The sequence below is a fragment of the Chlorocebus sabaeus genome, chromosome 17, assembly GCF_047675955.1.
Source record: "Chlorocebus sabaeus isolate Y175 chromosome 17, mChlSab1.0.hap1, whole genome shotgun sequence".
In the NCBI taxonomy this organism is placed as follows: domain Eukaryota; kingdom Metazoa; phylum Chordata; class Mammalia; order Primates; family Cercopithecidae; genus Chlorocebus; species Chlorocebus sabaeus.
The window spans coordinates 49,434,609-49,556,504 of NC_132920.1; the positions used below are offsets into that span (position 1 = coordinate 49,434,609).

General features: G+C 36.6%; 2 protein-coding genes across 4 annotated transcripts; one reads left to right on the forward strand and one right to left on the reverse strand.

The window, feature by feature from the left end:
* Positions 1-60,649: 60,649 nt before the first annotated feature.
* MMUT (methylmalonyl-CoA mutase) lies at positions 60,650-95,797 on the reverse strand. Its single transcript, XM_007972300.3, has 13 exons — positions 95,617-95,797; positions 91,044-91,467; positions 89,659-90,026; positions 88,048-88,205; positions 84,931-85,102; positions 82,759-83,007; positions 80,092-80,203; positions 78,964-79,079; positions 75,584-75,699; positions 72,641-72,772; positions 70,123-70,270; positions 65,427-65,594; positions 60,650-61,757 (listed from the first exon to the last, which is right to left on the reverse strand). The coding sequence occupies exons 2-13, from the start codon at positions 91,426-91,428 to the stop codon at positions 61,629-61,631; spliced, it is 2,253 nt and encodes a 750-aa protein (XP_007970491.3). The 5' UTR covers positions 91,429-91,467; positions 95,617-95,797; the 3' UTR covers positions 60,650-61,628.
* A 72-nt stretch (positions 95,798-95,869) lies between these two features.
* CENPQ (centromere protein Q) lies at positions 95,870-121,558 on the forward strand. 3 transcript variants are annotated; one of them, XM_007972302.3, is made up of 11 exons: positions 95,870-95,966; positions 96,241-96,362; positions 101,696-101,784; positions 102,690-102,827; positions 103,560-103,614; positions 104,632-104,752; positions 105,357-105,425; positions 109,313-109,442; positions 114,096-114,215; positions 114,352-114,429; positions 117,880-121,558. In XM_007972302.3, the coding sequence occupies exons 4-11, from the start codon at positions 102,726-102,728 to the stop codon at positions 118,009-118,011; spliced, it is 807 nt and encodes a 268-aa protein (XP_007970493.1). In that variant the 5' UTR covers positions 95,870-95,966; positions 96,241-96,362; positions 101,696-101,784; positions 102,690-102,725; the 3' UTR covers positions 118,012-121,558. The 3 variants fall into 3 exon arrangements, with proteins under 3 accessions (XP_007970493.1, XP_007970492.1, XP_072862149.1); XM_007972301.3 differs by lacking the exon at positions 96,241-96,362; XM_073006048.1 differs by lacking the exons at positions 95,870-95,966; positions 101,696-101,784 and having other exon boundaries at positions 96,263-96,362.
* The last annotated feature ends 338 nt before the right edge of the window (positions 121,559-121,896 follow it).

Consider the following 121,896-nt stretch of genomic DNA (forward strand, 5'->3'; position numbering starts at 1 on the left):
GATTTCTTGCATCGTATCTTGGTAACCATGCTCACTTAGTCTGTAGTAATTAAGTTAACTTCTTTATTGAAATCAGGAGTTAATTTTATTGGCAGCATCTCCTACCTTTTTCTTCTTTTCAAGTCTAGAAAAAAACAGCCACTACAGAATTACTTAAGAAAGGTAGTGCCTTCCTTGTCAATTTATCTCTTGGTGTTTTGGTGAAAAAACAAACAAACAAACAAAAAAGTGTGGGCATTTTCTTCCTAAATATTTAGATTACTTCCTCTACCTTATACATAATAATTTCTAGAATCCCAAGCATCATTCGGTACAGGCTCTCATTTAGTCTACTTTTAGTCAACAATCCAAGCTTCTCTCAGCTACTCAAGCACAGAGTATAACATTATTTAAGAGCTCCAAATTAATAAATGTAGCCATGTTTTCCTCTCCCTGGTGTAGTACCCTCAGTGCCGATTGCACCACGAGCTTTCCAGATTTGGGCTGGTATAAGTTTTTAAAGTTTTACAAAGTTTTTCATGTGTAACCCTTTCCTCTGAGATTTAAATTTACAATTGTAGGGCATTCTGACTCTAGTTATAGAAGAGGACAGTGAGAGGTGATAGGGATCAGAAATGAGAATTTGCGTCTGCCTGCAAGATAATAAGCTCATAAATTTAATGCAGAGTCTTTAAAACCAATGAAACCAGGTTATGAAACCAATGAAGAGGGATGGATTCTACTGATATAAAAAGTTCTGGGAAATTTTGGAGTTTGAAGCACTGAGATATATTTGAAGCCTCCAAAATGCCGTATTCCATATCACAATGTTTCACTTTTTCCAAATAAATCCTAACTTTCAGAAGAAACATACTGAGATTGTAAACCTAGTCTATGTTAAAATTCCAGAAATAAAAAAAATCAGATTCTATACCTGAGAAATATCTACATAAACCCAGTGGCTATAAGAAATTATTTTAGGAATAGTCATAGAAAATCTCTGGTATAGTGCCTAGCATATAGAATTTAAAGCTCTAATTCTATCATTTTCTCTCCAATAGTGGTTTCTGGAACTACCTCACTCTATAGTCCTTGTATAACTTATGCCCATTGTAATATGTTACAGCAACCATCATTTGATCTGTTCTTAATATTTTAATGATTGGAGTCATGCATTAAAAATATGTCCTGTCTGTCAACCTGCCCCTCACTGCCTTCGTATCTAACCAGACCAAATAATAAATCTCTTATCACCAACTTGAGGTCTGTTGCTTCTAATGTCTTTTGGTATCAAATACCGTATGGCTCACTGTAACAGAAAACGCTCTGGCTATTTTAACCAGCAAAGAGTTTTATACAGGGAATTGGATGTTTTCAAAATTATTGGTAGAATTAAAGAACTTCTCTATGGTGTGCTTCCAGAAATACTTCCAGGACCATACTGTAAAACCAGCCCACCAAGGGGACTCCTACTTCCACCACAATCAGGCATCCTTTGTTCCAGCTTCTGAATTCGAGATCCCACAATCTTGCTATAACTGAAGGTCAGAAAACTACCCCCACAATCATTTACTCAATGAATATTTATGAAATCTCTACTAGGAAGAGCCTCTAGTGTGGGGGTTGCTTGGTAGAGAGAAAGCAGAAGAAGATACGAGATTGTGGTATGAAAGGCACCCAAAAAGAATGTGAGAGTACTAAATTAGGATAGAAAAGGATTAGAGAAACACTGAACACACATTTTATAAAATGTTTGATTTTGTTAAGGAAAAACATTTTCTGAGTACCTGGTTTATGTGGCAGAAAACTGACAAACCATTAAATGAGAATGCTTATATTTCTTAGATAAATATAATCCCATCAATTTATTTCATACTGACATTTCATTTTTTCATGAAAGTTGCTAGTAGAATTTTTTGATTAGACAATATGGCAAATAGAAAAAACAAAATATTAGTTTTTGTTTTGTTTTGCTCTTCACGAGCATTTACTCAGGATCCCATTTTTTTTGCACTAAGTAGAAAATGGATGTATACACAAACATTGCCCTGAGAAGATGGAATTCTAAAACCAAAGCAAATAATTAATGTAACTGAATAAGTCTAGAGAAACAAACATGGCAATCAGAAAGAGTTAAAAACTCACCCAACTTATCCAACAAGGTTAGTACCAAGGGCAAGGGCATTTTTTTACAGTGCGTATCTGTCTGTGTGTGTTAATTATCTCAATAGCTATTTCAATCAATTATTTTCTTTTGACAATGAAGATTGCCCCCAGCAAAATGTTTTACTTGACAAGTTACTTGGATGACCTTAATTAAAACATCTATTGGACCATAAATGAATTTAAAAGATATTAAGGGAGGGAGAAACCAAGTGGTAAATTTTATTTAATTGTCTGGGTTAATTTTAAGTTCCCTGGAAAACGAGATTTTCTAGGTTATTCCTTTTTGTTCAAACCTTTCCAGTGTAAAAATGCTGTTTCTAAATATTAATCTTTCTCTTCAGCTTAATACCTTGCTATTCAATATCCTGAAGTGACTTAAAAAAAAATTTGGGTGAATTTAGATTGCTTATTAAGCACAATGTAAATCAAAATTCAAGTAAAATGTCTTTTTCTCTACCTTTATCCCCTGATATAGTTTTTGGTGTGCTACCATTCTTCTGTACTTTTAAATAACACTTGGCTTAACAATAACAAAACAACAAATATATTCTAATGCATTAGTTTAAAAAAAAAAGAACTGTCCAACTCTCCACTTTGTAATCTACTGCTAAATATCCATCCAGACACATCAAAAACTTTTCTAATTAATTAATAGAAATGAGTCAATTTTAAAATTAGATAATTTCAGTTATAACATTTTGCAGTTTTTTTTGTAAATAAGAAATCATTAACACACTCATTTTTTAATTTGAGAATGTCGTGAGCTTTCATTTGACTTTTTTACATTTTCATCTGTGACAGAAGGAGTTGTTGGTGGCAGTAAACAAATATTGAACTTCTTTTCAAGTAGTCCTGTTCCCAGATGACTCTTAATGAAATTTAGCCATCTGGGAAGTTTGTTCTTTGTAACTTTCCTCTGTAGGAAGAGCATGCCAGTGAAATTCAGCAAGAAATTAAGTCATAAAAAGAGCAAATAATTCTACTGCTAATGAAGCCAGAGATACCACTTTTGTGACTGAACTACAGAGGAATTAAAATTGCCCTCTTCAATCTGAGTTGTATCAGTTATAAAAAGTTGTAATTTTTTAAAAATAGCCATACAATGTATATGGTAAAGATAATTTCTCTGGTTTAAAGAATGATTTTATTTGTGTGACATTAATTAAAAGGTGAGTTTTCAAGGTTATCTAATAGGGAATCATTCTCAACATAATAATTTGTTCCTTTTAAATTGGTATTACACATTTGGCAGTTCTGCTAAGGAGATAATTTGGCAACCTCTTCATTGAAAGTGGCTCCTCTCATAAAAATGGGCACCCAGAGAGATATTTACACATACTCTAACTCCACCTATATGCAAAAATTACTGTAGAAAACTGCATCACCAACTTTTTAGTGTTTAAGTAGACAATGATGTAAGTCCATAAAATCTAGCAATGGTGGGCATAGTTTGAGGAAGAAAGGTAAAATAGTAGTGACGTACTTAGAAGCAAAAATCCATTTTGTCAGAACCATTATTGCCTACCTAATATCTATACTGTCTTTCATTTTTACAGACTTGATACGTACTGTCAATATGCCAACTAAAATCAACATTTATCAGCCTCTCTTGCATCTATGGTTGCCATGTGTATTAGTCTGTTTTCACACTACTATAAAGATACTACCTGGGACTGGGTAATTTATTTAAAAAAGAGGTTTAACTGACTCACAGTTCTGCATGGCTAGGGAAGCCTCCGGAAACTTACAATTATAGCAGAAGGTGAAGGGGAGCCAAGTCATGTCTTACATAGCAGCAGGCCTAAGAGAGAGCACAGGGGAAGCACCAAACACTTATCAAACAACCAGATTTCATGAAAATTCACTCACTGTCACAAGAACAACATGGGGGGAACTACGCTATGATCCAATCCCCTCCCACCAGGTCCTTCCCTCAACATGTGGGGATTACAATTCCAGATGAGATTTGGGTGGGGACACAGAGCCAAGTCAAGGTATTCCACTCTGACCCTCCCAAATCTCATGTCATTTTCACATTTCCAAACCAATCATGCTTTCCCGGCAGTCCCCCAAGTCTTAACTCATTCCAGCATCTTAACTGAAAAGTCCAAGTCCAAAGTCTCATGTAAGACAAGTCAAGTCCCTTCCACCTATGAGTCTGTAAAATAAAAAACAAATTAGTTACTTTGAAGATACAATAGGGATATGGGCATTGGGTAAATATTCCCATTCCAAATGGGAGAAATGGGACAAAACAAAGGCCCACAGGCCCCATGCAAGTCCAAAACCTAGCAAAGAAATCATTAAACCTTAAAGCTCTGAAATAATTTCTTTTGACTCCATATCTCACATCCAAAGCATGCTGATGCAAAAAGTGAGCTCCCATGGCCCTGGGCAGCTTCACCTATGTGGCTTTTCAGGACACAGCCCCTGAAGCTGCTTTCACAGGCTGGCGTTGAATGCCTGTGATTTTTCCAGGGCACAATGCAAGCTGTCAGTGAATCCAGCATTCTGGGGTCTGGAGGACGGTAGCCCTCTTCTTACAACTCCACTAGGCTGTGCCTCAGTAAGTACTCTGCATGGGATCTCCAACCCCACATTTCCCTTCTGCACTGCCCTGACAGTGGTTCTCCATGAGGACCCCTGCAGCAGACATCTGCCTGGACATCCAGGCATTTCCATACCTCTTCTGAAATCTAGTTGGAGGCTCCCAAAGCTCAACTTTTGTCTTCTATGCACTCACAGGCCAAACACCATGTGGAAGCTACCAAGGCTTTGGGCTTGCACCCTATTAAGTGATAGCTCGAGCTGTACTGTGTCCCCTTTTAGACATGGCTTGAGCTGGAGAGCCTGGGACACAGGACACCAAGTTCTGAGGTTGCACAAAGCAGTGGGGCCCTGTGCCTGGCCCACAAAACCGCTTTTTCCTCCTAGGATGGGAGGCGCTGCTGCAAAGATTTCTGACATGCCCTGGAGACATTTGTCTTAGCCATTGTCTTGGCTATTAACATTTGGCTTCTTGTTACTTATGCAAATTTCTATAGCCAACTTGAATTTCTCCCCAGAAAATGGAATTTTTCTTTTCTGCTGCATGGCCAGGCCGCATATTTTCCAAACTTTCATGTTTTGCTTCCCATTTAAACATAAGTTCCTCATCTCCATCTGAGACCACCTTAGCCTGGATTTCATTGTCCATATCACTATCAGCATTTTGGTCAAAACCATTCAAAAAACTTCTAGGAAGTTCCAAACTTTCCTACATCTTCCTGTCTTCTTCTGAGTCCTCCAAACTGTTCCAGCCTCTACCTGTTACCCCGTTCCAAAATAACTTCCACATTTTCATGTTGTCTTTATAGCAGTACCCCACTTCGGTACCAATTCTCTGTATTAGTCCATTTTCACTCTGCTATAAAGATATTACCTGAACCTGGGTAATTTGTAAAGAAGAGGCTTAATTGACTTAAAAGTTCTGCATGGCTGGGGAGACCTCAGGAAACTTACAATTATGGCAGAAGGCAAAAGGGAAGCAAGGCATATCTTACATGGCAAGAGGCAAGAAAGGGAGCTCAGGGGAGACACCAGACAATTACCAAACAACTAGGTCTTGTGAAAACTCACTTACTATCGTGAGAACAGCATGAGAGAAACCACCCCCATGACCCAATCCCCTCCCACCATGTCCCTCCCTTGACACGTAGGGGTTAGAATTCTGATTACTATTCCAGATGAGATATGGCTGGGGACACAGTGCCAAACCATATCACCATGTGACACATTGTTGCTCAATGAGATGTAAGCCATATTCTACTCAGGGTTCCTGGAAATGTTTTGTATTACTAAAACAAAATTTTCATGCTCTTTCTTGTTTATTCAGTTTTCTTTATGCCTGCAATGTGGTCTGGAATTGTAGCAACCATCATAAAATCATCAGACTAAAAGCCACATACCAAGAGGATAAAGCTATAGGTAGACTAAAATACAGATGTTCTCATTGGAGTGCCACCTCAGACCTGGACTACTTACCTCAAAAATTTCTTACATTATGCAAAAATGAATTCCTTTTTGTCTAAGCCACTATAGCTAAGATTTTGTAACATCATGCCAAATGCAATCCCTAAGAGATAACCATCCCTCATGTAACTCCTAAAAAATTATAACAAACACCTTAAATGTGGACAATTACTCATGTAGGCTTCCATCATGCATCTTACATCCCGTTGGTGGAAGAAAAGTCTTTATATAAAAATATTATGAACTTCTGAAATAGTACTATGCTCTGATTTTTGTGGAAAATGTTATAAAATCCTTTATCTAATAAATAATGCAGCCTGCCCGTTCCTCTGGGAGCTCTGTCCTAAATGCCCATCAATGATAGACTAGATAAAGAAAATGTGGTACACATACAGCATGGAATGCTATGCAGCCATAAAAAAGAATGATGAAGCTCGAGGCCACTTCCTCAGCAAACTAAAACAGGAACAGAAACTAAATACTGCTTGCTCTTATTTATAAGTGGGAGCTAAATGATGAGAACAGATGAGCACATTGAGGGAAACAACACACACAAGGGTCTTTCAAAATGTGGTGCGGTGGCTCATGCCTGTAATCCCAGCACTTTGGGAGGCCGAGGCGGGGAGATCATGAGGTCAGGAGATAGACACCATCCTGGCTTATACGGTGAAACCCCGTCTCTGCTAAAAAAATACAAAAAGTTAGCCAGGCATGGTGGCAGGAGCCTGTAGTTCCAGCTACTCAGGAGGCTGAGGAAGGAGAATGGCTTGAACCCAGGAGGCGGAACTTGCAGTGATACGAGATGGCGCCACTGCACTCCAGTCTAAGAGACAGAGCGAGACTCCATCTCAAAAAAATAAATAAACAAATAAATAAATAATGTGGAAGGTGGGAGGAGGGAGAGGATCAGGAAAAATAACTCATGGGTACTAGGCTTAATGCCTGGGTGATGAAATAATCTGTACAACAAACCCCCATGACACAAGTTTACCTGTGTAACAAACCTGCATCCCTGAACTTAAAATAAAAGTTAAATAAATAAATACAGCACTATAAGTTAATACACAGTGAGAATGCCTCCCATGAGCTCCCTAAGGTGCACCATGCACGACGAACATTTCCAGGACTTTACGCCTGAACTGTGATCTGGAATTATAGCAACCATCATAAAACCTCCTCGTACAGAAAGTTTTGGGCTCCCATACAGAGTCAAAGAAAGAAAGGAACATCCTTAAAAAGCATCTTAAATAGTCATAGCTGACATTCCTTTCACTCTTTTTCATAAAATCCTTCTTCAGTTAATTTTTAAATCTTTCTGCATACACATGTCACAATCATCTGGATCTCAGAAGCTCAGAGTCTGTCCTAACACTAATAATGCAAATGCTTGTCTGAAGTCCTGGGAACGTTCATCGTGGATGATGACAACTAAAAGGCAAATAGCTCCACTTTCCAAGTAGCCAGATGGATATGTTATGATCTCTAATTCTCAGTCAGATTGGAATCAACATCTCTTACTGCATTGGCGGTAACCTCCCTTAAGTTTTGTTTAACACTTCTCTTGTTTATTTTGCCAACTCTGGAAAACAAATCCTTACAAATTATGTTACAATTCATAAATAAAAGGCTATTCATTTACAGGTAGCCACATGTCTTTTGAGCCATTAGATCAGCCTTACTCAAATTTGAGACGCATCTGTCCATAATCAATCAAATTATCAAATATACTTGTTGTCTGTTAACTTGAAATGGAATAATACAAACAAAGTAATGAACCTCTTAGGGAATATTTAAGAGTTATTCTTATCTGTGGGAGTTTTGCTTTGAATTTTTTTTTTTTTTTTTTGAGATAGGGTCTGGCTCTGTTGCCCAGGCTGGAGTGCAGTGGCACAATCTCAGCTCACTGCAACCTCCGCTTGCTGGGCTGAAGCAATCCTCCCACCTCAGCCTCCCAAGTAGCTGGGATTACATGTGCATGCCACCACACCTGGCTAATTTTTGTATTTTAGTAGAGATAGGGCTTCACCATGTTGGCCAGGCTGGTCTTGAACTCCTGGCCTTAAGTGATCTGCGTGCACTGACCTCCAAAAGTGCTGGGATTACAGGCATGAGCTACCATACCCAGCCTGCTTTGGTAACTCTAAAAGGAAAAAACAGTACAATTTAAGCTGATTCCACAGGGAGCTCTTTATTTGGGGACTTTCAAAGCGTTCTTACATTGAGGTGAGGGGTGGGGCTTTAACTCTGCATTTACTAGTAATTGAATGTGGTCTGTCCCTGGACAGGGAAACCATCCTTGAGTGAGTCAGTTCTTATCATTCAGGGTAATTCTAAGAGAAGGAAGCAGCCATGATCCATCAGTAGTGGCCAACATGACCAGTGGTTGGGGGAATGAGGCCCTAAACCTGAAGGAAAATCTGGAAAGAGTGCCTTGGAGACCCTTCTAGTCAGTTGAAGACCTCTGGTAAACATTCATATGGGATATAGATCTCATCACACTCTGTAAGCCCTTACTATATACCCCTCACCCCTTGTAAAACTTACAATATTTGTTCTTTCTATATTCTTAACCATTTGACCAATATATTAGCCTCTGTTCTTGAACCTGTAGATTTGTATCTCAGGCTTTCTTCCCACTTGAAGTAAATGACCAAAGGCACAACCTAAGGTGCTATCTATTTAAAGGATTTCCTCACTAGTTCCTGGATCAACTCTGCTAACATACTATACAGTTACAGATAAAAACTAGTCCTACTTCAAGGATATGGGTGGCGAGAGAAGCAACGAAGTAGTGGAAAGTAAGTGCCGTGACAGTTTAAGTCATCTGCTTTTATTTTCCTACCTTCTGGATTTGCTCAGATCCAATCACATTTGCACCATTTCCACTTTACACTGGAATACTGCTGTGCATGTTGAGCTCTATAGGTCCGTCAAACAGGTAACCACCGGTTTAATATGGACATGATCACCTGACTTTTTAGCCTATCAGAAGCTGCTTTTTAGTTGGTTGGAGGGGATAGGAGACAGGTTAGGAGTTTCTCCAAACTTTCAGAAGATGGTGATAATGATGATCCATATCAAACAATATGAGTGGTAAAAGTAGAGATTGGTCAAGTGAGACAATGTGTCAGATTGAAAGCATGGGTATAAAGTTGTTTTGAATGCAGTCCTCATGAATCTTCCACAGACCAGTTCTCTCTGAGAAGTCCGTTCTTTCAAAAGACTGCACAGGAAGTGGAGAGGGAAAATGGAGTAGTTGCATAGGGCATCAGAACCACTGTGGTAATCCACAGGGCAGAGAAATAAATAAAGAAAAAAATTGTTTTAATCTTTTCCTATCCAGTAATGTTTATTTAGAGTTATGTGCTGGCCCAGTGCTGGGTGCCCTACACATTCTGTCTCATCTAATGCACACAACAAACCAGTTTTTATTAGTTGACCAGAAGTCATCCACAAATGGCTGAGATGAATTAGCAATACAGACCCACCCACTAACTTTGAAGTTAACACTTCCCCTACAAGAGACTCTCCTATCCAATTTTACCAATTTTATGATTTTACCCACAGGCAAAATATTTTTTTAATCATAAAAGACATTCTGTAAGAATTCTTGTTATTATCCAATTATCTAGGCAAATGTAGAAAGAAGCCTGGGGAGCTCATTAAATTGGATATGCTGAGTTGGAGAAAATTAAATTTTATCCCTTACTTCCTCTGGCTAACAACATTTTTAAGGCTCCTTAACAGGGAAAGAATTGGGGTGCAAACCAGGAAAAGGTATTCATTGAGATCAGTAACTTGTCTGGCTGTTCCTCATACTTATGGCTTTCAAATATGTCAATGATATAGTTTGGACTAGGTTTGGGAAAAATAGAGAGGAAATGTTCTAGGCTGGGAAAACATTCGTAGATTGAAAGTAATTTTTTTTTCCTAAATAATCCACAAAACAGTCCTACTTTTCAGTGTTTTGAATGAATTGACTTCAATCAATTCATAAGACACAACACCGTCATTTGAAACATTATGTTTCCACAAAATAAAAAGGAATAGAATTTTTAAAAACTCATTAGTTTCATGGTTTTTACTGGAATTCATTTTCTTAGTTAAGATATTGGATCTGTACAAAGCATTATCCAGAGCATTATTAAAGTGTTCTTAATTTAATTTAATTTAATTTAATTTTTTATTTTTTTTTATTTTTTTTTTTGAGACTGAGTCTTGCTCTGTCGCCCAGGCTGGAGTGCAGTGGTGCAATCTCTGCTCACTGCAACCTCCACCTCCGTCTCAGGCTCCCGAGTAGCTAGGATTACAGGTGCACACCGCCGTGCCCAGCCAATTTTTGTCTTATTTTACTGGAGACAGGGTTTCATCATGTTGGCCAGGCTGGTCCCTAACTTCTCACCTTGTGATCTGCCCGCCTCGGCCTACCAAAGTGCTGGGATTACAGGTGTGAGCTACCGCACCTGGCCACATGTTTCATTATTGAACATGCAATTTAATTAAAGCATAAAAGATCCCTTTAAATATGTATTATTTTTCCTCTATTATGTTGTCTGACTGCTCTAGGAGTAAGAAAAAATTTACCGCATGCTAAGACGTCAGCAAGTGAAATTCCACCCCCTCAATTCTTAACAAGGAATTTTCATATTTGTGGGTCTAGCAGCCTGATTCAGAGACAAAGCCCACCTTCTGTATATGAGATGTTGGATGAACAGCCAATTGTAATGATTTAAGGATAATGAACAATGGGACCAGTTATCTTCTTATTGAGACTCTTTACTTCCATGAGCTCCAGCTGGTGGACTCCAGTCCAGATCTATACTGCATTTGGTTGTGGTGGTGTTTGGATTTGAATTTGAATGTCTCCATACTAGGCAAGCCCTCTCAACTTCAGCACAATACCTACCACTTTTTATTTTTTTTATATCCTGATCCAAACAATGATACTACCTCTTGAACTATAAAAACCATCACTTTTGTACAGAAGATGTTTCCGATTTCAAGAGCCCTCTGTTAAGAGTCTAAAGATAATTATATTAGTTTGGCAAGTACACAGAAAATGTGCAAGCTATTCTTGTACACTTTAGTTAATAAAAAGTCTTGTAAAGGAATGGAATTTGGTTATAATAGTTGTCAAATTTTTTAAATTTGTATTTTGAAGCTATAATTCTAATTCCAGTAACCTTTTTCTAAAAAAATACTCATACAGATCCAAAAACTTTTGTGTGCAAGAATATGTTTGGCTGCGTCACCCCAAGTAAAAATACCTTATAAACAGTCTAGACGTGCATTTATACAACAGTGGTTATAGAAATCATGATATAGTCAGTATGTATAAAAGAATATCTCACACATCACATATATACTATATATGATTTCATGTATCATATGTATTAATATTTATGAATTTATATATTCAGAAATCATTTGTATATGAATCACATGTGTACATAAAATAGATGAATAATGACTATATATACTGGCAAAGAAAGTGTTCAAGTCATACTGTTAAGTAAAAAAGCAAGTTGCAAATTGCTGCATATAGTATGAAACCATTTGAGAGAAAATAAAGTGTGTGTGCACATGTATGAAATTTATGTCTCAATGCATAAAAATGTAATAATAAGTATTTTTAGGAAATTGAGAGAATGATTTTCCACTCACAATTATAAAATAATGTATATAATTATACATTTTATTTTATATATATATATATATATATATTTTTTTTTTTTTTTTTTGAGACGGAGTCTTGCTCTGTCGCCTAGGCTGGAGTGCAGTGGCGCGATCTCGGCTCACTGCAAGCTCCGCCCCCAGGTTCACGCCATTCTCCTGCCTCGGCCTCCCAAGTAGCTGGGACTACAGGCGCCCACCACCACGCCCGGCTAGTTTTTTGTATTTTTTTAGTAGAGACGGGGTTTCACGGTGTTAGCCAGGATGGTCTCGATCTCCTGACCTTGTGATCCGCCCGCCTCAGTCTCCCAAAGTGCTGGGATTACAGGCTTGAGCCACCGCGCCCGGCCTATATATTTTTAACATATATAATTTTAAGTTGCTGGAATTATAATGAGAAAAATTGGTTAGATCACTTGCATTATAATACAGTGAAAGAAGGGGGAAATTTCTCCATTAAAATAAAAACAATCCTTGAGAAAATACAATATAATTCATTAATAACAAGTATTTTTAGCATGCTTCTTAGTCCATCCTCCTTGTGCCCTCGGCTGAAAACACTATCCATAAATTATTATGAATGCCTGCTTTCCCAAATAGCTATTATCTGCTAATTCCTCAGATCTCTCTCAGATACTCTCTTCTTATGAAAGTCTTCCCTAACCACCCAGTCACATGTTCTCAGAGAAGTCATATTATTCCGTAGTACACATGATGGCTAATACTGAGTGTCAACTTGATCAGATTGAAGGATGCAAAGTATTAATCCTGGGTGTGTCTGTGAGGGTGCTGCCAAAGGACATTAACATTTGTCAGTGGGCTAGGGAAGGCAGACTGACGCTTAATCTGGATGGGCACCACCCAATCAACTGCCAGCGATTATAAAGCAGGCAGAAAATGTGAAAGCCTCCCAGCCTACATCTTTTTCCCATGCTGGATGCTTCCTACCCGTGAACATCGGACTCCAAGTTCTTCAGTTTTGGAACTTGGACTGGCTCTCCTTGCTCCTCAGCTTGCAGTAGGCCTATTGTGGGAACTTGTGATCGTGTGAGTTAATACTTAATAAACTCAATAAATACTTAATAAACTCTTTTATTCTATTAATTCTATCCTTCTAGAGAACTCTGACTAATACAGTATACATGATGGTTTATAATTATATACTTATAATTTAGGAAATTACTTATTTTATATACATTTCCTAGACTAAGCCAGGAGCTCCATGAGGTCAGACATCATATCTGTTTTTCTCACTATTAAATGACAGACACCTAAAACAGTGTCAGGTCATGATAGATACTCAAAATGTATTTATTGAATGAAGAAATCACGAGTAAGTTTATTATTTAGCTGCATTTTTTAAAGTTTAGGATACGTCTGTTTTTCTTTAAAAGTCACATAAAATGGATAAGGGAAAAATCGGCCTTGAGAAAAAGGATGGAGAGGTAGCCTAACAATTTCGATTAGTTTACAATATCATGAGCCTTGACAAGCTAATTTTAGAGTTATTTAAAATTATACCTGTGTATAGAGAATAGGCATTCATTCATTCAATTTGTTCATTAATATTAATCTGTTAAGCTTTCAGCCTCTTTATAGAGAGAAAATCTAACAGTCCTAGATTCAATGTGGTGTTTCCTCTTTAATGCATAGTCAACTACCTAAGAATGTTTTAAAAAGGTCTCTTTTTTCAACTTTTAAAACCAAGCATTTCAGTTGTTATAAGCTTCATTCAAATTCTTGCCTTATTTTTTTCTCCCGCTAATAGCTCTACTCAATCCAAAGGTATTTTACTCAGCGTATCTCAGATTTTATTTTCCCAATTTCCTTCTTTTCATGCTGTTTATTTGAAGATTTTTTTAATTTTCAAACTGTCTTTTTATTGCTATTTTTCTGGCCTCAGGTCTCTATTTGATGTTTTTAAAGAGTTGTGTCACTAGATAATAGCTAAATACTTTTAAAAAATTTCTACTTAATCTCAGAAAATCTGCTGCCCTTTTTTTTTTTTTTTTTTTGAGATGGAGTCTTGCTCTGTCGCCCAGGCTGGAGTGCAGTGGCGCGATCTCGGCTCACTGCAAGCTCCGCCTCCCTGGTTCATGCCATTCTCCTGTCTCAGCCTCCCGAGTAGCTGGGACTACAGGCGCCCGCCACCACGCCCGGCTAATTTTTTTTTTTGTATTTTTAGCAGAGAAGGGGTTTTACTGTGTTAGCCAAGATGGTCTCCATCTCCTGACCTTGTGATTCACCCGCCTCGGCCTCCCAAAGTGCTGGGATTACAGGCGTGAGCCACTGCACCCGGCCAATTTTTTGTATTTTTAGTAGAGACGGAGTTTCACCGTCTTAGCCAGGACGGTCTCAATCTCCTGACCTCGTGATCCACCCGCCTCAGCCTCCCAAAGTGCTGAGATTACAGGCGTAAGCCACCGTGCCTGGCCTATTTTTTTCTTTTAATTGAGACAGTCTCGCTCTGTTGCCCAGGCTGGGGTGCAGTGGCGCAAGTTCAGCTCACCACAACCTCTGTCTCCTGGGTGCAAGTGATTCTCCTGTCTCAGCCTCCCAAGTATGCTGGAATTGGAGGTGTGCTCCACCACACCTAGCTAATTTTTGTATTTTTAGTAGAGATGGGTTTTCACCCTGTTGACCTGATTGGTCTCAAACTCTTGGCCTCAAACCATCCACCTGCCTTGGCCTCCCATAGTGCTGGGATTACGGGCGTTAGTCACCACGCCTGGCCCTTAATCTGATTTTTTAGAAAAGTTTAGGTCAGGTGTGATAGCAGGCACCTGTAGTCCTAGCTCCTTGAGAAGCTGAGGCAGGAGAATCCCTTGAGAGGCTGAGGCAATATAATCACTTGAGGCAAGGAGGTCAAGCATAGATCACACCACTGCACTCCAGCCTGTGTGAAAGAGGGAGATCCTGTCTCTATTTTTTTAAAGAAAAAGTCTACAAATAACCTACAGCTAACATTAGACTCTCTGCAAAAAAAATTGAAATATATCTAGGATCAAAACTAAGACAAGGATATCCACTATCAACACTTTTCATTCAATGAATGTGCTGAATGTCTCAGACAATTCAATAAAGCAAAAAATAACAATAATAAAAAACACATATAAAAGTTCAAAATCAAAATTCCTGAAGGATTTCTAGTGGAAATGTTGAAATTAATTATTAAATTTATATGAACAGCGGGGCTGGGCGTAGTGGTTCGTGCCTGTAATCCCAACACTTTGGGAGGCTGAGACCAGCAGATCGCCTGGAGTTCGAGACCAGCCTGGCCAACAGACGAGAGGAAACTCATCTCTCCTACAACTATAAAAATTAGCCAGGTGTGGAAGTGCACGCCTGTAATTCCAGCTGCTCAGGAAGCTGAGGCAGGAAAATCGCTTCAACCCGGGAGGTGAAGGTTGCAGTGAGCCAAGATCATACCACTGCACTCCAACCTGGGTGACACAGTGAGACACTGCTTCCAAAAAAAAAAAAAAGAAAGAAAGAAAAAAATACATATATATATGAAAAGCATATGACATAAAATAGTCCAAACAATTTCAAGGAAAAAACTAACTTGCAGGACTACAATTTCTAGATTTTAATATTTACCATGAAGCCACAGTACACAATAGAGTATAGTACTAGCAAAATGATTCTACAAATCAATGATATTGGCAAAATTACATTTTTCATGGCTTAATAAAACAGGATGCAAAGTTCAGAAATAGATTTACACACATATATTATCAATTATTAACAAAAGTTCAAAAGCAATTCAATGGATAAAGGATATCTTTTAAACAAATAACTGCTACAACAATTGGACAATCGTGCAAAAAGAGAAATCTCAATTCATATCTCATGAGGTATAAAAAATGGAAGATAAACCCAAACTGGTAAACCTATAGAAGAAACCACAGAAAAACAATTGTGACCTGCAATAAGCAAAGTTTTGTTAGAGAGAATACAAAAAAACCTAGAACCATAAAAGAAAAAATTATAAATTGGACTTCATCAAAATTAAAACTTTCACTCTTGAAAAGGCATTATTAAGAAATGAAAAAATCCCTAGACCAGAAAAAATATTTGCAAGATATATATCAGATACATGACTGGTAAAAAAAAATATATATATATATATATATAAAAGCAATTATCAAAATGTAATAAGAAAACATCTTAAATATATGGGGAAATAATTTTAACAGAAACCTCACAAAAGAAAATACATGAATAACAATCAAGCACATGAAAAGATGTATAATATCAGCATCAGTGGTCAGTAAGTAAATATAAATATAAATTAAAACCACATAAATATGCTGCCACATACTTATTAAAACTGAAAATACCAAGTCCTGACAAGGACGCAGAGCAACTGGAATATTGCTGGGAGGAATGTAATGCAATTCAGCCATGAAAAATGGTTTGGTAGTTTCTTATTTTTTTTTATTTTATTTTAAGTTCCCGGATACGTATTCAGGACAGGCAGGTTTGTTTCACAGGTAAATGTGTGCCATGGTGTTTTGCTGCACCTATCAACCCATCACCTATGTATGAAGCCCCACATCCATTAACTCTTTATCCTGATGCTCTCCCTTCCCCACATCCCCCAACAGAGGCCCCAGTGTGTGTTGTTCCCCTCCCTGTGTCCATGTGTTCTGTTTAGCTCCCACTTATAAGTGAGAATTTGCGGTGTTTGATTTTCTGTTCCTGCGTTAGTCTGCTAAGCATAATGGCTTCCAGCTTCATCCATGTCCCTGCAAAGGGCATGATCTCATTCCTTTTTGTGACTGCATAGTATCCCGTGGTGTATATCTACCACATTTTCTTTATCCAGTCTAGCATTGATGGGCATTTGGCTTGATTCCATGTCTTTGCTATTGTGGATAGTGCTGCAATGAACATACGTGTGCAAGTATCTTTATAATAAAATGATTTACATTCCCTTGGGTATATACCCAGCAATCCCAGCAATGGGATTTCTGGGACAAACGGTATTTCTGCCTCTAGGTCTTTGAGAAATTGCCACATTGTCTTCCACAATGATTGAACTAATTTACACTCCCATCAATGGTGTAAAAGCATTCTTTGTTTTTTTTTTTTGTTTGTTTGTTTTGTTTTGTTTTGAGACTGAGTCTCGCTCTGTCGCCCAGGCTGGAGTGCGGTGGCACCATCTCGGCTCACTGCAAGCTCCGCCTCGTGGGTTCACGCCATTCTCCTGCCTCAGCCTCCGGAGTAGCTGGAACCACAGGCGCCCGCCACCATGCCTGGCTATTTTTTTTTTTGTATTTTTATTAGAGACGGGGTTTCACCGTGTTAGCCAGGATGGTCTCGATCTCCTGACCTTGTGATCCGCCCACCTCAGCCTCCCAAAGTGCTGGGATTACAGGCCTGAGCCACTATGCCCTGGTGTAAAAGCTTATTTTTCCTCAGCCTCACTAGCATCTGTTCTTTCTTGACTTTTTAATAATCGCCATTCTGACTGGCATGAGATGGTATTTCATTGTGGTTTTGATTTCCATTTCTCTAATGATCAGTAATGTTGAGCTTTTTATATATGTTTTTTGACCACATAAGTGTTTTGAGAAGTTTCTGTTCGTGTCCTTTGCCCACTTTTTAATGGGGTTGTTTGTTTTCTCTTGTAAATTTCTTTAAGTTCCTTGTAGATTCTGAATATTAGAGCTTTGTTAGATGGGTAGATTGCAAAAAACTTTTTCCCATTCTGTAGGATGTCTCCTCATTCTGATGATAGCTTCTGTTGCTGTGCAGAAGCTCTTTAGTTTAATTAGATCCCATTTGTCAATGTTTACTTTTTTTGCAATTGCTTTTGACATTTTCATCATGAAATCTTTCCCCATGCCTGTGTCCTGAATGGTATTGCCTACATTTTATTCCAGGGTTTTTGTAGTTTTTGGGTTTTATATTTAAGTCTTTAATCCATCCTGAGTTAATTTTTGTATAAGGTGTAAGGAAGGGGTCAAATTTCAACTTTCTGCCTATGGCTAGTCAGTTTTCCCAGCACCATTTATTAAGTAGAGAATTATTTCCCCATTGTTTTTGTCAGGTTTGTTGAAGATCAGACAACTGTAGATGTGCGGTCTTATTTCTGAGATCTCTATTCTGTTCCTTTGGTCTATGTGTCTGCTTTTGTACCAGTACCATGCTGTTTTGGTTACTGTAGCCTTGTAGTTTGGTTAGAAGTCAGGTAGCATGAAGCCTCCAGCTTTGTTCTTTTTGCTTAGAATTGTCCTGGCTATATGGGCTCTTTTTGACTCCATATGAATTTTAAAGTAGTTTTTTTTTTTAGTTATGTGAAGAATGTCAATGGTAGTTTAATGGAAATAGCATTGAATCTATAGATTACTTTGGGTGGTAAGGTCATTTTCACAGTATTGATTCTTCCTATCCATGAGCATGAATTGTTTTTCCATTTGTTTGTGTCCTCTCTGATTTCCTTGAGCAGTGGATACTTTCTTATAAAATCAAATTTACAATCATGATGTAATTCAGAAATTTCACCTTTCAGTATGTAACTAGGAGAAATAAAGACATGAACCTATACATCAATGTTTGGAGCAACTTTACTTCTAATTCCTAAAAGCTGAAATAACAAAAAGGTTTATTGGTTGATGAATGGATGAGCAAATTGATATGCATACCACATACCAGAATATTACTTAAGAATAAAAAAGAACAAACTACTAATATATGCAACAAAATTATGAATCTCAAAGATATTATGCTCATTGAAAAAAATCAGTCTCTAAAGCTACATATTATATGGTATTCTTGCAAAGAGAAAACTATGAAGATAGAAATCAGATTAGTGGTTGCCCGACCTAAAGATAAAGGGACAGGATTAAACAAGGGGTGACAGAAATGTTTCATGTTATTGTGGTGGTGGTTAAATGACTGCATAGTCTGTCAGTGTGTCAAAATACATAAGACTGTACACCTAAGAAGGGCGAGTCATTCCTTATTTAAATGATACCTCAAGAAACAAACAAAAACCAAAAGATCTGCCTTATTAGCCAAAGTGAAGGCATTAAATGAAAATTCTCATAAAGTGGAATTCTCATAACCAAAGCAGACTTATCTTTAAGATGTTACGGATAATTTTTAATGAATATGAGGAAAAGAAGGAAACTATGACAGTAAAGACAGAATTAAAATTTGTAGTGGAGACTATAAAGAACATAACTGATATGTCAGAAAATGAAATGTGCTATTTGGAAATGAAAATTTAGAAATTCTCACAGAATAATGAAAATGCACAGCTATGAAAAACATAATGAAGGAGAGAGTGATATGGAAGACTGAAAATGTAGATTTAACATTTGAAATATCATATTTCTGTGGGAGAAGAGAAATAAAGGTCAAAAATATGAAGAAACTTGTATATACAGATGGAATAGCATAAGTATGTATAAACCAAAGGGCTCACTGTGCTCCAGGAAGCTCATTGTACAGCTACCCAAAACACAAACGTATACACAGTCTGGGGGAAAATATTGTTGCAAAGATAAAAGGGGATAATTCTGCAAGGTATAACTTAATTGTTTTAAAGCAATTTGAAATTCCTTTGCAATCTTAAATCACAGATGATAATGATGAAACACTACTGACTAGAATCATTTAAATGAAATGGAAAGATGCATAAAAAATCTTCTAAATTTTGGTAATTTTGGTAATCTTACTCTTATCTGACCTCTACAGAAATGATTTTGTGTATAAGAAGAAGCCTATTTACCTTTTGAAATCTATCATATAAAATAATTAATTAGTATTGGCAAAGTCTAGAGGAGCTTTTATTATTACTTGTATCATTAAACACAGTACTGAATTATCCTCTCCACCCCTGCTAAAATTCATATGCTGAATTTCTAACAACCAGTGCTTTAGAATGTGACTGTATTTGGGAGAGGGTCATCACAGAGGTAATTAAGTTAAAATGAGGTCATTAAGTTGGGCTCTAATCCAATTTAATTGGTATCCTTAAAAGAAGAGGAGATTAGATATACAGGGGGAAGACCATGAAAAGACACAGGGAGAAGACAACCACCTACAAAGCAAGGAGTGAGACCTCAGAAAACATCAATCCTGCCGACACCTTGACCTTGGACTTATGGTCTCCAGAACTATGATAAAATAAATTTCTACTGTTTAAGCCACCCAGCTCTGGTACTTTGCTATGACAGCTCTAGCAAAATAATACACATAGTAAGAGATTTTGTTTGGACTGACAAATGAAATATGCTTTAAAATTTGTTTTCTGGTTTTGAGGGAGTAGCTTAAGCCAAAGAGAAACAAAGCCATGTTTTGCTTTTTAGTTACAGTATAGTCAAACATAATCTAATTGAGTTTTTGAATATGTGGTCCAAACTGGGGAAAGATTAAGCTTATTTATGAGTCAGCATCCTTATTCTTTTGTATTTTATTTGCATTCTTCTCTTGGCAAATAAAGATATGCTTTTGCTTTTCAGAAAAGTACATGGGGTGGGTGGGAGGGTTAACTTTGCATACTGGGGCACATTTATTGCCTTCATATATGAAAGAAATAATCCAAATTTGTTCTGGATTTAGTGGTAAGGAAGAAAGTATTGCATAGCATCCCAGATGTTTCTCTGACTGACTTCTATGTGGGAATCAAAGAGGTTTCAGTGACTTTCTTTGTTTGCTATTTCTAGTCTTCAAAGGCCCTTTGAGTTATGTACTATACAACAGAATATTATCTTTGACATTAAAAGCTTTGATCCATCAGGATTTTCAACCAAAATATATTATACCCCCTCTGAGTACAGTGCAGAGAAACAGAAAAGAAATAAAAGGATCAGATTCTGGCTTTCAAAGAATTTCTAATTCAAACACAGAAAAGTCTGGCAGGATTCTTCATCAATAAGACAATGGCAAGCCAAAGAGAAACCCAAATGAGGGAAAATGGAAATAGAGGAAGCAAGGAAGATCCTTTTCCATCTTCCACTACCAAAGAGAGAGAGAACAAGCCTAGTATCTCAGATCTTGCTCGTCTGTTTCCTACCTATTCATGCTTAGCAGAATATAAACCAAACAGCAAGAATGGAAAGAAGAATGTGAATCCTTTGTCTCCATTGACAATCCTTTGTCCCCTCTGCTTTGTGTTGAACCTGCGAAAGAAACACACCATAGAGCATCTGGGAAAGCAGCACTGGAAACATTCAACTCCACCACAAGACCTTTGCACAGAACCGGGCACTCTTCTTTCCAACCCACTCTCAATGAGAAACTCAGTGAATTCATTGAAAGTGAACACATGAAATGGGAAATTGATGATTCTGAGCCATCATTCTACTTATCCTCAATTGTTCCTCTAAACCACCTCCTTTCTTAACTTGCCTGTGAAGTATTTGTGAAAACAATAATGACATTTGAGGTTGAGGAAGAAATTGATTTATTAACAATAAGACATGCTAGAGAAACATGGAACTGTATTGTCTCAATGAATTATTGCATCACTAACTCTGAGAAAAGGATCATTTTGAATTGAGAAAAAGCTGATTTATATGATGCTTTAAAGAAAAATATAATTATACTTAAGTTCATACAGTAGTTGGGACTAAGTAGTAAGAGAGATGAAAATGTTTGTTTATACAATACTTCTCAGCTTTTGTAGATCTTTCAGTAACCCTATTATGAAAGAATTATTGTATTCTCTCTTCATAGTTGACAAAACTAAGACTCAAAGACTAAATGATTTGCCCCAGAGTACTCATATAACAAGCATTGTTCATAGTTTTGAGACTATATTAAGAGTGATCAAATAGAAGTTTTTCTGCGACCCTCAATTCTGAGAAGGGTAAATTAATACTCAGATTATAAAAAATGTGTTTAAGATATATGCATATATATATAATGTTTGGAAATAGTCTGCCTAAAAGACATGAAGATTATTTTTTCTCCAGAATCTAAACTATGCTTTTCTAAGCATATATGTGTTATATTAATTTTCTTTTTAAAAAGTTTTTTAAATATACTATGAAAAATAAAACTTCATTCCCGTTTCCGCCTGAATTAGTGTAGACTTTCAGCTAATCGAGTCAGTTAATGACTTTTTTTAAACTATACGTTAAAGAGGTAACATTCTTTTCACTGTATTCTGTTTTAAGTGCCATGGTATTAAAAAGGGCAAGGGGTTGGGAGAATGAAGTACATCCTTGTTCTGTATTTAATTTTTTTTCTACAAGAGTCCAGCAATATGGCAGATGTTAAAAGTGACATTTCTAGTTCTGGGAACCGAGTGATACACTGCTACCACAGGGAGCTACAGCCAAATCCAGGGAGAGAGTATAAAAAGAGAGAGCACATACTGAATTCTTCTGGAGTGACTTGAAAAGGCAAACGGAAGCACAAAATGGGATGCAAAAAAAAAAAAAAAAAAGTTTAAAATGGAAAGCAATTCATAATCTATTGTTGAGGAAAAGATCACGGTCTCCAAAAGCAATATTTAATGTGAGCCCATTTATTTACAAATGCATCATATATAGACTTAGATATAACATATCTATGTAAATACAGCACAGAAAAATGTCTGAAAATCAATACCACAAGATATCAACAGTGGTTAGAGTATGATTTTCTTTTCTCTTTTGGATTATCTGTAGTTTCTGACACTTATTATAAATACATACAACTTTCGAAAGTTTTAAGTTTATGCTTAGATAATTTTGGATAGTCTAATGAAACATGACATGTATATATAGGCTTGCACTGTGTGTGTAACTCCAGTAACACACGTCACATTATACTAGTCAACACTTGTCATCTGTCTTCTTCACTAAACTCTGAGCTCCTTGATATCAGGACAGGGTCTTGTAGTTCCAGATACTAAATTCCTAAAAAAGGAAAAAGAATGAAATTAATGTATATGTATATCATCAAACTGAATTCCTATAACAACATCATAATCATTATCATCTCCATTTTACAGATGAAAAAATTAAAGCTTAGAGATATTAAGTAACCTAGCTAATGTCCTTCCATTAAGAACTGATAAGAGCTTAGTTTCAGACACATATCTGCCTGAGCCCAAACTGATACTAGTGGTAAGTGTTGATGTGAGGAAGTGTGAAGGAAGGAAGCAAGAAGGGCAAGTCATGCAGACTAGGAAATGTTTAAAGTTTGAATGTAAAGCAAATGAATAGAATATAAAATAAAATATACATTAAGCAATTACTTAAAATATGAATATAAAATACACATATAATGATCTAGAATGTTCTCTCTCACTGGTACATCCCTCACTGGTTCAATTAAGAAAGTTGTAGAAATTTCTGCCCTGAGAGGAGATGCTGTTAGGTGATACCATGGCCTATCCAACTTGTTCCTCCTCCAATATTTTATTAGGATCAGTCTCCCAATGTTTTTAATGACGGCCTCAGGTGATTTTAGGAACAAACTTGTTTATTTCCTGGCATGCTCTTCATTTGGTGGCAATGCATCCCGAGGTCACATAAATAAAAACAGCAATTAGAGGAGGTTTAGCAGCAGTGAAAAGGACAAATGAAAAACAAGAGAAAGGCCCTTTGTTGCAATGCATCAGTAAAATTCAGTCCCACAGGTTTTGTGGAGTGTTTTTTAATAACTGAAAGTTATGCCAAAAGTAGTGTCTCTGGGACATTATGCTTAACTATTATGATACCTTTAATTACAGAAGATATGCCCATAGGTAACTGCTTAGGGCATACTAAGAAAATAGGACAGGCTCAGGTTATCTAAAAGTGTAGACGATGTAGTTGATTTCCTCTCTGAGGTTCATATTTAGAAAAAGTTTGATAAAACTAGTTACCAAATAACTCAAGAATGTGGATGTAAATGAGAGAGGTCTAACAAGGAGTGCAATTTAGAGCTACCTACCTACTTTGCCCAAGTTCACACTTTTTTTTTTTTTTTTTGCTCTGTTGCCCAGGCTGGAGTTCAGTGGCATGATCTCGGCTCACTGCAACCTCTGCCTTCTGGGTTCAAGCCATTCTCCTGCCTCAGCCTCCTAAGTAGCTGAGACTACAGGCGCACACCACCATGTCCAGCTACATTTTTTGTATTTTTAGTAGAGATGGGGTTTCACCATATTGGCCAGAGTAGTTTTGATCTCCTGACCTTGGGATCCAACCTCCTCAGCCTCCCAAAGTGCTGGGATTGCAGGCGTGAGCCACCATGCCCAGCCCACACATTCTTAATTTGTCCCTGACTTTAGGGTAAATCCTAAGTCATGAAGGTTGGGCTAAAAAATGGAAAATTCAGGTTGTTCATTCTTTAAATGTTTCTCAGGCACATGACTAAAGAAACTTGCTCCATTAGAAAGTGGAACTTGATATTTCTCTTAGATTATGAGTCACATGGACACTAATATTAGAAGTACTACATAGAGTATTTAATAAATAAAAGTCAATATGTAATAACTGTTAAGTTTTGACATTCCAAAATGATATGGTTTGGCTGTGTCCCCACTCAAATCTCATCTTGAACTGTAACTCCCATAATCCACATGTGTTGTAGGAGGGACCTGGTGGGAGGTAATTGAATCGTGGGGACAGGTTTTTCCTGTGCTGTTCTCTTAATAGTGAATGAGTCTCACAATATCTAATGGCTTTATAAAAAGAGCAGATCCCCTGCACACGCTCTTGCCTACCACCATATAAGACATGCCTTTGCTCCTCCTTTGCCTTCTGCCATTGTTGTGAGGCTTCCCCAGCCATGTCAAACTATGAGGCCATTAAGCCTCTTTTTCTTTATAAACTTCTCAGTTCAGGTATTTCTTTGTAGCAGTATGAAAATGGACTAATACACACAATAAAACAAATATTTTGGATTCTCATAATGTAAATTTGTAGAAAATAGAATATCTTTTTACCTATTTTATTTTTTACTTAATCTCTCAATTCTTATCTAGAACCTTAACGTTTATAATCCTTACAAGTAGCACAAAATAAATACAGTCATGCACCATATAACTACATTTTGATTAAGGACAGTTTGGTCAGTGATAGAACACATATACAATGATGTTCCCATAAGATTATAAGATCATAGTTTTACTATATCTTCTGTATGTTTAGATAGTTTAGATACACAAACACTTACCATTGTGTTACAATTGCCAACAGTATTCAGTCCAGCACTATGCTGTACAGGTTTGCAGCCTAGGACCAATAGATTAGACCATATAGCCTAAGTGTGTGGCAGGCTGTACTATCTAGGTTTGTGTAAGTGCACTCTATGATGATCAGACAATGGCAAAATCACCTAATGATGCATTTCTCAGGTATTCCTGTTGTTATGCCATGCATGACTGTATGTCTGACAGAACTATCATTATCAAGTTCAAAAAGTTCTAGTAGAATGAGACAAAGAAAGACAATCTTTTCCTGAGAAGTGTTTTTGGGAGATCGTAATAAATGATTAACTACGTTGATATTCCAGATACTGTTCAGGGCTCAAAGTATACAAAGGTAAATAAATAGCTCCTGATCACAAAGAATGCATTGTGCCGGGTGCAGTGGCTCACGCCTGTAATCCCAGCACTTTGGGAGGCCGAGGCGGGTGGATCACGAGGTCGGGAGATCAAGACCATCCTGGCTAACGCAGTGAAACCCCGTCTCTACTAAAAATACAAAAAATTAGCCGGGCGTAGTGGCGGGCATATGTAGTCCCAGCTATTCGGGAGGCTGAAGCAGGAGAATGGCGTGAACCCAGGAGGCGGAGCTTGCAGTGAGCCGAGACTGGGCCACTGCACTCCAGCCTGGGCGACAGAGCGAGACTCCGTCTCAAAACAAAACAAAACAAAACAAAACCAAAGAATGCATTGTCTGTGAGGATTGCAGACCCATAAATTGATAATTATAATATTATGAAGTAGGTGCGCTAAGGGAGACATGCACATGTGCTATGTGTGTACTACGGAGTGATCCCTAATTCAGACTATTGGGTAGTGGAAGGGCTTCCTAAGTATCTATTTGAGCTGAGATCAAGAATATGTGTAGATGTTAACCTGGCAAAACGGTAAGGATGGTGTAGAGTAGCGCAGGGAAGGACATGACTGGCAGAACAGGCAATACAGGCAAGAGTAACTCACTGAGAAAGTACAGTGGGAAACTCTAAAAAGCTCTAAATTGCTAGATTATACATTATAAAGCAGAGAGTTAAGTGATATGGGTCTACTCAAATGCCCATCAACGAGTAGAAAAAGAAAATATGATGTGATATATATATATATGTTAGAATACTACTTAGCCATAAACAGGATTAAAATAATGGCATTCGCAGCAAGCTGAATGGAAATGGAGACTATTATTCCAAGTAAAGTAATTCAGGAATGGAAAACCAAACATCGTGTTCTCACTCATAAGCGGGAGTCAAGCTGTGAGGACGCCAAGGCATAAAAATGATATAAAACATTGCACGTTGGGCTGGGTGCGGTGGCTCAAGCCTGTAATCCCAGCACTTTGGGAGGCCGAAACGGGCGGATCACGAGGTCAGGAGATGGAGACCATCCTGGCTAACCCGGTGAAACCCTGTCTCTACTAAGAAATACAAAAAAAATACTAGTCAGGCGTGGTGACGGGCGCCTGTAGTCCCAGCTACTCGGGAGGCTGAGGCAGGAGAATGGCGTGAACCCGGCAGGGGGAGCTTGCAGTGAGCTGAGATCCGGCCACTGCACTCCAGCCTGGGTGACAGAGCGAGACTGCGTCTCAAACAAACAAACAAACAAACAAAAACATTGGACTTTGGGGACTCAGAGGAAGGTTGGGAGGATGGCGAGGGATAAAAGACTACAGATTGGGTACAGTGTATACTGCTTAGGTGAAGGGTGCACCAAAATCTCAGAAATCACCACTAAAGAACTTATTCATGTGACCAAACACTACATGTTCCCCAAAAACCTATTGAAATAAAATATTAAAAATTTAAACAAACAGTAAAACAAAATAAAGAGATATGGGACTACAGAGCTAGATAGAGAACAGGTAATAGAAAATAATATTTACCGCATAAAAAATGTATCCTTGAGGAGTCATTGAAGGATTTAAAGCAATCACATGGTATCATCACACCCAAATTTGAAATGGATCACTTTGGTGGTCACTTGGAAAATGTATGTGCAGACTAAGGGCTGTGGCTTGAATGAGAAACATGGGGGAAAATGACTTTTTTTGTTTTTAAGGAAAAAGGAAGAACTCACACAAAAGTGTAAAGGGAATAGGCAGAGAAGTATCAATAGAAGCAACATACTATTGTGTTATGATTGTCAAAGAAGTGAAATGTCCTTTTGAGAATTCAAAACAAAAGTAGCGAATGAACAAGATCAATCCAAGAAGGCAATTCCTGAAAGATATCCGATAGAATTATAATTAGGAAATTATTAATGCCTTTAATCTTTACTAAAAGCAGTTTCCTTTGAGCAGTAAGAGCAAGAAACTAGAGTGTCATGGTTCATGGAGTAAATGAGGAATAAGGAAGAGCTAGTGATAGAATGAACATTTAGAGAAGTTGATGTAACAAGGGGAGAACTATTGGATGACAGAGAATGGATCTCTCAGCAAGGTCATGGATGAAGGCGAGTGAAGCAAGCCAGTCAAGAGAGAAAGGTTAGGAAACAGAAAAGAGAAGACAATGACCCAGGGGAAGTGTAAGAAGATGAGATCTTAAAAAGCAGAAGAGTTGAAGGGGTAACCGAGCCTCCAGAAATAGGATTAAGGAGCCACACGTTTATATCATCAACGGGAAAGTAAGAATTTGAGTAAAGTAAAATAAGGCTTAGAGCCCTAGTTTTTTTTGTTTGTTTGTTTGTTTGTTTGAGATGAAGTCTCACTCTTGTCCTCCAGGCTGGAGTACAATGGTACAATCTTGGCTCACTGCAACCTCCACCTCTCGGGTTCAAGTGATTCTCCTGCCACAGCCTCCCAAGTAGCTGGGATTACAGTTGCCTGCCACCACATCCGGCTAATTTTTGTAGTTTTAGTAGAGACGGGGTTTCGCCATGTTGGCCAGTCTGGTCTCGAACTCCTGACGTCAGGTGATCTGCCCGCCTTGGCCTCCCAAAGCGTTGGGATTACAGGCATGAGCCACCATGCCCGGCCTAGAGCCCCAATTTCTTTTTTTTTTTTTTTTTTCCTTTTTAAGTTCTCTCTTAATAGGCCTTTTTTTTTTTTTTTTTTAATTTATTTATTATTATTAAACTTCAAGTTGTAGGGTACATGTGCACAACGTGCAGGTTTGCTACATATGTATACTTGTGCCATGTTAGTGTGCTGCACCCATCAACTCGTCATTTACATCAGGTATAACTCCCAATGCAATCCCTCCCCCCTCCCCCCTCCCCATGATAGGCCCCGGTGTGTGATGTTCCCCTTCCCGAGTCCAAGTGATCTCATTGTTCAGTTCCCACCTACGAGTGAGAACATGCGGTGTTTGGTTTTCTGTTCTTGTGATAGTTTGCTAAGAATGATGGTTTTCAGCTGCATCCATGTCCCTACAAAGGACACAAACTCATCCTTTTTTATGGCTGCATAGTATTCCATGGTGTATATGTGCCGCCCCAATTTCTTAATGAATGGGTGACACAAGTACAAGGATTGGCCTGACGTCAAAAGACAAGTTTGGTTTGTTTGTATTGTCTGTTCTTTATGGAACAAAATATTAGACTGGCACAATAAATTTATGTTAACAATTTCCAGGAGCATCTGGATAATCAGTCTCTTACCACTAATATAACCACAACTTACATCCTAAGTGTCTGAATATGCAACTTCTCATCTCTGGGGAAACATACTCATCAAATTCAATACAAATTCATGCCTTCATCACTGGGTCTTCGTGAATGCCCAGCACACCTGTGCAGTCATCTTCTGTATTAAAGTTTGACATGCTGTCAGTAAGTCTTGTGACAAAGGGGAATGTCAGGTTTTCCCTCCTCTAGGGTACTGTTAGAAAGAACAGCTTGTTCTTGTTTAATTAGCATTGATTTTCTTGAAACTGGCTATTACCCTGAAGTCTCAATTTTTTAAAATTCCTTGAGATGAAATAACACTTCATTTGTTAAGTCTTATAAAAGCAACATTCTTTCTAATGTCTTTGGCTAATTGAAGATTTTGCTACTTGTTTATATCTCATTTATTTTGTGTTTAGGTCTGAGCATTTTTCTCATCAGAAATCTTTAATGTATGATATCAATTCATAATGGAGACAAAAGTGTAGTATTAATAAAATCTAGAGTTCCCCAAACCAGCAAATCCATACATCATGTCATACTCACCCTCTATCTTTTGTTTCTAATAATGATTATATCCCATTACACCAAATACCACCATACATACCACCATGGAAATGAATGAACTAAACACATGATAAAATGTGCCACTTATAATTTGAACATCCTTTTTCCATGGATGCACCAACCTCTCACTCCTCTGTTTGGAGCCCAGTGCTGTAAATACTAACTGCTACATTCAAAAGACAGTCCAACTAAACTTCACTTCACAGTGGCACAGGGTGAGTCTTTGGCGAGCCACTGAGAAGGCTGAAAGATTCTTTGATTTTGGATACTTTATTAAGAAATCTAGTAATAAGCAATGTTCACATACCTTTCCTACCCCAAAATTATGTCTTTTGGAAGATGTGCATACTCATTTGAGATCTATTTTTTTGTGTTCCAGACACTGTCCTAAAGGATTTGAAATATTGGTGCAGTCGATCTTCACAATAGCCCTGTATTATATTTATTAGTCACATTTTCAAGAAAAACAAACTAAAAAGGTTTAGAAATTTATGTAAATATCCATAACAAATTAGTAGCAAAGAAAGACCCTGGGAGTCCAGATGACCAACTAACTAAAGGAAGAGCCAAATGCAAAACTCCTGGCCAGTAGTCTCGTGTCACCATGGTAGGCAACCACAGTGGGCAAAAATAAACATGCAATCCCCTAATAGACTTACACATTTAAAATCTCTAAAGAGCATTTGCGGCATTGATTGATACTGACATTTTCAATACTGAGGCTGTGCTATCTTTCTTCTCTGGAGACTGAATGCTCTGAAGTTTGAAAATGATCAACCACAGAGTGTCTGGGGAACTTGTGTGATTATGCCCAAAACTGCGCTCTTCCAAGATCTCTCAGTAATAAGCGTTCTTGCCCAGTCTGCTGACAAATATAAATTCTTCCCCTTTTCAGGGTTTTCACTTCCAGAATATTTTCAATCACCTCACCTGGGGAGTACTTATTCCCCAGCAACTTTGACTGTAGCTTTTGGTACCTTCCCTGCAAGAGTCCTCCGTGTGTTTCCTCATAGAATCAGAGTTGCAGTTCCTCTGCACCAACATCTGTTGTTGCTCTGCTGATCTCACGCCACTGACCACATTGCTTACTGACCTTCTTAGGGCCTGGCCATTTCCCTACCAAGAGTCTTTAGCTGTCGATACCTGTTCCCATCTCTGGTCTCCTCTCTCTTTCTTTCTCTCTCCAGCTATAGAAAACTTCACAGCAGAGCTTGTGGACCCCTGAATAAATCAGCTTTTTATTCCAATTTGCCGCCCCCATGGGCAAGGGGAAGTGATGCACGAAGTACAGTGGATGCTAGGATGTTCTAGCACAGTCGTATCAGTCTCTACAGCAGCTGTGCCTCCTATGCCAGGTGCCATTTTCAACTATAGTGGCTTTTATGGTGATTTTTTTCTCATTTACCCCATAATTTATTTTTGCATTCTAATTACATTTGGGCCCCTTATCACTTAGGAACATTTCACATATGAAATAGATAGTTACATAAGTAAGTGTGACAGCCTTCATCAGTCAAACAAAAAAGGTGGTTGAATTGCTCCTGTCAGACCTTTGACTTCAGGCACCAGTTTTATCTGGAATTCCAAAAACATCTTCTGGAATTTACCACTTGGTTCTCCTTCCTCAGATTTGACCCATTCTAGGGTTCTATCTTATGTCTCCACCCAACAACTCCAGGCTCTTCCCCTGTAGCTGCAGCAGTTCTATGCTGCTTCTCTCAATATCAGAAGAATCTCATCTTTGCCATTTCAAATAAAATTTTTTAGACTTACATTGATTGGAGCCAATTAGTGTAACTATGGAGAGGGCTACCCTGATTTGTTTAAACCAATCAGAATCCATTCCTGAAACTGTCAGTTTGAGGACCAGAGCCAGGGGCTAAGAAGTTGTTCCCCAAAAGAAACCTGGGATATTACTACCAAGAACACAAGAAAAATGAATGGCAGACAACAAGGTGTCAACTACAGAGTCCCAACTGTCCTTAGGCACAACGGTATCTGTCAAACCCCACTCCTAATAGAAAGCATTGCCTAACTCAGCACATTGACTAATGGAGTCTTGGCTTCAGCCCTGTTACTACTCTTTGTTGCAATTCTAATTTTAAAATGTAGGTGTGAAACTTCTCCTTCTTTTAGTCACCATGATAGCCACATGCGTATATTTCAGTCTGAGGTCAGTTAAATTCCTATATCCTTGATACCAACACTATTCTAGGCTACCACTATTAACTGCTTATCTGAAAGTTTGTATCTAGTGGTGATGAGACACGTTTCTTTTCTTTTTTTTTTTTTTTTATACTTTAAGTTCTAGGGTACATGTGCATAAAGTACAGGTTTGTTACATTTGTATACTTGTGCCATGTTGGTGTGCTGCACCCATCAACTCGTCAGCACCCATCAACTCGTCATTTACATCAGGTATAACTCCCAAAGCAATCCCTCCCCTCTTCCCCCTTCCCATGATAGGCCCTGGTGTATGATGTTCCCCTTCCTGAGTCCAAGTGATCTCATTGTTCAGTTCCCACCTATGAGTGAGAACATGTGGTGTTTAGTTTTCTGTTCTTGCGATAGTTTGCTGAGAATGATGGTTTCCAGCTGCATCCATGTCCCTAAAAAGGACACAAACTCATCCATTTTTATGGCTGCATAGTATTCCATGGTGTATATGTACCACATTTTCTTAATCCAGTCTGTCAGTGATGGACATTTGGGTTGATTCCAAGTCTTTGCTATTGTGAATAGTGCCGCAATGAACATACGTGTGCATGTGTCTTTATAGCAGCATGATTTATAATCCTTTGGGTATATCCCCAGTAATGGGATGGCTGGGTCAAATGGTATTTCTAGTTCTAGATCCTTGAAGAATCGCCACACTGTTTTCCACAATGGTTGAACTAGTTTACAATCCCACCAACAGTGTAAAAGTGTTCCTATTTCTCCACATCCTCTCAAGCACCTGTTGTTTCCTGACTTTTTAATGATTGCCATTCTAACTGGTGTGAGATGGTATCTCATTGTGGTTTTGATTTGCATTTCGATGAGACACTTTTCTATTTTATAACCAATACTTTAAAATTTGTAAACACAAGTGCATCTGGCCTAGAAAGAAATGAGGTTCTGAAATTCATGTATACATACATTCCCTGGACATCAGTGCCTCAAAGATCATACTAATACTACCAGGGACACAGGGCATTGTGCCAGAGCATTAAAATAGTGACTCATGGTCAGTCCTTCCACTCTCACTCTTGGCACCATAAAATCCCTCATACAAAAGAATGACTGGCATGAACAACTCAGAGGGTTTTCTCTGAGTATTTCATAAATTATCCATCAAATATCCAGATCAAGTCTAATAAACTTATTTTATGGCAACTGCATATTACATCTGAGTACAATATTTGCTCACCTCAGTCTGCTGACATTTCATGTCTGTTCATCAGCTTCAATTCATAAAATAAATCTCACATAAGACCAAATTAGTTTAGGTGGGCCCTAAATTACCAACAAGTGTCTCCCAATAACATACTCATCTGAATCCAATATCAAAGAAGCTGCATGTTTCCTACTCAATTTATCAAAAAGCACATCACACAACACCTTTAGTTCTATTTATATAAAATCTCAACCAACATTTTAAATCTTATATAATCACAAAGAAGGCAAAATGGTATAGAGAGAAGAAGTTTTAGATCACATAGACCCAAGTCTTCCAAATACAAAGTCTGTATTTTGTGTGCTGGGGTGAGAAAGTTTTTCAACTTCTCTCATGCCAGTTTCTACAACTACAAAATGGTGATAATGAAAACATACCTCTTTAAGTGGTTGTGAATGTTAAATGGGGTTATGAATAAAATAGACCTGACTACATGCTCAATGAATGTTGGTTCCCTTACAGTCCCCTCGGATGGGTACCTGCTGTCCTCTACATCAACAATGATTAGTCATGTTGACAGTGTGCACCCTTGATACGATTTGATGAAAATGGTCTTCAGCTCTAGTGCTCCTCCCCAAAATATGTAACCCCCATTTAATCATGAGGAAAACATCAGAGAAATCTCAGTTGAGGAACATTCTAAAAGATATCTGTATGGTAGTCCTCAAAGGTGTCAAGCTCATCAAAAATAAGGAAAGTCCAAGAAAATCTCATAGCCAAAAGGAGCCTAAAGAGACAAGGGTATTATGTAAAAACAGAGGAAATGTGAATAGAACATAGATTTTAGTTAATCATTATATATCAACATTGGTCCGTTAATTGTAACAAATGTACCGTACTAATGTAAGGTGTTAACAATAGGGGAAATAAGAAAACTCTCTGTACCATCATTTCAATTTTCCTATAATCTAAGACATAAAATAAAAATTGTACTTAAAATGTCCTTTGTGGCAGCATGGATGCAGCTGGAGGCCATTATCCTCAGTGAATTAATTCAGGAACAGACCAAATATCTAAAGCTCTCACTTGTATATGGGAGCTAATCATTCCATTGTTGCAAGTTAGGCATCCCAAGTTAAGCAACCCTTACACATGGTTGTAAGAGGGAACAACAGACACTGGGGCCTTTGATGAGGGAGGGTTGGACGAGGGTGAGGATCAAAAAACTACCTAACTGATATATTGATGACTACCAGGGTGACAAAATCATTTGTACACCAAACCTCAGTGACATGCAATTTACCCATGTGACAAACCTACACATGTACCACCTGAACCTAAAATAAAAATTGAATAAATAAATAAATAAATAAATAAGAAACCTGCAAGTTTAAAACAATGGGTTAAGCAATTCTTGTCGAGTCACTTCCCTTCTCAACCAACCTGCTGCTTCTTTCCTCCTTTTCCTTTCTCCAAACTTAAGTGCTCAGAGTATTGCACTTTAGAAGACATAGGATTAAAGTATGATTTTCCTATGGCCCATGGACAAGAATCCAAGAAGGAAGGGCATGCTACGTTCACACAAAAGAAGAGGCAGGGTGTCTATTAGGGAGGATCAGTGTTCAGCAAAGCTCTAAATAGCTACCATAACATGTGCCAGGTACTGAAATAGGTACTTGAGATATGTTATCTTGTTATGTTTGTTCTTCCAGCACATATATTGATATAGATATTGTTATCATAATTTGCAGATGACACTTAGTTTATCATGATCCCACAGCTAGCAGGAATCAGACTTAAGCTCCGTACTCCAAATTCCAGGGTCTTAAACACTGTTTATACTGCCCCCCAAAATCAGAGTAAAATGATATACTTGTCCTCAGTGGACTTCCACTTCCATTTTTATATATATCCCCATCTTTAAGTGTCTAGCAACAACTGATGCCCCCTAAGCCACACAGCCATGCCTCCTATTTCCTTCAGGAAAATGTGAGTGAGAGAGTATGAAAAGGAGAAAGGGAAAGGGGAAAGTGAAATAACTAAAATTCGCTGAGCAACTACTATACACCAAGACACTTACTAGGTACTTTACCCACTTTAATTAATTAGCCTTCACGAGCTCTTTCTTCATGAGAACACAATGTCTATTTTGAGGCACATTGTTAGTGCTTTTACCATAGCTGTCATGAAGGAAAATTTCTTTTTTAAATTTTCTTATTTTTAGAGATTCAGGAGGTACATGTGCACTTTTGTTACATGAATATATTGAGTAGCAGTGAGGTCTGATCTATTAATGCAACCATCACCCAATAGTGTACATTGTATCTATTAAGCAATTTCCCCTTCCTCACCCCCTTCCCACCCTCCCACCATTCCAAGACTCCAGTATCTATCATTCCACTCTATATGTTCATGTGTACACATTATTTAACTCCTATTTATAAGTGAGAACATGTGGTATTTGACTGTATGTTTCTGAGTTGTTTCACTTAAGATAATAGCTTCCAGTTCCATCTGTGTTGCTGCAAAGATGTGATTTCATTCTTTTTATGGCTGAGCAACATTCTATTATATATATAAAATGTTCATATATTTATATTATATATATATATACACATTCAGCACTAAATAGTGAAATATATAGTATTCCATGATATATATAGTGTATCACCATGTATATAGTGTGTGTATACACCCCCCCCCCCCCACATTTTCTCTATGTAGTCATCTGCTGATGGACCCTTAGGTTAATTTCACATCTTTGATGTTGTAAATAGGGCTATGATAAGCATATCAGTGTATCAGTGTAGATATCTTTTTAATATAACGATTTTTTTTCCCTTTGGGCAGATACCCAGTAGTGGGATTGCTATATTGAATGGTAGTTCTGGTTTTATATTTTTGAGAACTCTCCATACTGTTTTTGATAGAGGTTGTACTAATTTGCATTCATACCAACAGTGGCCAAGAAATAATAGTATTTCTTGACTTTTTAATAATGGCCATTCAGACTGGTTTAAGATAATATCACGTTATGGTTTTAATTTGCATTTCTTTGGTGATCAGTGATGTTGGTTATTTTTTCATATGTTTATTGACCATTTTTATGTGTTCTTAAACATTTTTCTATTCGTGTGTTTTGTCCACTTTTTAATGGTGTTTTCTCTTCTTGTTAACTTACTTTGTTCCTTGTAGATTCTTGATATTAGTCCTTTGTCAGATGCATAGTTTGCAAATATTTTCTCTCATAGTATAGCTCCTCCTATTAGCTTAAACATGAACTTGGCTCTGTTTGCAAAAAAAAATTTTTAAGTAACCTTAAAAGTGTTTGCAGAGTCTCCCACTTCGCTATTCTGTGCCTTGGGATGTGACAATGCTTATAAATCTCACAATTTGTCCTGAGAGGGTATCTTGATCAACGTCTCTCAGTTGCCACTGGCACACTCCTGGCTCATTCATGACCCCATTCCCCTATTCCATCTTGTTGACTAAATGCTTATCTGATGTCTCTCCACAAAAGTTCAGAAGCATTTTCTCAGTTAAATATTTATTTGATCATTTTAAATTAATTTCCAAGAAAAATGTGGGATTTAATTTAAAATGTAAGAGTCCATTTATCTTGTATTTCCCCTGTAATCAAAGACTGAGCTCATCCACTGGAATAGCACACTTGGAGACAGGCTGAATGTTAGGTAACATTACCCTGTCACAAATAGAGTAACGTGTCCGATTATCAGTGGTGCCTCTCCCTCAGTAGAGTGCAAGCTGAAGGGGAACCAGGAGAGATCCTCGGTTCCAGGGCTGGTAGTTTTGTGACCTAAACTCAAAAGCTAATTCTGCTTGGCACAATGTAGAGTTTCCTGCTCCCTCCCTGCTGCTCTAGGGCAGGGTTCTGTTAAATCATGGTACTTAAGGTAATCAATTCACAAGCATGGATGAGCACCTCAATTCTGGGGAGCTCTCATTATGCTGGAAGAGCTAGGGTTTGGCACTTAACCTCCTTCTGACTCAGCTTCCAAATTCCATGCAGGGAGTTGTGAGGCCTTTACTCTTGCTTTGCCAGTACACTTGTGTGCATGTGTCAACAGTAGAAGGATGGTATGAACAGGAAAATTTAATACAGAAGCATGGGAACGGAGTAGGAGGAAAAGTGACCTCTGATTTTCCTGAGGTGGGCTGTTACCATGTTCACCCAGCAGGAGGCACTGGCTTTAAGAAGAAAAATAGAGAAAGAGGCTCTTTAGTACTTAAAATATATCACACCAAAAATCACCCAGTGTGCTCCCAATGGCATCTGTAACTTAGGTAGTAAACCTCTAGCCTTGCCTACATTGTTAGGCCAGAGACACCAAAGAGGCTGCACATCAAATTGAAAATGCAAAGCTGGGCATGATTCAATTTACTTTATAAAATAAAAAAAATCCTGCTGCCCTTTCATGAAATTATACTGTGTGCTTATAAATATGAATGTAAATATGTAACACAAAACATGAATGTTTGTATGGAATGTTGTAATGAACATTTGTTGTTTTTGGATGTCTAGTAAATAAACATTTTTCCTGTTTGAGGAGAAACCTAAATCCTAAAGTAAAGGTGAGACTCAGACTCCATTTCTTACTACCTACAAAACAAGAAAGATTGTGTTCTCCAGCCCTCTAGCAGCTAGCACTGGGTGTCAGGCATAAAATCCACCAATAGATGCCCCAACTGAGATTTTGAACATTGGAACCTTCAAACCTTGAGAGAATGATACAGGTTTAGAGAAAATTAAGACTTTAATAAAACACCAACAGAATCAGTCGCAATATATAAAAAAATTTTACACCATGACCAAGTAGTTTAACATTTGAAAGTAAGCATAATACATCATATCAGTAGAATAAAGAACAAAATCTACATGATCATCTAACTAGATTCAGGAAGAAAAGCATTTTACACAATCTAAAATCCCTTCATGACAAAACACTCGATAAACTAGGAATAGTACACAACATTCTCAACCTGATAAATAGCACTGTAAAAACGAAGCTAACATCATACTTATGGAGAAAGACTGAATGCTTTTCCCTAAGACCAAGAAGATGACAAAAGTGTTTATTCTTGCCACTTTTATTCAACATTGTATTGGCGGTCCTAGTCAGTATAATTTGCAAGATAATGAAAGGCAACCAGATTGAAAAGGAACGACTAAAATTATCTCCATTTTCAAGTATCATTGTCTTTCATATAGAAAATCCAGAAAAATCACTTAAAAATTCATTTGAATGAATACATTCATTCAGCAAGTTTGTGGACTACAAGAAGTTTTATTTCGATACACTGGCAATGGACAATCTGAAAATGAATTAAGAAAATAATTGACTTACAATAACATCGGAAAGAATTAAACAGCAAGGAATAAATTTAATATAAGGGCAAAATATACACCCTAAAAACTACAGAAACATTGTTGATATAAATAAAGGAAAAAATTAGTGTTTACTCAGAGCAGCTATGATCAAGTTGAGACTCAAGCAACAGCAGAGAATCTAAGGGTAAGATGCTGGTGTCTATGGGGACTGATGTCCTGGAAACCACATCCAGTGACAATAGAGCCAGCATCAGCATCAGCAAACTTTTCACAGGATGAAATTTTGGCTGTGACATCGTTCCAAATTTTGGTTCACCTCCAAGTCTATCTCTTCAGCCTTCCTTTAAGTTCAGAAAACTATGTATTGTCCTGTCAATAAATTCCATTGAGTCAGAGTTGTTTTGCTTTGTGTTTTGTAATCCAGACCCGGATCTGTATAGGTATCACTGCTCAGTTTTCTTCTTCTTCTAATGATTTTGCATATTTCCATTTTGTTAGAAAAGGAAAAGTTATTATAATTTCCAAAAAAATATTTTTATCAATTTACATGTACCCATTGGTTTCCAAATGTTTAACTCATCTCCACAATAAACTTATAATTTAGTAATAACTTTGTGAAGTACATATTATGAACCCTATTTCAGTATGTGAGAAAACTCATGTTAAAAGAGGTTACATGATTCCTTAAAAGGGGGTAGACTCCAGATGGAAATCCAGATCTACTGAGTATAGATCCCAGGCAGTATCTACTGTACTAAGCTATTTCCTTGATTTTTCTGGCCTCAGAGCACAGAAAGCATATTAGATTGCCTCTTCCTAAGGAGAATGACATCTCCCAAAGTTTTATTTTCTTTTGTTTTTGTTTTTCAGTTGTTTGTTTGTTTTTTATAGTAAGAACCCTTAATATATGGTTTGCAAATATTTTCCTTTTGAACCTGAGATCCACTCTGCTAACATTTTGAAGTGCATAATACAGCATTGCTAACTATAGGGACTATGTCATATGACATATCTTCAGAACTTGCTCATCTAACATAAGAGAAACTTTGTACTAATTGAACAATTCTCCATTTCCTCCACCCCTCAGGTGTGGGAAACCACTATTATATTCTCTATTTCTATGAGTTTAACTATTACAGATATCATACATAAGTGGAATCATGCAATATTTGCCCATCTGTGAGTGGCCTATTTCCCTTAACGTAGTGTGCTCCAGGTTTATTATGTTGTGCAAATGGCAGGATTTTCTTCTTTTTTAATAGTGGATAATATCTTATTGTGTGTATATACCACATTCTTAAAATCCATTCATCTGCCTATGGGCACTTGTGTTGGTTTTTTATCTTGGCCATTTTGAAGAACACTGCAAGGAATATGGGAGTGCAGATATATCATGGAGAACCTGATTTCAGTTTTTTTGGCTATATATCCAGAAATAGAATTCCTGATTCATTTATATAATTTTATTTTTAACATTTTTGAGGAAACTCCACACTGTTTTTTGTAGCTGCTGCACCATTTTACATTCTCACCAACAATGTGCAAGGGTTCCAATTTCTTCGCATCCTCACTAACACTTATCTATCTATCTCTATCTATCTATCTATCTATCTATCTATCTATCTATCTATCTATGACATTCTAACAGGTATGAATACTATCTCATTATAATTTTATATTAATTGTTCTAATGATTAATAATGTTGAGCATCTCATATACCTGTTGGCTGTTTGTATGTCATTAGGAGAAATTTCTGTTCCAGTCCTTGCGTATTTTTTTATTCTTTTGTGTTTATAATCCTTGCCTATCATTTAAATAGATAGATTATAATATAATATATATATGGCATTTAGTGACAGGAATTCCTTACATTTCCTTACATATTTTGGAAATTAAACCCTTATCAGATAAATAGTCCGCAGATATTTTCCTTTTGATTTCCTTGCAGCTATCACAGCTTTTCTGAAAATCCAGGAGTGCCGTCATGTACTTCTGATGCTGACCTCTCCTGGCCATTTGTGGTATAGCAGCTCCTTCAACGTGGCACACAATATTGAGGCAGCTGTCAGCTGTTCACTGTTACAGATGAGCTGAAGTGACCAGAGGTGCCTGAGAGGCTAACACTGCTGGGATGCACTGCCAATAATTCCAAATTCCCTTTACACAACTCTTGCCGTTATCCAAATCCAAGTTTGTAATAGGTAGGGACTCCTAAGAGCTCTCTCACCACTCAGCATGAGGCAACAGATTCCTCTGTTGTTAAACTCATTAGATTTGAATTCTCATTCTCATCTATGTTTCCTGGTTTCACACCTTTCTTTACCTAATTTAACAATGTGCCTCACTTTGATAATTGTGTCTCCACACTGGATAATAAGAATATTAAATTTGGTAGCAGTATCAATTCAGAGAGAAGAAAAGCTGAACCCTTTCACATCTGAAATTCCATTTTTCACTTTAGGAGTAAGGAACTCTGTCCTTATATTGAAATGATACTCCAGCTGCAGTTGAAAACAGAGCCTTTGTTTTGGTCGGGTACCCTGGGCAATCACTACACTACTAAGAAATTTCATGGGTCATACATTTTTTTAAGCCACTGACAACCAGCCCAGTCCAATTACTTGATAAGTGCGTTTGTCAGTCATTCAAGCTCTATTTTCTCTTCATGCTAAGAGTTAATTGCTGGATAGGATATAATCAGAAAGCACAGTTTTAACATGAAGATTATCCAACTGGTAAAATGTATTTGTACCATTTATATTATGGTTGTAGCCTGATAAACAATTTTAGATGGATTAATTGGGTGACGCCGGTTCTTAAAAATAGGCTTCGACTTTTTCTAAGGGAAATTTCCTTCAAAAGCGTACATATGATTTTGAGCATTTCTGAGTATAAATGTGGTCAATCCTATTGAAATTAAATGATAATATAGGCCATTAAATCATGTAATTTGATACATTGACCTTAGACATGAGAAAGAGAAATGAGAGAGACATTAGCACAATGATGGAAGTATGAGAACTATTTACCCAAGAGGTTATGAAGCTTTGCATTGTTACCAGTCTGCAGAAGCACAGTTGCAAGCTGTCCTCCATCACAGTTTTCATTTGTATTGACCCTTTTTATCTTGCCTATAGTATTTCTACTTTCAATTTACGTCTTGTTTATTTCAGGCCTTGGGTCTGTGGCATCCTACTAATGACATGGTCATGTAATCTTAACAATCAATGTGTCTATGTTTTCTTGGGGTATAATTTCTTTGCCTTTGCAAGGAGTTGATGAATATTAGTACCTATTTTACAAAAACATGAGAAGAAAATATATAGAATTATAATCAAATATGGAGTACTTAATAATCTAAATCTGGTCTTGACACTGTGAAGGATATAATAGAAGTAGAATCCTTTGGGGTACAAGGAATAGAATATGCAGCTTAAAAGTAGTTTAATTGATAAGAACAGTTATTTTCTTCTATAACAAAAGTTCTGGAGGCAAAGCAGTTTCAGGGTGTAGTCAGTAGTTCAACAATAGAACAAGAGCCCATGTTCCTTACACCTTTCCACTCTGCCACACTTAGATAACTGGCACTCATTTTTGGCTTTTCTCTTGGGGTGGCAAGATTACCATCATGGTCCCTGGCAATCACAGCAAAAACAGAAAACAGAAAATGTTATTTTCATGCATTTAAAAAAATCAGAGAGCAAACCATATCCCAAAAATCACAGAGCGGCTTTCCACTCAGGACTCCTTGGCCAAAATTGAGTCTGCTGCCCAGGTTCTAGCTGCAAGTGATACAGGAAAAAGAATATTAGACATATTTAGCCTCTACTGTGGGACCAGTATTCTGCTAGCAAAGAAGCACAAAGGAGCATGTAGGGTGCAGGCAGCTGGTAGATGATTAGTGGGTACAATCTGCCACACAGTAAAAGGTATATTTTACTCTCAAGAGGCTTACAATTTACTATTACTAATAATACAACATTGTATGGTGATTGACAATTCATGAAGCACTTTCAAATAAATTACCTCACTTTATATTACCTTGCAAAGTAAATTACCCTTTTCATATTTTTTAACAAAAAAAGTTAATCTTGGTAATGAAAAAGACTAGCAATGTAGCACAAATGAAGTTTTCTTCAATTCTTCAACTTTGTAAGCCTAGTAGTATATAAATTTAGAAATCACAGACATCAATTAGAACTAGAGTGGACACTTAAGACTGGAGACTGAGTCAAGAAAACCAGGTGCTACATAGCAGAATCACCACCAAAAATTAGTTTATAATCTAGAGGAGGAAGACATTAGCAAACAAGAAAAATTTAGTACTGAATGAGCAACTAAACTTAAAGACAGGGGCTATAAATGTGAGATCAGCCAAGAAGTTTAGCCCACAGAATTTACTGGGCACCTACTTTGTGTGAGAGTTAGCCTGTGGAGAAAGTCAGGCTAAATTAGACTAAGTCTTTGCCCTCAAAGAGCAGAGTGTAATACAACACCAATTAATAAATGCTCTGATAGGAATATGAATCACAGTATTCCATGGGCACGTGGAGAAAGATGGAAAAATGTAGGCAGATTTTAGAGAGGAGGCAGTATGTCACTTACCATTAAAGACAGGATTGAGATGAGGAGAGAGTGCATTACATGTGGAGGCAACACATATTAGCAAAGGAGGTAATATGGAGTGCATGTTTAGAAGGGTAAAGAAGGGAGCCTAGGCCGGGCGCGGTGGCTCAAGCCTGTAATCCCTGCACTTTTGGAGGCCGAGACGGGCGGATCACGAGGTCAGGACATCGAGACCATCCTGGCTAACATGGTGAAACCCCGTCTCTACTAAAAAAATACAAAAAATAGCCGGGCGAAGTGGCGGGCGCCTGTAGTCCCTGCGACTCGGGAGGCTGAGGCAGGAGAATGGCGTAAACGCGGGAGGCGGAGCTTGCAGTGAGCTGAGATCCGGCCACTGTACTCCAGCCTGGGCGACAGCGCGAGACTCTGTCTAAAAAAAAAAAAAAAAAAAAAAAAAAAAAAAAAAAAAAAAAAAAAGAAGGGAGCCTAACAGAACAGGTAGAATGTTGGGATACGTGGGAATCGAGTGAGAAAGGATGAAGAATGGCATCTGAAGTGCAAGCGTTTGAGAAGTATCTGTTCATGCCCTTTGCCCATTCTATCATGGGGCTGATTTTTACTTGTCAATTTAAGTTCCTTATAGATTCTGGACATTAGACCTTTGTTGGGTACATAGTTTGCAAATAATTTCTCCTGTTCTTTAGGTTACTCTGTTGATAGTTTCTTTTGCTATGCAGAAGCTTGTTAGCTTAATTAGGTCCCATTGGTCAATTTTTGTTTTTGTTGCAATCGATTTTGGAGCCTTCATCATGAAGTCTTTGCCTGGACTGATGTCCAGAATGGTATTTCCTAGGTTTTCTCCTAGGGAATTTATAGTTTTAGGTTTCACATTTCAGTCTTAGCTTAATCCCTCTTGAGATGATTTTTGTATATGGTAAAAAGTAGGGGTCCAGTTTCCATCTTCTGCATATGACTAGCCAATAGACATATGAAAAAATGCTCATTATCACTAATCATTAAAGAAATGCAAATCAAAACCATGATGAGCCATCATCTCAGCCTAATCAGAATGGCCATTATTAATAAGTTAAAAAATAGCAAATGTTGGCTAGGTTTCAGAGAAAAGGGAATGCTTATGCACTGCTGATGAGGATATAAATTAATTCAGCCACTGTGGAAAGCAGTCTGGAGATTTCTTAAAGAACTTAAAATAGAACTACCACTTATTTGACACAACAATGTCATTATTGGGTATATACCCAAAGCAATATAAATTGTTCTACCATAAAGACACGTGCACACATATATTCATCACAGCACTATTCACAATAGCAAAGACTCAACCTAGATGCCCATCAGTGGTGGGCTGGATAAAGAAAACATAATACATATTCACCACAGAATACTATGCAGCCATGAAAAATAGTGAACTGATGGACTTTCAGCAACCTGGATGGAGCTGGAGGCCATTATTGTATGTGAATTAATGCAGGAGCAGAAAACCAAATACCACATGTTCTCACTTATAAGTAGGAGCTAAACATTGTGTACAGATAGACACAAAGAAGGAAACAATAAACATTGGGACCTACTTGAGGGTGGAGGGTGGGAGGATGGTGAGGATTGAAAAACTACTTATTAGTTACTTTCTCATTACCTGAATGACAAAATTACCTGTACATGAAATCCCCGCTATAGGCAATTTACCCATGTAGCAAATCTGCACATGTACCTGTTGAACCTAAAATTAAAAAAAAAAAAAAAACTTTTTTAAAAGAAAGACCTTTACAGTGAACAATGTTCACTTAATGAATAGTAAATATATTTTCTTTATGGAAAAAAAATAAGTAAAGTGCAAGCATAAGCAAAACAAAGAGGCAAGGAGGCCGGCATGTGGCAGGGAGCCTGGGTGTCACCGTGAATGCCTGAGGGCCATGTGGAGGAGCTGTGGGAATGAGGCTGGATGGGCCATAAGGGGCCAGGTAACGGGGGAAAGAGGAGATCCACATATAAGTAAGTGAGCATTCATAAGACACAGTAGTTCTGAGTGAAGCAATGTCGTCATCAAAGTATTATCCAAAAATAATTAACCTGGCTGAAAGATGCAGTTTGTGCTGGGAAGGGTGAGTCCAGGTGAGAGGCCATGGCAATGGTCACGATGACACAATGCCTGAGAGCAAAGATAGTAAAAGGACTGGAAATTGGATAGATGTGGGCCTCTGATAAATATGTCAGAAGGAAAAAAAGAAGGCAAAATCAGATGCCAAAATAACTATGGGGTATTAAAGAAAAATGAAAGAAATTTCCAAATATTTTAGCCTGACATACTAAAGCAATGTTGATGTCACTAAGAAATGAGAGCAGTGAGATAAATACTTTGTTTGGAAGGTAAAATAATGTCTTGTTTGAGATACAGTGAATTTTTGGAAATGGTAATTTGGGATGGAAATTGGAATCCGGGATGGAAATTGGGATCCAAAATGGAAATTTTGGATAGGCTCTTACATTAATATTAAAGGAGTAAGATTAGAACTAGAATTTTGAGGTGTTAGCCATAAAGAAATCAGACTAGAAAAATAACAGATATGACATTGATCTTGCAGGAAAGTAGAATATTAGGAATGTCAGTGTGGAGGTGCTGGTGATGTTTTAGACAAAGATCCACTCACTAAAATAAGAGTGAGATTATCAGTAGGAATTCCAAAAATGCAACTATGTAAAAGCAAAAATTAGAGTGTTTAATGTTTCATAGGTTCCTGCACTTCTCCCCCTTCTTTCTTTCCCCCAAGTCACCTCCTCTAAAAGGCCTTTTCTGGCCAATCTAACGTTTTTGTCTCCATACGCTCATCCCAGTGCCACCTATTAACATTTATTACATCACCCTGTTGAATTTTCTACATAGTAGCCATCACCAACTAAAAGTATGTTGCTTGATGAATGGATATATGTATCTGCTGTCTGCCACATTGGACTATAAAACTGCTTTGGTCAGCATTTAGTACAACTTAGTGTTGTAACATTGACACATAACATATCCATTAAACACCTAGAGAAGAACAAGAGAGTGGAGAGAGGAAGGAACAAAGGGTGAGAAGGAGAGAGAGAGGGAGGGAGGAAAGAAGGAATGAAGGAAATTTACATAAAATTCTTGTATATGTGCTATGTCCAATTAGTTACACATGTGTTATGTATTAATGCATAACATATGGTAAATAAATATTTGGTGAGTAATTGAATAAAGAAACCAGAGAAATGAAGAATAAATTACAACAAAACAGATACATGTTATATAACATTTTAGTAAACTCAGAAGTAATTCATCAAATAATCGCCATATTTTCTGAGGCTGCAATAAAAAAATAAATGAATGAAAAACTGTTTTTCATTTTTACCTTATCTCAAAATCATTGTCACAATACTTCTGTTTTTCTCAGTGAGAAAAACCATAGTGCCATGCCCTCCATCCGATCTTCTAACCACTAAGAAGTTTTCAGTGATTCCGAAAAGTGAACATTTTCCAGGGTCACTGTTCTAGCTTCTTTTGCATGTGTCATCATAAACTTAAGTTAGTAATATTCTTGAAATTAAGTGATCCAGACATCTAACCATGCCCTATAGATGAAGAAGGTGGGGGAAATTCCACAGAACAAAATACACAAAGGAGGCAGACAAATAGAGACATTTGCATGTATCATTTGCATGTATGAAACATTTGCATGTATCATACCTAACATTCCTGAGAGCTGATGCCCAGCACCGGGACTCAGCTGGGCTTCAGTCAATTCTGTCATTTTACTTAGAAAATGAGCCTGTCTTCTCGTGTTTACCTTCTCAATGATGCACTCTGACCCTGGAGCTTTGGTCTTGCTTACAAAGTAAAAACTCGAGCACACGGTCAAAATATCCCAAATAAATCATCCTGGTGTTTTGCAAAATTCTTGATCAAATATCGGGAAGTCTAGATCCCTTCTTTTTGTTGGTATTATTTGTTCATTTATTCTTTCATTTATTTTTACTGATTCTTTCTATGAGACAGGCAGTGAAAGTTACAGAACTCTAAAAGCTAAATGCCATATCAAAGGGTGTTTCCAAAACAATCCCTTTTTGTTTCCAACTCAAGGGAATGTCAAGGAACAATCATATGTTACTTGCACTGGTTTTTCAGGCCTCCATAGGTGAGATTTTTCTTTCAGCTCAAAGGTCTGGGTAGCAGAGACTATCTACCTTAGAAGAGAAATGGACACAGATAAAGCCACCTGAGGAAGACCTCCAAGGATGTGACCTGTCACTGCTCAGCACACTCACTCTTCCATAAAAAGATGACCGTGCTGACACACTATTATAACTTTTCCTTTCAAATTTGGGACACCAAGAGGAGGCTTCTTTTATTCTTTAATAGAAGAATGAATATTAATGCTGAAAAGTACTAAACTGGCAATTTCAATCCTGGGAATGAACTGGAATAAACATTCATATAGGTGCCTACCTTGATATAACCCAAATGCTTATCAATAGGAGAATGATTACATAACTGTAGTTCTGAAATATGAAGAATGTGCAAAGAATGGGGTAGATTAATACACACTGACTTGAGATAAGACACATTAAATTTTTATACACAATTTCTAGAACTACACATATAGAATTATGCCATTTAGATAAAGCAATGTCAATACATTTAAAGTATGTATTAATGATGCATGTATAACATTTTATGGTGAATATATCTGGAGACTGGGATGAATGAGGGTTTTCACATTTGTTCTATACACTTTCATATTTTTTCACATGATAGAAAGTGTGTAATCATCTTTCACCTGTATAATTTGAAAGACAGGTTCTGTGTCTATAAATAAGTGGTGGCATATGGCACTGACCCACAGGGGCCATGTTCAGGAGTCTGGCTTGTTGGAACTCAGGTGAACCTGAAACAGAAGAGGGACATGAAAGGGAAGCAAGGGAGGAGAATTTCTTAGGCTGGACAGATGACACTGAAGTGAATTCTAGCACCAGTGTGTGCAGAAACTTGATTTTGTCCTGTTTTACACTGCAAGCTGAATAAGAGCAGCTGAGAGTCTAAACATTTCTTCACCACAACTTGGCTGTGAGACTTTGGAGAAGTCATTTCACCTTCTCAGTGTCAGTTTTTCCATCTGTTAGAAGAAGAAAGGGTAGAACGTCAACTGTGGAGAAAGATCGCATAGTAACATGGAATTCGTGGGAGCTGTGCTAGTCACATTTAAGGTCATTGGCTCTATCTAATTTAGTAGCACCCAATCCACATCACCCTGAATAGACAACTAGAACTTCCTCCTTTCTAAAAATGTTCATAGCATCCTGGCCTTTCCTGGTGCTTCAGTCAATTTCTTGTGTCTCCTCTTCCCCCATCTTCCGGGGGACTACTACCAATTCCATTTAGGCAACTGAATCAGTGAATAAATGCTGTATTCTTTGTTTGCCTCTAAACAGGAAATAATTTTTAGTTTGAAATAAAGGGCTTTGGGTCTAACAGTCATCTGGAGCAGGTAACAAGAGAGGGCAGCAGGTGAACAGTCCTCATGTACCAGAGGCAAATGGGCAGTTGAGGTGATGGGTATCACAATTACTCTGATTTGATCATTACACATTGTATGCTTGTATAAAATATCACATGTACCTCTTAAGTATGTACAACAATTATGTACTGATAAAAATTAAAAATTAATACAAAGAAAAATGTAAATTGAGCAGAAGTAGCAAAAATGGTGAAGAAGCAAGTGTCTCTGGCTTCTGCTGAAATAGCCTGGCTGGGGCCATGGATGCTTCTCAGAGAGAGCATGGGAGTTGCATGAGAATGAAGCTGTCATCTATGGAAATGGAGCAGACTTGTATGATATCCCTGGTATAAATTCTTGACTCCACTACTTGACTGAAAAGCCATTTTAGTACTCTGGGCCCGTTTCTCATTGGGAATCATGACACGTCCTTTTTAGGGTGATTGTGATAGTTAAATGTGAAGTGGCCAGCACAGTCTGGGTAGATGTCACTTGTCTTACCTCTGATCCAATTCATCCTCCACACCTTTCCTTTTTAAACTGAGGACTTCATCTTACAGGATACCACAGTATTTTATTCAGCTTTCTTCTCCCTCCATATTGGACGTTCATTGCTAATGGAAATTAGCGATTGCTAATGAAAATTTATACTCTTATTACAGAACTATTTTGATGCCCAGATCATTTGACATGAACACTAACCAATCAGTGTGCCTTCTTTTTAATGCTCCAAGTACTTTTGATAAGAACGTGTGTTAGGAGAACCACATCGCATGGTTTCAGGTAAATCCCTTGGAAGACAATTATGAGCAGGTCAGGAGAGTCCTTGGCTTCTATTTGGTTAGATTTTTTTTTCTCAATAGTCCTTTATTTCTCCTATTCAAATCAAGGGCTTATTATGACCTGATTCTCATGTTCTTAATAACCATAGAAATCAACACATGTCAAGATATAAGATCCATCCAGAATTTAGCCTAAAATATATTTATTAAACCCTAATTCTGTTTTGGTTCTTCTTTTTTGTTTGGTTTTCTTTTAATCTATACTTCTAAGGAATGCTGAATGAATTCCAGAAAGCCCTTATGAAAAATATGCGAGTAGAAAAGTAGAGAGGAAAATGACAGGGAATTTCATGGAAAATAGACAAAGATTTCTCCTTACATAATGTCATGTAAGAGCTTTGGAGTTGCCCCTTCATTCACTATTTTTTAGTAAAGTTAACTTGACCTGCTTTCCCAAAGGAACTTCTAGTCTTAAACATTTGCAACATGCTCAGTTGAATAAATTCTTAAACAATTTCTTTTTCCTACTTAAAATTATTCTGAGATATACAACATTCAGTGGAACTTTCATAAGAGAGGTCAAGAGCAGAAATAATTTTTAAAAGGGAGAAGGAGTATTACTGACATTGCCTGACCTCCAAGTAAATAAACAAATCTGCATTTGTGATCCTGTGAACTATGCCATGAACATGGCATTTTCAAAAAATATTTTAGGGACCAGCCCTCCAAGCGTTATTTGGCATCTCATGCAACAAGGAGACCTTATCATATAGAAAAGTGAAAATTGCTGCTGTGATGTGTGTGGTTGATAGAGAATAGAAATAGCCTTCTCAGTAGCTAATAAAATGCCATCTGGAAACACCTTTCAACACTGATGTTACATTTTATTTTTTTTTAATGCACCAGAGACTGCACGGAAAATTAGGTTTTGTGAAAGCTAGCAAAGTGGCATGGCCATTGTCTTTCCTTGGGAATTTGTCATTTATATTTATGATATTGTTTCTAAACTGACAAGGTGACTCAAATCAAATCTATTCACAGGACTTACTTTGAATGTGCTGCTGTAGACTTCTATATATCATAAATCCACACCTTGAAAACTGACTAAATAAATATCATACCTTACTTACTAGTGTCCTCTGATATCTTTGGTAGTCAATGTAAAATAGAAGGTCAGATTTTGTTTTCCTTCCAGTCTTAATGGAGTTAAAAATTTTATCCATTGTATTATTAGATAACTCATATATTTGGTTTCTCTCTCCCTAAGGGAAGTAAAATGAGCATGTCTTCAGTTTACTCTGTTCATGCAAAGAATATTTAGGGAAAGTATTAAGATATTAAGAAACCTGAGGCTAAGCAGGACAAATAGATAACTTGCCCAGAATCCAACAGCTGGGAAGAGGCTGAAAGAGAGCTACAACCCAGGTCAGTCTATTGCCCACATCCATATTCTTTCCAAAACTCAGTATGTTCACTGAATTCAGCTGAGATACAAAGTCCTAGGTGTACAATCATAAAAGCCTATAGAGGAAACTTGATCAATGTGACAGAAAGACAAAGAAATTTGTTTTCAAATTGAAATCAGAATCTTAGAAATGGAAGGCATTATACCTGTCAATACCCACAATTAGGTTAATTCCACATCATCTGCACACACACACACGTGCACATGCACACGCGCACACACACACACACACACACAAATATTCACATGAATCAATGTTAAAAATACTCCAATTATTGAATATGAATAAAGAAACTGACAGAGGAAATGTGTCTATACAGCAAGGTATGCATGCAGCATTTCTTAGCACCCCTGTTTTCTTTCCACTCTTGGTTCCCTATGGAGTGCAGAGTTCCTACTGACATTATCCTAAGAAGTATACTATCACACATATATTGGTATTTCCTGGTTCTTGAATTAAATTTGACCTTAGTAAAGCCATATTTGCATGGAAGATAAACAGTAGGGTAGTAGAGTGAATGATAACCTAAGCTGCACATGAGTAACTAAAAAATATTTTTGCTGCCAGTTTTCCATTGTTTAGGAAAACCCATTGCAAGAATGTGCCTTAATATCATCTCCTCTTCCCCAACCTTTTCCCCATTCTGTTGCTCACACAAATCCTTTTTTCGCATTATTACCTCCTATATAATCTCTCCGAGAGCAAAATGTATGTGTGTAAGTGACCTAATATGGGTGGTCTGTTAACATCTCTATCAGAGTTATTTAGTTTAGTCCAAGTTCTAACTGAAATTAAAGATGTGTTCTATTGTTAAAGGAATTTCCAGCACAAAGTAGCATGTAGGAAATTATTTTAGGGCAGCATCTCTGATATCATGCGAGTTGATTTTTTGTTATTCTACAATGTATTGTCTCACTGAATAGTGACTTTGAAGAATTTCAGAAATTTTTAAAGAGTAAAACTGCTATTTAATATCATGTGTATTATGGTAATCTCAAGCAGCCACATCCTGAGAAAAACAACAGAGGAAAGGTAAGTCAAGGGACTATTCTTACTCTGCTCAGGAATGATTCATGTGCACAGATTGACTAACAATTGGATGTTTAAAGAATCCTTAGCTGAATTCTTAGCAAACGGAAGTCTAGAATTATTCCAAATGCCTTCTATAGTAAAATCTGATATTAGGGAGAATAGAAAAAATCATTCTGAATTTTGGCACACAAAAACAATTCTTACTGTTTCTGGATTATTCACTGGATGATCAAAATAAATCTTAGTCAAGGAACCTAGTTCTTTGGAAGAAATAACTTTCTGTTTGGATATGCCAAATAGGAAGAGATGAAATTTTCTCACCAAAAAAGGCAGTAAACACAGGTTATCTCAATTATTTGACCTGTTGCAAATATAATCTCTACGAACCACTTTATATTAATGGTGCTGTCCATCTAGATACACATAAGACATGTCTGAAAAGTTTTTCTTGCGCAAACCATAAAATTGTTTGCCAGTAGTCTAGTTATCAGATTCTTTTGTGACCAATAAGGTGTATTTAGTACAACCACCCTGGGTTTGAGTATGGGTTTTACAAAATGGACTGAAAGTAAGGGGTCTATTGTGAGCTAACTTATGCTTTTAATAAGCAATCTCAAAGGATTTCAAAGCAAATGCCATGACTTGGAAAGTATCTCTCTAATCACAGGACTTGGCCAATCCTAGCAAAAAAGAAATGCAACTTGAAATTAGTGAGCAAATTCAGTTTTTTTAAAAAAGATATCATTGTAACATGTTAACAAATGATAAAATTCATACCCTATATTTTCAATCTTATCTCCTTTTATGAATTTCATGCTCTGTCCATTTAACCCCTGTCATTATTTAGGCTCCAGATACTGTCTGTTTTTTGAAGGCTTTATTTCTCTCACAGAAGAAAATTAAGTACCTCTTTTACCTTCTCATGGTACTATGTGGAAATCTACTTTATGACATGTACTAACAATCTTTTTATCAGTTCATCTTCTGCAAATTGGCTACCAGCTCCTCAAGGAGAAGAATCATGTGGTACGCAAACTTTTGTTTTCAAGGGTTAGACATGAGACTGTTATAAAGTATAATAATAATAATTGCTATAATAAACATTTATTGTGGTTTTTACCACATGGTGCTCAGTTCCGAAATGTTATATACAGTATCTCATTTAATTCTTGTAACAAACATTTGAGTTCTATTATTATCCCTTTTTTAAGACAAAAAAACTGCAGCACAGAGTATGCAGGACTACAGCAGTGCGTGTCAACAAAGTGAATGGCTCTCTCTGGAGTTGGACAGTATATGACCCATGCACAATTAGCAATGGCCCTTTCAGTCAATGTTTTTAGAATTAAGTTTCAATGTTCTGGCCCAGCACAGTGGATGAAGCCTACAATCCCAGCACCTTGGGAGGCTGTGAGGGGTGGATCACTTAAGCTCAGGAGTTCAAGACCAGCCTGGCCAACATGGTGAAACCCTGTCTCTATTGAAAATACAAAAATTTGCCAGGCCTGGTGGTGCGCACTTGCAATTCCAGCTACTCGGGAGGCTGAGGCACGAGAATTGCTTGAACCTGGGAAGCAGAGGTTGCAGTGAGCTGAGATCGTACCATTGCACTCCAGCCTAGGTGACAGGCTGGAGTGACAGCCTCATCCCAAAAAACAAATAAATAAATAAATGTCCAACTTAATATTAAACTTTCTCAGTGTATTTGCAGTTTTTTCAAATAATATTTTTAGAGGCATAGATACCCTAAACCAATGAGAATATGTTACAGGCAAAGAGGGCCATCTGCCTAGTGTCCTTCAATACTTGATATCTAGATAATCATTTTATTCTGTCTGACAAAAAATTGCCACTAATATTGCTCTGATGACCATATGGTCTGATGAGAATGACAAAACTAAAAAGGGCAATAGGACAGAATGCTTAAAGTCAAGTCAAGATGGTTCAGAAAGCCTGAGAATGTCATCAGTGGGGCTCTGCTTGTCTACTCCCTTAAGCAAGCTCAGGGCTGAGCCTTCCATTTGCAGAAGCAATTGAACAGCAAAATGTCTCTTTGCTAAAGAGATATATAGTGTTTATTGGGCATGAGTAGCTCTGCAAAATCACAGGAAAACCTTGTTTTTACTTTCTAAAGTAATAGCATATTAAAATTTGGCAAATGATAGTCAACCAATAAAAGTATATGGTGTCATGAATTCATAGCATTTGTCTGAATTAATATTTTACCCATGATTTCAGAATCAAAAGGGTATTGGAATAATCCTGACAGAAGTTATTAAATTCTGCATTTCCCTGTTTTTCAAGACTTCAAGGGATTTATAGTAAATAGGAAGAGGTCAGTATAACAATAAGAGGTTTGAATGTAAATAGAGGAAACAGGCCATGGAGAATTAGTAACTTAAAAAGGAGTCTATGTGAGTTAGAGATGGATTCACAGAATATAATTCAATATTAATCTCATATAATTCTAGTTTCACTGCTAATGAACTAATCAATTTAGTATGACATGCAGCACAGTTCATAAACAATTATCAACATTTAGTTTTATTGACCACAGATCACAATCACAAAGGGTGACCTAAGGAGCGTCTAAGTAAATTATTAAACAGACATGTTTTTTCTCAGATTGTTTATAGCACCTAAGGGTTTCTTGGATGGGCATCATTTCAAATCCAGTGTCAGGAAAATAGAATAATCCTGAACTTAGGGAGACACCTACAGGTACAGTAGAAAAAATAAAATAAAATGAGGATCTCAGAACCAGAAAACAATAGCATTGTGTTTTATTAGGAAAACCAAAATAATTTTTTCTTGAAAATATTTTTGAATGCTTAGAGCACTTTTCATAATGATAAACACAACATATACAAGGATATCTTAACAGCAAATATATGGCTTTTCAATTTTATCTCTCAACTTTAGACTACTTCTAAAATCAAACTTTGTCTAATGGCCTAAAAGATAACCCATAGTTCTTTGGAAGTGAGTTAGGATTTACTTATTGGTAGAAATAACATTAGTTGTCATCATTGTCATCATCTTCTTCATTATCATTTTTACCGAGTGTCTACCAAGCGGCAACAAGTGTATTTAGATATTAATCACTTTTGGTAAGTTTTTTCTTCAGTTAAAATAAAAATATTTCTGGTAGAATAAACACATTTCGCATTAATAGACATTTTGGCCATAACATATATGGTTTTATTAGATTAATTTTTAAGAATAGGTTTTTGACTAGTATGAAGTGCAGAAGAGTTTAAGGATGCCGATGGAGGGTGGCAGTGACATGCGGTATAATTTTGTTAGCAAATAGACAGATCTAGAGCTTTTTAAAAGCTTCTCCCCTCACCCCCCACCTCCCATTATATAAATTCCCACTCCATGAGATGAAAATCAAAGGAAGAAGTAACCATCCAAATTTTGTTGTTGTTTTCTGTTAGTTTAATTTAAATCTCCAGTTCCATGCAGGTTTTGCTCAGAAAGGACACATTACCAAAGCTGTCCTTCATTTCTTGTACTTAAAATATTTATACAATACTTACATTTCCATTACATTACAGGAAGAGAATTTTCATGTCTTCAGCACCCCCTAAATACATCATTCTGGTGCTCTTCTGATGCCAGAAAAGCTTAGAGAGCTCTAGTATTGACACAAATTATCACTGAGAAAAAATCCCATAATTTTACCTTTTCCTGATTTTGACATTATACCAGTGTATTCAGTCATGAAATCACTACACATCAAAAGAGGTCCACAGAAAACAACTAAAATGGATGAGAGAATATAGCAGATTGCACACAGCAATACCTAAGGATCTAGAGACTTTTTTTTAAAAGATAAAATCCAGTTTCTATCAAGCCAATCTTCCAAAACAAAATCATATCCTCTCCATCTCTGACATCTCTGATCAGCACCTAAGCAGATAAGCTTAGATACTTTGAATTCTCTATTATACCACTATAACAGCCTTTTAATTCTTTTCTCCGTCATTGCCCCCACAAAAAGGCATCTTCTATCTGCTGTGCTGAAACAATCTTAGAATATTTCTCTGGTTAAAACTGGCTCTCTATAATCTTCAGGATAACAAACTAAATTTCTTAACAGCATAAGCCTCTAAATAATCTGTTCTCCACCTAGTTTCTTGGTTTCACACCTTCACATTCATTAATTTCTATAAAGTAATAATAATAGGAATAATAATACAATAATAATAACTAATATTTACGAAGTCTGTATTATGTGCTAACCATTGTCCTAAATATATTGTTTTTATTGTGATAAATATATGTAACATATAATTAATCATATTAATCATATTTCGGTGTAGAGTTCTGTGGTCTTAAGTGCATTCCCATTGACCTGCAACCATCACTGACATCCATCTCCAGAACTCTTTTTCTCTTGCAAAACTGAAACTCGGTAGCCACTAAAGAATAACTCCCCCTTCTCCCCTTCCCTCCCAGCTCCAGGCGACCACCATTCTACTTCTATCTCTGTGAATCTGACAACTATAGAAACCTCATACAATAGGATTCATACAGTGCTTTTTTTTTTTTTTTCTTTTTTAACTGGCTCATTTCATTTAGCAAAATGTCTTCAGGGACATATGTGCATATTGTAGCATGTGTCAAATTTTCTTCCTTGTTAAGGCTGAATAATATTCACTGTAAGTATATACCACATTTTATCATGGACACTTGGGTTGTTGCTAGCTTTTGGTTATTATGAGTAATGCTGCTATGTGCTATGAACGTTTGTGTCTTTGCTTGGGGTGTATAACAAATTACCATTGACTGCATGACTTAAACAACAGGCATTTATTTCTGTTATTCCAGAACAGGCAGTTCTGGAGGCTGGAAAGTGGAAGATCAAGATGCTAAGTAGTTCAGTTCCTCTTGAAGATCCTCTTGAAGATGGCTGCATTTGTACTGTATCCTCACCTGACCAGGAAAACTCTGGTCTCTTCATAAAAGGGCACTAATTCCATCATGAGGCTCCCATTCTCATGACGGTATCCAAATCTAATTACCTCCCAAAGATCCTACCTCCAAGTACTATTACATTGAGGATAAGCACTTCAAAATAAAAGTCTGGGGAGTCACAAACATTCAGTTCATAGCAATTAGTGTACAAATCTGTTTGAGTCCTGCTTTCACTTCTTTTGAGTATATAACCAGAAATGGAATTACTGGATCATGCGATATCAGAACTTTAAAAATGGCACTAGAATAACAAGGTCAGGAGTTCGAGACCAGCCTGGCCAAATAGTGAAACCCCATCTCTACCAAAAATATAAAAAATTAGCTGGGTGTGGTGGCACACACCTGTAATCCCAGCTACTAGGGAGGCTGAGGCAGAAGAATTGCTTGAACCCAGGGGGTGGAGGTTGTAGTGAGCCAAGATCGCACCAGTGCACTCCAGCCTGGGCAACGGAGTGAGGCTCCATCTCAAAAAATAAATAAATAAATAAAAAGAAGAAAGAAAGAAAGGCACTAAATTAGCCCTACTGTAAAGGCTGTTCTTGATCCAGACTAACAAAGCTTAAAAGCAAGTATGGAAAAAATAAAAATGATCTACAAGTAATTTAACTTTGTGTGAGGACATAGTTCAATACTCTTTGAAGGAATGCAACTGATATGGTTTGGCTCTGTGTCCCCACCCAAATCTCGTCTTGAATTGTAATCCCCACTTGTTGGAGGGACCTGCTGGAAGGTGATTAGATCCTGGGAGTGGTTTCCCCCATGCTGTACTCAAGCTAGGGAGTGAGTTCTCACAAGATCTGATGGTTCAAAAGTGTGGCACTTCCTCTTTCTCTCTGCCCTGCTGCCATGTAAGACAGGCCTTGCTTTCCCTTCACCTTCTGCCATGACTGTAAGTTCCCTGAGGCCTCCCCAGCCATGCAGAACTGTAAGTCAATTAAACCTCTTTTCTTTACAAATTACCTAGTCTCAGGTAGTTCTTTCTAGCCATGTGAAAACTGACAATACAGCAAACTAATACAAAACTTACGATATCTGTCATCTAATGATCAATTACCAAAAAGGCAACACAACCCATAACCAGAAAGAAAATAAATTAATTAATACAAACTCCAAAATGACAGAAATAATAGAATCATCTTGCAAAAACCTTAGCACAGCTAATATATTACAAATATGTTGAAAATGTAAAGAAAATGTGACAAGAGAAATAGAAAGCTATTAAAAAAAACAAAAAACAAATGTAACTTCTAGAGATAAGAAACACAGTATCCAAATGAAAAATATGTCACTATTGTTAGGGAAAGAACCTCCTCACTTTTAGTTAGGAAATATATGATACAGAATTCTTGAATGACTTAACTAGCACTCTATTATCAACAGACTATTAGTTGGAAACATATTTTCTGAATTCTCCAGTCTGGAGTTCTTTTTATATATTTTACATGTATTTTGTATATTTTTTTCAATAACACTTTGTGCAAGACTTTGAAAGAGTCCAAGGCTCAACAAATGAACTTCCCTTCTCCAGATTAGCTTTTTGATAGAACACTGCAGATAGATAAGATGTGATGCAACTAGCCTACTTATAATATTACTAGAAAGACTTGGCCTTCCCTGTAGTTATGGAACTCCGTCTATTATAGCCAGAAGTTCCATCCGAGTCTATTTACTCCTGACTCATTTGGGAAGAAGAGTCAATAGTGTCTATAATCAGAGCAGTCTTTACAGTAAAGGAAAAGTAGTGCCTGCTTGGTATAACAATTACTGTTAGTTGTTACAGTCTTGGAAAAGTCTTATGTATTTACTAATCCCAGTTGACATATATTCATTAATAACACAGAAGCTCTGAGAATTTTGTTTAAAAGGCTGGTTTTGAGAAAGTACATCCCCAGATACCTTTGATGCGAATGTTTGATTCAATACAAAAGTGATTCTTCAATATTTTTGTCACCAACCATCTATGTACTGACTCTAAATTTTGGACCTTTCTGTGGAATAATGAATAGCAAATATGGGTAGTTATAAATCTTGATAATGTGACTTTCCTCAGATATGAATATGAAAACTCTTGAGTCTGGAGCCAGCAGATCAGGCTCTATACACGCTATAAATACCATGTCATCGTGGTTAAATCTTCTTCCTTTCTCTGCATCAGTTGCCTATCTATAAAGTGAGGGGATATGATGATTTTGTAATTGTAATGTGTCAGTTTAGCTAGAATGAACTACAGTCTCCAAAATTCCCTTTCTAGTATATTTCCAGTTAGGGTGAGACACAACGGATAAGATATTCCCTCTCTTTTGTGAATTGGAGGATGGAAAGGAGACAGTCATTCTGTAGCACACACACAAACACATTCTGCCAGTCGATGAAACACTAATCTCTGAATAATGCTGGAAAGAAATGTTGTAGATATAATTAAAGCCCCTAAACAGTTGGTTTTAATCAAAAGAGAGATTATCCTGAGCAAGCCATCTGACTTAATCTGATAAAAGCTCACTAGATAAAGAAAATGATGTGGCACATCTACACCATGGAATACTATGCAGCCATAAAAAAGAATGAGTTTCATGTCCTTTGCAGGGACATAGGTGAAGCTGGAAACCATCATTCTCAGCAGTTTAACACAGGAACAGCAAACCAAACACCACATGTTTCATTCATAAGTGGGAGTTGAACAATGAGAACACGTGGACACAGGGAGGGGAACATCATACACAGGGGCCTGTTGGGGGGTTGGGGGGCAAGGGACGGGAGAACATCAGGACAAATACCTAATGCATGTAGGGTTTAAAAAACCTAGATGATGGGTTGATGGGTGCAGCAAACCACCATGCCACATGTATACCTATGTAACAAACCTGAATGTTCTGCACATGTATCCCAGAACTTAAAGTATAATTACAAAATAAATAATAATTAATAAATAATAAAAAGGGCTTGAACCTTTCCTGAGCCCAGAGACTCCAGTCACTGAATCAACAACTGCTCTCCCTTCAGTCTATTATCTTCCTTCTTGACTGATTCCCTGAACAAAACAAGCTTCAGCTTATGCCTGTGGGGTTCCAGCCAACTCATAAACACACACACACACACACACACACAAACTCACACACATTCACACACACATTTCTCCTACTGATTCTTCTCTGATTGAATCCTGATTATATGAGTTTAAGTTAGTTAATGCCCGAGTTCCCTATTTCTTCAATTCAGGTGTGGATGTGTGTATGTGGTGTGTTTCTCACAGATGAACTTTTGATTCTTCATTAGTCTGTAAACAAAGCAAAGGTATCTAGATCACAATGCCTATGAATGCAACATCTTCTTCCTATCTCTGTCAGTTACCTCACTGGCATCATGCATCATAAATATAATCTTATCAAAGATGAAATAGCTGTAACTGAGATTGGGCACTATTAGATTGATGAAGTGCTGACCTGTGAAACAACACGTATCTCAGTAAGTTAAATTGCTTTGTACCGTATCTTTTGGTTGTGTTTTATAATTGTTACTGGAATCTTTTATCTTGAATTGGATGTTTTTGATGAAAGAAAATGAGGAAAGTAGTTATCTTCCTGATTCATTATTTTCTTATACTATTTGGTGAATATGGGATAGCTCATCTGTATAAAACATCTATCCACTTTTTAAATATACTTGGTTATTTTCCCGATCATTTCCAAAAGTCTGCTCATTGTTGGCCATAGAAGTTTTCATCCAAAAATAAGGATAGTAATAAAAGTCAGATGAAATTTCTTTTGGAATCTAAACAACACTAAAGTGTTTAAGTTTTAACATTTTCTCAATTTAATGAGAAAATTTAATCTTAGAGTCAGGCCAGATTTAATTTCTCTGAGTTATGCCACTGGATATTTCAGAAAATAGGTTTTCAAATATCAAGGTTATTGGAGCCCAGTACTTCTGACTTCAGGTACACACACACACACACACACACACACACACAAGGGATGTGAAATTTGGTAGCAGGTGGCTGCTATTCTTCCTTCCAAAGTAGTCTACTCAAAAGATACTGAATGTCAAGAACTCTAAACTCCTCAAAGATGAGTTTATTTCACGTCACCCAGCAGACAACTGAACACATCACAGAAATCAAATACTTATTAAATTAGTATGCATTGCTTCACAAGGAAAAGTCAATAAAATGGCATAGTGAATATATCATTGGACTTGAAGTCAGAGTGTTCATCTGTAAAATGGGAACAATAATCATGACAATACCATTCAGATAATCTTATTCTAAAAATTAAATACACTGTATTACAATGAGTTTGTAACTTCTACAGTAATATATCTATACTTTCCAAAAGATTGCTCTCTGATCTAACACAACAGAAATTTATTACAAAAGATAATTATTTATTCTATATTCATGTAATGGATCATGTTAACAATAAAGGACAACTTTCCTTTTTTATTTTTAAAATTTTTATTTTTATTTTACATTCTGGGGAACATGTGCAGGATGCACAGATTTGTTACACAGGTAAATGACAACTTTCCTTCTTTAGTGAGCAAATCTTTCAATAAGCAAAGTACAGGTGTTCTCTGTGATATTTTTATTTTTGCAATTTATGTTTAATGAGCAAATCTATGCAAGGTAGCATCTTTCTAGATCTGGAAAGTTGAATTCTTTCTATATCAGACCTACACTCACAGTTGACATCATCACTCTAGACAAAGTCATAACTACAACCTAAGCACTTTCATTTAAAGGAATGTTCATAAACATCTACTCTCCTAGGTCTTGAGCAAAGCCCAGAAATAACAAGGTCAAATGGTCATCCTCAGGAAGAAAGTAAAATCAGACTTGAAGAAATATGATGTCAAATTCCCCATATTCCAACCTGCTGTGCTTGATTTCAATACTTCTTTTATCAAGGTGATTCTGGTAGAATTTGGCTGAGCACTCCACCCAAAATCGAGTCTCCATGTAAATACACTCCACTAGTTTTTCAAGATAGGTGTTTATTAATATATGGATTTTATTTTCTGGTGCTCAAGACATGTAATGCTAAACTGACAAATGGGACTAGTCAGAGTTTTTTAGGTATAGTTTAATTCTCAATATAAAAAGTAAACAGATTTATAAGAAACATTCTAATAAATACATCACCATGATTTTTTAAAATAATACCTTTGTCTAGAGTTCTTGATAAAGTATTGTTATAGAGAGGTTTTAGAGATTTTATTTTTTAATTTTTGAAGTGAAACTGTATGTACATACGTATAGCATGACGCCAGGCTTATAAGTAAGGTATTTTAAAGTAAAGCTTTCAAGGAAAGTACAAATCAGGTATTGAAATTAAATTGAAGACATAGCTTTACTCTCTTCTTTGATCATAACTAAAATAATATTTTAGAAAAAAGCTAAAACAAAAAGAGGAAATTATACAGATTGCTGCTTCTTTTCCAAACACTTCTCAATATCATCAAGCACTTGAATGGCAGCCTTTGGAATTCGAGTCCCAGGACCAAATACATTGGAAACACCAACTTCAAACAGAAATTCATAATCCTGTCGAAAGAATTTGTTTAATTAATAAGAGACACTATTTCCATTTTCAAGGAAATAAAACACTATCCTTTCTTCTTTGTCCCTCAAATACCCAAAACCTTCTCAACTGGTATACTATTGGCATGTGGGTCTAAAAAATTCTTCCTTGATTGGGAGTGCTACTAATAGCCCTCAGCACCAGTCTCCCAGTCCACATTATTTAAAAAACAAAACACTCCGCCCATTTTCTAAATACCTCTACGTGTTGTTTGTGGTGGGGAGCTGGATATCCTGACTGAGAACTTCTGAGCCTTAAGTCATAATTTTCTCTCACCTAAATTTTCACTACTTGTCATTATTTGTGTTAAATTTAGTATCATATGATAATTTGAGCCTAAAAAACAATTTTCTCCTAGGTATTCTGTCTGCAGTTAGTGAATGGTGGCACTTTGAATGTGGACACCTGATAGATTTCCTACAAATGAAAATAAGCCCATTTTTTTTTTCATTCTCTGTTGCCTTTTTTTAAATTAAATTAATTAATTTATTTATTTTTAATTTTTTGAGACGGAGTCTCGCTCTGTCGCCCAGGCTGGAGTGCAGTGGCACGATCTCGGCTCACTGCAAGCTCCGCCTCCCGGGTTCACGCCATTCTCCTGCCTCAGCCTCCCGAGTAGCTAGGACTACAGGTACCCGCCACCACACCCGGCTAATTTTTTGTATTTTTAGTAGAGACAGGGTTTCACCACGTTAGCCAGGATGGTCTCAATCACCTGACCTCATGATCCGCCCGCCTCGGCCTCCCAAAGTGCTGGCATTACAGGCGTGAGCCACTGTGCCCCCCACCATTTTTAGTTTATTGTAATAGTCAAAGTATGAGTGAAAAGATAGCAAGGGCACAAATAACCCTGCAGGATTTAGGCTGTTTTAACATCTGAACATTTGTAGCTACAATATCAATTGCAGTTAGGATGTGCTATAAGAACCTGATCCTTATCCAGTAGAGTGATCATATATGACGGGACAGTCTGATGAGTGATCATATATGACAGGACAGTTTATTGTTGCAGCACCCTTTTTAAGAGCACCCATTTCTACTCTCAAGTGATCATATTTGGATGATAAATTATATGGTCATGCTAATTACTCCCCAACTACTACTTTTCTGTCTCTATTATATAACTGTAATATTCTTATAATACTATAATGTTGCAATAGAACTTAGCACATCTCATTGAACTTGTCTCCTTCTAGTCTATGAAATTCTGAGAGCAGAGATCATGTCCAATCTGTTTCCCCAGTACCTAACACATAAAAGTGCCCAAAACATGTCATTGTTCTTGAGCAGATGCTACAGAGTTTAAGAGCTCATAAGGGAACTGAATGAAACATGTAATAACAATCATCTCTAAATTGGAGATGGTCAGATTAACAGGTCATATACTTCTCTCCTTCCTAAAAATCCCATGTACCATTTGTCCTGACATCTGAGTTATGGATTTAGAATGGAGGATTCAGCTGGAAGAGAACTGCAAGATGTTGCAACTGCAAAAAGGGTATATGACTTACCTAACTCTTTCTTACATAAGCCTTGTAAAATATACCTTTGTGAGAGGGTAAAATGTTCACAGTAAGTGAATCTGGGTAAAGGGTATACAGACATTTTTTGTACTATTTTTATTTTTGCAACTTATCTGTTAGTTTGAAATTATTTCCAAATAAAAATATATGTTTGAATGTCCTCCACTTAGCTGGGCCAGGGATAGCATAGTACTTGCTTCAGGATGGAAGCAGGCATTGTGAGTCTGCTCAAGCTGCTGAAAAAAACTTGGAGGCGACTGCTGCTAAGAGAGTTAGAAAATCCTGATTGTAGTAACATACTGGTGAGGACAGATCACGTTTATTCATTTAATCAGACTGCAGAAACAGTAAGCTCCACATGGCAGAGGCTGTATCTGTTTGATTAGCCACTAGATATTAGTGCCTTCTAATTTAAAACTAAGTGACCTTTAATTGAATAATAGCAACATTTTACATATTCACTGCAACCAAATAGTGAGAAAATAAGGGTGTTAACTGCTATAATTACATAATATGGGATACCCATATTCACACAAAAGTATAATACAGAAAATGGTCCTTATCCTCAGTTGTTAAATTCATGGGAAAAATCACATGGAAAACACCTAAAGATGTTCTAAGTAATTTAAATATCCAGAGAATTAATACAACTTATTTGAAATACAATTCTTGAAAATGTCAGCTCGCTTATATAACAGGTCTACATTTTTTTTCTCAACACGAATTCCAATTCAAATGTTTTCTACTGGCTAATTATTTTGGTCCTTACATTTTAATATCATGCCTAGGTATCACAGACTCTAAAACTGCAACACTGATAGAAGTGTTCTGCAGACAGACTGCAATAAAGAATAACTACCCTTCATTTTCTCAAATAATGACCTATTTTATGAATATAATGGGCAAGTATATTAACAAAAAGAATTTTGTGTTGATTATATCACATTAAATAATGTGCTGTTGGGAAGAAAATAAATATGTAGTTTGTTCACTAGCCCCACTTTATTACGAATCTCACAACCTTATTCATATGAATTTTCTCCTTTCACGAGTAGTATATTAATGCACTATTCTATATTCTGAGTTTTAATGGAGGAAAAAAAAAGCCGTAGAGCTGGAAACAAGGTCACACTTCACTGATGGATTCCTGCTATAGCAATGGGGCCTTTGTAGCATCTATGAATCATTTACTTACAGTGGCCTCATACACAGTTCTTCTAACTTAACATTTTTTCCACTCTCAATAAAAAAGAAAATCTTGATATAATTGAGAACTGGATTGGAAATAGAACCTATTTGTAACTTAAATAACTATTTTAACTGGCCAGGAATGTCACATGTGGAAAGTGTCTCCCTACCTCACTAATAAATTAACTGATATCATTGTAGGTAACATCTATTTCTCCTTTCCTAAGAGGACTCACAGTTTTGTTCATGTAATCACCTCCTCCCCATTCAGCCTACAATTTTCAAGACAAGCTGATTGTATTTATGTCTGCAATAGGATATTTTTGGCTCCCGAAATGCCATACCCTAATCAAATTAGCTTAAATAATAAAGGGTTTTATAGGACCATGTAAATGATATAGCTCTGAGGTAAGATAACATTTAGGGATGGGACCATCCTGGAGGAAAAGGACAAGGTAGCTCCTTCTAAATGGAAGCAAGCAAACTAAAGGACTCATCCCACCCCCTAGGACAAGGAATATTCACTATATCTCTGGCTAGGGTTTGATACATTCACTGTGTATTTACTACCACTGTTCTCTACTCCACTTAGGAGTTTTATTACTTTTATCCTTTTCTTTCTCCATAACTGTTTATTGAGAATGAAGGTAGACATCTGGCACAGGTTATTGGTTTGTAAGGAGGTAGTTCTCTCACTGAAGGTTTGTAAAGTGTTAAGTTAAATTATACATAATGAATTGCAATATAACGTGAATATAAAACAACACTGTCCACTTTTAGACCTTCTAGAATTTATTTAGTGAAATCAACAGGAAATAAATTTGTTGTAGATTTAGGAACATATTATCTTTATAACCACATAGAAGCTATCATTACTCAGGATTCCCATCACAGTACTAGAAAAATAGAGATGAAAAATACCTGAGGCGGTATCACCCCTCCACACATGACAAGAATATCTGGCCGTCCAAGGGAGTTAAGTTCTTTGATGAGTTCAGGAACTAGGGTTTTATGACCAGCAGCGAGGGTGCTTACGCCCACAGCATGCACATCTGCATCCACGGCCTGCTGGGCCACTTCACGAGGAGTCTAAACAGTCAGAAAGTAAAGATAAATCATTGTTTATTACTAGATAATGACTATAAAAACCCTGGAAGACTATCTAGGCAATACCATTCAGAACATACTAATAGGCAAAGACTTCATGATGAAGATGCCAAAAGCAATTACAACAAAAGCAAAAATTGACAAATGAGATCTAATTAACCTAAAAAGCATCTGCACTAAAAAGGATACTGTCAACAGAGTAAACAGAAAACCTACAGAACGGGAGAAAATTTTTGCAAACTGTGAATCTGACAAAGGTCTAATATCTGCATCTATAAAATATTTAAACAAATTTACAAAAAAAAAAACATTAAAAAGTGAGCAAAAGACATGAACAGACACTTTTCAAAAAAGACATACATGTGGCCAACAACCATATTTTTAAAAAAGCTCAGAATCACTGATTGTTAGAGAACTGCAAATAAAAACCCCAATGAGACACCATTTCACACCAGTCAGAATGGCTATTATTAAAAAGTTGAAAAATAACAGATGCTAGCAAGGTTGTGGAGAAAAAGGAACGTTTATACACTGTTGATGAGAGTGTAAATTAGTTCAACCATTGTAGATGACAGTGTGGTGATTCCGCACAGACCTAAAAACAGAAATACCTCCCAACCCAGCAATTCCATTACCGTACATATACCCAAACGAATAGAAATCTTTTCATTATAAAAACACATGCATGCAGCTGGGCACGGTGGCTCAGGCCTGTAATTCCAGCACTTTGGGAGGCAGAGGCGGGTGGATCACTTGAGGTCAAGAGTTCGAGACCAGCCTGGCCAACATGGTGAAACCCATCTCTACTAAAAATACAAAAATTAGCCAGGTATAGTGGCACGTGCCTGTAGTCCCAGCTACTCATATGACTGAGGCAGAAGACTCGCTTGAACCCAGGAGGTGGAGGTTTCAGTGAGCCAAGATCATATCACTACACCCCAGCATGGACGAAAGAGTGAGACTCTCAAAAAAAAAAAAAAAAAAATACACATTCACATGTATGTTCATTGTAGCACTATTCACCACAGCAAAGACATGGAATCAAGCTAAATGCCCATCAATGATAGACTGGATAAAGAAAATGTGATATATACACACTAAAGAATACTATGCAGCCAGAAAAAAAGAATGAGATTGTGTCCTTCACAGGAACATGGATAAAGCTGGAAGCCATTATCCTCAGCAAACTAACACAGGGACAGAAAAACCAAATACAACATGTTCTTGCTTATAAGTGGGAGCTAAATGATGAGGACACATGGACACAAAGAAGGCAAAGAGGGAAACAACACACACTGGAGCCTATCAGAGGTTAGAGGAGCAGGAGGAGGGAGAGGAGCAGGAAAAATAACTAATGGGTACTAGGCTTAATGACACAAGTTTACCTATATAACAAACCTAAACATGTACCCCTGAACTTAAAATAAAAGTTAAAAATAATAATAATTTTTTTTGAATACTAAACGAATGTTTCCTCAAATGTTGGGGGGGTCTTCCTAATGTAATGCCTACAGGTATCAGAAACTTTTAAATTTAATATTCATCATTATATTATTATTTCCCTCAGAGAACTTTGTTCTGATTATCTGCATTTTTCATCAAATTTTCTGAAAGCAATAACTCAATCCCTAATTTTTAGTGTTTGCTGATTTTTATGTTGTGAATATTCCAACCATAGCCAGTTTCACCCTATTAACATGACATTACTAAATGCAAAGCAGAAAAGATGCACAATAGTCACACAATTATACAGTATCTCTACCATATAGATAAAACAGATGGAAATAACCTAAAGAGCAGATAATAATAAAACATAATAAGTATAGGGAGTGATGAGTTTTTAGTACTTATTACCTTTGGTTTTAAGCAATAGTAAAAGGTCTAATCTCTAGAATCTATAAGGAACTTAAACAAATAAGACACCATTTCACACCATGAAAAACAAGTGTCTTTTGAAATTCTTAAAAATTTAATTCCTGGAGGCCTCGCTATTCCTTAGTGGTTCTATCAATCCTGCCTATATATCTGTAAGTAGTCCCTCCATTAAATTTTCTTCAAAATCCTAGCTGAGATTTGGTTTCTCTTGAGATCCTGACATTGCTCTAGTTAAGGTCTTCACTGTTTCTCATTTTTTTTCTTCACCAGACTCCTTGCATCTAGTTGCAGCTCTTTTCAGAGCTCACTTCAGAGAGTTGCAGCTCACTTCAGAGAGTGATTTTTACTAGAAAGCGAATGGCACTGTGCTTCTGAATCAAACAAAAGTTTCAAGGATCAACAAACCTAAGTTTCTGGGTTTCTTGTAACAAGTGAGGTGCCCTCCTTGTCCATATTTTAGTTACAGTAATTTTCATGCTCTGATGTAATTACAAGTAAGTAAATCTCTCTTTGTTAGGAGATTGTAACCTCCTTGAGGACAAAATTGTATCCTACTCAACTCAGAGCCTAGCATCTGGTAGATGATTAACAAATATGTAGTAGATAAGGCTTTTCATATAAAATTATTACAATGTACTTTTTAGACAAATTTTTTTTTGTATTATCATTCTATGGAAAATATCAGTGTAATTTATCTCCAGCAAATTATTTTCCTGTCTAAGTCTAATATTCTGTGACTAAGTAACATATTAGTAGAGAGCTAAAAAACAAAAACAAAAATAAACAAAAATAACCTTACTTATGAATTGAGCTTATATTGCTATTTGATTTCCTTTTCAAAACACTTTTCACCAATCCCATGTGGGCTATCTTTCCCACAAAATATTAGTCAAATCTCAATAAAGAGTACAATAAGATCTTTGAAAGTAATCTTCATAGTTCCAGGCATAATCAGTTTTAGTTCTGAATTGACACTTTTAAAAGTCTGATAATTATATTTTATTTTCATTTCTATCATAATTAATTGGATTATATGTGTTATGGTTAATACTAAGTGTCAACTTGGTTGAAGGATACAAAGTATTGACCCTGAGTGTGTCTGTGAGGGTGATGTCAAGGGAGATTAACATTTGAGTCAGTGGGCTAGGAAAGGGCTAGACCCACCCTTAATCCGGGTGGCCACCATCTAATGAGCTGCCAGCACGGCTAGAATATAAGCAGGCAAAAAAATGTGAAAAGAGAGACTGGCCTAGCTTCCAAGCCTACATCTTTCTCCCGTGGTGGATGCTTCTTGCCCTCGAACATCGGACTCCCAAGTACTTCAGTTCGGGAACTCGGACTGGCTCTCCTTGCTCCTCAGCCTGCAAAAGACCTATTGTGGGACCTTGTGATCATGTGAGTTAACACTTAATAAACTCCCCCTTACATATATATATATATATATATATATAAAGGCTGGGGGAGAGAAGGCAGGGTGGCAGGAGTGGAGACCATGGGTATTTGAGCCACTTTCTCATGTAATTTACTTGCGCCTTCAGGATCTGCTCAAGCCCGATCACATATATACCACTTCCATTTGATGATGGAATACTGCTGTGCACGACCCACTTTATGGTTAGATGGGTCAGAAAGCACCCAGTTCATGATAGGCAGTTCTGGTTGTATGGTGACTTGATGACCCATAGCCAAATGTTCAGTTTCCACCAAAGCCCAGTAACAGGCCAAGAACTGTCTCTCAAAAGGAGAGTAGGTATCTGCAGAAGATGGCAGGGCCTTGCTCCAAAATCCTAGAGGACTCCGCTGTGATTCACCTATGGAGGCCTGCCAAAGGCTCCAAACATCATTGCTATCTGCCGCTGACACCTCAAGCATCCTTGGATCTGCTGGGTCATATGGCCCAAGTGGCAGAGCAGCTTGTACAGCAGCCTGGACCTGTTGCAGAGCCTTCTTCTATTCTGGGCCCCACTCAAAAGTGGTAACCTTTCGGGTCACTCAATAAACAGGCCAGAGTAACACACCCAAATGAGGTATGTGTTGCCTCCAAAAATCCAAATAGGCTCACTAGGCGTTGTTCCTCTTTCTTGGTTTTAGTAGGGGACAAATTCAGCAATTTATCCTTCACCTTAGAAGGAATATCTCAACAGTCCCCACACACCACTGGACCCCTAGAAATCTTACTGAGGTAGAAGGTCCCTGAATTTTAGTCAGATTTATTTCCCATCCTCTGGCATGCAAATGTCTCACAATTAAGTCCGGTGTGTTTGCTACTTCTTGCTCACTGGATTTAATCAGCATAATGTCATCAATTAATGGACCAGTGTGATATCTTGCAGAAGTGAAGAGTGATCAAGATCTCTCCAAATGAGATTATGACAAAGCCGGAGAGTTAATAAACCCCTGCAGTAGGACAGTAAACGTATATTGCTGGCCTTGCCAGCTGAAGGCAAATTGCTTCTGGTGGGCCGTATAGGCAGGAATGGAGAGAAAGGCATTTTGCCAAGTCAGTGGCTGCATACCAGTTACCAGGAGGTGTGTTAATTTGCTCAATGTCTTGGTCTGTCATCATTTTACTACTGTTTCTAAATGTAAGTGACTAGTACATACTTTTGAAATTCCCCCCAACAGTTTTTAGTACCTGGAAAAGAGGGCCTATGTCCACATCAAAACCAAGATCAGCAAATCCTGTAGCTATAACTTTTGCTCCTCTGTCATGGCCATCTTGTCCCATTTTTGCTACAAGAAGACGAGGTCTGCGACCTTCACGTTCCATAAATTTATGAACCCTAAAAACCATTTAAAAATATATCAGTAGTTAGATATTAATTTTCCAAAGGTAAGATATAAAAACTAATTTATTCACAGCAAATCTTTCGAGTTTATTTAAAAACACTTAATTTGTTTACTTGTATTTTGGGGGTTTTTTGTTGTTGTTCTATTTGTTTGATTTTCAATTTTTATTTTACATTCAGGGGTACATGTGCAGGTTTGTTACACAGTTAAACATGTGCCATGGTGAACAGCTGCATAGATCACCCCATCACCTAGGTATTAAGGTCAGCATCCATTAGCTATTCTTCCTGATGCTCTCCCTGCTCCCATCCATATTTTGTTAATGTATCTATTTACATTGAAAGCTCCATTAAAGCCATCTCCCCCTTAGAGGAAAATCTGAAAGATGGCACAGACTGTAAGCACATAACACTGAGAACATCATGGAGAAGTAAGACAAAAAATGACAACCTCCCACCTTCATGAGCCAGTGTACAGAGTACAATGTGCAGAAAGATTTAGATATAAGCGAAAAAGTGACTTCATAGTCATTTATACATATATGTGACAGACTAGCTGCTTTGAATTGTCCATATCTCATCTACCCTTCACAAGTGTGAACTCTCCCAAGCTAAGAGCAATATGGCTTCTTAAAATGCTAAATAATCAAAATGCTTGCTTGCTCCACCGACAAATTTACTTCCAACACAAAAAAGCACTTATCTTTGTTAAAAGAAAAAAAGTTCCACTTTGATGACTTTCACCTTGGCTGTTTTGATATTTACCTAGTGTACAAGTATTGAAATTCAGTTTTTAATGGGAAGCTTGTTACAGAGGTTGGAAAGACCAATCATCAAAAAGCTAGTTTTTACATTTGGGAGATATATCACATTAATATATATTTCCAAGTCATGCTGTGGAAGTGTAAGTTATTATCAGTTCAATAAATACTGATTGTAATGTATGCATAGATGCCAACTAAATGTTTACTTTCAATTATGAAAAGATTTTATAATTATTCAAGCAGTAAATAATGTAAACAAATTCAAAACATATGAAACTCTACCAGAGTAAGCAGATTGAAATATAAATACCTGGAGGATATGAAGCAATATCATTGTTAGTTAAACATCTGTTTGACATGAGAAACTCCTGAAGGGGACCATAGTGAAAGTTCAAAATAGTATTAATTATATGAAAACTAATATTATTAGTTTCAATATTTAATATTTATTATTAAATAAAAACAAACAACCCCATCAAAAAGTGGGCAAAGGATATGAACAGACACTTCTCAAAAGAAGACATTCATGCAGTCAACAGACACATGAAAAAATGCTCATCATCACTCGTCATCAGAGAAATGCAAATCAAAACCACAATATGATACCATCTCACCCCAGTTAGAATGGCAATCATTAAAAAGTCAGGAAACAACAGGTGCTGGAGAGGATGTGGAGAAATAGGAATACTTTTACACTGTTGGTGGGAATGTAAACTAGTTCAGCCATTGTGGAAAACAGTGTGGCGATTCCTTAAGGATCTAGAAGTAGAAACATTTGACCCAGCCATCCCATTACTGGGTATATACCCAAAGGATTATAAATCATGCTGCTATAAAGACACATGCACACGTATGTTTATTGCAGCACTATTCACAGTATCAAAGGCTTGGAATCAACCCAAATGTCCATCAGTGACAGACTGGATTAAGCAAATGTGGCACATATACACCATGGAATACTATGCAGCCATAAAAAAAGATGAGTTTGTGTCCTTTGTAGGGACATGGATGCAGCTGGAAACCACCATTCTCAGCAAACTATCACAAGAACAGAAAACCAAACACCGCATGTTCTCATAGGTGAGAATTGAACAATGAGATCACTTGGACACAGGAAAGGGAACATCACACACCAGGGCCTGTTGTGGGGAGGGGGAAGGGAGGAGGGGGGAAGAATAGCATTAGGAGATATACCTAATGTAAATGGGTGCAGCACACCAACATGGCACATGTATACATATGTAACAAACCTGCACGGTGTGCACATGCACCCTAGAACTTAAAGTATAATAATAATAAAATAAAATAAAATAAATATTATCACGCACATATTAAAATAATGATAGTACAGATATAATACATATCATGTATATTTCTAATTATATATTATAGGTAATGAATAAATTATATACTCTATTAATTATATGTTATATAGTCTATATAATATAGATAATATAATTAACATTTAATTTGCTATTTATTATTTTAAAATTCAAAAATTTTCTCAGTTGTATGTAAGGAAATTAAGCTCCCAGTAGATTCAAGGGGATTCTGTTAACAGAAAAGACGAAATTCTGGCCTAAGAAACCTTACATATTACCTCTTGATAGCAGATGTTATCTCTTTACTTTCTCCAAATTCCTGGCGATATGCTCCACTCACCATTCGATCATTCGCTTTATGTTCACCAAATACCTTTTTCAGGGCATCTGTGATTTCTCCCACTGTACATCTGAAACATGAAATGGTGGTTCCATTAACTTCATTATTTTGTGATAAAGATATCTATTTACCATAATATTCAATATAATTAAATATATTTTATTACCTAAGACTGTTTATTAACAATAGACTGTAAAAATGTAAAATAAGAATGTTTTTAATGTATTATGAAAGCGTCTCTTCTGAAAATACTTGTGAAAAATTTATTCTGGATGCCTTTAATGCATCCAATTATCTTTTCAACATTTGTCAATCAAGAAATGACTGAATGACCTAATAATTATATATATAGACAAGTACCTGAAGGTTGCTGAATAATTCACGACTAAACACAAATGGATAAAGAGAAACACTCCCATAAATATTTTTTGATAAGAAGTAAATCTTTTAGCATATTCCATCCATTTATTTGTTCACTAACTCATCCAACATTAGCTGTATGCCTAATATGTGCCAGATATCACTATATCTCTATATCTACTAGAGCAATACAGTAATAAATGAGACCAAAGAAAAAGTGCTTGTTCTTATAGACATTAACATCTGTAACATCTAGTCAGAGGATGCACATGATAAACAACTAAATTAATAAATTAGTAAGATAATTTCATAAGGTAATAAGTACTATAAAGACACTAAACCAGGCAAAGATGGAATGGGGTGTCTGGAAGAACTATTTTAAAGTTATTGAAGATGTGAAGATATGACTTTTGAACTAAGATACAAATTATAAAAAAGGGGATATCAAGGGAACATAAAAGAGTAAGAGTGTTTGAAAAAGGAAGCACTAAAAGCAAAGGCTCTGAGATGTAGGAAAATATGTTTTATGCTCTAAAAATAGAAAGAAGGGCATTAGGAACACAGCATATTGAGGAAAGTGGTATAAGATGAGGTCAGAGAAATGGGCAAGAGTCACATCTAGCATATCTTGCAGACTATCGAAAGATTAGGTTTTAATCTAAAAGGAATGGGCAACCGTCAAAGGACTTTAATAAAAGTCATCTAATGTAAATGAAGAGTTAATGGGTACAGCACACCAACATGGCACATGTATACATATGTAACAAACCTGCACATTGTGCACATGCACCCTAGAACTTAAAGTATAATAATAAAAAAGTCATCTAATTTCTTTTATGAAATCAGTAGTAGAAAAAAACAACATATACTATTTATACTATACCTTAACCAGTTAAAACAACATATTTTTTAAAAAGTTCATTATATTAAGAACTAAACACTTAAAAGCAAAAGTAATCTATTTAATGATGTTGCCATATATTGGGAGAAAATTTTCCGTGGGTCACTTGCATTTCTTCACATCCTGTGGAGCAAAGCACTGATGGCTCTTTATTCTGGACTATGTTTTCAAAGATGTCTGTATAGTGAATTGCCTTAGAAGACAGGAATATTAGCTACCCCCAGAGCAAAGGGTAGGTATGCTTTCTGTCCAATATAATAATGTCTCCCTCTAGAACAATGGGGGCCACGCTTATTACCCATCACAAAAGATTCAGAATCCCTAAGCTCAGAGTTCCTCTCCTTGAAAGTAACCCAATACACTGTACAAGAGGTATCACCTAGCAGCCCTTTTCACATCACTCACATCAATTGGGCATCAAAGGAACTAGCCCAAACCTGCTGATGTTATGGCTATTCATACTGTAGTAACAAACTGTCATTAGGTTCTGATCCGGGGATCTCATATTATCAACCAGCACCCCACTAAACAGGATAACTTGCTAGCTTACGAGAAGGATAGTATTTCAGACCCTTTCTGGTTCTTAATATAATGAATTTATTTATATATTGATATATAATGAGATAATTTTTAAATAGCAACAAATAGAAAAATAATAACAATTAACACATTAAGTGCCATATTCTGTTTCAAGAACTATTTTTAATGCTTTAATGTCTTCTCACAACAATCCTATTGGGTAGTAAGTACAAAAAACTTCACTTTGCCAAATATTGTGTCTATGGTAACACAGAAGCAGATATAACATGATATTAGATTCTGTTTTTTACTTAGCCTTTTTTAAATGTAGGATGACAAAACTTAGCAGACGAAGGAGCATGTTAAGGGTTACAAATGGCAAAAAGTTTCAAGAAGGAAGAGGTGGTCAATAATGTTAAATACTGTAGAGAATTCAAGATATGGACTAAAAATTATCCACAATATCAGACAAAGAGGTGGTCGCTAGTGAACTTAGTAAGATCAATTATATTACAGTAGAAAATCAAATGCAGGAGACCAAAATGTCAACAGGAGATAGAAGACTAGTAACAATTAACAAGTATTCTACTCCTAAAAGAACACATGGCTCTAATAACAAGGGAAGAAGGACTGGGATGGGAGTGTGGGGAAGATGGTTACTCTTCTGGTTGCTTCATGGTTAAAACTAATTCAAAAACAATGGGATGGCAGGTTTTTCCTATTAATTCTCAGATTAATGTTCCCTCCCCACCCCAGAGTCATTTTAACTGGTAAAATAGCAAGGTAATAGGCATAAACCTAGTGATATACTTGAGAGTCCAACACATTTCAACCTGTGAATCAGTGAAATGGATTCATTTCAGTAGTTTCAAAATTCCTCAGCCACAGTAAAATATACAATTATTAATACATTTCACTCAAAACATGAATGCTTTAAATACAGAGGATTTTAAAATGATAAGAATTAAATTTATTATGGATGCCATTATTTTCTTTTGGGCTCGCATGGTTTATAGGGTCAATCTTTTATTTAAGTATACTCTGAAAAGCTAAACTGGTCAACTTTTAGTCTTTGGAAACCTCCAACTTATATATCTTTACCTTGCACGAGATGCATCCACTGCAAGAGCCAGGATATTTCCATCTCCGCTAGCAGCACATTCGGTTAGTGCAGCAAGACAACGTTCGGCCAAAGCTTGATCCCTGCTGGATTTGATCTATGGAAAAAGTCAAGGAAAGGGACAATTTACATGAAGAGAGAATAAAACAGAGATCAAGAGATTGGACCCTGATTAGACAACGTGGCATTTTTTTCCATAATCCTAACTCCAAATATAAGAGCAAAAAAATGAACAGAATAATATATAACCTAGGAATTTTATTCATTCAATTCATTCATTCACTCAGGATTTCCTAAAATAATATTACATTTGGTATAACCCCAACAAATCAGAAACATGCAGGGCAATAATAGTGCTGACCTTCCCAAGCAGCACAGGTTACTTAGGCTTTTCTAAAGTAGCAAGACATTGAAAACAAGTAGGTCTTTCATATGAAGTATTTTGAAGGAATACTAAAGATTAGTTGTGACAAGAGAAAAGAAATATGAACTTGGAGAATATTTTAGTTATATTTTAAGTTTCCTTTAGATAAATAACAATATATAAATAATAATGTATGTATATTGCTGTACTTTTATTTAAAAATAATCTCAAGAGAGAAACAGAGACTAAGAGAAAGATACACAATGAAAAACATGGTAAAAAATGTTTTCCCTGGGTCCTAACTCTGCTCTGCCAACAATTTGTCAAAATAAAGTTGCATAAATCCATTTTTTTACAAATTGTACCACCTGTAAGAGAGTCTAAAATATGATACTGCTGAAGCTGCCACGAATATTATATAGTATATATAAGCAGAGGTGGTACAGAAAATTTATACAGTCATCCCTCAATATCTTTCGGCAATTGGTTTCATGACCCACTGCCCACCCTATCCACAGACACCAAAATTCAGGGATGTTCAAGGTCCTTATACAAAATGATGTAGTATTTGCATATAACCTATGTACATTTTCTTGTATACTTTAAATCATCTCTAGATTACTTATAATTCCTAATACAATGTAAGTACTATATAAATAGTTGTTATACTGTATGGTTTAGGAAATAACAACAAGAAAAAAAGTCTGTACACATTCAGTACAGATGCATCCATTTTTTTTTTCTCAAATATCTTCAATTCATTATTGGTTAAATCCATAGATGTGGAACCCATAGATACGGAGGTCCAACTATATTTAGGGCAAGAAAAAAACTTAACTCCAAATTCTCCATAAAAATGCTCATTTTGGGCCGGGCGTGGTGACTCACGCCTGTAATCCCAGCACTCTGGGAGGCCGAGGTGGGTGGATCATGAGGTCAGGAGTTCAAGACCAGCCCAGCCAACAGAGTAAAACCCCGTCTCTACTAAAAATACAAAAATTAGCTGGGCATGATGGCTCATGCTTGTAGTCCCAGTTACTTGGGAAGCTAAGGCAGGAGAATTGCTTGAACTGGGGAGGTGAAGGTTGTGGTGAGCCAAGATTAGGCCACTGCACTCCAGCCTAGGCAACAGAGCGAGACTCCTTCTCAAAAAAAAAAAAAAAAAAAAAAAAAAAAAAAGGCCATTTTTCTTTATCTTTCATTGGAGACAGAAACAATAAACACATACAATTTAAGAGAAAAATAAAGTAAATCGAGAAAATAACGAAGTGATTTGGCACGGGGTAGTAGGGTGCTATTGTAGATATTGGATCACTGTAAGCTTCTTAGATAAGGTGACATTTGAGCAAAGACCTGAGAAGTCTACCTTTTCTGGTTTACTAGAAAACCAGTCATCCTTAGATTAGGTAGTTTGCTATAATTATCTCAACAACAGATTACTAAAATTCAGGGAGTGAAAACACATGCTAAAATTAATTGGGACTGAAGATTAAAAAAAATAATTTAATACAAAATTACGGTTGAGGTAGTTCATGTTTTTTAAAAAATTACCACCACAGGTAAAATACTGTTAAAACCCATGGGTAAAAGGAAAGCATAAGACAATATAAACTTGAGTTCATTACTGAAGAGAGCTCAGAGTATTGAAGCAGAAATATATTTTTCTATAAAAATATCTGATTCTAGCTATGAAAGTCAATTTTTATAACAGAAGAACTTTCATTTGGTCATAGTCCTAAGAAGGTTCAAAACTAGGAAAAAGTTACATCAGAATATCCATTTATCCTAAACTGGCACTAGAGTCAAAAAGCCTGCATTCAAATCCCAGCTTTCTCACTTATACTATAAACTTGAGCAACTAAATGAGACTCTCCAATCACTAGTTCCCTCATCTGTAAATGGAAATAAAAATAGTAATTACCTGTTAAATAAAATAATACACAAAAACAACAATTCAAGAAAAGCATTTAGTACAGTATGTGGTACATAGTAAGTGCTCAATAAATGCTATTTATATATAATATAGGAAAACTATTATTCCTATATTGTCATTAATGAATTTCTCTCTGTTGCCCAAAATAAGGTTTATCATTATTTATGATAAATGAAATCCCTCAGGCTATGAAGATATAAAGTTAATAAGAACCTAAAGTATAAGAGAGAAGAAAGGGGTTTTCCAAATACAATAAATACTATTAGATTTTTATAGATTGAACTAAAAAAAAGTCATACATTAAACAATCTCAGGAAAAGTGAACAAAGAAAAGCCATTAAATTTTTAAGCCTCCTACCTTGGAAACAGCAGTAATTACAAATGCCAAAGATTAAGAGGCCAAAGTAGCTTCACACAACAAAAATATATAGGTTACAACAGTGACAATGAATTTACCTATTTTAGTATTTCATATGCTTTGGATCAACTCAGTGACAAAATAAGAAGGGAATACAGTACTCTAGTTTCAATCAAAATAAATAAAGGTTATTATATGCTGTACCTTACTAAAGCACTACCAAATAAAGTTGAATTTTAAAAATCAAAAAGCAAGTAATTATTTAACAGTAGTATCAGATGCTACCATTCTGGTGAAAGAAATCATAATAAGAAGCCCTGGATTCAAATACTAACTCTAAACTTTATTCTGTTTTTAACTTTGAGTAAGTTACATAATTATCTAAGCCTTGGTTTTAATCTATAAATTATGGAAGGTATTATTGTAGTGTGGTTTTTAATAACAACTTAGAAGTTTCACAGAGGTAGATATCATGGTTTAAAACAAGTTTTTGGTGTCAACAGACTAAGACTGAGTCCTGGTTGTCTAATTATTTATCCTGAGCAAGTTTCTCAATGCCTTATCTTTAGTTCCCTTACATTTGAAATGATGGAAATTAATACCCACCTCATGCTGTTTTAAGGATTAATTTAAGCACAACAATTTCAGAGCCTGGCCAGTGCCCAGAACACAGAAAATACTAAAAAAAAAAAAAAGCTATTAATACCTTCTGAAGTTTCTCAATCTGCCTGTTTCGCACTGAAGTATTATCAATTGCCAGAACTTCTACGGCGTCTTCTTTTTCCAACTGGTACTTATTTACTCCAACGATGACTTCAGAACCTGGCAATTTCCCAAAAATAAATTTTATTCCCAAATAATTACCTAATTATAATGCTCAGGATATGACGTATTTTTCTTATAAATTTAATATCTTTAAGTAGTATTCTTAAGTCTTAATGAAACTTCGACATAGATCAGCAAATCCCAATCTGAGAAGGGGGTGTGGGAGGAAAGCAGAGGTATATGTCAGAATCTCTGTAAGGAAGGACTTCCATTATTCTACCAAACTATTAATACACACTTTCCCACAGTTTCTAATAAATCTTCTATCACTTCAAAATAACAATCAGAGAAGTTGCCATCTAAGATTTATAAGGTAGAGAATGAATACCCAGTAGCTTTTCTAATATTTTTTTGAATTCAGCCAATCACTTTTAAACAAAAAAAGAACCCTTCTATAAGTAGTAAATCAAAATGACAAAGATACTTCCTTACACGATAAAGAATATATTTGACCTCAAACTACCAGATTATTACTCTTATATAAAACTTCCCGCAACCCCTACCACTGGTTATACTCCTTCATATTTCCTTCATAGCACTTATCATGATCTATAATTCTTTATTTGTTTGATCATTTCCCTCTCTTTTACTAGAATGTAAGATTTGTGTACATAGAGGTCATGTCTGTCCTGTTCGCAGTTGTATGCCCAGACATAGCAAGTGCCTCAAACAAAATAAACTAAAAAAGTATTCATTGAATGAATGAATACTCCAATGCAGAGAACACTGATCATCAACAGTGTCATCTTCAAAATGTTAATGACATCTACTCACAAACAAGTACATATATACAATGGGTAGACATCCACACACACTTTGTACATATGCTTGCCTGTGTGCATCCATGTATGCGAAAATACAAACATAGATAAAGTATATGAGAAAAAATTGGCCCAAGTTCCATTTTTCATTATTTTTGTTTTAGTAACCATACATGTTATCTTCAAATAGAAATGAATTTCTTTTCAAATGCTGGATTTCATATATGAACTTTCTCACTTCATCTTACCAGAATCTATTCTAGCTTGTCTTCGGGCAGCACATTCTTCAATTCGAAGTTTAGGTATTCCCTCAGCTACAGCTTTGGCCATTCCACCCATTTCTTCAATTTCATTAATGAGCTAAAAAGAAAAACATTAACAAAACTATAAAATGTTTTTTTATAAATTTTTTTAAATTTTAAAAAATTTATAAAAATGTGTATAAACTATATAAATTTGTTATGAGTGTTATATAATTACTAATATTAATAAAATTATAAACTAAATGTTAATGTTTCATAAGAACATAATTAAATAAACACCAAAGACATTAATTAGAATTTGTGTGTTTATAGTTACTTGAAAAGACAACTAACAAGTATATTCCAAAAAACACAAAACCTCTTAAGTCTTGGCAGAAAATTAAAGCCACATCAATTCTCTGATCTTTATTTTTAGGTACCCAAAGTTTTCATAATTACATAAAGTCTCTAAGAAAAATATATTTTAAAAGTAATTTACTTTTTATTTGAGCTGCAGAGAAACAATGTAACCTATTCTTTAATGAAATCAGGAAACATTTAAACCTTCAATCATAGCTTCTATATGAAAGCAGAAAGCAGACAGTGGAATGATATATGGCTTAGCAGAAAGGATCAAGTTCAACCTGCTTTTCCCTGATGAATTCAAGAAAGAACAATCTGTATTGGATTCCACGTAAGTGTAAAATGAGAAGCTAAAAAGAAGAACACAATTTGAGAGTCTGCAACCACCCCTCTCTCATTCTGTCAGGAGAACCAAAGTTTACTGTCTACAGCAAATGAACTCAAGATGCAATGAACTATCAAACACCAAATACAGAGAGAAGTAAGGGTAAGATGTCTTACCAAAATAAAAGCCTGTACTCTAACTAAAGGCTAATAACAAAAAGCACAGAGAGAAAGCAGAGACAAAACAGGACGCAAAAGAAAACTTCAGAAAATATCATGAATTCAGAATAAAAAGGGATTCTGCACTAATGTAACAAATGAAGATGACATTAATTATAAGGGGGAAATTAGAAAACAAAAATGAGCTCTACGAATTAAAAATACATGAATGTAAAAATAAGTAGAAACATAAAGTTGACAAATCTTTAAGAACACAGAACAAAAAGGCAAACAGATATACTATAGAAAAGATAAGAACAGGCAGGGAAAAGTGGCTCACGCCTATAATCCCAGCTCTTTGGGAGGCCGAGGTGGGCAGATCACAAGGTCAGGAGTTTGAGACCAGCCTGACCAACATGGTGAACTCCCCCGTCTCTATTAAAAATACAAACATTAGCTGGGTGTGGTGGCGTGTGCCTGTAATCCCAGCTACTCGGGAGGCTGAGGCAGGAGAATCGCTTGAACTAGGGAGTCAGAAGTTGCAGTAAGCTGAGATCGTGCCACTGCACTCTAGCCTCGTGACAGGGCAAGACTCTGTCTCAAAAAAGAAAAAAAAAAAAAAGATAAGACCATCAGGATATTATTTAAGGAGGTCCATAGCTTATGACCAGGAGTTCTAGAAAGAGAAACCATATGAAAATGGCAAGAAAAAAACTGTCAAAGAAATAATACAAGAAAATTTCCTAGAGCTATAAAAATATTTTTTTTTTAAAGTGAGATGAAAAAGACCCAATAAAGGTTCAGTACCATGTAGGAAAAAATACACCAAGTTATACATCAACACAAAAAGTAAAGACGAGGTCCCAATACTTTGAAAAAGAAAGATCCTGAATGAGAATGGCATCAAATTTCTGATCAGAAATATTGAAAGCCAGAATAAAAATATAGAATAAAAAACAGATCAATGCTTATAAACTTGCTTATGAATTTCCTGAATGGAAATAATGTCAAGCTTAGTCAGATTATCAATCAAGTATAAAAACAGAATAAAGACATTCTCAAACAGGCAAAATTTCAAATAATTTATCTCCCATGCACCATTTTTAGCAGGTTTCTATGAGATGTACTTCCAAATAACCAAGGGATAGACATGGGATTCAAGACTCAGAATTCAACAGAGGAGAAATGAAAATATATTCCTACTATAATGGCAAAGAGGAGTGAAACAACAGCAATAGTGAGCAGAAATAGAGAAAAGACAATTTAAATCAAATGAGAACATTAGAAGATTTCAGAAAAGATTATATTGAGATATAATTATATTGGTACTAAGGGAGGAGGCAAAGTAGGGGTATGAATCAGCCAAAATCTAAACTACTCTACTAGGAAAGCAATAGTGTCTAAGGTCTCATGTGTAATGTCTACAGTTGATAAAATTAGAAGAAACAGTATACATGTGACTATAAACTATGCAGATAAAAACAAAAATAAGCAAAGAAGTATGTATCTTACTCCAGAAAGCAGGAAAAAAAAAGTGGAAGATCAAAAATTGCTGTTCTTTCTATGAGCTTTTTAATACAAGCTATCTTTTCAATTCTTTTAATAAAATGCTTTAATACAAATGTATTTTTAAATGGATTCAGTTTTGAAAACTATAAAACTAAATCTTTCTTTTTTTGCAAACATTGTTTAAATTATTATATAAATTTGTAAGTGATTTGATTTATAAATTTAAAATCTATAAATCTTGACTTATAAGTTTAAAATCTATAAATCTTTACAAATCTGCAAATTCTGAAAACAAAGTTGCAAAGTGGAAAAACTCACCTTTAAAGCAGCATCGTAAACATCATTTGTGAGAGATTCCATCATGTAGGAACCTCCCCAAGGATCAGCCACTTTGGGAATTCCAGATTCTTCTTGAATGATAATTTGTGTGTTCCTGGCAATTCGAGCACTTTTCACAGTTGGCAAACCCAAAGCTTCATCAAAAGAATTTGTGTGCAAAGACTGAGTCCCTCCAAATACTGCTGCCATTGCTTCTATTGCAGTACGGACAATATTATTGTAAGGATCCTAAAATATTTGATAAAAAACAAAAACCCAAAGAAACAAGGGATAGATATTGTAACTATAAACAGCAACATGATTAAATAGCAACTGCTGCATACTTTCTATGTCAACTTCCATATTAAGCTTCAGAATAGCAAATAAATTTAGACAAATTAGTTTAGAAGCCAGAATTAGAAGAAAATTAGAAGAGACAGAGTTAGTGTTTAGTGCTTAATCTTCTCTTAAGCACTAAAACATTACCTCTTATAATCCTCTGAAATATCAGACGTTTGTTGTGCTTACTTTTATATTGCCTAAATACTTTTCTATAAGTATATCAAGAACACATTCTTTTTCTACTTAAGATTATATAGTCCTTCATTTCAAAATTCACTCTCCCCTAATTATTTTGTCTACCTCACAGTATCTACCACAATGATGTGTACAAAACAGGCACTGAATAAATGTTAACCAAATAGATAAACAATGAACTGAGATATCTGAAATCTGAGTTCTAGTTTATTGTATGCCTAATTGTGATTTGGGCAAGTCATTGGATCTCTCTGAACTTCAGTTTCCTTAGCTGAAAAAATAAGCACGTTAAAATAAAAATGATTATTAAGGTTCCTTCCAATCCTAAAAGTCTCTATTTCTCCATTTATTCATTTATATTTACTTTATTTTTATTTTATTATTATTTTTTTTTTGAGATGGAGTCTTGCTCTGTCGCCCAGGTTGGAGTGAAGTGGCATAATCTCGGCTCACTGCAAGCTCCACCTCCCGGGTTCATGCCATTCTCCTGCCTCAGTCCCAAGTAGCTGGGACTATAGGTGCCTGCCACCATACCCGGCTAATTTTTTTGTATTTTTAGTACAGACGGGTTTTCACCATGTTAGCCAGGATGGTCTTAATCTCCTGACCTCATGATCCGCCTGCCTTGGCCTCCCAAAGTGCTGGGATTACAGGCGTGAGCCACTGCGCCCAGTCTATTTTTCCATTTATAAGAACCTGAAGTTATATTTCATATGGAGCACAATAGTTCAACATTTGAATGTATAAAAGCAATGTAACTTTGCACATATAAATTATTTTTAAATGTACCAAAATAATTTCATATGTAAAGAGAACATGTATAAAAACAAGGCCATAACTATACAATTTTTAAGAGAACAAATAAAATTACCCAAGTAAAAACAGTCTTTAAACAGTCTGTTTGCTTGCATGCTTGTTTAAACATATAACTTTAACATACAAAATATGTATGTATATACAATTAATTTTAAATAGGCAGTTTTATGTTAAGAATTATAACTCTTACAAATATATGGGAGTATTAACTTATGACTTTTGCTTCTTCCTCATCATTAAATTCCATTTACTTTTTTTTTTTTCTGACACGTAGTTTTGCTCTTGTTGCCCAGGCTGGAGTGCAGTGGTGTGATCTCAGCTCACTGCAATCTCCACCTCCCAGGTTCAAGTGATTCTCCTGCCTCAGCTTCCCAAGTAGCTGGGATTATAGGTGTGTACCACCATGCCCAGCTAGTTTTGTATTTTTAGTAGAGGCGGGGTTTTGCCATGTTGGCCAGGCTGGTTTCGAACCCCTGACCTCAGATGATCCACCCACCTTGGCCTCCCAAAGTGTTGGAATTACAGGTGTGAGCCACCTCACCCAGCCTTACTTTTTACACAAGTGTTTCAGCACTACATGGAAGCTAGGATGTAAGTGATTTTATATTGTTAACCACTAGAGGGAGACAATTTTTATTTATTTATTTATTATACTATGTATAATTACAAATCTAAGTATATATTATGCTTCAGAATATTTATGATTTCAAATATTAACAGATAGCTTATTAAATCTATTTCCTGCTTGTGCCATATTGTTCAGAAAATATATATATATAAGACTTTATTAAAATTCCACATTTTGAATTATATACACACCTGCTCAGTAAGTGACCATCCGGATGTCTGACAATGTGCTCTTAGAAGAAGAGATTTTGAACTTTTAGGCTGAAACATTTTCTCTATTAAGTGAGCCCAGAGTCTTCTACCAGCTCTCATCTTTGCTATTTCCATATAGAAATTCATTCCAATTCCCCAGAAGAAAGACAACCTAAAATAGTAATGCTAGGTCCAGAATTTAATTAAACTTAACAATATAGAACAGAAAATAAAACTAATTGCATCACACACTAGAAAATCAAGGTCTATATTTTAATTTCAAACAACTTAATTTGAATTAAGATCAGTACATGTATATTTATGTAACTTTAAACCTAACATAAAATCACAGTTTTATGCATATGGAAGAAATTTTGTTTCAGGTAAGAATTATTCACTTTGTAATTGGTTTTCTTTATGAAAGAATCTCTTCTTGTGTCCTTCATTAAAGAAAGATTCCATTTCTTTAAAAAAACATATTTTAGGAATACTCAATAAGTAAGATAGGAGTCACCTATGAATGAAATAAAACAGCAAATTTGCTTTGTTTAAATAGTCAGAAAGTGTTTTGTAAAAGAATGATTGTGCATTTGGTCTAGGCATATACTTCTCCTTCACCTCTCCCTTTGATCTCATATTCTGTACTGATTTAAACATTTAGGTTACTTGCCTGTCTCTAAAGGCACAAAGCTTGCAAATCCACTCCTGATACATTTTTGGAAGAAGTTGATTTTTTGAGACAGAGTCTTGTTCTATTGCCCAGGCTGGAGTGCAATGAAGCACTGTCAGGTCACTGCAACCTCCACTTCCCAGGTTCAAGCGATTCTTGTGCCTCACCCTCCCAAGTAGCTGGAATTACAGACACGCACCACCATGCCCAGCTAACTTTTGTATTTTTAATAGAGACCAGGTTTTGCCATGTTGGCTAGACTGGTCTTGAATTCCTGGCTTCATGTGATCTGCCCACCTTGGTCATCCGAAGCACTGGGATTGCAGGCATGAGCCACCACACCCAGCCTTGAAAGAAGTTCTTAACACAGCAGTTTTCAAATATTTTTATCTCAGGTTCCCTTTTTACTCTTAAAACTTACTGAAGATTCCAGCTGGGCGTGGTGGCTCACGCCTGTAATCCCAGCACTTTGGGAGGCTGAGACGGGCGGATCATGAGGTCAGGAGATCGAGACCACCCTGGCTAACATGGTGAAACCCCGTCTTTACTAAAAATACAAAAATTAGCCGGGTGTGGTGGCGGGCTCCTGTAGTCCCAGCTACACAGGAGTCTGAGGCAGGAGAATGGCGTGAACCTGGGAGGCGGAGCTTGCAATGAGTGGAGATCACACCACTGCACTCCAGCCTGGGCGACAGAGCGAGCCTCCGTCTCAAAAAACAAAACAAAACAAAACAACTTACTGAAGATTCCAAAGAATTTATTTCTTTATTTGTATAATATTTATCAATATTTTCTTTACTAGTTCACTTAAAAGTAACAGTAAGGAAGGGCACAGTGGCTACTGCCTAGAATCCCAGCACTTTAGGAGGCCAAGGCAGGAGGATAGCTTGAGCCCAGGAGTTTGAGACCAGCTGGGCAACACAGGGAAACCCCATCTCTACAAGAAAATTTAAAAATTAGCCAGGTATGGTGGCACATACCTGTAGTCACAGCTACTTGGGAGCCTGAGGCGGGAGGAACGCTTGAGCCTGGCAGGCTGAGGCTGCAATGAGCAGTGATCATGCCATTGCACTCCAGCATGTGCAACAGAGCAAGATCCTATCTCAATAATCATCAAATCAAATCAAAATAAACCCACAACATGTTAACATTAGTAACATTTCTTATGAAAAATAAAATATATGTATAATAAAAGCATCATTGTTTTACATTTTTGCAAATCTCTTCAATGTATGGCTTAAGAGAAGACAGCTGGAGTCTCATATCTGTTTCTGCAATCTGTTGCAATATCACTTATCGTGTAGCTTCTGAAAAACACCACTATAAATTCTTGAGAAAATGAAGGTAAAAAAGGCAAATAAAGCTCTAATATAAGCATAAAAACCATTTTTATCTCAAATACCCCAGAAAGAGTCTTAGCAATGCCCAACTGTTCTTAGACCACACTTTGGGAACTGCTGTCACAATAAGTACACAAATCCCTGGTATAAAGGAGCATTTCAGTAGTCTATAAACACTGAAGGCAGAAGCTATGTTTTCTACATATTGTATTGTCAGCATATAGGCTAGTGTTTGGCACAGCAAAGCTTAGCAAGTGATTGCTGTACTGACTGAACCACTGAATGACTTTCGACTTCCAAACTTAAATATTTCATAAACTTCATTTAAGTTTTCCCATATTTGTCATATAACATTAAGAAACTGTTGTGAAACAAATGTTTCAACAGCACAGTGGATCCCAAAACATTACATTAGATAGTGCAACAGGAAAATAAAAAATAAAAAATAATAATAGATTAATTCCATATTCTACAATGGAAAAATTAGAAAAATAAAACTGTCTAAACATTATGTCTACATTTTAATATAGTTTGTTAAAACGTGCAACTTGTGTTCTCTAAATAGTTGGAAACAAGATATTCCTGGAATTTACGAAGAAGTACAGCCAAATTTAATTCTAGTTTTTATTAGAAATATTGGCTTTTTTGGCCGGGCGCGGTGGCTCAAGCCTGTAATCCCAGCACTTTGGGAGGCCGAGACGGGCGGATCACGAGGTCAGGAGATCGAGACCATCCTGGCTAACCCGGTGAAACTCCGTCTCTACTAAAAAAATACAAAAAATTAGCCGGGCGAGGTGGTGGGCGCCTGTAGTCCCAGCTACTCGGGAGGCTGAGGCAGGAGAATGGCGTGAACCCGGGAGGCGGAGCTTGCAGTGAGCAGAGATCCGGCCACTGCACTCCAGCCTGGGCGACAGAGCGAGACTCTGTCTCAAAAAAAAAAAAAAAAAAAAAAAAAAGAAATATTGGCTTTTTCTGTCATTATCACTCAAATATAAGAAAATCTAAATCTAGCCTGATATTTATATTTATAAATTCATTTTATCAATATATAAAATGGTCCTATGCATTTCTTAATGTTGAAACAATATCTAGGTTTAATTTACTCACCTTGGTGCAAATTCATCAATTGTCAGGCCAGCCTGGAGTCCAGTTCTAGAGTACTCCAATCCATCTGCTAAAGTATAGGCCAGCTCCAGAATGGCATCAGCCCCTGCTTCCTGCATATGGTATCCACTAATTGAAATTGAATTAAATTTTGGCATGTGCTACATAAAAAAAAAAAAATTGTAACAATGAATAAGTAAAATATTAAAAGGTTCTATTAAATCCACTTTCTAAGCGTAAATATTAGTTTAAAATTACGTTAAACTCAAATACACTTGGTAGTTTATAAAGTTAACAAAATATTTAATACTTATTTGTTACATTTAATTTGCTTTCCAATTTAAATGGTTCATCCATGAACCATCATCAGGACTCTACCTACTTTTTTATTTTTCTGGTGGACAAGAATTTGTACTAACCATTCTTCTAAAAGTTTAAATTGTGGAATTAGCTAGCTGAGGTTAGGAATGTAACCTTTGGTCTGAGAACTAAATGACGCATTTTTAATTCCAAACCAAAACTTGGACCTCATAAGAGGTTGTAGACCCAAACTCTGGGTTAATCTGCTGAAGATGTATAAATTTATTATTATTTACTAGTTATTAATTTTCTAATTTGAATGAAGGCACCAAATATGAATAAGTACACGGCAGGAAAAAAAAGAAAATGATTTAATTCTTAGTACTATATGTTGAAACAAAATGGGATAAAATGCATGGCTTTAAAAATCAAAGATTCCAGTTTGATTTACTGTGACATTTAATACTAAGCATATCCCAGACAGGTTCTTTCCACCACGATCACTACAAAAACTGTATTTCCACCATTCCCCTAAAATTTCACATTAGGTAGAGTATATCACACATATTCTGCAGAGTCAAGAAAAACTATCTTTACCAAGAGTTAACCAAACATAAAATGCTTGCTAGGCAATGCTTGCTAGAGTTTGGAGGTAAGAGTAACCACAAGGATTGATAGAGATAAAAAGGGTTGATGACGATTTTCCCTGTGCCATGAAATAATGGTCTGACTTTAACATAGGTAAAGACAAGGAGCGCATTGCTGGTAAGAAGCAAAGTGTGAATAATGGGTGGAAATATAAACAAATTGTTCACAGGAAAATGAAGGAGGAAAATGTGTCCCTATGGAGGGACTTTTCCCATCATTCTCATTGGGAAAGATGAGTCTAATTCAGGGGTGAATATTAGGGACCTCCTTGAGGTTGCAGATATGAGTGATAAGTGATATCTTCCAATTCAGCTTTTAGCAGAAATAAAGCTGATATTCCAATCCCCATTTGTCTGATACCAGTGTCTACTTCACAACTGCATCTGAATTTCGGAGGAAAATTTAAAAATGTAAGTAGAAGACCTCCCTGAATCTAACAATTATCAGAGTTAAATTTTAGGAATAAAGAAAACACAGTAAAGATCTATTGCCCAGATTCCTACAAGTAATGACAGAACATAAAATTAGTACATTAAAAACAAAAAGTAACAATAAAAAAACATTCCAAATTTATAATACTCAGTTTTAAAATTAGGTTTTAGCATGGTGTAAAAATTCCTACATTCAAGGAACTATAGAAAAACCTATAATAACCACAAAGTATACCTTTGACGTATATTGAAAGATGTCAGCAATAATTTTCATGGATGGTTCTGGAGGAAAAATATATGTGTTTCGAACCATAAATTCCTTTAGAATATCATTTTGGATGGTACCAGTAAGTTTCTCTTTAGGTACACCTTGTTCTTCTCCAGTTACTATAAAATTTGCAAGAACTGGAATAACTGCTCCATTCATAGTCATGGAAACTGACATTTTTTCTAAAGGAATTCCATCAAAAAGAATTTTGGTATCTTCCACAGTGTCAATAGCAACTCCAGCCATTCCAACATCACCACGAACTCGAGGGTTGTCTGAATCATAGCCACGATGTGTCGCCAGATCAAAGGCAACTGATAATCCCTGCTGACCAGCTAAATACATATAGAAAAATAATGTAAGATTCAAGAGTCTGGAGTCAAGGTAAATGATTTACTTTAACACCACTAAAAATGTTGATTCATCTCATAATAGTATACTTTTATAACAACTACTTTTATGCTCATACATGTCAAAACCAATTTAAATAAAGATACTTCACTTAAGAGAGTCAGTTGTTTCCCTTGTGCCAAAACGCACAAATTTAGTTCCAGACCTCACTAAAGGAAAGAATGGAAGAAACAACAAATCTCAATCATCTCATGTCTATCTGAAGATATGGTACTTGATTGAAATATTTCTAAAATTCATGAAAAGGTCTGGCTGTTCATATATGGTAAAAATAACTTAACATTTGTATGCTTGCTTACTTTTTTGTTCTTTTATCTAATACTGTCACAAGAGGATTATTGGCTATTCAAATATTCTGGAAAACAGAATTATGACAATCGTACAAAATTTTTAAATAACTAAAATAATCTATACTAAATATAAGTTCAACCTTCCATGGGCACTACAGTCTTATAAATCTACCAGTTTATTATTCAAACAGTATGATTTTATTACAGCTCAGAAAGAATTAATAATAATTAAGATAATTTTCAGTGAATGAATGCCAGATTGCACTGAATGTTTGTACCACGTTATCACATTTACACTTTCTTTGGGCATCATTTAACTATCTTCCTCTCCAATCCCTATCCCAACAATGTTAAACATTTTTCAAAGGCAAAGCTAATGTCTTCTTTTCTTCATGCAATTTCACCTCACCTAATTCCTTTTAAATAATGTGCATGTAAGTGTTGTTTTCTTTCAAAAATTTAGCACCTTATTCTAACTCACTTATCTTTTTGACCACAGAAGTTTAAAAAAATCTACTTTTTTCAGAGTGTAGTCTTTAACTACATAATTATAGAGTGAATATCATCTTTATAGAGATTAACCTCAAAAAAATCCAAATATAGGAGGTATATGTCTTATCATAAATACTAGGTCTTACATTAAAATCTCACCCTTAATATTGTCCTTATAGAACTTATTGCTCTCTTCCACAGTACTAAAACCAGCATACTGGCGGATGGTCCAGGGCCTAAAGGTATACATGGTAGGGTATGGTCCACGTGTGAATGGCTTCACTCCTGGAAGTTCTTCAGGTAAGTCCACAGTATCTCTCTTGGAATATAAGGGTTTTATAGAGATTCCTTCCGGGGTGTGCCATATTAGGTCTTCTGGATTTTTGCCTTTCAGCTGCTTTTTAGCCAGGGCAGCCCATTCTGGGTGAAGGGGCTGTTGCTGGTGTAGAAGTCGTTGCCGTATGAGCCTGGAGCCTGATGATTCTTTTACCTGCTTCAGGTAATGAGGTGAAAGTAAAAAGAGCTGATTCTTAGCTCTTAACATGGTGGAGCATGGAAACACCCAACAGAAATAAGAACTGACCTAGAAAAAGAAACATAGTGTATAAATATTTAGAAGAGGGGGTGGGAAATAGGAGTTACAGATTAGAAAGGAACAGAAAAGAAAGAAGATGTATTAGTCTGATTTCATTTCTTCCCCTTTTCTGGTTCCTGTACCTGATATTTTATAACTTTGGCCCCTCTTCACAATTACTATCAGTCTTCCAGTTCCAGTATTTTTCCTCAGTAGCCTCTTAGCTGGCCTTACTGACCAGTCTCAGCCCCCTTCTACTCCATTCTATATGAATCCCTTCCATACAATGACATCATTGTAAATATGACTATGTCACACTCCCCATGAAATTTTCAAAGACTCTGTACCATGCGGAAGATATACTACAGCCTCCTAATTAACATCAAAATGCTTTTATTAAATATCAGTTTATGACTGACATTATGTTGGGTAATGGAGGAAAAAAGTGGTGAATAAGACAAACAGGTATTCAAAGCCTTCATGAACCAGTCTCTGTTTCCCCCTCAGCCCCACCTCTGTCTTTGTCCTCTTTATGCATTTGTGCACTAGAAATACTAGATTACCTACAGTTGGCTGCGCATATGTCAAAGTTCTGTGAATTTGCTCTTGCTCTTCCTTCTGCCTAAAATATTCTTCTCTGGCTAATTCAGTTAAAGCATTATCTCCAATTTGCAGCATTTCTATGTGCCAGTAACACAGAAGTCTATAAAGACATCACAGAGAGTAGCAATTTCAATCTCTGCAATACCCTTAATAGGTAGGTACTATTATTATCCCCATTTTACAGATTAGGAAACTGAGGCACAGAAGAGCCAGCATTGATTGGAACCCATGCAGCTTGTTTCAAAGTCCTTGCATTTAACTAATATGCTCACAACTCATCCCAGAATCCATAAGGTGAGCCAAATGGCCTCTTCAGTAATCTACTTCTGTGCTAATTTATAAACTGCTCCAACATTAAAGCTGTACATTCCTGATAACTAGCATAGATTTTATACTAGGTTGCTGGGTTCAGTGTCATCATTTTCCAGATGTAGAAACTGAGGCTTAGAGAAATAAAGTTGCCTGATCAAAATCCCACCTCACAAAGCAGTAAACTGTTCACCTGAATTACTAAAACTTGCCAGAGTCATACAGCCTAAACATACAGAGCCTATTATTTAAAAAGATACTGAGATACAAACATTAATATATTCACTATACTATGTGTATTATACTGGATAAGGCAACAAATAAAGGGAGTTTCAAATTTTATTTTCCATACCACTTCTTACCTATCAGTTTAGCAAAGTTTAAATGAAATAAATACTCGACACTTACTACGGGGTCGTTAAAAAAGAGACATAAGGCCAGGCGCGGTGGCTCAAGCCTGTAATCCCAGCATTTTGGGAAGCCGAGACGGGCGGATCACGAGGTCAGGAGATTAAGACCATCCTGGTTAACACAGTGAAACGCCGCCTCTACTAAAAAAAAATACAAAAACAACTAGCCGGACGAGGTGGCGGGCGCCTGTAGTCCCAGCTACACGGGAGGCTGAGGCAGGAGAATGGCGTAAACCCGGAAGGCGGAGCTTGCAGTGGGCAGAGATCCGGCCACTGCACTACAGCCCGTGCGACAGAGCGAGACTCCGTCTCAACAACAACAACAAAAAAGAGACATAAACCACTGGTGAGAGTATTAACTATTTTAACTACTTTGGAAAGTAAATTGTCAATATATATGAAATGCTTCAGAAATGTTTACACCATTCCACTGAGGAACATTACTCCTGGGAAAGCTTCTGTAATAATACATAGATGTTCCCTATAGTTTTATTTGTAATAGAGAAAATTTAGGAAAATCGTTTCTAATAACATATGAATAAGTGAATTACAGCATATAAAAATGATAGCATTTCACGTAGCTATTAAAATATGTTTAGAAAGTTAGCAAAACTAATCTTTGATGTCAGAAGTCAGAAGAATTATTACTTATGGTTGCTAGAATACAACAGAAGCAAGAGAGGGGCTTTTGGGAGTAACGGTCTTGATCTGATTGCCACTTACGTAGATATATTCTGTTTGTGGAAATTCATCAAATTATACAGTTATGTTTTATGCAGTTCCTGTAAATACATGTATAAGTACAAAGTTAAAAATGTGTTATGCACAGTTTCCCAAAAAAAGAGAAACTCAAAAGGTAGTAAGTAAAAGACTCAAGACACATAATTTTAAATGCAATAGGTTCAGCTAGGTAAAAAGTACATAGAACAAAGTCTAAATGGAAACATAACAAAAAAGAGGCCGGGCATGGTGGCTCACGCCTGTAATCCCAGCACTCCAGGAGGCCGAGGTGGGTGGATCACTTGAGGTCAGGGGTTCGAGACCAGCCTGGCCAACATGGTGAAACCCAGTCTCTACTAAAAATACAAAAATTAGTCAGGCGTGGTGGCACACGCCTGTAATCCCAGCTACTCAGGAGGCTGAGGCAGGAGAATTGCTTGAACCCAGGAAGTGGAGGTTGCAATGAGCACAGATTGTGCCACTGCACTCCAACCTGGGCAACAGAGAGACCTCGTCTCAAAAAACAAACAAACAAACAACAACAAAAAACCTTCCATTTTTTAATACTGCACGATTTTTATTCTTTAAATCTATTGGGTCCTTGTCATCCATCTTTTTGCAAGCCATCCACTACATTTACTAGCTTAAAAGGTGGGTGAGAAAAACAATGAAGCTACTACTAAACCATTTCAATAGTAATCCTGTAAAAGGTAATTTGAAAACCACCTGAGACTAAACTGTTGACAGGAAATATAACACTCATTTCACGTGGGCTTTCCTAAATCTGAACAACTAATAGGAAAGAGCCCTGTATAAGGGACAATAACCTCCGAGATATTGCAGGGTCGGTTCCAGACCACCACAATAAAGTTAATAAAGCCTGTCACACAAATTTTTTTGTTTCTCAGTGTATATAACAGTTGTATTTACAGTGTATTGTAACCTATTAAGTGTGCAATAGCATTAAGTGTAAAAAAATACTGTACATACTTTAATTTTAAAATATTTTATTGCTAAAAAATGCTAACGATCATCTCAGCCTTCAGCAAGTCCTAATCTTTTTGCTGGTGGAGGGTCTTGCTTGAAAATCATATGTGAATTGGTGGACGCTGGAAACAGACACCATTTTTAGATAAAAACACTACTGTGGATGGCAATACGACCTCTGAATTTTCTCAGAAGACCATCAAGAGAGGCCTCAAGCATTCAAAGCAGCAACACGCAAAGCAAATATGTTACTAACAACTAAAATGAGTTAAAGAGCAATGATTAATCCCACCCCGACACCTCAAAAACAAATCAGTGAGAAAAAAGTTCTGAACCAGTAACTTTCAAGCTTTAGCTGCTGACGTGTGATTGTACATTAATAGTTCAAGAAGGTACTCTGATGTTCAACCATTTGGGTTTGGAGATGTAAACATAGGACGTGAAAATTATATTTGATATTAGCATAAGTACATCATTAAACACAAAATTATATTGGGAGAAAATCATCAAGTGGTTTAAAACTTTACACACGTACGTTATCCAGGGCTTCGAGCTTCCCTAAAACCACCTTCTTTCTAGACAAAACTGAGAACGAATTAGTAATTTAAGCTTTTATGTCAATTTAGACCTGTCTTTTCTATTCTGCCTCTCACTCTTAACCCTGTTTACACTCTTAATCCTGTTTACACACAGAAAATCACTTTTAGTCCCGAAAACTCTTAGAAAAACCTTGACAATAACATAACCCACAACCTAGAAGGGAGGCAGTCATGAAGCAAGCTCATCCCTTTGGAACCATACAAAAAGTGACCTCTGCCAAAGGGAACAGTTCAGGGTGCTTAGGTGGCCAGAGAAGATAACGACATGGCCCCTAAAGTATTAAAAGCACCTTCTTTCCAGAAGTACCTCCGAATTGCCAAGGACCTCGCCCAAAAAGAGAGATTGATCGAAGTGAAAATCTAAACCTAAGGAGAAGGCAGAGAGTGGGATCTCGTCACAGTAGGAAGGTAAAGAAGACAGAAGTAAAGGACAGACGGGGAGAGAAAGGACAAAAGTTCAAAATACAGGGGTAGAGGAGGGACAGGAGCCAGAAGAATGGAGCGATCTGAAAGGTGTACGTCCTACTCACTGGTAGGCCTGTTTCCGACTCCGCTGCATGAGAGGGCGGCTGGACTTCTGCGTCCCCCGCCTCACCTGTCAAAGATCCGCACAGCCAGGTCTCCCCGCCCTCACCAAGCCCACACAAACCGCGCAACCGCCAGCGACAGTCGGATGACTCTGGGGGCGTAGGCCGACACCGCCTTCCCTCCAACCAATCTAATCGCGCTCTCACGGGCGCGTTCCTGATGACGTTTAGGGGTAGGGTTAGATGTCCGTTTCCGCTTTCTTCCCGCCCACTTCCGGGTCTCCTCTTTTACGAATGTTTGGGCGCGAATTACTCTAAGCGCAGCTCCCAGAAGGGTGCAAGAAGAATCAGTGGTGAGTCGTGATATCCTTAACCGGCTGGGTGGATCCAAAGTTGAGGGATGAGTTTTAAAGCCAACGCGTTTGTGGCAGACTTCGCGGTTCGTATTTGAGGAGGGCGAGGGGGGATTGGTCATGGGGAAATGCCTGATGTCCTAAAAGGTCTGCCGTTAGGATCCTGGGATTGAGATATTTGATAAGGGAGGCGGGAGCAAAGCCATGAATACTTCCTTCCTATTTCCCCCGAATCATCCTTATGCTCATCCTCATTGCTGGATTTCTTCCGCAGGCACGAGTGAAGTCAAGTGCAGCCCGGGACATTAGTGTCTGTTTTTCCAGGCGTCCTACTCACTCTTGTGCCCATAGAGGTCTAAATTGAGATAATTGAGTCCCATGAGTATCAACAATCTGGTAAGGAAAACAAGACAACCTAGAATGCCTCTCTCTCTCCTAAAGCATATAGTCTGGCGGCAAACTACTGTCCCAGCCTTATTTCTTTTCACTCCTCCTATACACATTAAAAACCTCGCTGAACTTTTCCTGTCCCTGAACACGCCAGTTTTTTTTGTTTGTTTGTTTTTCCCGAGCTTTCCTGCCGTCCGAGTTTTACTGTTTTCCCTTGGATGCTTCATTTCTCTACTTTTTCACTATTTCAAAACGTCATTAAAATAATACTTTTTCCATGAATAATGTACAAGCATACCTCTGAGATATTGCGGGGTCGGTTCCAGACCACCACAATAAAGTTAATAAAGCCTGTCACATGATTTTTTTGGTTTCCCAGTGCATATAACAGTTGTATTTACACTGTATTGTAACCTATTAAGTGTGCAATAGCGTTGTGTTTAAAAAAAATACTGTGCATACTTTAATTTTAAAATATTTTATTGCTAAAAAATGCTAACAATCATCTCAGCCTTCAGCAAGTCCTAATCTTTTTGCTGGTGGAGGGTCTTGCTTGATGTTGATGGCTGTTGACCAATCAGGGTGACGGTTGCTGAAGACTGGAGCTGCTGTGGCAGTTTCTTAAAATAACAAAGTAATGAAGTTTGTACAGCAGTTGACTCTTCCATTCACTAAAGATTTCTCTTAGTGAATCTTTTACTAATCTCTTAGTAAATGGCGATGCTGTTTGAAAGCATTTTACCCACTGTAGAACTTCTTTCAAAATTAGAGTAAATCCTCTTAACCCCTACCATTGCTTTAGCAGGTAAGTTTTTGTGATATTCTGAATTCTTTGTTGGTATTTCAACAATATTCACAACATTCTCACTAGGAGTAGATTCCATCTCAAGAACTTTGCTCATTCGTAAGAAGCAACTTCTTATCCACTAGTTTTATCGTGATATTGAAGCAATTCAGGTACATCTTCAGGCTCCACTCTTTCTCTTGCTATTGCCACCAGATCTTTCGCCACTTCCTCCACTGAAGTCTTGAACCCCTCAAAGTCACCCATGAGGGTTGGAATCAACTTTTTCCAAACTCCTGGTAATGTTGCTATTTTGACCTCCTTCCATGACTCATGAATGTTCTTACTAGCATTTGGGATGGTGAATCATTTCCAGAAGTTTTCAATTTATTTTGCCCAGATCCATCAGGGGAATCACTGTCTAGGGCAGCTATAGCTTTACAAAATGCATTTCTTAAATAATATAACTTGAAAGTCAGAATTATTCTTTGATTCATGGGCTGCAGAATGAATGTGTTAGTTAGCAGACATGAAAACAGCGTTAATCTCCTTGTACATCTCTATCAGAGCTCTTGGGTGACCAAGTACATGGTCTTTGAGCAGTATTATTTTGAAAGGAATCTTTTTGTGAGCTGTAGGTCTCAAAGATGGGCTTAAAATAGTCAGTAAATCATGCTGTAAACAGATGTGCTGTCACTCGGGCTTTGTTCTTCCATTTCCAGAGCACAGACAGAGTAGATTTAAAAGAATAAGAGCCCTAGGATATTTCAGAATGGTCAATGAGCATTGGCTTCAAGTCACCAGCCACATTAGCCCCTAACAAGAGAGTCAGCCTGTCTTTTGAAGCTTTGAAACCAGGCAGTGACTTTCTAGACATGAAACTCCTAGACAGCATCTTCTAAGAGAAGGCTGTTTTGTCTTCATGGAAAATCTGTTGTTTAGTGTAGCCACCTTCATCGGTTATCTTACCTAAAACTAGATAACTTGCTGCAGCTTGTGCATCAGCACTTGCTGCTTCACTTTGTACTTTCGTGTTATGGAGATGGCTTATTTCCTTAAACCTCAGGAACCAAGCTCTGCTAGCTTCAAGCTCTTTGGCTGCAGCTGTCTCACCTCTCTCAGCCTTCACATAATTGAAGTGAGTTAAGACCTTGCCGTGAATTCATCTTTGGTTTAAGGGAGTGTTGTGGCTAGTTTGATTTTCAATGCCAGACCACTCGAACTTTCTCCCTATCTATCAATAATAAGGCTGTTTTTGCTTTCTTATCATTCATGTCTTCACTGGAATAGCACTTTAAATTTTCTTCAAGAACTTTCCCTTTGCATTCACAACTTGGCTAACTGGTATAGTTTCCAGCCTATCTTGGCTTCCGACATGCCTACCTCACCTTGCTTAATCATTTCTAGCTTTTAATTTAAAGTGAGAGAGGTGTGATTTTTCCTTTCATTTGAACACTTGGAGACCATTGTAGGGTTATCAATTGGCCTAATTTCAATATCATTGTGTCTTAGGGAACAGGGAGGCCTAAGGAGAGGGAGAGAGGCAGGGAACAGCCAGTTGGTGGAGCAGTCAGAACACACACAACATTTACCTATTAAGTTCTCTGTCTGATATTGGCATGGTTCATAGTGCCCCAAAACAATTACAGTAGTAACATCAATCACCATAATTGATATAATAATGAAAAGTTTTGAAATATTTTGAGAGTTATCAAAATGTGACACAGAAACATGAAGAGTGAGGACAATCTGTTGCAAAAAGGGCATCAATATAGTTGCTCAATGCAGGCTTGCCACAACCTTTAGTTTGTAAGATGACAACAACAACAAAATACAGTGTCTGCGAAGCTCAATAAAGTGAAACACAATAAAAAGAGTTAGGCCTATACATTCTTACCCATATGCACAAACCAGTTTAAGACAGTCATTCGCTCACTTGCCTCTTTATAACATTTATAAATATATAGAGTAATTATTTTCATATCTGTCTCTACCTATGCACTATCACTAAGCTGTGGTTTCCCTTGAATGGGACGAAATATCTATTCATTTTTATATGCACTGCAAGTAGCCCAGAATTAAGAGAAACTATGTATTTTGTTTATTGGATTCTTACTATGTCTCAAATACTGTTCTAGGTGGTTTATATATTCTTTGTTAAATCATTTTTGCTTTACAAAAGCCTTTAATGTTAGTACTTTTATTAATCATTTGACTAATAGGGAAAATGAGTTAATTTACTTGCCCAAAGATATACAGTTAATTAAGCGGCAGGGCTAGATTTGGAGCTTGAACAATTTACCCTTGTCGCAGGACTGCTCTTAACCATTATGGTAGTGTTCTCAACCTGGGTTAATTTTGACCCAGGAGACATTTGGCAATGTCTGGAAACAATTTTGGTTGACTCTACTCAGCGGTTGGAGGTATTCTAGCATGTGACGGTCTACGTAGACCCAAGCGTGCTGCTTAACATCCTACAATACACACCACAGACTCCACAATAAAGAATGATCCATCTAAAATGTTAATAGTGCTGAGGTTGAGAAACTTTGTGCTATAGTGTGGTGCCTCAAGTAGGTTTCATTGTTAACAGTATTTCTCAAACTCTGTTAGACCGGTTTTGTTTTTTATTTCTAATCAGTCATAACTGATAATTTTGTAAAATGCAATTAAAAATCAATTATAGTCAAACTGCCTTGTGGTATAATACCAGGAGTGAACTCTGATGTAAACAATACATTTTGGGTAATATGATGTGTCAACAATTACAACAAATGTACCACTTTGGTGTGTGATGTTAATACTAGGGCTTGCAGGGGATGGGGGAGGGCAGGGATTATATAAGAAGTTTCTGTATGTTTTGCTCAATTTTCTGTATATCTAAAACTGTTCTGAAAAAAGTCTATTTTTAAAGAAATAGTAATTACTAGAAAATGATATGGCAAAGACAAGGCTAATTATTTTATGATTAGGTTCAATGTGCATAAAATTACTCTATCAAATTGCTGTAAAAATTTCTAAGTGATTACCTTCAATTTCCACACTTGAAAGGATTATGGCAAACAGTTTGAATGAGATTTGGAGTAGCACTAAATTACATGTTATTTTAATAAAGAATATCAAGAAGAAAATGATTAATGGAACGAAACTATAAATAAGTGCCAAATGAGAGAGAGCGTAAGAGCCACAGACTTGGAGAGAAATGAAGTAGAATAGTTAGGAAGATTTTGAGAAGTAGGTGGCTCATGATCTGAGAGGGGGGGCAGAGATGGGAGAGAGCTGCTCAGGTAGAAGGTACAGTATATGTTTGGGAGGCAGAATTACTCAAAGTGTGTTCAGGAAATCATCAAATCTAGCTAGAGAGGGAGATTTGATTAAGGAGTAGTAGGAGAGAAGTATGAACAGGTAGGCAGAGTTAGGTTGTTAAGAACTAAAAATGGCATGGGAAAGAGTTTGACTGTTACCCAGAACATATAGGGGTAAATTTTTTACTCACTTAATTTGTTCCAAAATTTGGGATTGGGAGGGATTAGGCAGAGCTTGCTCATGTCTTGTCCACGCAGTGTGGGCTGTAACATATTGACTTAGGTACATGTACCAGACTGGCAAGTTGGTGCTGGCTGTTAGCTGGGAGCTCAGCTAAGACCTTCCTGGGGTTTCAATTCCTCTCAGTGTTGGCATCCCTCATATGGTTATGGCTTGGTTACAAAAGCAAGTGTTGTCTGGGCTCGGTGGCTCACGCCTGTAATCTCAGCACTTTGGGAGGCCAAGGCAGGAGAATCACTTGAGGTCAGGAGTTCGAGACCAGCCTGACCAACATGGTGAAACCCCATCTCTACTAAAAATACAAAAAATTAGCTGGGCGTACTGGCGGGTGCCTGTAATCCCAGCTACTTGGAAGGCTGCGGCAGGAGAATCGCTTGAACCTGGGAGGCAGAGGTTGCAGCAGTGAGCTGAGATCCAGCCCAAGCAACAGTGCAAGACTGTCTCAAAAAAAAAAAAAAAAAAAAAATAAGTGTTTCTAAGCAAGAGGAAGTCAAAGTTGCCAGTCTCTTCATATCTAAGCCAATAAGCTAGAACAGAATCACTTCTACTATAGTCTGCTGCTCAAACAGCTTCAGAGTCTGCCGAGATTTAAGACATGGGGACATAACACCTTATTTCTCATTAACAATCGTAAGAAGGAATGGGTACCATTTTTAATCTAAAATCTCAGCTGTCACTTGCCCTTTCACTGGATGCTTTTATTCAGTGAACAACTTGAACTGCTGTACATGTCAGCCCTTCCAGGAGAGATCTACAAGTGAAATTTTGTCATGTGGATGGGTTTTTAAGTAGGGGAGGTATAAGGGTGTAGATGTAAAGTTGAGGGAAGTAGGCATTTTAGAAATTGAACACAAGATAGAGAATGAGTGTTTGGTAAGGTATCACATTGTTCAAGAGCAGGGTAAAGTGGTATTTTGACTTCTACTGCTTTTTGTAACTGGTCAGATATGTGGTTGCTAAATGTAGTTTGTGACCTTTCTGTTAATTCTTTCCCACTTTTTATTTGCAGTCTTCAGTGTAAGGGAGCTTGAAGCTTTTAACATTTGAAAGAATAGACTTATCCAGAGTACCTACTTTATTGTCTCTCTAAATCCACAGGTATATTTAAATTGTATCAGTATGATAATTCTGAATATTTAGAAAAGGAATGATGAATAATTTATCTGTATATCTAGCTATAGCTAATATGTATATGTATTTGTATGTGTATATATATATTTTCTAGGCATATATAGCTAATATGTGCATATTTCCTTGTATACTGCATCTAACTTCTATCCACTTCTTATGGTGTAATGCAAGAATAAGTATCTCATTCTTCTGTTCCTTTTATCAGAAATGAGTTTGGTAATAAAAGAGGGAAAATTACTCTAAATTTTATCAAATCCCCATTTCCAATCCCATGTCTGTTTTGTAATTTGCGGGAGGGCAGGGTAATCAGTACATTTCTGTACTCTTGTTAAAATGCACATAGCCCAGATAGGATTGCAGTTTAAATTCTTAGTAGTGTCAGACTAACACATGAATTTCCACATAGATTGATGGTATAATCCTAAAAAGTGTCTCCTTCCATTTTTGGCAAAAATTGAGTAATGTTAAATTTATTACTTAAAATAACAAGACCTAGGTTTTACTCCTTGAACTGACATTATCTGTGACCACTTTATATTTCTATTTCCATGGACTTAAACATTGAGAGGATGTTATCATACGATAGAGTATAAAATAAGAGATACAAAAGCATTTTTAAATGATTTTCTAAAATCCATACAAATGGAAGTTAATTTCTAGGAATGAAATTGAATTAGATATCCTTATTCTGATAAGAGTGAAAATTATTTGTTTTAAAATATGTTTGTTTAAAAGCATACAATACTATCCCCAAACTTTTATTATGATTTTTCTTTAAAAAAAGAAAAGAGAATGTGGAACATTTATAGGTAAGTTTTTTAAACAAAACATTGTGCAAGGCTTTAGCTTTTTTTGTATTTTCATCTTTACAGATTTTTTTTTTTTGGAAGCACTGTGTTTAGATCAAGATGTCTGGTAAAGCAAATGTTTCCAAGAAAAACTTTGAGCAGTTAAAAAGAAATCCAAAGAGAAAAAAGGATAATGAGGAAGTTGTGTTGTCAGAGAAAAAGGTAATGAAAATATCAAGTTTCTCATTTAGAAATCTTCGACTAGGGCCGGGCACTGTGGCTCATGCCTGTAATCCCAGCACTTTGAGAGGCCAAGGTGGGTGGATCACGAGGTCAGGAGATCAAAACTATCCTGGTTAACATGGTGAAACCCTGTCTCTACTTAAAAAAAAAAAAAAGTATAAATATATATATACACACACATATACACACACACACACAAAATTAGTCGGGAGTTGTGGTGTGCACCTGTAATCTCAGCTACCCGGGAAGTTGAGGCCGCAGAATCGCTTGAACCCAGGAGGTGGAGGTTGCAGTGAGCCGAGTTTGTGCCCCTGCACTCCAGCCTGGGCGAAAAGAATGAGACTCCATCTGAAAAAAAAAAAAAAAAAGTTTCAGGTTTTACCCTACTCATTAGGCAATGCCTATATTTGTTTTGGAGGAAAAGTATGTAACACTATTTCATAGGCAAAGTAAGTAATGATTCATTTAAAACATTCTTTGACACTGTATAAAATTTTGTTATTATCACCATTGTCAAGAATTGCTTTAGTATATCGTCTGCCTGTGATAAATATATACCATTTTTCTGTAGAAGTAGCAACATACATTTTTTCTATCTACTAGAAATTATATGAATACTCTTTGACATATATAAAAATCTATTGTAAAAGTAGTATCCTTTTATCTGATGTTTAATTCTGTTTATGTTTATGCATGTGTTTTCCCCTCTAGGTTAGAAACACAGTGAAAAGAAATAAAAATCATCTAAAAGATCTGTTTTCTGAAGGTATTTCTTTTCTATTACCTTGTTTAACCTGCTTCTATGTCAAGCTATATCTACATTCATGAAAAAATGTTCAGCATCTTGTTTATGAGTTATGGAAAAGATAGTAATAAACAACTACATTTGCATTTTTGTAAGAATATGTAGTAGTGGTTAGTTATTTTGGTCAACTGAAATTTTATTTAGCACCTCTGGCAAAATGCTGTAGAGACTTCAATGCCACTGAGTTGATAGGAAATAGAGAAAATCAAAGTGGCCCACAGCCTGAATTATTAGTGATCTGTAATAAAAAACAAACCTGATTTTTCTTCAAGACAAATATGCTTTCTGTTCTGTATAGATTAGTTTGGAACCACTATTATAAGTTGGTTTAGAGTAAACTAGTTTGGAGTAGTTGTCTTTGCTTAAACATCACTGTTTCGTGGAAGGATTCTCTACGTCTCCTCAGCCAACACTAGGTTAGGTCCTCTGGTTTTATACTCCCATAGCATACAATACTTTTTTTTTTTCCTTTTGTATGCTTTGCACGCCTATAATTTGTTCAATATTCCTTCTCTTCAGCACTGATTTTCATGAGATCCAGTACTATTTCTTCTTTTTCTAATACCTAATAAGTAGAAGAGTACCAACAACATAGTTGACACTGTTTGATTAGTCTGTTTTGTTCCAGTTGCCATCCAACATTTGGAAAATAGTTTTCTGGGCCTCTCAATGAAATGTTTAAAGAATTTAGGCCATTTCTGAGAATGAAACTTTTCATAATTAAAGTTCGATTCTTCATTTAAAATTATTTCTATTATCACTTGGTAGTATTTCCGTTAACTTATCAATAGAAAGCATATTCATATTCAACACCTGGGATGTTATAGCTGTGTGATAAAAAGTAAATTAAACAGTTTATACAGCTTTATAATATTTTGTTCTGTTAATTTCATAAGCTTTTTTAGATGCAGACATTCAGTTTTTAAGCAACGATATGTAAAACACCTAGATTGATCAGAGCCTCTTCTATTACAACAGGACAAACAAAGCACACTAACCTAAAACAGATAAAGATAGCACCCAACAAGAGAAAAACCTGGCAACCTCTGTCAAAGAGTACCAGAGACTATTTGCAAACTATGATGGAATCAGTAATAAGGTGAGTATAAAATTTTTCCATTTCATTCTTTTGGTTCCCACTTAGGCGTTTCCTATGGATACTGTTCTTTTAAATATTGCTATCTATCTTAAGGTAATAGAGTATATTTCTATTTCGGAAGAGGATATAATTGATGTGGTGGTATTTGCCTTCGGCAGAAAAGTCTTTGTTAATTTTAGAAACTTGAAATTCTATCAGTGAAATAAAAGCAAGTGTTTGTGGCCTGACTTGCTATCAACAAAATTTTAATTTATGTCAATAGAGATTGTTTAGGAAGACGTTGAGTTCAGAGTGACACTTTACATAGAAGCTACCACACTAGAGGGGATACAGAGAAAATAAGACAGAATTCTGCTGTGTGGAGCTGAATTCTATCAGAAGAGCCAGGCATATAAATTATTACAGTACAGTGTGGCAAAATATATACATAAGTAGAAATTTTTCATTGTACCTCTATTTAAAGTGTCTTTAATATGAAAGGAAAAGTGATTGATTTTGCCTGGCTAGTAGGGAGGGACACTTGAGAGAAATCAGAAAAAATACACAGAGTATATTATTATTTGTGTTTCAGACTACTATTTATTCCATCTTTTTTCTTCTCTAGGACGATTTTGAGTAACAGAATTAAAGATAAAGAAGAAATACAATACCATCTCAACTTCCTGAAGAACAGGTAATACTGTTGCATAATTAAAATGATTAAAACAAAATTTTTAAAAACCTGACTTCTTCCTATGTTGCCAAACAGACACTTGGTGGAATGTAAGTTTTTCTTTTTTTTTAAAGAAGGTGAACAACTTGGAAATATGTTTTCTTTTTTTTCTAACCTGCTGCTGCATGTATTTCTCGAATAAGTTTCAGGGGCACTTACAAAAAAAAAAACCCTGAAAATCACAAAATTCTGTTTCCACAGTTCACTCTTCCATATCAGAATTTGAAAACAGTTTTGTCAACTTGAACTCCCTTCAACTTCATTTTTAATAATTTGAAGTTAATATTTCACCACTCTTATCTATCTGATATTTACCCTATTGCTGTGTTTTTCCACTTCATATTGTCTTAAATTATTTGCACGAGCAACAAGTCTAATTTTCTAAGATATTATTGCTCTTCATGTCATGGTAAATCACCAATGGAGATTTCTTTTCAAGAATTCTTAAAAGGCACACCACTGCCTGTGATTTTCAGTAATTACTTTTCTCTAGTATTTACACGACTTTTTCTTTTTATAAGAAAATGTTCTGCTTCTCAGTTTCAAGTTTGCCTAGAAATGTTTGTGACCTATTTTAAGGAATTCCTTTGAGCACAAATTCTATTTACTTTTCCTTGAAATATAATTTTCAACCCATAGTAGCCAAGTAGAAAGAGTGAATGGGATGGTTTTGGTGGGGGTGGGAGTTTGTTGAGAAAGGTTGAACAAATTAAAGACTGCTAGAAGCAGGCTTGTAAATTGCTTAAAGGTATAGCAGCCTATTATTAAAGAAGGAGGAAGATATTAAAAAGATAATAAATAAGCTAATACAAGCATAATGAAAATGTAGCTGTTTATGATCTTTTTAATATAGGACAAATACTAATGTTGACTGTATGAATGAGAATATTGCATTACATAATAGTTGCTGTTCATAGTGATCACCTTGGTTCACTGGAAAAGATTATATTTAACGGATAGGCAGTCTCTTCATCATGTAGCAGCTATGGAGATATACATTTCAAGGCCTGACTATTTCTTCCTTATTTTTACTTTCACAGCTTGCTTTCTTTCGTTCCGAAGTAACCATACCCAAGATACAGTTACTTATACCAATACAACAAAGTATAGCATTAGCAAACTGATAATTGGAACTCTAAATACATTCTTCTGTAGCAGTGTTTCTCAAAGTATATTTGAAACACTTGTTCTTACAGTTAGTCTGTGGATAAAGATAACCTATGGTGAATTATATTTGGGTACCTTAGCATGTAAGAAGTCCTGCAGTAAATAAATCTATTTCATTTTCTTTAACCTAGCATCTCCCAAATTGATATTTCTGGGAACTCATTTTCATATATTAAGCTCATCTCTGCTTTTGACTAAATGTTAGCTTCATTATTTTCATTTTTTTAGTTTTCAGTTCTTACTAGATTACAACTATAGTGATAGGCAGCTACCTATATATATCATTTTAGCCTTGTAAAGAAAGAGGAAAAAGACAATTCTTACCCCTTAGCTTCAGTTAGAAAATTCTAGGAGATGGTTTCTAATTGGTTGAGCTTAGGTGATATTTATCTATTCTTGGCGTGATTTTGTGACAAGAGCTACCATGGATATCACTGATATAGACTGGATTATATACCTAGCCCCATGATTACACTGACAAGTTTGCTAGGCAAACAAAACTGTTCACCATTACAATTCTAAAGGAACATACTTCTAGAAAGTCTGCCCTATAGAAACAATGTTGTAAGTGGTAATTAAATGTTGCTGATATAGTAGGATATATTCAAGCCATGGTTTTAGTTTCTAAGAGTTAGTGAGACTCCTGGAAGTCTAACTGCTATTTAGAACATTTGGAGCAGTGAATGACCCTTCTACATAATTGATTTAATAAACATATAGAAGAAACTTCATAAATAAAATATTTTTGTCAAGAAAATAAAAAACTTATCCCTCTTAGGAAAGCTTAGGCAGATATAGTTTGTGTTTAAATGTGATAGCCTAATGATGATTTTTCTAAATAACTGGAGTTTTGTCTTAACAGTTTAATGAGAATTACGATTTGTGGAGTTTTTGCTGCCTACTTTCTTCTTTACAAAAATTAAAATTTTATTTGCAAACTATGCATCGAACAAAGGTCTATATCAAGACTCTGTAAGGAACTTAAATTAGCAAGCAAAAAACCAATAATCCTATTAAAAAGTGGACAAAGGACATGAGCAGACACTTTTCAAAAGAAAACATACATGCGGCCAACAAACGTGAAAAAAAATGCTCTCAACATCACTAATTACTAGAGAAATGCAAATGAAAACCACAATGAGATACCATCTTACACCAGTCAGAATGGCTGTTCTTAAAAAGTCAAAAAGTAACAGATGCTGGGAGGTTGCCGAGAAAAGGGAATGCTTTTAAACTGCTAGTAGGAATGTAAATTAGTTCAACCATTATGGAAAGCAGTTTGGCAGATTCTCAAGTTAAAACAGACTACCCTCCAACCCAGCAATCCCATTACTGGGTATATACGTGAAGGAATATAAATTGCTCTACCATAAAGATACATACACACTTATGTTCACCACAGAACTATTCACAATTGCAAAGACATGGAATCAACCTAAATGCCCATCAGCGGTAGATCAGATAAAGAAAATTGTGGGACATATAAAACTTGGAATGCTATGCAGCCATAAAAGAATGAGATCATGTCCTTTGCAGCAACATGGTTGGAGCTAGAGGTCATTTTCCTAAGCAAACTAACACAGGAACAGAAAACCACATAATGCATGTTCTCCCAAGTGGGAGCTAAACATTGAGTACATATGGACACAAAGACGGGAACAACAGATACCAGGGCCTACTTGAGGGAGGAGAGTGAGGGTTGAGAAACTATCTGTCAGGTACTATGCTTATTACCTGGGTGAAAAAATAATCTGTACACCAAAGCCCCACAACATTTGCCTACATAACCTGCATATGTACTCCTGAATCTAAAATAAAAGATTCTTTTTTTTTTTAATTAAGATTTTTAACAAGATCCCAAAAGTGGGACAGTGGGTTCCACTATTGTTCAGATTTCTTCAAATCTTAAGTAGTAGAACTTTTTAGAACGCAAAGATGCTGCTGTTATAAAAGGAATCAAATTTAGCTTTTCTTCCTCATAAAATTCAAGAATCAAATCTGGGAAAGCTATTTTGCGGTCTGCCAGATGTGACGATAGAAATAGATGTTTCTACTGGTGATCAAATCAACTCGAATTTATAAAGGAATTTTTTAACTTTAATATTAAATACCATTCATGTTTATAGTATTTTCGAGCAGTGCACTTTAATCTTAGTGTTTTATTTACCTTGAACTCTATAGAACTTAGTTTTCTTTGAAATCATTTAAAATAACTAAGGTAAATCTTCTCTATTTTTTATCACATTCTCTAAAATCATTGAGATTTGGGGTCCAGGGTCATAGTTAAGACTTCTAGACTAGTGTTCTGTCTCTTAACCAACAATTCACAATATATGATAGACTCATGTCCTGTAATAGTCTAGAAAACATCTGGATGGTACAAGGAAATTTTGGTTCTAAAATGTATATACATCGTCAAATGTGTAAAATAGAAAATTTTCTTTTAGTAAAGTAGCCCCAGTGTCCCTTAATTTGAGGTAAATCTTAATAAATCGAAAGGCTAAATGATGATTTGTCAGGGCTTTTTGAGGGGGAGACTTACTGGCACTGTTACCCAGTGGTAATAAAAGAATATTGTACCTTTTAAGAATATGAGGACAAGAAAAAATGAGGACTGTTTTAAAATAATAATAAGACTTAAAAAATAAACAAAATAATTACGTTTTTATTTTATCCTTAAGATTGCTACAACTGTGTGAAACTCTGAAAGTCCCTCCCAAAAAGATGGAAGATTTAACTAATGTGTCAAGGCTACTGAATATGGAAAGGGCAAGAGGCAAAGCTAATGAAGAAGGTCTGGCATTACTGCAGGTATGAAATTTGAATAGGAAATCCATAATTAGAGAGTTAGGGAAAGGGGAAAAGATTAAAGTTTTTTAAATTATCATGATGTTCCTGCAGTAGTGAATACTAGATCTTGAACCAGGTTTTTTCATTAAATTGTTTTTTTTTTTTTTTCATTAAAGCAAAAATTTGTCTGAACTTGGCACCTCTAAAGTTGAAGTATTTCTAATATATTTGTGGTTAAGTAGCAGTCCTATTTTTTTCATCTAACTTTAACTGAACTATCTTAGTATTTTTAATTATCACTTTATAGGAGTTTATCACTCAATACTGTGGAATTTTAAAACGTGTAAGTTTTTCTGACCTGTATATGGCAAGAAAACACAAGTATCATTAGAGTTAAAATGTACTGGGGACTTCCTACACTTCAGACACTGTTCTAAGCACTTTATACTTATATCCCTTAATCCTCACATGACTTAGAGTATGACCTAAATTATTCTCTTTTTACAAATGTGATAAAAAGACATAATGCTATTTCTAACTGAACCTTAGACAGATTGCTTAAAGTTAAGATGCTAACTTTGTCATTCTGACATTAGCACGATTCTTGATCACTATGTTATATGGCATCCTTTGGAAGATAATAGGAGATAACCTTATCTATCATGGTTAACTTCAAGCTTTTAATTAGTGGATATCTGAACAACTGAGACAAAGCAACCTTAAGGAGCTTATTAGATAATTATATAAACTAACACACATCAGACCGTATATCCTTTAGACATTTTGAAGTAGTTTGTAGATGTCGTGTGCATAGATTTTAGTTGCAATTTAGTTAAGTACAAGGTGGTAGTAGTTTCTGCAAGGAATATATTCCCAAAATGTATAATAATTCAAAGGTAACAATTCATTCCCATTTTTCCATAAGATTGAGAATAAAGTTGAAGGAACAATTTCTGAGCACAAATCTATATATATTTTTAGTTAATAGGGTGGCATTTTCTGGTGGCTACCTCACTTTATTCGAAGTGTAATATTATATTTTATTTCCATCCCAAGGTTCCTACTTTTTTAGGGCATCTTTTCAGTATTGGCACTAGCTTCATCACCTAAACACTTAGATGACATTTATTTAGGTTATTTTAAAAGGTTCAAGAGTATGATCATGGAGAATTTTAACATTTAGTATTTATGCACATCAGTTAAGGGTGTTCTGAAGTCATAAATGATAGTATGATTTTTATGCTACTTGTAAGCATTTCTGGTCTTCAGCTGAAATTTGACCTCCATGGGACATAAGCATAATTACAGTCTATGGTGTGCTTGTTAGTCACTCAGAAGAAGCACCACTGGCACCTGGGGCAGGAGAGTTCTTCATTGGCATAAGAGGATTTTCGGACTAGCAGCTTGTAAACTCGATCTATAACCGTTAGTTTTCTCCTCTGTGCCTTAGACCCATTGCTTTGTCTCACTGCAGCCTAGAGCTATTGCTGGTGATGATCTTCTAAAACCTGTAATAGTAACAGAAATTTTATTTATTTAACATTTTTGTTGTGCTCTCACTCAGTAATGGTGCTAGGGAAACAACAATGGTGAGCAATATCTCGGAGATTCTGGGGAGACAGCATTAGAACAGCTGAAGCATAAATTTTTAGACTCCCTTGATGTTGTCATAAAAATGGAGCCATAGGATTTCAGAATCAGAGTTAGCATAAGAAAATATGACAATAAAGACCAAAAATAACATTCCTGATACACCGAAAACATGCCAAAAAGACATGTGCCTAGAACAGATGAACATTAACCTAATTTATCAAGTGAACTGAAATAAATTCAGAAAAAATGATAGGAAGTATAGGGGAAAAATTATAAATCAGAATTAGAAATACTGATAAATGAAAGAAGAGAATTCAGGAATGAATGAGACATAAAAGAAAAAGCCTTTCAGATATGTAGACTAAATTAGAAGAAACACTAAAGCAAATAAACACAACAGATAATGCTTATGGTAAATAGAAAATAACATAAGGAGAAAATTTTCAGAATCATAAAAACATTTTTAAAAGGAATTGAGAAAAAAATCCTCAAAGAAGATACCATATGAGTATGGTAGTAATACCCAAAGATAACCAAAGCAATGGAACAAAATAAATTTCATAATGAGAAATTTTAATCCTTGTTATATTTAACCCTTTTATTCATTCAGTGCTGTTATACATTCCCTTTGTAGTGGGTTGAATCTAGGAAAAGGGTCTTGTCAGATACAGTTAAGGATCTCAAGATGAAATCATCCTGTATTGTCATGGGTAGGTCCCAAATCCAACGACAAGTGTTCTTATAAAAGACAAGAGAAGGTACAAAGAAAAAGTCACATGAAGGCAAAGGCAGAAACTAGAGCAATGCAGCTACAAAGAATGCGTACAGCTACCAAAAGCTGAAAAAGACAAGAAACCATTCTCTCTTGTCTTCAGAGGGATTGTGTCCCTGCCAACAGCTCGATTTTGGACTCTGTCCTCCAGAACCATGACAGAATGAATTTCTGTTATTTTAAGCCAAGTAGGTGGTACAGCAGCCACAGGAAACTAATATATGTGGTTTGCTTTATATTTATATTGGACAGCACTCTGTTAGATCCAGCAACCAATTCACAGAAAATACAGGGCTGAGGAACCAGTTTAAACTTCACCAGGGAATGCAGTTCACAAAATTTAGCCCATGGGAAATTCCACAGAGCGAACTAATCTCCACAAATGAATTGAAATGGAAGCCTCCTATAGATGAAAAGAGACTTAAGACATATCAACCAGTCACAGTTTGGAACCTGATTAAAACAAAATGTAAAAAAAACTCCAATTGATGAGAAAATTGAAAATGTGAATACTAACTATATGCTTGATATTAAGGAATTTATTGAGATTCTTTAAAGTATAGTAATGATGTTGTACTCATATATCTTTAAATCCTTTAGAGCTATATACTGAAATATTTATAGATAAAATGATGGGATATCTAGTATTTGAAATAGCGCAGGGGAAACAGGAGAAGTGGATGGAGTTAAAGGTGTGACAGGATGGCCACGGGCCAGGCACGGTGGCTCATGCCTGTAATCACAGCACTTTGAGAGGCCGAGGCATGCGGATAACCAGAGGTCAGGAGTTCAAGACCAGACTGGCCAACATGGTGAAACCCTGTCTCTACAAATAATACAGAAAAAAAAAATTATCTGGGCATGGTGGCAGGCGCCTATAGTCCCAGCTACTCAGGAGGCTGAGGCAGGAAAATCACTTGAACCCAGGAGGCAGAGGTTGCAGTGAGCCAAGATAGCGCCACTGCACTCCAGCCTGCGCAACGAGAGCGAAACTCCATCTCAAAAAAAAAAAAAAAAAAGAAGATTGTCATGAGTTGATAATGGAAACTGGCTGATACGTATATGGGTGTTCATGATAACATTCTCTCTTACTGTATGTGTTTGAAATTTACTATAACAAAAAATAAAAACAGAGTCTGTTCCTCCATGGAGTTTAGATTCAAGTGAATAGAGCTCACAGTCCCAAAATCTTAGGCATTCAGGGAACAGCACATTCCCAGTAAGGGGCCGGACAATAAACATTTTAGCCTTTTTGGACCACATATGGTTGACTGTTTTGTTGCATATCCTTTTGTTTTGTTGAGGTTTTGACAATCTTTTAAAATGTAAAAACAACTCACAGTTCTTGAACTGTACAAAAACATGCCATGGGCAATTGTTGACCCCTGCAGCTACCCTTTAAAAAAAAAAGTGGTCATTTAGAAGCCAAAATATATTTCTTGAGGAAGACTACTCTAGTTGCCAGCAACAGTTCTGCATCCAGTATTTGGAGAATGACATAGATATAGCATCAACCTTATTGCTGAACAAGATGTAAGAGTTACTACTTCTGTATATTTTCTGTGTGGCTTATTTACTTGTTCCCCAAAGCCAGCAGGCAATGTTATCATTGACTGTTGCTAGGACTATATTTGAAAGCAGTGCCATATTTAATACCATTTAGAAACCTGGAGACTTGCTAATTTTAATTTTATCCTCAGCCTGCACACAACACATCCTTAATGTCTTGTCCCCATACTTGTTTTATTCATTTCTTATTTTCTTTTCATCTTCCCCTCTAAATTATATATTCCTTTAATGTGGGAAACTGTTACTCATTTTTTTTATTATTCTCCCTGCTCTAATGCCCAACATTACTTCCTTTTGACAAATTAAAATAGCAGACTCTCAAATGTTCCTAAATAAATGAAAACAATTCAGAATTTCTCCACTACATGAAGTTTTATGCTGTTTAAGGAAGGTTACTATATTTGCTGTCATCAGTTCTGGGCTCTGCTAGATTTACACTTGGATCTTCCAGGATCTCTGACCCTACCAGCATTGGTAAGTTTTGAGGAAGTGTTCATGTACATCTCTTTGTTCCAGGGTAATTAGATATCCTTATAACACATTAATACCTTGTCATACCAGCTTTCCAAGAAGTCTGTTTTTTGAAAGGAACAAAAGTAAATTCGCCATTTGCTTCTAAAAATGTTTTAAATGTATATGGTGTTTTTAAAAATGTATATGTATAACAATATCTGTTACGATTTAATATAATAATGTGTTTAAGTTAAAATGTTTTTTTTTTTTTTCTCTTTCTGACTCAGGAAGAAATAGATAAAATGGTAGAGACCACAGAGTTAATGACTGGGAATATTCAAAGCCTAAAGAACAAAATTCAGATTCTGGCAAGTGAGGTGGAAGAAGAAGAGGAGAGGATAAAACAGGTAATTATTTTAAACTGTATTACTGGAATTTGGATATAGTTTTTTAATGGTTAAATTATGCCAAGACAGCTTTCGAGTATAATATGATGAGAGAAACCAGCTTTTTGAAATAATCTGTAGCTTTCTTCTACTTCAGATGCATCAAATAAATACTAGTGGAGTACTCTCTCTTCCAGAACTTTCTCAGAAAACTCTCAAAGCGCCCACACTTCAGGTAAGTACCTATTTACCATATCGATTACAGGCATACTTTAGAGCTATTGCAAGTTTGGATTCAGACCACAGCAAAAAAGCAAATACTGCAGTAACGCAAGTCACACAAATGTTTTGGTTTCCCACTGCATATAAACGTTATGTTTACACTATACTGTAGTCTTGTAAGTGCAAAAAAAGCATTATTTCTTTAAAAAATAAAAGAAAAAAAAGGACATACCTTAATTTGGAAAATGCTTTATTGCTAAAAAATGTTCATCATCTGCACCTTCAGCAGGTCGTAATCTTTTTGCTGGTGGAGGGTTTTGCCTCAATGTTGATAGCTGCTGACTGGTAGCATGGTGATTACTGAAGGTTGGGATGCATGTGGCAATTTCTTAAAATAAGAAAACAATGAAATTTGCCATATCAGTTGATTCGTCCTTTCACGAAAGATTTCCCTGGAGCATGTGATGCTGTTTCATAGCATTTTACCCACAGGAGAACTTCCTTCACAATTGGAGTCAGTTCTCTCATTCGTTGTCCTGGCTTTGTCAACTAAGTTTTTGTCGTATTCTATATCCTTCATTGTTATTTCAACTGTGTTCACAACATCTTCATCACAAATAGATTCCATCTCAAGAAACCACTTTCTTATCCTTAAGAAGCAACTCCTCGTCCATTCACGTTTTATCATGAGATTGCAGCAATTCATGTACATCTTCAGGCTCCACTTCTAATTCTAGTTCTCTTGCTATTTCCACCACATCTTCAGTCACTTCCTCCACTAAAGTCTTGAACCCCTCAAAGTCATCCATGAGGATTGAAAGTTGAATCCATTTTTTCTAAACTCCTGCTATTGGTATTTTGACTTCCTCCTGTGAATCATGAATGTTCCTACTGACAGAATGGCAAATTTCTTTCAAGATGTTTACAATTTATTTTGCCCAGATCTATCAGAGAAATCACTACCTAGAGCAGCTATAGCCTTATGAAATGTGTTTCTTAAATAATAAGACTTAAAAGTTGACATGACTCTTTGATTCATAGACTGCAGAATAGATGTTGTGTTAGCAGATGTGAAAACAACAATCTCCTTGTATATCTTCATCAGAGCTCTTGGGTAACTGTGAACATTTTCAATGAGCAGTAATATTTTCAAAGGAATCTTCTTTTCTGAGCAGTAGCTCTTAACAGTGGGCTTAAAATATTCAGTAAGCCATGCTCTAAACAGACATACTGTCACTCAGGCCTTGTTGTTCCATTTACAGAGCACAGACAACGCAGATGTAGTTGATTTAGGAGAATTAAGGACCCTGGGATTTTCAGAATGATCAGTGAGCATTGGCTTCAACTTCATGTCACCAGCTGCATTAGCCCCTAACAAGAGCCTAATAAAACCATGTCCTTTAAAGCGTTGAAGCCAGGCATTGCCTTCTCCTTTCCAACTATGAAAGTCCTAGAGATAGCATCTTCTTCCAATAGAATGCTGTTTTGTTTACATTGAAAATGTGTTGTTTACTATAGCCACCTTCACCAGTGATTTTAGCTAACTAGGTCTTCTGGGTAACTAGCTGTAGCTTTTCTATCAGCACTTGCTTCTTCACCTTGTACTTTTTATGTTTTAAACATAGCTTCTTTCCTTAAACCTTATGAACTAACTTCTGCTAGCTTCAAGCTTTTCTTCTGCAACTTCCTCACTTCTGTCAGCCTTCATAGACTTGAAAACAGTTAGGGCCTTGCTGTGGATTAGGATTCGGTTTAAAAGGGAATGTCGTGGCTGGTTTGATCTTCCATCCGGACCACTCAGACTTTTCCCATATCAACAGTAAGGCTGTTTTGCTTTCTCATCATTCATGTATTCACTGAAGTAACACTTTAAATTTCCTTCAAGTACTTTTCCTTTGCATTCACAACTTGGGCGTTTGGCACAAGAGACCTAACTTTTGGTTTGCGTGGCTTTTGATATGCCTTCCTCACTAAACTTAGTAATCTCTAGCTTTTGATTTAAAGTAAGAGACATGATTCTTCTTTTCACCTGAACACTTAGAGGCCATTGTAGCATTATTAACTGGCTTGATTTCAATATCATTGTGTCACAGGGAATAGGGAGGCCCAAGGAGAGGGAGAGAAACTGGGAAATGGCCGGTTGGTGGAACAGTCAGAACACATAACAATTACCAATTCAGTTCGCTGTTTGATATGGTTGCAGTTGTGGCACCCAGAACAATTACAGCAGTTCCATCAAAGAACACTAGGCATAGATCACCATAACGGATACCGTAATGATTTTTAAAGTTTGAAATATTACAACAGTTACCAAAATGTGACACAGAGACACAAAGTGAGCATGTGCTTTTGGAAAAATGGTGCTGATAGACCTCCTTCACACAGAGTTGCCACAAACCTTCAGTTTGTAAAACAACGCAGTATCTGGGAACACAGTAAAATAAGGCATCCCTGTATATAATAGACCAGTTTTACATCACATATATATGAAAACATTATGTCCTATTTCATTCTTTAAACAAATGGAACCTGATATAAATGGTTTGGCAAATTACTTTGCTCATTTGACTATATAGTTTGAACATCTTGTCAGTCATGTAGATCGCTCATTTTTGTTGATAGCTGTGTAACATTCTGTTTCATGGAGGTCATATAATTTGTAAATTACTGATGGAAATACATAATTTTTTTGTTACAGGTAAGACTGGGTACACCCTTGTACGTATGTCTTTACTGATTTGTGTAGTCATAATTGTAGGATACATTTCTAGAAGTAAATAATTGACAGTTTGGTTTTTTTATGCTTTTAACAATAGCATATAACTCCTTATAAAACAGTGCTGTCTTATTTGTAGTAAACTCTAAACTGGTAATTTATCTTTCTTCAAAGGACTCCAGTAGATATTGTAGTGTAAATGTTTGTAGCATTGGAAAGTCTTCATGTTTTCTTAAAAAGTAATTTAAAATTTTCCTATGGGCTGGGCACAGTGGCTCATGCCTGTAATCCCAGCAGTTTGGGAGGCTGAGGCGGGTGGATCACCTGAAGTCGGGAGTTCAAGAACAGCCTGACCATCTCTACTAAAAATAGAGAATTAGCCAGGCGTGGTGGCACATGCCTGTAATCCCAGCTATTCGGGAGGATGAGGCAGGAGAATTGCTTGAACCTGGAAGATGGAGGTTGCAGTGAACCAAGATTGCGCCATTGTTCTCCAGCCTGGGCAACAAGAGTGAAACTCTACCTCAAAAAAAAAAAAAAAAAATCCTCTCAATCATTTACCAGTGGCGAAAGGAGCAGGATGGGGAGAGGGAGAGAGATTTGAAAGAAGAATGGCCATTAGTTGACAATTATTGAAGTTGGGTGATAGATACTTAAGGTTTATTTTAAACTGTTCTCTCTAACATACATTTGAGATTTCTCATAATAAAATGTTAACAACTATATTTAATACTATCTTTCCCACAGAAAGAAATTTTGGCACTAATTCCAAACCAGAATGCTCTTCTAAAGGACTTGGATATTCTTCATAATTCATCACATATGAAGAGCATGTCAACCTTCATTGAAGAAGCCTATAAGAAACTGAATGCCTCTTAAAGAGTTTTTTTATTTTTTAGATTGTTCCATATTAATTTAATGTTCATGAATTTGTAAAACTGCTTAACCTATGATTATATGTACAGAGGCTAAGGCTTCTGCAGGATTTATTATCTCCTGATATGCACTTTAAAATTAGTCTTTGTAGGTCTATCATTAGCATCTAATGTAGTTCTGAAAACTGTGTTTAGCAGTTGCCATATCTAGGAAGCTAACATTTATATTGCTCTATCAATAAGTATTTGCCTAGAACCACAAAATAGGAATTGCCTTAAGGATCAAATAGTTTATAATGCCTGAATGGAGGTCATTTATTGATTAACAGCTCATATCAGGAACTGTCATAAGTAAGTGTTTACATATAGTGTCTAGTGCATAAAAACCTAAGCGTTTGCTGTCATTCATTCTGTAGCCAATGGCTTACATTAAGTTTCGGTCTGGTCATCTGGAACTTGAAAAATCCTCAAATGCCTTCACTCTTTTACCTAATTCCCTAGTCTTTTTTGGGAAGTAGTTAAGATATGCCTGGTATCTTTAACTTTGGAGGTAGTATCAAAATTTTACTTCTTTGGTGGTTTAGTGAATTAATGTTGAATATTTATTTTCTACTGTCATCAAAACATATTCCCAAAAAGTACTAAAAAGGAACCTTAGCACATTTATTTCATTAAAACGAAACAAAAAAAAACCCAAAAAACTTTATAAACCTTTTCTCATCATGACAATAAGCTTATATATGGGAATAAATTATAACCTAATGTATCAAAAATTATTTCTAACTACAGTATACTGTCTTGGGTTTTTTTTTTTTTTTTTAAATCTGTAAAATAAAATGACTCTAATTACTTTTTTGCATAACCTGTAATATCAGTTAATTTGGGAGATGCCATAATTATGTTAATACCCTTCAGGCAGAGACCACCAGGAACACACCTGTAGTTAAACAAGTTAGGTTTTTACCGTACTGAGGAGATCACACATGAGGACCCTGGGGCAGCTCGAGAGGGGTCACAAGCAATATCCTCATAGGAATAATGGTAAAGAAGACCTATTAATAGATTTTGGAGGCAAATAAAATCTCAAAGAAAAACCTGGCAAAGTGACTAAAAGTATAGGTTATTACAAAATGTCTTAAAAACCCTTCACGTGGAAACTTAAAGCTTCATGTTTTTAGAATGAGTAGGAGAGCCCTAACTCAGTGATTTTTAACACTAATGTTATAGTAGCTTTTGGTGGGGAGGGAGGAATTACGTATGCTGTTTCAGGGCATCTGTTTAACAGATAACTGATAGTTAACTGGAATTTTAACTTACCATTGTTGCTGAGTGATATAGTTCTTCACCCTGTGTGAACTGGCCATACTACTCTTATAGCTTTGAAGGGTTTATAATCTAACTTTAAGAGATCTACAGTGTCATCTGGTAGGTAGCATCCAATCCAAAACATACACAATATTTTCTTTAAATAAGACTGCATCTTGGTATACTCTTTGGAAAGAATTTAAGAATTAATTACAGATCTGTTACGATTTGCTTATGGTTTTTTGGCCCCACCAACCTCACGTTGAAATTTTTTGATCTCCAATGTTGGAGGTGGGGCCTGGTGGAAGTTGTTTAGATCATGGTGTGGGTCCCTCATGAATGGCGTGGTGCTATAGATGCTGGTGCCATGCTTCTTGTACAGCCTGCAGAAACATGAGCCAAATCTCTTTTCATTAATAAATTACCCAGCCTCCGATATTCCTTTATAGCAACACTAAATATACTAAGAAAATTGGTATTCAGGAGTGAGGCATTGCTCTAAAGATGCCTGAAAATGTGGGAGTAGCTTTTGAACTGGGTAATAGGCAGAGGTTGGAAGACTTTGGAGGGCTCAGGAGAAGACAGGAAGACAAGGGAAAGTTTGGAACTTCTTAGAGACTGGTTAAGTAGTTGTGGACCGAAATGCTTATAGAAAAAGAGATAGCAAAGGTCATACCGAGGAAGCCTTAGATGGAAATGATGAACTTACATGTAACTGAAGCAAAAATCACACTTGTTATGCCGTAGCAAAGAACTTGTCCGCATTGTGTCCATGCTCTAGGGCTTTATGGAAGGCTTAATTTAAGAGACGGCCTAGGGTATCTGGGAAAAGAAATTTCTAACCAGCAAAGTGCTCAGACTGCTGCATGGTTACTTCTAACTGCTTACAGTAGAAACCAGAGGAAAATTGGAAAATGTGCAGCCTTGCCTTGTGTTAGAGAAGGAAAGAAGAGTGTGTTTAGGAGTCTAAGAGTATGGCCAAGCAGGAGCAGTAGTTTGCTAAAGAGATGAGCATGACTAAAAGGGGCCAGGTGCTAATAAGACTATGGAAAAAATGTCTCAAAGCTATTTCAGAAATCTTTGATGCTACCCCTCCCATCACAGATTAAGAAGTTTAGAATGAAAGAATGGCTTTTTGACGGGGCAGGTGATACTGCTCCCTGTACCCCAGTGGCAGCAGCTCAAAGGGCCTCAGGCTGCTGCTCTGGAAGGTGTACCCAGTAAGCCTTGGGGATTTTCATGTGGTGTTAAGTCTGCAAGCATGCAGACTGCAAGAGTAGTGGAGACTTGGCAGCTTCCACTTACATTTGAGAGGATGTATTAGAAAGCCTGGGTACCCAGACAGAAGCCTGCCACAGAGGCCGAGAGCCTCTACTAGAGAAGTACCTACTGGAGCAGATGGAGCAGGGCCAACACTCTCCGGTCTCAGAATGGTAGAGCCACCAACAGCTTACAGTCTCAGCCTGGAAGAGCTGCAGGTATTGGATTCCAACCCGTGAGAGCAGCTACATGGGCTGCACCCAGCAAAGCCATGGGGATGGAGATGCCCGAGGCTCTGGAACCCACCCCTTGAACCAGTGTTCTTAGGATGCGGGACATGGAGTCAAAGCAGATTATTTTCGAGCTTTAATATTTAATATCTGTCCTGACAGGTTTGGGACTCACATGGGGCCTATTACCCCTTTCTTTTGGCCTGTTCCTCCCTTTTGGAATGGGAATGTCTGTACCACCATTGTATCTTGAAAGTAAATAACTTGTTTTTTATTTTACAGGTTCACAGTTGTAAGGAACTTGCCTTGAGTCTCAAATGAGACTTTAGACTTTTGAGTTGATGCTGGAACAAGTTAAGACTGGGGGATGGAATAATTGTATTTTGCAATGTGAGAAAGACATGAGATGTGTTTTTCATCCCACCAAATCTTATGTTGAAATCTGATGCCCAATATTGGAGGTGGGGCCAGATGGGAGAAATCTGGGGACAGATCCCCCATGAATGGCTTGGTGACATTCTCCCAGGAGTAAATAAGTTCTCTTGGTTCCCATGAGAACTGCTTCTTAAAAAGCCTAGCACCTCTTTCTGTCTTGTTTTCTCTCTCACCACATGATCTGCAAATGCCAGCTCCCCTTCACATTCCACCATGAGTAGAAGCAACCTGAGTCCCTGGCCAGAAGCAGATGCTGGCACGATGCTTTTTGTGCAGCCTACAGAACCATGAGCCAAATAAATCTCTTTTCTTTATAAAATACCCAGCCTCAGGTATTCCTTTATGGCCACACTAAAGAGACCCAAGACAAGATCCAAATAAAATTAAACTACCGGGCGCAGTGGCTAACGCCTGTAATCTCAACACTTTGGGAGGCTGAGGCGGGCAGATCATCTGAGGTCAGGAGTTCGAGACCAGCCTGGCCAACATGGTGAAACCCCGTCTCTACTAAAAATACCAAAATTGGCCAGGCACAGTGGCGGGCTCCTGTAATCGGGAGGTTGAGGCAGGAGGATTGCTTGAACCCAGGAAGTAGAGATTGCAGTAAGCCCAGATAGTGCCACTACACTCCAGCCTGGGTGACAGAGTGAGATTCCATC

What these genes read in the sequence shown, in the direction of transcription:
- MMUT (XM_007972300.3), bottom strand. Translation starts at nt 91,428, where the DNA reads ATGTTAAGAGCTAAGAATCAGCTCTTTTTACTTTCACCTCATTACCTG. An exon ending in CTATAAGGACAATATTAAGG is followed by an intron (nt 90,027 to 91,043) that starts GTGAGATTTTAA and finishes ATATGTATTTAG; the next exon opens with CTGGTCAGCAGGGATTATCA. An exon ending in ATAACATCTGCTATCAAGAG is followed by an intron (nt 70,271 to 72,640) that starts GTAATATGTAAG and finishes AATGGTTTTTAG; the next exon opens with GGTTCATAAATTTATGGAAC.
- CENPQ (XM_007972302.3), top strand. Translation starts at nt 102,726, where the DNA reads ATGTCTGGTAAAGCAAATGTTTCCAAGAAAAACTTTGAGCAGTTAAAA. An exon ending in AAAAGATCTGTTTTCTGAAG is followed by an intron (nt 103,615 to 104,631) that starts GTATTTCTTTTC and finishes CTATTACAACAG; the next exon opens with GACAAACAAAGCACACTAAC. An exon ending in ATGATGGAATCAGTAATAAG is followed by an intron (nt 104,753 to 105,356) that starts GTGAGTATAAAA and finishes TTTCTTCTCTAG; the next exon opens with GACGATTTTGAGTAACAGAA.